General features: G+C 37.6%; 4 protein-coding genes across 7 annotated transcripts; 3 read left to right on the forward strand and 1 right to left on the reverse strand.

Moving 5' to 3' along the window:
• The first annotated feature begins 7,791 nt into the window (after positions 1–7,791).
• On the forward strand, positions 7,792–22,449 carry LOC593582 (medium-chain acyl-CoA ligase ACSF2, mitochondrial-like). Its single transcript, XM_030981098.1, has 13 exons — positions 7,792–7,927; positions 10,460–10,643; positions 12,586–12,768; positions 13,115–13,233; positions 13,961–14,126; positions 14,518–14,619; positions 15,500–15,639; positions 16,116–16,281; positions 17,824–17,931; positions 18,992–19,143; positions 19,473–19,614; positions 20,677–20,787; positions 21,775–22,449. The coding sequence occupies exons 1-13, from the start codon at positions 7,806–7,808 to the stop codon at positions 21,910–21,912; spliced, it is 1,833 nt and encodes a 610-aa protein (XP_030836958.1). The 5' UTR covers positions 7,792–7,805; the 3' UTR covers positions 21,913–22,449.
• A 3,491-nt stretch (positions 22,450–25,940) lies between these two features.
• LOC593569 (acid ceramidase) lies at positions 25,941–39,444 on the forward strand. The gene is made up of 12 exons (XM_030981099.1): positions 25,941–26,035; positions 26,992–27,123; positions 27,896–27,982; positions 28,720–28,798; positions 29,709–29,783; positions 31,183–31,228; positions 34,103–34,247; positions 34,854–34,993; positions 35,610–35,744; positions 35,963–36,086; positions 37,405–37,461; positions 38,733–39,444. The coding sequence occupies exons 1-12, from the start codon at positions 25,961–25,963 to the stop codon at positions 38,820–38,822; spliced, it is 1,185 nt and encodes a 394-aa protein (XP_030836959.1). The 5' UTR covers positions 25,941–25,960; the 3' UTR covers positions 38,823–39,444.
• Positions 39,445–44,027: 4,583 nt separating this feature from the next.
• LOC100893884 lies at positions 44,028–73,026 on the forward strand. Of its 3 annotated transcripts, none has more exons than XM_030981103.1 (15): positions 44,028–44,382; positions 56,528–56,598; positions 64,177–64,303; positions 64,760–64,834; positions 65,288–65,376; positions 65,793–65,866; positions 66,590–66,830; positions 67,196–67,273; positions 67,973–68,033; positions 68,546–68,657; positions 69,368–69,477; positions 70,007–70,297; positions 71,052–71,177; positions 71,858–71,917; positions 72,513–73,026. In XM_030981103.1, the coding sequence occupies exons 1-15, from the start codon at positions 44,293–44,295 to the stop codon at positions 72,732–72,734; spliced, it is 1,827 nt and encodes a 608-aa protein (XP_030836963.1). In that variant the 5' UTR covers positions 44,028–44,292; the 3' UTR covers positions 72,735–73,026. The 3 variants fall into 3 exon arrangements, with proteins under 3 accessions (XP_030836963.1, XP_011664207.2, XP_030836962.1); XM_011665905.2 differs by lacking the exon at positions 44,028–44,382 and adding an exon at positions 47,416–48,941; XM_030981102.1 differs by lacking the exon at positions 44,028–44,382 and adding an exon at positions 53,646–54,406.
• Positions 73,027–75,016: 1,990 nt separating this feature from the next.
• Positions 75,017–90,103, reverse strand: LOC582848. Of its 2 annotated transcripts, none has more exons than XM_030981101.1 (14): positions 88,135–90,103; positions 87,255–87,325; positions 86,240–86,351; positions 83,256–83,330; positions 82,437–82,528; positions 81,595–81,757; positions 81,059–81,142; positions 80,513–80,728; positions 80,021–80,132; positions 79,206–79,454; positions 77,957–78,009; positions 77,110–77,217; positions 76,820–76,963; positions 75,017–76,419 (listed from the first exon to the last, which is right to left on the reverse strand). In XM_030981101.1, exons 1-14 carry the CDS (start codon positions 88,933–88,935, stop codon positions 76,288–76,290), a joined length of 2,412 nt encoding a protein of 803 aa, XP_030836961.1. In that variant the 5' UTR covers positions 88,936–90,103; the 3' UTR covers positions 75,017–76,287. The 2 variants fall into 2 exon arrangements, with proteins under 2 accessions (XP_030836961.1, XP_030836960.1); XM_030981100.1 differs by having other exon boundaries at positions 86,240–86,354; positions 88,135–90,102.
• Between the last annotated feature and the right edge of the window lie 48,136 nt (positions 90,104–138,239).

A 138,239-nucleotide genomic window follows, 5' to 3' on the forward strand; every position in this document is an offset into this window, starting at 1 on the left:
AATGTTTGCGAGTTTTAAAAGGTGATGAATGAGCCATTGAAATTGCCCCTAAGTTTTTTTGTTAAGCCGGTAAGTAGTTTCCATTTTCCCCAAACATTGCTAATATCTGAAATGGTATGATCTGTAGATTCCTTGCTCATGCATGTGGCCAGGGCCCTGTCTTCTCGAGAATCATGATGGATCCACATCAGTTGCAGGCCCTCCAGTCAATTACTAAGTTACAATCGCCTAATTCTCATCTTCTACTAAGTTGCGACTGATAGTGATAAGGAGTTGGGATCATTTTGCATTGATACCAACATTAGGGCATCTGGAAATAGGTGCAAAGATTTAGAAATCATCAGGATTTTTTTTTTTTTTTTTCATTTGAAAAAGAGAAAAAAAGGTGACATAAGTGGTCAGCAGATTTCAGAGTGAGAGAGAGATCAAGAAACAGATGAAAGATGAGAAAGAGATTGAGGGGAGACTGGGAGAGAGAAAAAAAAGAAAAAAGAAGCAGAATGACAACAGAGGTCAGAGTTAAGCGAGAGAGAGAGAAAAATATTCATAGATCTAGTGGAAACTGTCCTCCGTCTCTCTCACATCATTATTTACAGTACTATCTCAACTTTCCTTGCTTGGAGATGACTGTATGCAGGCGCGGATCCAGGATTTTCCAATAGGGGGGGCCGGAAGTTTGAAAATTGCGCCGACCATTTTTTTCAAGGTCATATTAGAAGCACCATACCATTACAATTTTTGACATTTTCATCGGGGGGGGGGGGGGGGGGGGGCTATAGCCTCTTATCCGAAAAAGTAACTTTCTGGTTTCACAATTCGGCTAGTGAGCGAAGCGAGCGAGCAACAATTTGAGCAAAATATGTATTTGTGAAAGTGTGATTTATAACCAAAATAAACGAGAAAAAATGTCAAAAAATCATATGCGGGTAGCTCGCTAACCCCCCCCCCCCCCCCCCCCCATGACGCGCGAAGCGCGGAAGTTTTGACCTTTCATTATTATTAGAGAAAGAAGACGATTTGTGTACCATTCTCGATTCTTAATCCTTCTCTGAATTCAGTTTTCCCCCTCCCGCGCAAAGCGCGGAAGCTTTGACATGTTCTAGTTTAATGAAATTATTAGAGAAAAATATGATTCGTTGTTCCATTCTCGACTCTTAATCCTTCTCTGAATTCAGTTTACCCCCTCCCCGCGCAAAGCGCAGAAGCTTAACGTTTCATTAAATTATTAGAGAAAGAAGACGATTTGTTGTACCATTCTCGACTCTTATTACTTGACTGAATTCACCCCCCCCCCCCCTCCCGCGCGAAGCACGGAAGCTTTGGCCTTTCATAGTTTAATGAAATTATTAGAGAAAGGAGATGATTCGTTGTTCCATTCTCGACTCTTAATCCTTGTCTGAATTCAGTTCCCCTCCCCCCCCCCCCTCCCGCGCGAAGCGCGGAATCTTAGACGTTTCATTAGATTATTAGAGAAAGAAGACGATTCGTTGTACCATTCTCGACTCTTAATCCTTGGGTGTATTCAGTTTCCTCCTGCCCGCGCAAAGCGCGGAAGCTTTGCCCTTTCATTAATTATTATAGAAAGAAGATTTGTTGCACCATTCTCGACTCTTATTACTTGACTGAATTCACCCCCCCCCTCCCGCGCAAAGCACTGAAGCTTTGGCCTTTCATAGTTTAATGAAATTGTTAGAGAAAGGAGATGATTCGTTGTTCCATTCTCGACTCTTAATCCTTGTCTGAATTCAGTTCCCCTCCCCCCCCCCTCCTCCCGCGCGAAGCGCGGAATCTTAGAGTTTCATTAGATTATTAGAGAAAGAAGACGAATCGTTTTACCATTCTCGTCTCTTAATCCTTTTTTGAATTCAGTTTCCCCCCTCCCACGCGAAGCGCGAAAACGTTGACGTTTCATTAAATTATTAGAGAAAGAAGATGATTCGTTGTACCGTCATCGACTCTTTATCCTTGTCTGAATTGAGTTCCCCCCCCCCTCCCGCGCGAAGCGCGGAGGCTTTGACGTTTCATTCAATTATTAGAGAGAGAAGACGATTCGTTGTACCGTTCTCGACTCTTAATCCTTGTCTGAATTGAGTTCCCGCCCCCTCCCCCCCCTCCCGCGCGAAGCGCGGAAGCTTGACGTTACATTAAATTATAAGGGAAAGGAGACGATTCTTTGTACCATTCTCGACTCTTAATCATTGTCTGAATTGAGTTCCCGCCCCCCCCCTCCTCCCGCGCGAAGCGCGGAAACGTTGACGTTTCATTAAAGTATGAGAGAGAGAAGATGATTCGTTGTACCGTCATCGACTCTTTATCCTTGTATGAATTAAGTTTTCCCTTGGCCGCGCGTAGCGCGTAAGCTTTAACGGTTTATCAAATTATTAGAGGAAGAAGACGAATCATTTTATCATTCTCGACTCTTAATCCTTGTCTGAATTAATTTTTCCCTTGCCCGCGCGTAGCGCGTAAGCTTTGACGGTTTATTAAATTATTATCCTTCTTTGAATTCAGTTTTCCCCCTTCCACGCGAAGCGCGGAAACGTTGACGTTTCATTAAATAATTAGAGAAAGAAGATGATTCGTTGTACCGTCATCGACTTTTTATCCTTGTCTGAATTGAGTTCCCGCCCCCCCCCCCCCCTCCTCCCGCGTGAAGCGGGGAAACGTTGACGTTTCATTAAAGTATGAGAGAGAGAAGATGATTCGTTGTACCGTCATCGACTCTTTATCCTTGTCTGAATTAAGTTTTCCCTTGGCCGCGCGTAGCGCGTAAGCTTTAACGGTTTATCAAATTATTAGAGGAAGAAGACGAATCATTTTATCATTCTCGACTCTTAATCCTTGTCTGAATTAATTTTTCCCTTGCCCGCGCGTAGCGCGTAAGCTTTGACGGTTTATTAAATTATTATCCTTCTTTGAATTCAGTTTTCCCCCTTCCACGCGAAGCGCGGAAACGATGACGTTTCAATAAATTATTAGAGAAAGAAGATGATTCGTTGTACCGTCATCGACTTTTTATCCTTGTCTGAATTGAGTTCCCCCCGGCCCCCTCCCGCGCGAAGCGCGGAGGCTTTGACGTTTCATTAAATTATTAGAGAGAGAAGACGATTCGTTGTTCCGTTCTCGACTCTTAATCCTTGTCTGAATTGAGTTCCCGCCCCCTCCCCCCCCCCCCTCCCGCGCGAAGCGCGGAAGCTTTGACGTTACATTAAATTATAAGGGAAAGGAGACGATTCTTTGTACCATTCTCGACTCTTAATCATTGTCTGAATTGAGTTCCCGCCCCCCCCCCTCCCGCGCGAAGCGCGGAAACGTTGACGTTTCATTAAAGTATTAGAGAAAGAAGATGATTCGTTGTACCGTCATCGACTCTTTATCCTTGTCTGAATTGAGTTTCCCCCCCCCCCCATTCTCGCGCGAAGCGCGGAAGCTTTGACGTTTCATTAAATTATTAGAGAAAGAAGACGATTCGTTGTACCGTTCTCGACTCTTAATCCTTGTCTGAATTGAGTTCCCGCCCCCCCCCCCCCTCCCGAGCGAAGCGCGGAAACGTTGACGTTTCATTAAATTATTAGAGAAAGAAGATGATTCGTTTTACCATTCTCGACTCCCAATCCTTGTCTGAATTCAGTTGCCCCCCTCCCGAGCGATGCGCGGAATCTTTGACATTTCATTAAATTATTGGAGAAAGAAGACGATTCGTTGTACCGTTCTATATTACACCTACCATGGATAAATCACGGCCGGGAGCGTCATAATTTTGTGTTATCGGTCGAGGGCCGGGGCCGGGGCGTAGCGACCAAATGAGATTTTGCAATGTTGAATGCTGAAATTATGCATTCTAAAAAATCCCTAAGCCCGATATGTACGTTCTTTCCGCTATATTTATTTCTAGCTATATTTCTAAATTTCCTGGGAGACTTGTCCCCATATCGGGCCCAGGATCGCCGCCCCTGTCCATGATTACTACCAACATGAGTTCTAATACAATCACAAGCGAGTCGATACGAGCTGAATCCAAATGAAGGGCAAAATAAGAGTTGTCAAGCGGCCCTACCGTTAATTTAAAATTTGACTGTTGAGTATATAACTTCTATTTAAAAGACATCCAAAATATTGTGCCCTTTTCAAATTTCTCACTAAAGAGTGATGACCTCAGGGGCTGTTCTTAACGTTTAACTTTGAATCCGCGGCTTGAGATTTTATGATGCCGGCCCGGCCCCCCTCTATTCAATAACGTTTGCCAATGAGCCTTCTGGAATGTCCCCTAATCTCCCGATTACAGTTTTCCCATATTTGTCGTTACTGTCACTTAGCGCCATTTCCTTGCCTTTCCCCCTTTCTCACCGACTTTTCTTTTCCCCACCCCCCCTCACCCTCTCAGTGTTATCTAGGGTACGCACATGTATGTTCCCTCTCTTTGAAAGCACCCCTCTGTCTCCGGTGTGTAAAGTCAGTACGGGCCGGATTTTTGTGTATTGCGGGCCGGACTTTGTTTCGTGAAAAGTGACTCTTTATCGGAAATTTAGGGAACACAAATTCGGTCCCTCCGACCCCGGAGTTGGAGGAAGGGGGGGGGGGGGGGGCTTTTTATTTATCTTTTCTCTTCTATTTTCTTTTCTCTTCTTTTTTCCTTTCTCTTCTCCTTTCTTTTCTCTTCTCCTTTTTTTCTCCTCTTCTCCTTTCTTTTTTCTCTTCTTTTCTTCCTCTTTTTTTTCTTCCTTTTTTTTGCGCCGCCAATAGGGGGGGCCGCGGCCGTTTCGGCCCCCCCCTGGATCCGCCACTGGTATACGCTAAAAGCTTCATTCTCGGATAACACTTGTACTACTGAGACTACCGCTACGTCTGGCTCCACGACAGACCGCCTAGAACGGTCGACACATATTAGTTCATTTCAGACAGTTTTTCCTGCCTATAGCCCCCACTGATAACCTGGTTCAGGCTCGCTATCCATAACGCGCGACAAAATGAATAGCGATCCTTTTTGAATAGCGGCCCTTATAAATAGCGAGCAGACAATTTACCTCTCTGTTTATAAGGACCGCTATCCATAACGCGGACTAAATGAATAGCGGTCTTTTATAAATAGCGGTCCTTATAAATAGCGAGCAGACCCCGATAACCTCGCCCCCGTGAGCAGTGAGCTGCTCATAACAACCAAACATTTCACAATTAAGACTCAAGCCAAGGATTCCTGGAAGAGCACATCAATCAAACGGACACCAGGGGGGCGTTTCACAAAACTTGTCATCGGTGACCAATGACAGTCTTTGTTATAAGCTACGGAAATCCTTGCTCCGATTGGTTATCAGCAGATTAGTCACTGAGTTTTGTTATTTGTCATTGAAAAGAGGCTTTGTGAAATGGGTCCCAGAAGAGCACATCATCAAGAGAAAACGGTTAGAACATCCTACCAAAATCAAAGTAGCCCCTCTAGGAAAAAAAAAATCAAGATTTAGGCATAAATCTTTTTTTTTCTTTCTTCTTTCCCATTCTAAAAATACAACTTGTTTTACTGTAATTTTCTTTTCACAAATAGGTTAGCAAAAATTAAATGTTTTTCAGGTAGTCGCTTTTGTATATCTTCTAGACACAAGCAATATATCTATAACCTTGACACTCCAGTTAGTGGATCACAACTTAAAGACTTTCATATAGGCCTGTTAGGTTAGCATCAGATTCAGTTGGACTCCATGGAAGAACAGAGCCATTAGGTTAATGGCTCTGAAATGGACTATCCAACCGTTTTATCATTCTATCATTGTTATATAAGTCTTTGATTTTGTTATATTGTGTTATTGTTTTTTATGATGATTTTCGGAAATAAAACAAACAAACAAACAAGACTATTTACTGATCCATATTTAATACCCAAAAAACATCAACAAAAACAGAAAACTTTACATGCGATTGCATGAAAATACTTATAATAATACCAACAGTATAATAATTCTAACAACAATACATGTCAATATACCATCAATAAAATAACATAACAATTATATACAAATATAATATAAACAAATGCTCAGATACAGAAATCAAGCTCTACCTGATCGATAATACTCCACTTTGAAAAACGTTCCGCGGGACCTGCATGTAACGTGTAAGACTGGTGGTGATGCAGATTTTTCGTCTGCCTCCCCTTCCAAACTTTTTTTCTCATTACGTCACTGCCCCTGGAATGTGAGCCCCCTGGAATGTTCCCCCTCCCCAAATCCCAAACTGCTTCCGGCGCGCCTGATTATACATCTTATGAAAGAGTGTTTTATCCCAAATCATTTGGTATCATTTTTGTGGGGTATGTGTCCACGCTTGGATGAACAGGAGGCATTGTTTGCGTAAGTGCAAAATTCGACTTGCGCCAAAGTTGCTTATAATAATAATAATAATTACAGTGCTTATATAGCGCCTAACACTTACTTTGTCAGAAGTCTCTAAGCGCTCTACCGTGTGAGTCAAAAACAAATTTACACCTAGAAAATTGCTAATTATTTTAAAAATCATCTATGAACAGTAAATTATTATACATCTTATGAAAGAGTGTTTTATCCCAAATCATTTGGTATCATTTTTTGTGTGGTATGTGTTCACGCTTGGATAAACAGGAGCTAGGCATTGTTTGTGAGAGTGCAAAAATTGACTTGCGCCAAAGTGATGCCTACAGCATGTACAGTATTATGTTGGGATTAGCGGAGTGAGAGAATGAATTGAATGTATCAAATGAAATGCATTGCATATATGCTTTTTGCAGAAGCAAAGTCACACACGCACACACACGCGCGCAAAAATGTTCGTTGATATTCCATATTTGATATGTGTGGCATGATTAATTTTGTTAGGGATGTTATTTGGATCTGCAAAATCCGATTTAAAACCCAAATCCCGATTGTTTTATTTAAACATCACATAAGAAACTTTGGCGCAAGTTGATTTTTGCACTCTTGCAAACAATGCCTCCTGTTCATCCAAGTGTGAACACATACCACACAAAAATGATACCAAATGATTTGGGATAAAACACCCTTTCATAAGATGTGGAATATTTTACCGTTCATAGATGATTTTTAAAATAATGAGCAATTTTCTAGGTGTAAACTTTTTTTTGACTCACACTGTACAGTACAGTGTAGTTTTAATTATAAGAATGCAAGCAATAATCCAAACCGTATTGATTCATCTCTTCGCCAGTGAATAACTTTCTTTACTTTATCTCTCTCATTGAAAACTGAGGTATCTTTCCATTGTTATGACATGGAATACGTGGTAAAAGATCTATTTAATGGAATTAAAAAATTGAAATATAATTAAATTGTCGAAATGTGAAATGTAATTGAAAATTTGGCAAAATATTTAAAGAGAATTAAAGAATAATAATGTTTAACATTTTAACCAAAGGTTGTTCTTGACACCCTGGCGGCTTGCCCAAGGTCTATCCATCATAGCTACAAACAATGTATGCATACTGGTTTCCAAGTAATATAACAGGTTAATGGAATACCTAGTCGTTATAGGTCCCCGGGCTAGAAACGCCATGAATTTGAATGGTTTAATATATTGCTGTTTGGCCTCGTCCACCTATTATATACCCAATTGGTCTATTCTCATATGGTCTGTCTCCAGCCAGTATACTATCCACAATTCCACATAGGAAAATAATAATTTTGTCTATGATGACCTCGACTTCACCCGAGCTATCATGAAAAGGCGCTCAAGCATTCAAGGATTTTTTTCCTGCCGTGTTGTACTTGGTTTCCTGCTTTGCTCGCAATCTGCATCATAATTATAATGAACCGCTTGCAGTCATGTCAGGATTACTTCGATACGGGCTTTTGTTGAAGCCTCGTCTTCGAATTGGTGCACTATCTCGATTGATTCGGGGCCCCGTTAGACAACCAAGCGGTATCGAAGGATCACTGAGTTCTTGGTAAGTTTAAGCCGAATAATAATTAGGCCTAAAGATGTACACATATTAAAGATAATCGAGATTCACGATTTGACAAACCATTTGTTCGAGCCGGATACAATAGGATCCTGTATTAAAGGCACGTATACATTGATTGCTTCTCTCTATGACCTGGTGTATACACATGTCATTACAATACTGCATGGAATCTCTGGGTAAATGCAAAATTCCTTGCAGTTTCTATACAAAATCATCAGTCGAAGGTATAAACAAAATAGATTGGTGCATGGCGTCGGAGCCGCTACGGTTGGTAAACGGAATTGACCTTACCACTTTTCAGTCAGCCTTAAACAAAAAGAGAGATGGAGAGGGAGAAGAAAAGAGAAGAGAAAATGAGAGATAGAGAGGGAGAAGAAAAGAGGAGAGAAAAGAAGAGAGGAGGTGGGAGGATGATAAATGTCATATCACCAGCTTGCTGGAAGAACACGAACATCGAAGTGACATGCCTTTTTTGCATTATTATGAAACGCAGTATCACATAAACCGAAAGACAGCATTTATATGCCACAAAACCTTTTCATCCAATCGCCAATCTTGAACATAATATCCTCAAGAAAGTAATAAATTGAGCTCGCCACCTGACCGTGAAATCTCCAATTTATAGGTAAGGCCTATATAGATTTTCCCGCCCACTTTCGTCACCTCTTCATTCAAGTTTTTAAAATTTGCTTTCAATTCCAACGTAGACCTATAGGATACGATCATTTGGACACCATTCTTCCCGCCCTTCTCTGGTAAATTCATGGGACGACCAGGACCTACGGCATTTTTGCGGGTCTATTTGACCCATATATTTATTTCATGGGGTCAGGGTAAATCCATCGGCTTGGGGACGTGGGTGCTGAAATGACATGATTTTCCGTGATTTTGTGTAACTTTTTTTGTGAATTATACTTTTTTAGGCGTTTGTTTGGTAATGACAAATTCCCAAATTTACAGTCAGGCAAAAAATATGCTTATTGAGAAGCCTACATGTCAGGGCCCATGGAACGGTGGGACATAGGGGCTAGAGCCCCCCCCCTCCACTTTATTTAAAAAAAAAATTTTTAAAGAGCAATAGAAAGAAAGAAAGAAAGAATAGTGACCTGTCAGTGTCACAATTAAATGAGGAATACAAATATGCTCATCCGACTGTAATGAAATGCCTGAAACTCCTGAGCGTCAGGGGGAGGCCCCTGGATGCAGCATCTGACCGTAATTAAATGCCTAAAACCAAGAGCTTCACGGGGCTCAGCCCCCTGGACACCACGTCAATTACTGACTTGCCAGTGTCACAAAAAAAGGTTTAAAAATATGTTCATCTGACCGGTTATTTAATTCCTAAAACCCCTGAGCTTCCGGGGGCTCCGCCCCTTGACCCCCGCCGGGGCTTTGCCCCTGGACCCCACGCCAATTTACGATCGACTCAGTTCGCTCGCTACGCTTTACCTGATCGTAAATACTTAAGCCCCCCTCACTTTGAAAACGGTCTGCATTTAACATGTAGTAGTAGTGATGCGGATTTTGTTTTCCTTCTGCCCCTCCCCCAAACGTTATTGCTCCCTATCACCGAATTTCCACTCGTACCAACTTACCTTGGAAATTGTCATTTCATTCTTAAAAATGCAAGAGCATCAAGGGGGCTGAGCCCCCCCCCCCCCCCCACGAAGGGCTCTGTCCCTTCGAACCAAACCACCACTGGAACCGTACCATTTTAAAATACCTTACCATTTTAAAATACCTTCGACGATTTTATCATTTGATTCTTTAAGACAATGTTCGGCCTCTTTTATGAATTTTAAAATTCAATTTATGCTGATCTTCGTTTCCTTTACGCTGAAACTTGAAGTTTTGAGTCTGCATTCTTCAATTTTTTTATTTTTTTTTATAGTTGGCAAACCCTGAAACTTGTTTTAAGTTTGAATCCCTTTCACAATGGGTACGATTATGTAGGTGATGTACGGTATTTGCACGGTAAAAGTACAGTAGGTCCTCGTTTATGCGGTACATTTCCGTTTCGTACTCGGGATATTATACTTCAACAAACATGTCACTAGGTCCTCGATAATGTGATAACATTATGGGCAGCAGCGGAAATCATTCTACAAAAACAAAGCAGAACTGAAGGCCAGGAAAGCAATTTAAAGCAAACAAAACAAAGACAAACCGAATACTGAACTATTAGGCCTAAACAAAACAAAGTGTTGTATTGCCCTTTAGGTGCCAAAACATGGGTCGGTCGGTCGGTCGGAAATCTTTCTTTTTTTTACTCCCTCTTTGGGCTGATATTTTCTAGTTTTGAATGCTTTTCTTTTTAAAACCGACCGTAGATTTAAAGATTTTTGGGTCATACAACAACTTATTTTTCAGACCTTATAGATTATGTATGAATATTGGTTATTGATCACTGATGGAGATAATTCAATCTGGAAAGTTTTGAGAAAGGCTATTCAATCCGCTCGTTTATTTCGTACTCCTTGGTTTCACCCTATTTATTTATCACTCCTATTAAAGCATCCGGACAAAGTACACAACGAGTTATGTCCACGGCCACGATCACTTCCCTAATCCACCGGCCCTGGTCGGTAAAACCTTGGGCAAGGTGCTTGATGAGATGACGGAGAAACACCCAGATCAAGATTTCGTTGTATTTTGTGAAGATGGAGTCAGGAGGACCTTCCATCAATTCCAACAAGAGGTAAGAGCTAGGTGCACTGATGATCAGACAGTTTACAAAAGGGTTTAAATCTATATTTTGCACAGCCAAAAGAGGCCTGGGACTCGTGCCAACTCTTTCTCCTCCTCCTCCATTTTCTTCTTCTCCTTCTTACAAATGATAAATGAGTATCGGTAACAAATAAAATCGGTTACGGAAATTTTGCCATTTGGTGTTTGGTGTTGGTGTTTGGTGTTGCAAGATAATGTTATAATACATTTTATTCACTTTCCGATTACAGAAAAGTTATCTCTTTCCACCCCCTCTCTCTAATAAAAATAATCCTTCTCTCACACCTCCACCTCCCCAATTTCTCTCTTTGGCATCCTCTCTCGGTCTTTTTTTATTTCTCTCCCACCTCTCTCTCTCTCTCTCCCCACCCCTATAATTCTCTCTCTCTCTCTCTCTCTCCCCACCCCTATATCATTCTCTCTCTCTCTCTCTCTCTCTCTCTCCTCCCCCTCTATCAATCATTCTATATTCAAGTAATCAAAACATTCGGTCGTATGAACCTTCGGCCAAGAGGGGCTTTAAATAATTAGCAATCACATTGAATTTGTTTTTTCTAACATTTATTAGTATTTACGTATTTACAAGTTAGTTAAATGAAAAATATGAAGCTTTCCACATCACATGGAATGACATTTTTCTTTATGTCGATTTGATTCAATACTCGGTAACGTATGAGACATATTAATGAATTGAATTTATTTCCACATTTTCATTAAAATACAGAAACACAGTTATATACAAAAGTAAAAGTATAACAAAAGTAAACAAACATCAAATACATGCAAATTAAGAAGACAAAAGGACACATTTACACGACTTTAAAGACATACGATGTAAATGTGGCGGGATAAAAAAAGAAAAAGGTTTGTGTAAAGCTTATGTCCATGATCCCGTACTGTTTAGAAGCATTTATACAATAAAAACAACATTTTTTTTTTTTTTTTTTTTTTTTTTTTTTTTTTTGGTAGTATTGTTTTATTGTATTCATTCAGTACAAAATATATAACAAACAAACATACAGCTTCATTGATTTACATATATCAAAATATAAAGAAAATTGTACATTTCTCAAAAAATACATAACATAGTTTAATACACAGTACATAATGTTTACATTTAATTATACTGAACGAATATTATAAATCAAAGAGTTACCTACAGACAGACAGACACACCACACACGCTCACATACTCAGACACACATACAAACTGACATATCCCCCTTCCCCCCTTCATAAAGCACACCAAGCAATAACACAATATATAGATATCAATAAAAGGCAAGAATGCTATTGCATTCACTATCTATTAAAATAATTACTCATTATATACTCTTTTAGTCTATTCTTATACGCACGTAAACAATTATAATCTTTAATAAATGTTGGTAATTCATTCCAAAATATGGGACCTCTACACCGAATAATGCTACGTGAGAAGGAAGTGTTACCATAAGCAACACGGTAATCAAATTTAATACGAGTGTTATAATTATGTACGGCAAAATTTCGTTGAAATAAGAAATCAAATGATTTTGGTAATAATTTCTTGTGAAATAAGTACACGAATATTCCTACATTATAAACATACAATTTATAAATTGGTAAAACTTTTAAAATTAAAAAGAAAGGCATACTATGTGAGCGTGCATTAGAATGTGATATTACTCTGACGACTCTTTTTTTTGTAGTTTTCATAATCTATCTAGAAGATATCTACTGCACGATCCCCATATAATATCTTGGACTTGCCGAATGTTTCTTTTGTATTCCTCTTTAAAATACTTCTGTTAAAACCATAGATGTATCAAATGATATTTAAGCCCTTGTTTTCCTTATAGCATTGTTCAATGCGATTCATTTTTTTAATATGTTTATATCCTAGTTCTAATATCTATGTAACATCATTTCAGGTTGATCGCTTAGCAGCCGGTTTGGTATCGATCGGGGCGAAGCGAGGGGATCGCATCGGTATCTGGGGACCTAACTCCCTGGAATGGACGCTTACATTGTTTGCATGTGCCCGTTTAGGCGCCATCTTGGTCAACCTTAACCCTGCTTACGTGGAGAACGAACTGGAGTATGCTTTGAAGAAGGTGAGGATGAGATCAGGACAAAGACATGAAAATACACACTATTTTATCAAAACAGTCTCCATTGATTCGAAGTATCACGTGGCGTGACAAATCTCCCCCCCCCCCTCCCATTCCCTTCCAGGGAATTTTGACCATTACTCCGCATTAGAATAATGATAAGAATGAGAAGGACACAAAGAAGAAAAAAGGAGAAGGGGCAGAAAAAGAAGAAGAAGAGGAAGGACGAAGTGGAGGAGGATGTGGAGAAGATGGAGGAGGTTAAAGATATTTTCCTCCCTCACAAAAGACAAACCACCATCATATTCATTATCAATGCCTAAACATTACTACATTTCATCTTCTCTAGGCAAACATAAAGCTGATAGTAGCATCGACGCCTTTCAGGACAATGAGGTACTATGATATTCTTGCTAGCATCTGTCCTGAGCTCGAGAGGTCACCCCCAGGTCATCTCAACAGTCAACGGTATATTTCTCGAATTATTCTAACAGAGGCAGATTTTATGTATTAATGCATATTAGGGGAGGGGGGGGGCGGGTTAAACCCAATCGTGCAAACATTAAATATTTAAAAACCGACTCCCCTAAATTAATGTAAGCGTCCCTTTCAAACTCTAGCCTCAAAACTACCTGGAAATATAATTTGTTTTCTTCTTCTTCTTTTTCCTCTTCCTTTTTTTTAAAACCCCTGAGTACGTCTGGTAGTTTGATTGAAGGTACAGGGGTATTAGAAGTTCTTGGGGGAAAGTCTTCAGACGTAATTATCCAGGTCTGTGCTGAAATAGTCACACCATTTCACCAATAAGATTTGACCCCTTACAGTTACATAGGCCATCCGAGTCATCGCCCAATAGGTTGTCAGTCTGACCGTAGTCGTCGGGTTAAGCCCTCAAATCTCCCAAACAGACCCCAAACTCGGCTCAATTTGGGGCTACCCCACCCCATGCACCAAACTGTATTAGTGTAAGGAGTAATACTTTTTATTTTATTTTTTTATTTTATTTCTAATCTTTTGACAGGGTAGCCCATTCACCAACAAGTAGTGGTCTTCCATGGGGCCATGGAAGACTAGACGTTTGAAAGGCAAAACACTGCCAATAAAATCTTACGAGTAGATTGGGGTGATTCTTTTGGGACAGGCCCCTGGGATATCAACAATGATAAAATGTTCCTGTTTTCTTTATAAATACCAGCCTACCAGATTTGAAATCCGTAATCATAATGGGCAACGACCAACATCCTGGCTCCTTAGTCTTCAATGACGTCATTGATATGGGAAGGGAGGAGCATTATGACATCATCGAACAGAGAAAGAAATCTGTACAATTTGACGATATCATTAATATCCAGTTTACATCAGTAAGTAATTCATTCAGCATTTAATATATGATCTGTATATACGAAACTTTCTCCTACGAAACTCACTCCGCGTCAATAACCGAATTCTTAACTTTATCCCTGGACTAGTAATCCTAACCCTTACCCTAAATCTAACCTACAACCAAATTGCAACCCTAACCTTAACTCCACATCTTTGACAAAATAAGCCGGGATCAATTATTGTCGCAGTAGAAAATGTTGAATTATAGGTCAATTTAGCTTTAAAAAAAGAGAATTTGGACAACTGCATCGACATTATAATTGCACTTGATACAAAATACTGAATATTTAGATAAATCTTAAGTTATTTACCAAGATTTTACCAGTATTTTTCTTTAATCTGTGACTTCTTTTTTTTAACTTTCAACAGGGTACTACTGGTCATCCCAAGGCGACGTGTCTCACTCACTTTCAATTAATCAACAACATGGTGATCTTAGAAAGCGTGACCAATGTTGTCGGAATCGACAAGGTGGGACCTCATGAAAGTTAACCTGGGGAGTGTTTCATAAAGCTGTGCGTTAAGTTACGCATGACTTTACGAATGACTTGAATATGAAGAGCTAAATGGGATTCGCAAATACTTTTAATTGCAAATGCTAAAGTTAATATAGGCAGATGTAAATTAACCTTATCATAATAAGCCAGTTCACCGTTGCAGTCTGCGCATGAGCAGATAAAGGTCATTGCAGAACAAATTGTGAAATACACAGAGACGAAATACTGGAAACGTGCTCATGAAAGTTATGTAATCATTATTCAATTATGCACTCCATGATACACAGGTGGAAGTATTCATTGAAAAGGAGAAACAAAGGCTATTTATGTAGCACCTCCATCGCTGTAGGAGTGATTATTTCAAAATGTACAAAGTGGGACCTCTTCATGTTTTGAAGATCTGTGGATATTCGGGGTCATTGCAGTAATGTGCTAACCGTGAACTGGTCTATTGCGATTAATACGTAAATTATCATGACTACACTGTACATATTTTGTTTATCGTTATCTTTGTTTGATTGAATTATTAACCTTATTTACAAATCATGCCTGCATGGTATTATAATTATAAATCATAAGGTGACAGATAATCATGATGTATTAGTTAAAAGCGAGCAACAGGTTTTTTAGTACAAAATGTCAGTTATGGTGTAAACCCATTTACACCATAAAAAGGAACAGCTGTGTTCTTTTTCCTTCATATTTATTTACTCTTTCTTTTAGCGGGCCGCGTATTAAGAACGTTTTAGCCTACATTTTTGAAATCGTATCACTGATGTTTAATCTTTTTTAATTAAAAGTTTAAAGAGATTTTTTTTTCATTTCTATCATCGTGCAATTGTTCTCCCTTTCAGGCAGGCTGTGTTCCTATGCCTCTGTTTCATTGTGGCGGCATGTCATATCTTATCCTTGGGTTGGTCTTCGGGAGTAAGACCGTCTTTCCGTCCGCTGGTTTCGATGCCACCGCCTGCTTACGAGCTATACACGAGGAGAGGTAAAGATTAAGGTTGAGGCCGAGTTCATTGTTTCCACCTCAACAGAAATAGCATGCAAACTGATCAAAACACGGTCGCAAAGCCTTTCGAGAAATCAACTCAAAGGGATTTCAATACAGTATTACCCAATAGAAATCATATTCGGACTGGATAATACTTCATGGCAATGTTCGCAAATTTTAAATAGGTGGTGTAGTAAAACGCTTATTGAAAAGAAATTGCAGGGGTTATTTTTCAAAAGTATTTGCAATTGTGTTTCGATAGGCCTTTTTCGAAATGTAATCATATTTAATGCACAAACAATTTGTTAAGTACCTCGTTACAAATTATTTCATTCACCTGTTACGAATAGTTATATTTCAATAGTCAATAGGCGAATTGCATACATTACGTGTTGTTAGGTAATACAAGCCATAATGATTGACCTACCTAGCAACACTTGATGTATGCAATTTTACTATTTTTATGTTTTCAGATGCGCACATTTAATTATGGTACCAACCATGGTCATCGATTTTCTTCAACACCCTAAGCTGTCGACCTTTGACCTCAGTCCTCTACAAAGCCTGTCTTCCGGCGGAAGTGCCGTTCCATCACAAGTGCGAAGGGATGCAGAAGAGTTATTGAAAGTGAAGACAAAGGTACTTTCTTTTCTTTGATTTTGACATGTCTGAGTCCCAAGTTAAGAAGTCCTTTGAGGAAAAGTCGAGTCTGGAGTTAAGTCGAGTTCGCAGGGGTCGAGCCCCGAGTCATGTATAGTCAGCTGGGTCGAGTCCCAAGTTACTCGAATGAGTAGGTGTTATGTAGAGTCTCGAGTTCAAAAGTCGAGTGAGTAACAGACGAGTCTCAAGTTACTCGAGTGAGTAGGTGTCGAGTCCCGAGTTAAAAAGTCGAGTGAGTAATAGACGAGTCTCAAGTTACTCGAGTGAGTAGGTGTCGAGTCCCGAGTTAAAAAGTCGAGTGAGTAACAGACGAGTCTCAAGTTACTCGAATGAGTAGGTGTCGAGTCCCGAGTTAACAAGTCGAGTGAGTAACAGACGAGTCTCAAGTTAAGTCGAGTGAATTAGATTCGAGTCTCAAGTTTAGTCGAGTTAGTAGGGGTACAGTCCCGAGTTTAGTTAACGGGTGTCTATTCCCGATTTAATCCGTGTTTATAGCAGGTGTGGAGTCAGCCCCGAGTCATTTGGAGTCAGTGGAAATCGAAAAGATAAACCGATTTTCATCTTTGCTATAACCTCTGTGATACCTCTGTCTCTGTCATCCATGTTCTTACGTTCATCTCAAAGGGCGGTCCAACCTGGTAGTTTATTAGTATGAAAAAGGAAACCTAATGGTAAAATTGAAATAATAATAATACGGGAACTATGAGTGTTCGAAATATGAGATAACTAAATCTATGCGGATCTCAAATTGTTTAATAGGTCGGTGGATTGTGACCTAGTCATAAACAACTATCCCGTTTGTCACGTACAAAATCATTACCTTACATATTTATATTATATTTTGGAAAACATAATATCACAGGACCTCTAAAAAGAAAGACCCTATTGAGTGATACATTTTGAGACATTGACATTTCACTCATTTGTTTGTGTTGAAACAAAAAGAAAAACTGTCACAGTGACTTTACAGAATCAGCCGATATGAAGTGCCCATATAGTTACGTATGATGAGAACTTTCAATAATTCATAACTTTTTTGTAAGATTTCATTCAAATTTTCACCATCCTGCTTTTCTGACTTTTCTGGGTTTTTTCTCGAGTACTTGTCCATTAAAGATACGCTTGAGTTCTGGTAATGATTGAAAAAAGGTTCTCTTATAATCCAAAAAAAACTTACACTGAATGTTAAGATTACAAATAAATTACATGTGCCAAACGACTTTGGTAGAACTTATATAGGGGCTGAGTAATGAGGATGGAAAGATAAAGACATCAAGGTAAGTAGGCCCAATACCATGTGCTTCACACAGGTCACTATGCAAATGAGAGTTGTGGTTTTAAATGAAGATGATTTCCAGCAAGTTTCTGTGAGTTTGTTTTTATTTTACTGGTTCAAACAATAAATCTACTGCAGGATAAACAATTCAGAATGAAATATAGCCATGTTCTCTCGACATGCGATTCCCATACCAGAGCTCCAGACTAGCTTTAAGGTTGGAGTTTCCTTGAACTTTTCATCAGGTTCTATACGGGATGACAGAAGCTGCCCTTGGTGTATTGGTGTCGCTAGATACTGACCCGGAATCAGCCCGGATGAAACCGGCAGGCCGTGCTTTTCCTTGGATAGAGGTAACATATCCAAAGGTTAAAAATGATAACAACCATAATGATAATATTTGTAGTAGTTGCTGAAGCATTGTTATTTTTATTATTATTATCAGTAGTAGTAGTAGAAGTAGAAGTAGAAGCAGTAATAGTAGTAGTAGTAGTAGTAGTGGTAGTGGTAGTAGTAGTAGTAGTAGTAGTAGTCGTATAAGTAATAGTAGCAATAGTGATAATAATGATGGTGATGTTAAACAGATATAAATGATGATGGTTATAATAATAACAACACTAATAAACAAATATGCCATGCACTGAGAGGCTCTAGTTGAAATTATGGATCGAGGTGGCAGGAATAGCACTATTTTATGAGGGGCGTAGCCCCGAAGAAAAAAGTGCTATTTCTGTCGTCGAGGAATCCATAATTTCAATAGTGCATGATATCTTTGTTTTTATATTTTTCAAACCAACCTTGTATATTAAGTATTAATAATAATGTTTACTGTCACTGAAGTTGTGTATAGTGCAGGTGCTCTGGCTGGTGAGAGCAGCGCAGACGGACATACCGCGACCGCGACCGATAGCACATTGATCTTGATCGATCGCATATATATGACGTCATCCATGGTATAGTGCTATGGTAAAGTACACTATACCATGGATGACGTCACGGTTACCTCATAGCAATGTTATGTTGGGTCACGTGATGCTCTGTTGACCAATCACTGAACAGGATTTCATTGATCAAAAATATAATATTAATTAATTAATTAAAGATAATGTACGTCAGTCGACCAAAAACTAAGAAATGCAACGGGTAAGGAACACAGACATACATGTATAACTGTTTGGAGTTTCCTTGTGGACTTGGTTGGGTGTAGAAGTCTCGCCCAAATTGAATATCCCAGTAAGAAATACCCCCAGTCACAAATCTTTAGGATGAGGGAATTTATGATGATGAGTTTTCGTTCTAGAGGATGGTTGGTAGAGGATGCTGTGCATTACATAAGACCTGTCTGTCGTGAAAACTCCCCAGTGAAAACCAAAGCGTTTGTCTTTATGCATCTCTTATTCCTTAAAAATAAAGATAAAGATTACGAACCCGTCAACGGACGAGATCGTGGATGTAAACACTCCTGGTGAACTTTGTATTCGAGGTCCGTGTGTGATGTCGGGGTACTTTGACGATGACGAGAAAACCAAGGAGACCATCGATCAAGCCAGGTGGCTTCATTCGGGGTGAGAAATCGTTTTCGTCCTTATATTATACAACCCGTTTCTAAAATGCTTGATAAATTTTCTAAAAGAAGGAGAAATAAATGGCATCTAGGAGTATATCAAAGAAAGAGAGAGAAATATATATACTGGGAGAAAAGATTAAGAGTCAACTAATCTAACCTCAATGCATATCAAAATCTCTTTTTAATGTTTCCAAAATGTGCAGTACACCACACACGAACATCAATACATTCCTACATATTCCTCCCTTCCACACATACTATTACCTAACAGTCAATATCACTTTATGAAAACCTAGTTTATATTCCATTCCACTTTTTTTAATTTAGAGATCTCGCTTCGATGGATGAAGATGGGTACGTTGAGATCCTGAGTCGCATTAAAGACATGGTGATCAGAGGAGGAGAGAATATTTTCCCCGTACAGATTGAAATGCTTCTTCATAAACATCCCAAGATCAAAGACGTTCAGGTTACTTTCTTTTGTTATTCATTTTAAATTGCAATTATGATGTTGACGTTAAGCAAGTGGTATAGCATTGTTTAGATAGACGGCGCTGTACAAATGCCTATTATTATTATTATTATTATTATTATACAAATATTCATCAAAATGGGATGGTATTGATATCAGCTCTATGTGATTTAAATCGAATGAAAAAAAAACTATCACAAATACTTTGGAAAAATCAACGTAACGCAATTTCAATAGGATCGTGCGTCACCTATTAAAATGTGAGAACATGAAAATGATATATGACGTAAGTCGACATGCTTTCTATGGGACATACAATATTATGGTAATTGAATTGCTCTTGAGTTATTGTGATCGTGTTTAAAGGTAAAGACCAGTAATGGTCATGCGATTGCATTGTGAAAGAAACGTTGTGGAATCGATCAGAAGAGGTTGATCATCTAGCATCTAGCATCTGCAAGGTTCTGGAATCATCAAAATGATAAGAAATGTGGCCCATTCTTCGTAAAGTTACAAGCACTATACACAGAAAGATGTATATGGGACTACCCTATATCTCTCACAGACCATGAGAGAAACAAATTTACCAAATATATGAATTAGTAGGCGGTTTCCCGGCAAATTTTTTATCATCATGTATTAGTCAAAACATATTCTTTCACATGATTGGTAATGAGAGCTTCCATTTCATTTTTTGAAATTGGGGCGTTTCCAATACTGGTCTTTACCTTTCAAAGTACATAAGTACAATCAGGGTATTTATTAACACAATCGAAATGACACCTCGTCTGCACAATACGGACGCAATATCATCTTCGCCAGTGCCATTGATTAGGAGAGTTTGGCTGACCCGGTTCGAGTTGGCCACAAAATGGCGACTACTGTTTTGTTGGGCAATCACAAAACAAAAGAATATACGATATGTTGTGACCGAGTGAAACTAAGTTCGCCAAAATCTGTGTATAAATGGCTCTGATCTTCGCTACAATTTGAGCAAAATACATATTATTATGTCGTAATAACTATGAACCTTATTTATAATTGTCGTTGTGATTGTAGGTGATTGGTGTACCAGATGCTAGAATGATAGAAGAACTCTGCGCATGTGTCAAACTGAAAGAAGGAGAAACGTTAACCGAAGATGAAATAAAGAATTTCTGCAAAGGAAAGGTAAGATTAACAAACAAAAATCATACATCGTGTTAGAAGTTTAGAACTGTGCCTTGAGGGGATGATTATTGTTGCACGACCAACATTTCACTTCGTTTTTTGGCTTTAAAAAATCTTAGTTTTATTATTGGACATGAATTCATCAATGACTTATATATTTAAATTGATAATCATATCAAGCATACCTTACAATTATTAATGAGTGCACTTAAACGTCCCAATACCGGTTTCTGTTCCGGGATTTTTACGTGGTAACTAACTTTAAAGTGACTCGTTAACATTGTTGAAGGTTGATAAAAAAAACCTGCTTAATTTTTGTATGAAATTATAGTTATTATAACCCTTTAACATGCAAAAAATCCTGAAAAAATTCTCAAACCTCCAAGATATTAATGGTTCTCTATGAAGGCTTCCCTGAGCGACACCTTCTAACAGTAAATTTTCCCAACCATATTTGAATTTTTCCAAACGTTTTTCCATGACTGAAAATAATACATAAAGTCCTGCATTTTAAATGTTTTAACACTTAAATGTCTGGAATGGTATATATAGTCAATTCATTGCTTCATGATGATTTACATTCACCTAAAGTGTAATTAAATTGTATGAATATAGTTGCGAGTATTAAAGAATCGATCAGGTCAGTTTTTCCCAATTGTTATCATTAATAATGGTTTGTTTCCACTCAAACTTTCAGATAATCTTAAATTGTACATCTAGCTTTCAAGTCTCATCTGAACAATGTTACCAAGTCTCTTTAACACTCAAACGTTCAGATAATCTTAAATTGTACATCTAGCTTTCAAGTCTCATCTGAACAATGTTACCAAGTCTCTTTAACCCGCTTCCTATATTAGTAACATCTATGCTTCAGTGAAATAGGAATAAATTACATTGTCAAAAATATTGTATTTGCGACATTTTCTTGCTATCTATTTATTAGGTTAAGGAAATCTTTTTCGTTTAATTCTATCTTTATATATCCAGATTTCCCATTTCATGGTTCCGCGCTATGTGAGGTTTGTCAACTCATATCCGCTAACACAAAGTGGAAAGATCCAGAAGTTTCAACTCAGAGAGGATATCATCAAAGTGATGAGAAAAGAAGGGATACTAAACGAGTAAAGATGCCTTCAAGTTGATTTTAAAAGGACCTTGTTTTTAGAAGTGTTTGATATATTAACATTTTCCAAAGCATATTGCTTGATTTAAAAAGCACTGAGGAATTAAATCTATACGCTCACAATACCTCACAAGTTTTACGTCTTAAGAACACTGTTTTCCAATTTAACAGACTGAAATAATAATAACAGTTACATTGTACATTAGATATAAGATACTCACACGAAATCAACAATAGTCTTGCCAATTCAATAGAATGGTTCCCAGTAAATAAACTCTCTATAGATATATATTTTGTTAATTCCTAAATTTCCTTCCCAACGAGAATTAATTCAAAACAATCATATTTATATTGACTCGAATCCAATTGAACGAGTTGATTATATGAAATTTCTTGATGTTGTTATTGATAAGAATCTAAAATGGAAAAGTCACGTAGACAATCTCAATCAAGTTTTGTCTAGAACTTGTGGTATGATATGCAAGTTATCTCATACAACAATCATGTACAAATACCATAAGCAGGTTCTGCCACTGATTTTTTAAAAAATAATATGTTTGAACTGCAGATTACATTCACTCGCAGAACACCCGAAAGACTAAATATCACCGTCCACCACTATTTAAAACAAGTATGCTAACTTAAACTTCCATTAAAGTGAAAGGTTCAAAGCTGTGGAACAATATTCACCGCCCTACTTAATAATCAACCTTCTCTGATTACTTTCAATAAAAGTTACAAATATTGTTTGCAATCTCACAAGTACTGATTGAATTGTAATCTACATTACATAAGGGTATTCGTACATGTATGTGCCCCGTGTTGGGTTCGTATAGTGTTTTTTTTTTTAAGTAAAAGATTTGTAATTATCTCTTGCTTGTTATCTTGGAGAACATTATATATTTTTACTTGGGCTACCCTGCCCACAGTCCTCTAGGCCATTTATATTGTAGAACACAATTTCATTTCTATTTCATCAATTTTGTATGTATTACTTTTATTGTTTCATGCAATGTTGTACTTTATATACCATCCGATTAATTTATATGTTATCATTATAACATCTGTTTTAATCACGGTTTTTGAAATATAGACGAAATTCAGTTAAGTTAAATTAACGAACTGAATGTTTCGTTTTTGAAATAAAGTAACGTGCTAGTTCGTTACAGCTGACTGATTAATTATAGAAAGGAGGAACCGAATAAAAAGCTGGTCCTGTACAGGAAAACAATCCCACAGTAACGTTAGTTTCCGCTAGATTATGTAGGCATATACGGTACCGTAGAATATATATTCCGTATAATTATGCACAGTTTCATTCAAATAAGGCACTTATTTCATGTAAAAGTATAAGTAGCAGCAGCAGTAGTAGTAATGGTAACAATAGTAGTATTTAAAAGTAGTAGTAGACTCCATCGACTGATTAAAGTAAAGAAACAGACTAGGCATAAATAGTTTAATTTCACTGAGCGTCCAAATGCACCAACAACAACAACTAAAGACTAGTCCGCCCCCAAGTAATGGCTGAGCCCCGCTACGCCACTGATGGAGATGTCATGATGATGATGATGATGATGATGTGTTGGTGATGACGACGATGCTGATGCCCAAGATTTATAGATGGGCCACTTACTGCCTGAGTTTTTAGTAGATGATTAAAAAAGGGACGTATTTTGACGATAATAACTTAAGCTTATAACTCATACCGAACTGCAATAATTTATTGTCACATTGTCAAGTTGGAAGGTGTAAGAATTCTTGAATTAAGTTTAAGGAGAGTTCATCATATAACATTATTGAAAAATGTATACCTCATAATTTATATGTACACGTATGACCAATTCATCAAAACCGGAAACACATTTTCTTATATGGTCTTCCATGTTGCTAACTTGCTAAGCAGTGCCATTGATAAAATATGATGATAATGCTGAAGAAAGGCATTAAAGAATGGCAGATGTGATGAAAATGGAGAAATCTCTTTTTCCAGCTATTGGAAGAAGTGACAAAAAACATACACCAGGGAAAATTTAGAACTTTAGCAATATGAGTGGGATCTTTCAGATTATTATTGATCAAAGGTGTGATTTTTTTAAAGAAGCTTTGTCTTTTGTCTTTTCTTCCTCTATAATTCGAAAGCATTATGATACACATTACTCAATGCAATGCACTTTTGTTTTCTATCATTTGTTTCGGTATCCTTATGAAATGTTTCCTTATGTTATTATGCCTTTTGCAATATATTTCAGTCTGTAAAGTTATATAGGCGGTTTCATTTTCTGATTGCCTTTGATTGTTGTATTTTTTTCAAAGAATGTTAATTTTTTTAATTAAACACTCATTGTCAAATAACTAAGTAGTATATAGTTTGCCTTGTTGTTTCTAATTACTAAATTGCTTGAGCCGTGAGAATAACGCGATTTCTTGTTATGATACATCATGAAAGATGTGTTTAATAGTAATTTGTAATAACAAGATATATTGCTGATAATCAGCATTACAAAACTAGAAGCAAGATAAAATCTACATAATGTGTACCCTCTCCAAAAGAAAAGAGTGGGGGGAACCAGCAAAAAGGGCACTTTCTGGGAAAAGGGGGCTCCTACAAAGGGAAAACAAATTGTTTAGACATCGGTATATACCCCTCCATTGTGATTACATTATCACGGGCGATTTCAGTATTTGTTTCTCTCTTTACATTGTCCAATATACTGCTTATTGGGCTTTGCACTTGCTTACTCTCTTTTTTCATTCCCTTAAAAGTCGCAATTACTTAAAGGCCTACATCACATCAAAAGGGAAATGTGAGATAGGAGTATACTTTCACGCACTTAGCTCTCTCGCCTGTAGACTGACTCAGACGGACTCTAGCTTGTTCCAAACTGATCCAGTCACACTCTTTCGAACGGTGACGTTTAATGTCCGTCCCCAGAAGTAAATCTATTTGATGCACGTGTGTGAAATCCCATTTACGACTGGGGACACACACACACGCGCGCGCGCGCACTCACAATCCCTCGTAACCACGCCCACACACACACTCCCCCAAATACAACACACGCATACGCACAATATCAAAGTTTGTCTTCCCCTTTTCCTATGTACCATCACCCCCCCCCCCCCTCCCCCTATCACACAAATTAATGCATGATCACTGATAGTCAATACCATTGCAAGCTTTTGAACTTTGATTTACTAATTAAGCAAAACAAACTGAATATCAACTTCATTTGTTTAGTCACGGTAGATTTTGTATGCGATAGCTGATGCCTAGCGCTTATCTCCGTCTAATTGGCCCGAAACCAATCATGCAAGTACAGTTAAAGGTACTATGTCCCATTTGGAGCCAACATCAACTTATGTAGAACTTTGCAGGAATCATGAATATGTCATGTATGTCCTATCTGTGAAATTTAAACGTTAGCAGTGTCCTTATATTCCAATTATGCAAGGAAACCCCGTCCTTTCTAGACTTCACTGTCAGACACTAGTGAGTGACTGACTGACTTTTTTTTTTCTTTGGTAATAACATTCATAAAATGAGCTGTAAAGGGTACATAAGCATTTGTCTACATAAATAACGCACTTGTAATGGCCAAAATTAACTGATTGAATCTTTGCGCAGCACAAAACGTACGACCATTCGGTACAAGGGTCTGAACATCAGACCATTAATTTTGTGATTGCAATCACTAAAGTCGATTCGACAACTAATAGTCGTTATTTTCCCACTTAAGACATTTTCAAGCCCTTTGGTTTCAAGTTTGAGGGAAGTTCTAAATTAGTATTATCTTTTAAATGCATTTGGACTGTAACCTTTCCAATTTTTGGCCTAGAAATGGGACATAGTACATCGTGTTGATCAATACGGAACTATCTTTTCATATTCATTGTTCGTCTACACGACGTTATTGTTTAGCTGTTAGGTTCATAATATAATATTATTATTTGGCACGGCGCTGTGGGTTGTATCGTGCTCTAATTCAACACACTAAGCCATTTCGTATAGCTTTGCATTTATACTAGTACAAGGAAGACGAGTTTCCCACCATGCAGAAGTTCACGTTTATTCTGGGGCTACTAGCGGCTGGTGTACCTGCTCTCCTCGGTCAAGATCTACCACCGGTAAGCATAATGATATGTAACTCGATATGTATACCCTCGTATTTACAGTTATTGTTTCCTGGTGTATAACTCATAAAAAAACAAATATGGCGGCTTATGAGAAGCATTTTCTTACCGACTTGCACTTCTGCCGTGGTTCAAAAGTTACATATTTTCACGAATTTCTATTAAAATTACGATTAAAAAAACAAACAAAAAAGACAAATGTAGCATTTAAAAAAAAATCTTTGGAATGCAATAAAGGTAGATTGATCTGCCTCTTTGTCCTTGAAAATTGCACTTTTGTCATTCCTAGGCTCTTTGGGAAATAATTTACAATAAAAACAAACATGTGAATCAGATCAGTGTAGGCTACAAGTATGTGAATTGTGTTATTGCCCCGGCCATCGTCAAAACAATGTCCTGTATCTCTTACGAAAGATTGGCATAGAATCTTACCCCTCCTCTCATGAGTGTGTCATGCTATATTATCTTGACTGACTATCACGCAGATGAGGTTAAAGACTCTGTCCGTTTGTCTTCAGATAGGCACAGTTGTCTCTCTCGATACAGGTGTAAAATGGATGACATGATACATTCCGGCACATCCTACACTGTGCGCAGATAAAACATCGGAGAACTTTAATCAGACTTTCCAAAATACATGCACATGGAAGGGCATGGAGAAGTTATATCATAATGTGATATGCGCTATAAAGAAATGTTATACTCTCTTAAAAAAAGAGAGTGAATTTTCACTCTATTTTCACTTTCTTGGGAGTGACGTCCGTGATCACTTGTTTAGGAGTGAAAATCGATTGATTTTAGAGTGCTGTCTAAGAAGAAAAGAGTGAATGTTCACTCTATTTTCACTACATTTTCACTCTCCAGAGGAGTGACGTCCGCGATCACTCGATTTTTTTTAGAGACTACCATTATAATGCTTAACCTATTTCTGTTTCCAATCTTCTCTTTAGTTTACGGACAGGAATTGCCGAACTGATGCTTATCCTCCACAAGCAAGCGATGCCGCTCCTAAGTTCGTCTTCAATATGGACCTGGACCCAAAAGATAGATGGACCGAGCTGGTTCAACCAAAATCAGCAAATGTAAGGAGAAAATACGAATCATTCGAGATTTGAGGATGATTTTAGTTGATATTTGTGGGCGGGTTACCAATATATTCAACGAAAAGGAGTAAACATTTTACATAATTTGGTCTCTACATTGGAAAATCTTTATATTACACCTTCCGTCAGGGTAGGTGTTCACACGAAATTAAAGTTAGATATTCTTCAATGATAATCAAAGAGAGAAGTTTAATTCTGCCCTTAAAACACAATTATTCAAAATATTAAACGGATGAAAGGAACCTACTTTCTATTTTATGCTATTTTATTTTGCTTCCCAAGCGCATAGGGACACAATCATCTAATGATGTGTTATGCGTTATACAAGTCATCATTAGTATAAGTATTAGTATTGATAATATGTTTGTTATTATTGTTATCAATATTATTGTTATTATAATTGTTTGTATTATTATTATTGTAAACAAAAAATTACTATTACATTAATAGTATTAGTATAAGTATTAGTATTGATAATATATTTGTTATTATTGTTATCAATATTATTGTTATTATAATTGTTTGTATTATTATTATTGTAAACAAAAAATTACTATTATCATTATTAGTATTAGCATTAGTATTGATAATATATTTGTTATTATTGTTATCAGTATTATCGTTATTATCATTTTTACGATTATTATCATCAGATACACAGAAATTCAATTTGGATAATTATCACCGAATGAATCTGAAAAACACCACTGTTACTTTTCTGTACCGTATTCTATTCTTTAAAAAAAATCAGATCAGTTTCCTAATCGATGACATCAAAAGCCTAGTGGGACTCCTTCTAGGCAAGAAACTCACCTCCGAGGTTATAAACGATCTTTTTGTAAGTCCGCCATTTTATATATTCTCAATGTAAATCAAAACCACAAACTTTTATAATACAGACCCACCAAACTCTACTATCATTTTACCCATGGATGGCCATTTGGAAATGTTTCAGGAATGAGGAGAATTTTGGGTCGCCAGGACGCACCAATGTCCCGCCCTTTATTTTTTTATAATTCCTAATATGCATCAATGAAAGATGATGAGGATTGTATTAACATAAGCTTTAATAAATGTACCATATTATTATTATTATTATTATTGTTGTTATCATTAGTATTAATGATGATAATCATCATAGGTATCAATTTTTTGCGTTGTATAAATAACGAGTCAATGTACTTATTTAAATACCTTAGCATCAAGCCGGAATACTGTGTAAGGATAAAGTGATAATAATTTCAGTGAAATAATCCAAATATATGTGTTCTAGTATTATTTCAACCCCATTGTATTGGTGAGTTTGAGTAGAAAAGTACCAATCGTATACAATTAACAACTAAATTATTTATAACCGTTGTAAATTGACAATTTTTGCGTTTTTTGATACTCGAGAATGCAAGGTAGACTGGTTGTATTAGGGTCTTGGTTGAATACTTTTAGATGTAAGCTTTAATATGTCACGTCATTCTCAAGAAACACATATCGGGACTTTTCAATTTCACAAAATGATGAAAATATAAAACTTGGTAATGGTATGAATAGTTTAGTTGTTAACTGTACTTTGATATGCAGGGTCCGGTTGTGACGAGTCTCCCAGACCCATATGATCGTGAACTACAGGGCATCGCCGAGGCGACTGGGATCCCCATTGGTAAGAACCAGGGGCGTATCCAGGGGGCGTGGGGCGCACGCCCCTTTTAACCTTCCAAACAAGTATATACAGATAAATGTTCAGTGTACTCATTTAGAAATGTCTCAGATTGTACCATAGAGCGTATTAAGGTTCAACATTATTGCCCACGCCGTAAAGGCTTTGCGCTCTTAATTTCGTATCTTTCACGGACCCTCCTACCATTTTGGAAAATCCTGGATCTGCCCCTGAGCACCGCGAACCTAATTCCCCATTTACTTTAATGAATTTAGAAAATTCCATCGTAGGTGTGCGTGATAGGGGGGGGGGGGGGGTATATGACATCTCTCGCCCGAATTTCAAATTTTCTGTTTATTTGCTTTGCGGGGAAGCGAGGAAAAAAAGACATTTCATGGTAATGGAATTGTCATTTCGCCACCAAGACATAGTACATCGATAGGGTATATACAAATTTTATCAGAGTCAGAATATAAGCTGACGACTGCAAGGACATTGATATTTTCAAAACCATAGTGGAGGGGTAGGGGGGTAGGCTACAGCCCTCCAGCACCCCCCCCCAACCCCATATCCTTTTGCATACCCAAGACTGAGTTGTGGTAGATTTCAGAAAAGTAATTCGTACAGAAAGTCATAAATCATGCACGATAATGACATATTTTCAATGTCCCGGTTTGGTTCAAGGATATTTCCAGGTCTTCTTTATCACATAATTCAAGGCACAATAATTATTTCTCACATTGCATATTATAAAAAAAAAACATTTCTTGCAATTATGTAAACTATTTTTAAAATTTGTCTCTAATACGAATAATTATTTACTATTTGCTAAATACTGAATTATTTTATGCTGAAGAATCCTAATTTTGGTTAAGCCAATCTTCGTCATAAGCTTTTTTGTTGTTGGTTACAGGTGAGATCGTCATGATGAATATTTTCTACGAAATAGAATCCTTCTGCACTGCTGTAGTGGCACAGGATATGAAGGGTAAGAGACTTTAGAAACTTTGAAATATTCTAAGATAATTTTCTAGAAGTAATCACTTGAATGCTACATTACCATATCGGAACAGCGAGGTTAGATCAATAGTCTACTCAGGAGCGCATTATGTAGATACATACAAGCCATTCAAGGACATTATTATTATTTTATTTTCTATTTTATATATATATATATATATATATATATATAAATATATTTATATATATATATATTTAAAAAAAAAAAAAATTATATTTGAAAAGAGAAATTATTATTATAATAATTATTTTTATTACTAATATCAGTGTGATCATTATAAGAGTTGCTGGGCCATTGCAATTAATATTTCTTTTATCTATTTTGCCAAAACCACCACTCCCCAGAAAGATTTTTTGAAAGAATTTGATTGTTCAACGTTCTTTTTCATATATTTTCATATCGAATGAAGAGTCAGATAAGATTAGCCGTCACGTAATCATTGGGGATTATAGTAAAGGAGGGTTGAAAATGTTACGTCTTCCTTCTCTTCTTACCGACTTGAAAATTGCGTGGGTAAAATGATTCATAATTTGTGAACAATACAGGAAAACGAAAATAATTTTAAAAAAATACTAATTGGCGAATCTCGGGGAGATTTGTTTTGGTCTTGTAATCTAAAGTTTGATGACCCCAAAATAACTGCTGTGACTATTACCACTTTGTCATATTTGTTTGAAAAAGTTGATTTGCTTTTTTCGTGTTCGATTAAATTAAGTCTTTCATCGAACATTTAAAGTTCAGTAGCCATTTCATAATTTGAATCTGTATTGATATTTTGTATGGGTGTCATGCGCATTATTAACAAAACAAAGAGATACAATTCTAATTAAAGACATAATTGATTGTCTATCTTTGTAATGGTCGTCTCTCTTAATCCATGTTAGTTGTTAGTAGTAAATAATCTTGACCTGCTCAAGTGATAACGCTTATCTCACAAAAGTGCGAACAGATATAAGTGATACATGCACAAGTTTAAATATATATATATATATTAATAGGTGACACTTGAATGATATAATTGATAGAAATTCATACCCGTTTTCTTTAGATTTTACCGTAAAATGTTGCAATGAAAACAGTATTGAATGCAGAACTAAAGAAGCATATAGTTTATTTGTGGGATGCATGTATAAATAATAAACAAATTATTTCAAGAGGTGAGATGGAAACGGGGCAAATGAAAACAAATCAAACAGATGACACTTTTTTGTAAACGGTTTAAGATTCTTGATAACAAACAAACTTTGAGTGTCAAGCGTGTCAACACGCAAATGACAAATAGGCTCCCCATATTCTCTACACAGGACCCTGGGTATAATCTTATTGCGAACTAATTAATTCACCTTTAATTATCTTCACCAATCAGGTGACATCTATCATGCGAGGAATATGGACTTTGGACAATTCATAGGGTAAGGACATTAATCTTAATTTCACGGCCTAATTAACAGTTTATCATGGTTATAGCCAAAGAACTTAAGACTAATGAAAAGGGGCGGTTCTTTTTCTTCACGTATTAAAAAAAGAAGTATATACACCACTGTAGCGGCAAACTTTCGTACTGAAAAAGAAAGCGGGGCAGATTTCTTGCTCCCGCGTCATGCTAAAGTCTGCTTCACGCTTCATAGTTTTCATGGGTATTTTTATAGGCAAAGAACTTGGACCGATTAGTGGGGGCGTTTCCTCTTCTTCATGCATTCTAATTACGTCACTGAAAAAGAAGACGTGGCAGATTTGTTGTTCCCTCGTATGTTTACTGAAGTCAGTAAATTACTCAGTGCTGCACATGCAGGGCGCGCTTGTGTTTCGTCTTTTTCGTCACCTTCGTAATGGCTGGGACATTTTTATAAGGACAACAAAGTAATGAGAGAGAGAGAGAGAGAGAGAGAGAGAGAGAGAAAGGCACACACACATATATACACACACACACACGCACACACACACACACACACACACACACACATACGTAGTCATATATGTTTTGACCCCATGGATATCATTTACAATATGACCCATTTCTCAAGATGTTGATAATACGATTAAATCACTTGATATTAAATATTAAAATGATTGAGGAGGAAGAGAAAGTACCAGAGGCGGCCCTCCCGGGGGGCAAGGGGAGCACAGTGCCCCCCACTTTTTCAAGCACCCGAAAAGTGCCCCATTTTACATAGGAAAAATGCCCCTTTCACTTTTTAAGAAGTGCCCCTTTTTACATAGGAATAGTGCCCCTTTTTGACAAGTGCCCCTATTAATTTGTAAAAGTGCCCCTTCCCCTTTTCAACTCTGATAAGTGCCCTTTGTATTTGGACACGTTCCCCTTTTCCTTCGACAAGTTCTCATTTTCCTTTGCAATAAATGTCCATTTTCCATTCTCATACGTGCCCTTTTTAATCTCTAGTGAGTGTCCCCCAGTTAGGTACGAGAAGTGCCTCTTTTCACTTTTGATAAGTGCCCCCTTCACCTCTGATAATTGTTCTATTTAATTCTGAGAGGTGCCTCTTTTACTTTGACAAGTGCCCCTTTTCCTTTGTAATACGTGCCCCTTCCTATCTTAATAACCACCCCCATTTTAACTCGGATAAGCGCACCTTATATGTTTACATGTGCCCTTTTCCTTTTATAATAAGTGCCCCTTTTCCCCAATGATAAGTGCCCCATTAAAAAAAACAGCCCCTTCGCCTTTTCATAAGTGCCCCTTCTCTGGTAAATGACCCTTTTCAGGTACGAGAAGTTATTTCTTTTCACTTCAGATAAATGCCCCCTTCACCTCCGATAAATGCCCCTTTAAAATCTGATCGGTACCCATTTTCTTACAACTAATGCACATTTTCCTTTATTACAAGTGCCCCTTTTTCATTCACATAAATGCCCCTATTCATATCTGGTCATTGCCCCTTTTCAGATGCGATAAGTGCCTCTTTTCACCTCTGTTAAATTCCCTTTTAACAATGATACGTGCCCCTTTTCCTTTCCAATAAGGGACTTATCTCCTTTTCATAAATCCCCTATTCAAAATCTGATGGGGGCCTCTTTTCCGTCGACAAATGCCCATTTCCTATTCTAATGACTCACCTTTTTCATCCCTGTAAGAAGTGCCCCGTTTTCACCTGTGATATTTGCTCTTTGTACTTTGGAACATGCTCCTTTTCTTTCTTGATAAGGTCCTCCTTTCCTCTCATCATTAAACGCGCCCTAGCTAATTTCAAGCGACTAAGAGCAATTTCCCCCAAAGCTCGCTCGCTACGCTCGCACGCATCTATAGATGATATACTTTATTATGTTACTTATCAAAAGTCTTTTCACTCTTTCGTTATGAGAATGTGCTTATATTCACATTAGGATTGGGTTTTTCCTCTTTGTAAGATGTAATTTATCGCACTGCGACCTCACAAATCTTAACATTTTTCCTCGCTCGCGAACAATTTTTTAGAAATTCAAACCCAACTGCAAAGCAATATCTTGTATGGTGTATAAAGTAAAACAAATATTGAAATCATCCCCGATAATTGTTATTAAAATGTAGGGGTATATACCAATATCTAAAAAATTGTATATTTTCGCTGTGAGATTTCCCTTTGTAGGCGCCCTTTTTATCCAGAAAGTGCCCTTTTTTTCTTGGTGCCCCCCCCCCACTTTGGAAGTCGCTCGGCCGCCCCTGAAAGAAACCGTGCAGGAAACTGTCAACCAATAAAAGACCGTATGTGGAGGGGGTAGGGCGTGTGGAAGTGTTTTAAAGACAAAAACAGTCATTCGCTTTTTCATAAATTTCTCCAAAATTCCCCAAAATTATTTAAGTGTAGGTTGTATTGCTGTTAGATTTTTAATCAAAATTCCCAAATATCTAAGTGTGTTGTTATGATGAAGCATTGAGACGCTTAAAATGTCGGCGTTGTTTTGATATAGATGTAATTTATTAGCCGGTTACCAACCAAAATGTGACGGAACATTCATTTGTATTTTGAATTCATAGTTATTTTTTCTTTTAACCCTGTCATTTTATATGAAAAAACATAATATATTTTCTACAGAATGCAAAGAGGAACGGTTAGCTTTAAAATATTTTAAGAATACGTTGAAACGTTTTCGTACTACTGAGCGGTTTCTTTGTATTAAGAACAATCAGTTGATTATATTACTAGATTATTCGATGCATGCAAAACTGCTGTAACCATGTTTGTTTTAACCGGTATTTCATTGATTGAAATCATTGAGTTACATTTGTTCATGAATGATTAAATAAAATGTTTTCATTGAAATAAAAAAAAAATGTTTTGAATTCTTAGGTGGGATGTAAAGACAGATCAGTGGATCATCACCGAGAGACTGAGGCCATTGGTTACCAATGTGGAGTACCAGAAAGGAGGCAAGGTAGTCGCTAGAGCAGTCCACTTCGCTGGTTACGCTGGAATACTGACTGGATTAAAACCGGTAAGGCAATTAATGGATGGTTTACATGTATTCATAATAATAATAATAATAATAATAATAATAATAATAATAATAATAATAATAATAATCTTTTAAAGTCCACTCCAAATTTTATACAACCGAAAATGGAAATATTTTTTTTCCCAATTGATCGTAAGCCCGGCAGCCACTGAGCAGCGCCAGATCGACGTTGCTCTATCCCTTATTGTTGAACGCCAACCAAGGTAGCATGGGGCGTTAATCTTATTAAATGCATATTCATTTCTGACGCTTACGTCTCTACATGACGACTTGCAGCGGGCACGGAAGCCCATTGCACACGAGGCGTCATTTTGCGTACGTTATTACCTGTGCTAATCAAGCTTGTGAACTTGAAGGCAGTCGCTGACTTAGTCCTACGTCAGCAAATGACGCATCATGTAGTCCTAGCTAGCTAATCCAACATCCATTATTTATTTGTGCATGCTACAAGTTGTGCAGGACCTTATTACCTGTGCTTATCAAGCTTGTAGACTCGAAGGCAGTCGCTGACGTAGTCCTACGTCAGCAAGTGACGCATCATGTAGTCCTAGCTAGATAATCAAACATCCACTATTTCTTTGCTAGGGTGTGGTCAGTCTGAACATCAACTCCCGTCACAAGCTCAAGGATATCGGCTTCCTTGGTTTTATTGAGTGGATCTTAGGAGATCGCAAAGCTTACTGGACAGGGTTCGCTCTCAGGGATGCGATACTAATGGCGACAGAGTAAGTTTTAATCGTTGAAAGATTTAAACGTTTTGGAAGGATATTTGTAAAATCAGAAAGGAAAAGTAAAAGCGAGAATCTTCCCCTCTTGTTTTAATTACCATTTATCCACTTATCCATTTATTGGGTAAAGCTTAAAATATGAATTAGTTCGTCAAGCTGTTAGGGCCATAGGCGGTTTCTTCGCCAACATTTTAGTATCTTATCTTTAAGAAAATTTAAATAAGAGAAGCACTGTTTGTTGAAATAGAAAACGGGCAATTGAATTGTAATACTTGATAATATGGAACACTATTTTCCATCAAGATGAATAATGGAAAAATAACCACTAACACTTGTCTGTTTGTAAACTTGGGAACACTATAAGAACCAAAGAAATTGTCAGATAAACAAAATGTACCTCATATATATTTCAGTGCATTTTAATCACAGCCTGCTGAGTTCAATCTATTATCGTTGCGTTTATACCGTCATAATTATTTAAGTGTCGTGATTTTTCTTCATGAATGTAACGTGATTATGACGGTGACGTTATGCGCCTTATCATCATTTTGTTGACCTAATTATTAATTTGAAGAGAAATAACTATGTGCCTTTTTACTATTTTCTGTCCCAGCTTTAACAGTACCGTCGAGCATCTTTCTACAGTGGATACCATGGTACCTTCATACCTCACTGTAGGCGGTGTGAACCCGGGAGAAGGCGCGGTCATCACTAAAGCCAAGGGCAACACATCTGATGCGATCAGAAGGTAGGTGATTTTGGTTTTTCTCTCTCTCTCTCCATATAAACTCTCCCTTCTTTCCCTCCAATGCTCTTTCTTTTCTTTGATAATCAAATTATCATTTCTATGATTTATAGAATATATTGTCGGCCGATGGAAAATGAGATAACACTTCGATATCATCACTGTGTTTCCGTCCGTATTCAATTTAAAAATCAAATTATTATCATTTGTACGGTCTAAAGAATAAATGCTGATCAGGGGAAATGGTTCGTGGTCCAGACCAATTATGACAGTTGGAAGAATCCGCCATTTTACGATGACAGACGAGATCCTGCCATCAAATGCATGAAAAACATGACACAAGCGGTAAGCATTTAAAAATCTTGTTTAAAATTGTTTGTTAGCATGTAAAAAGTATACAATGATGATAATAAAAAAGAAATATGATAAAAGTAATACTAGTAATAATAATACTATTGCTACTACTACTACTACTACTACTACTACTACTACTACTACTATTACTACTACTACTACTACTCTACTACAACTACCACTACTACTACTACTACTACTACTACTACTACTACTTTTACTACTACTACTACTACTACTACTACTCTACTACTACTACTACTACTACTACTACTACTACTACTACTACTACTACTACTACAACTATTACTACTACTAATAATAACAACAAAAACAATGATACTACTACTAATAATAAAAATAAAAAATAATGATAATATTAACAATAATAATTATTAAAATAATCATAATAATAATGATCATAATTTGTTCATAATCATCCTCATCAGCTTCGGTGCTGTTCTTCCTGAATTATTGTTACCCTAGCAATTGCCTGGTACCCATTTACACCTAGATGGTTAGTGGGAAATGTGGATTATTGCCAGAGGATACTTATTTCCGGGCTTAGATTCAAATAGTAAACATTTGGATTGAGTCGTGTTTATGAACCACCATACCATGACGGATTTAACGAATTCCATTCTTTTTACGACTAATAATGTACAGGTATATTTCCATTTAATGGGTTTGATGATCGTTACTTCTCTCGTATAATAACAAAGTTCTTCCTTCCTCCATTCTACCAATCCCCTCCCCGTCCCAGCCCCATCTCTTACTCTTTCTCACCACTCTTCCTCTATCTTTATGATCTCTATATGTCTCTCTATGTCTTTGTGTCTATGTCTTTGTGTCTATACTTATTTTATATTTTTCAAGTCTCACCATGTTCTTGAGAAGCGTTTGGTTCTTTTCAAGTAAAGACAATCCTTATAAAGGCATTCAGATCATGTACTGTCTCTATAACTCACTTGTTAGTACTTTATTCTCAGCCAAATTGCCATATTTATGAATACAAGTACGGAGGAGAAAGCAGACGAATTTTCATTAAAGAGATGCTTGGTTTGTTACTCCAAAATTGGAGAATAGCAGTAAATACTGAAATATTGAAGCTCTCCACCCTACACTCATCAGAGTAAATCGCAAGATGAACAGAAATCAGAAATCACTCGATAAAAGGGGAAGCTAAAGGAACAAGCGTGCGAAATTAATAACTGGTTGTGATTGGCTACTGGAAATCTCAAGAGACACGTTCAATGAAAATGGGCTGCTTTTAATGAACATTTTTTGAAATTATTATTTTGCTTTCCAGAACGTGAGTTCGAAGAGCTTCTACAATGTGTTGTCAACCAAGCCAGTTCTGAATATGGTAAGCTACGTTATAGAAAATGGTGTAAATTGAACTGTTATTATTATTTTCTTGGAGTTCGAGTAACGCTACCAAACGAAAATTTGTGCTCGATATTAAACGAAATAATGGGAATAATGTGATGGACTCCAACCTAATACGAAAAGTCGATAAATATCGCTTGCAATTAGTTGGCATGTTCATGTTCTTTAAAGTCAATTTGATGAACATTTTATTGAATGGTAGATAATGATCACATAATAGGCATACGTGTCTTGAATTATGAATACGCGTACACATTTAACATTTCCGTTTAACTCGAACTACTTCAATGTACATATTTTGCTCACGGGGTAACATTAAAGGTGCTAGTCAACTTATGAAAATATGTGTTAAAAAATCAGTCCAAAATGGTATAGAAAGTAACTAATGTGGATGGCGACAATGGTACAAAGATTCAAAATATTATTTGAGATTTCAAAAATGATTAAAGAGAGAACTCGGATGCCATTGATCATTATTATGACGTTGTTGATTTTGTGTACACCTTTTACTAAACACATCGTCCGTTTGAAGCCAGAATGGTATTCATATGCTTTAATGGTACTATGCCCCTTTTGCAGCCAGCATCAAATTCTGTAGAACTTTGCAATTATGAATAATCATGTATGTCCTATCTGTGAAATTTAAACGTTAGCAGTGTCCTAATATTTAAATTATGCAAGGAAACCCGTTTACTTGCTAGACTTCACTGTCAGACACTATTGAGTGACTGACTGGCTTTTTTACTTCTTTGCTAATAACATACATGAAACGAGCTGTAAAGGGTACATGAGCATTTGTCTATATCAATAACCCACTTCTTCTAATGGCCAAAATTAAACTGATCGAATCTTTGCACAGCACAAATCATACGACCATTCGGTACAATGGTCTGAAAATCAGACTATTACTTACTGACTTGGTAGAACTTAAGTCGATTCGACAACTAATAGTCGTTATTTTCCCACTTAAAGACATTTTCAAGCCCCCCCCCTTTTTTTTAAAGGGAAGTTCTAAATTAGTATTATCTTTCAAATGCCGTTGGAATTTAACCTTTTCATTTTTCGGGGAATGGGACATAGTACCTTTAACACAGCGTTAACACCCGTCTGGCTCGATACAGACGAAAAAAAACCCATGTGTTATGACTGAGGATAACGGAGAGATGAAGTGGTGTATACATTATATTTTACCATGTTTTGTAATCTTTCGTAAATTTTCTTTATTTCTCCACTCTCTACCGTGCACAGCTCTCCTTGTTCACTGCTTTGATGCACGTAAGGGAAGGGACACTGGACACCTACATTCGCCACTGCCCCCAGCCATGTTACCCATGGTAACCAGACCACGCCCACAATGTATTCACAACGAACGATATAATTATCATGTCTGCCCTGTTTCATAAATCTTACCATCAATAACTACTGTCACATTTTGTAACACAAATTTCCTACAGCCATTAAAATACGATGATCACGAAGCTTATATAACCGTTATGTTCTATGAAACAGGACCATATACCAAATATAACTTTCTTTGGTCAAGACTAGAATCCCCAAGATTTTTGCCTTACTGAATTATCTTAACAGTGTTCAAACGGGATCCAAACAGTACTATCTATCATTTTTTTCTTCAAAAGAAAAGTATAAGTAGCAAGTAACTTCTTCTACGGTGTAGACGAACTCTGGTCGAGGGATGTCAATAACATAATTGTGAAGGCCTACATGACTGTGATATTAAGATCTAGATTGTGAATAGTTGTAGGTCTACCTATGTAATAAACGAATAATGGCGGGGTTGTGTAAATCTACGGCAAACCAAACTGGTACAGGTAACAGCGCCAACGATACACAATATGCTACATTTTTAGATTTGGTTAAAAATTAAAGCTCGTTGTTAATGCTAGTACTGAGATATTAGTATATAGAGCGAGAGGGAAAGAGAGAGAGAGAGAGAGAGAGAGAGAGAGAGAGAGAGAGAGAGGGGGGGGGGGGGGAGGGGAGAGATGAGGGATAGATGAAGAAAAAGGAAACGCGAGTAGTAGATTCATTTATGATATTTTCTTTCTTACGTCTTAATAGACAACCACTTGCGATATGAAATTAATTTCTATGATTGTGTTTGTGAAACGATGCGATGTTCCTGTGTATAACCTTGTGACTCGATTTCACAAATCATATATACAAGATAGGAAAAAATGGTTATCTGAAAGAAATGAACCCTTATAATACCCCATTGTACATCCTATATGATTTTTTATTTTTTTTATTTTTATAGATTTAACGTTTTGATTACGTAATACATCATTGGCATCACAAATAAAGAGATACACAGGTCTATTGGTCTATTGATCTTGCCTTAGGTTAAATTTTCGAAAGTAGTTGCTATCATAACTTTTGACATGTAACATGTTGTTCAATATATCTTTCATTTGTGATATTCTTAATTAACCATTTATTACAATCTAAATCGATGTTCTTCAACTCATTTTTGCACACTAAGTTCATCATAATAAGTATCGTCACCAGTTCTACTCATTAACATGTAGACTAAATTTTTTCTACGAACTATTAAGCATGTCATTTTACTTTAATAAAGACAAATTAAAAAACGATCATACAAGTGGTTAATTATGATATTTGTTCAGACTTTGATAAATTTACACTTATTAAAATATTCAGATGCGAATCCCACTGTGGTTTGTTTGGTATTGTGACTTGTGAGCGTCTGTCAAAAGCATCTGGTTGGAATGCTCCCCAGGGAGTGGGGAATGTGCATACATTGCTTACGGGCAAACCTGAATCTGATGACCAGAGTTATAGTGTATAAGCGCTTTGACATGGAAGATGTATGAGATGCTATATAGATGCAGAAACCTATTATTATTAAAACGTGAGAAACATCAGATTAGATTTTTGGTAAAACAGACATTTTCAAAAGTGATAATTATCCTACAGATCAGCAAGAAAGCGAGATAGTGAGTGGATTATATAAATTTGTTTCTTCAGAGTTCACAGAAATGTGAATAGAACAGTAATTCATTTCCGCTCCCAGTTCTCGGTGTACACTTCTTCCTCTTCCTCTCTCTTCCTCTCGACAGCTCCCTCTCTCTATTTCACTACCATCCTTCTTTTTCACATGGTGGTCTAATGTGCCAAACATCAAACTAATTCGCGTTACCTATTCTCAATTCATATTTCAAGTACCGGTCACTGAGTGCTTGAAATATCGATCGCAAGATAGAAGGAAGTACTCAGGTACCTCTTCTTTGTTCGTTCTTGTCATGGGTTGAAAATCAATTATCAGCGTGAATCTTTAGTTAGAATGAGGTTGGGGAAGTGAGCTGTGGCTCCTTATTACGTATGTTATCAGGCAATTAAAATGAACCATGACATATCAAATTTGCCCTACATCTATTCGAAGGCTGTTTGTCTATTCGAAATGATCAAGGCGGCCTTTCTCCCTTCTTTCTCCCGTTGCTTGATCACACCAACCATTCCTTTGATAAATTAAAAAGTTTTGCAAACCACTTTTGATATTATACAGTGCGTCCCAAAAAAAACTATACACTTTTGAAATGGCTGCCGAATAAAAAATATATGATCCTGGGGAAAAAGTTTTATATGTATGGAAAGCTCATAAACTCAACTTTCATATGACACCAAAAAGTCCGAAAATAATTCATGCTTGGGTGAGCACTGCTCACTTTTATAAAGGGTATGAAAATTAGGTTGCGCAGGAATTAGCGTTCCAATCTGTGAGAGGTAACTCCTTTGGTGCTTACAAAATCGAGGGTGATATGATACATTCATGATTTAATGAGTGAATTACATGGCTTAAAAAACCAAAATTTTATGCATGAGTGAACAGAAATTTCATTTTTTATTTTAGCATTGTAACCTTCCCTGGTAGACTCAGTGGTGTGTACATGGGAGTCAGGAGGGGTTGATGGTACATGTTGTAATTTCCATCTTATAAACTGTTATTTTTTATATCTGTGACTTTGAATAAAAACCTTCACCCCACATTTCAGTTATTGTAAGATTAGTTGAACATCTTATTGATTTACTTAATAACCAAATGGGGATTATGTAAATTGATTATTCAAATACGGTTTGTTGAAAAGAGGAATATCACAGATGTTGGCTACTTATTCTTCATGTTACCCATTTACCATTTACAGAAACTCAAGTGCTAAAATGACTGGTTGGTTGGTTGATAGATTAAGTGATTGACTGAGTTATTGATTGATTATGATTGAATGATAAAATTGATTGAAATACTGAATGGTGATTGAATGCTTGATTGATTAATTGATTGTCAAGATATGCACAAGCACACCAAGGCAGAGAGAGAGAGAGAGAGAAAGAGAGGTCCTCTTGACCCTTATCCCATCTACCAAACAAAGTCCTACCCTACATTTCACCTCCCCTGCACCATGTTCCATCACCCCGTCCTGACTCCCATGAACACTCCACTGAGTCTACCATGGAAAGTTACATTGCTATACGGTAATAACAAATGCAATTCCTGTTCACTCATGCATAAAATGTTAATCCCATAAACCACAAATTTCACTCAGTAAACCCAAACTCATCACAATTGATCATTAATTGGTCATATCATTCTCAATTCCTTAAGCTCCAAAGGATTTACCTCTCACAAATTGGAAGGCCAATTCCTGCGCAACCTAATTTTCATACCCTTTACAAAAGTGTGCAGTGCTCACCCAAGCATGAATTATTTTCAAACTTTTTGGTGTCATATGAAAGCTGAGCTTATGAGCTTTCCATACATATAAAATTTTTGCCCCATAATCATATATTTTTTTATTTGGCAGCCATTTCAAAAGTGTATAGTTTTTTTCGGGACGCACTGTATAACTTTAGACAACCTAAAGTATGCCAATACCTGTCTGACATAGCACCAAACTATGGTCCTTATGAGTATGACAAAGTACCACTGCCTTGAGCAATGTAGGGTGTTGAACAAGTTATCGTCATGTAAGGACATGTAAGTCTTCTTCTACTTCCTCTTCTTCTATACCAACGCATGTCAGAATAGTTCCAACGATAGAGATGCTCTCAAATATTATAGGTTCAATAAAATAAAATCATTCAGTACATCAATTAAATGGGGAGGATGTGTCTGGTCGAATTTGCCGATCGCTGTTACCATCATATCAACAATTACTTCTTCTTCATCCTCTTCTTCTATTAATTCTTCTACTACTTCTTCTTCTTCATCTTTTTCTTCTTCTTCTTCTTCTTCTTCTTCTTCTTCTTCTTCTTCTTCTTCTTTTTTCTTCTTCTTCTTCTTCTTCTTCTTCTTCTTATTCTTCTTCTTCTTCTTCTTCTTCTTCTTCTTCTTCTTCTTCTTATTCTTCTTCTTTTTCTTCTTCTCCTTCTCCTTCTTCTTCTTCTTCTTCTTCTTCTTCTTCTTCCTCTTCTTCTTCCTTACATGCTTCAAACTCAAAATGTTCCGACTGCAATTGCGAAAGTGATGTGACAACGCACCATACCCCTTTGTTCCACCTCTACTGAACATGCATGGTTGAAAACTATGAAATCAATAGATCATAACGAAAAGATGTGCACATGATTACAGTCATAACTATTACTGCATGACGTAGGTTTTCTGTGTCTACTGGTCCATCACAGTCATTCGGGCGAGAGGAGTTCAGAAATCCCTTCGTTAACACCTCAAAACCAGAACCATCAGTCACAATCACAATCGATCTGATAGAAAGCATAGATAAAATAGACAAAGGGTTTACTAAAATGTGACTTGAAAAGAGCGTCACCGCTCTTATTGATCACATATTCTATGAATTATCAACGTGTTTGTTCCTAATTTCCGAAAAATTCTCGACTTATTAAAGACATATGACGTACAATGTACTAGCTTTGTCACTCTGAGGTGATATCCCAGCCACACTGCCCAACTGGGTCTAAACGGACCAATGAATGACAGACTCTTGACCATTTGGCGTAATAGGGTTTTGTTCGGTAATGGTGTTCGTCTTGTGTAGGTGTGACTTGGGTCGGTATGATAAAAGGAACAGTTATAGGTGAATAAGCAGTGATTCTAAGAATCATTAAAGTGACTTTAAGATTTTTTGGGTAAGGTTTAATACCACGTGAGTAGTAGAGCCTGTCACTTGTAGACAATAAGAAGTGGTTTTATAATCACCGGAAATTCTTTCTTTTCGCTGAAATGATAGACAGAATTTAGAATACACATCTAAATATAGAGAAAGAAAGAGTGCAGTCGTCATTATTTCCACCACCTGTCGATGTCTACTTATGACAGGAAAGGAGAGAGAGGTTTCATTTCTATTTCCAAATCTTTAGTGGAGCACCTTTAGGTCTGAGATCTCTGCAGATTTAGGATTTAAGGGGCAGAGTTTTAAAAACGAATAGAGAATGAAACAACTCATTGGGGGAAATTGTTTTTGTCTCGAAGTCACAACAATTTACAAATCGAGTATTTGGTGGCAGAGACTCAAAAAATTAGTCATTTAGAATAATGGGTCTACCCTTCATTGTGTAGCCGACAAGACATGAGAGGTATTGTCTTTGCCGAGATTGATAATAAGGCACGTTTTAGGCGTAATAATCCAAATTTAATGAAAAGTAAACCAACAACGAGCAGCATTAATTTGATGAGGAATTGCCCAAAACTTTCAAACTGCAGTGGATTTTCTCGAATTAATCAACCACAAAAAACAATAGACTGGACTGGAGAGAGACAGAGAGAGATTTAATTCGTCTTCACTGAACATCGTCCAGGTGGTGATCGAATCGGAGAATGATGAACGTCGATCTCGCCATCAAGCGTTTCGAGTGGGAGATTTGGCGGCGACGATCAGGGCTATTGAAGATCAAGGAAAAGGATAAGGTAAGATCATCCATATTTGTTTTTAAGAGTAGGTTGAGTTCTGGACTGATAAAGGTAAGAAAAATAATTTGTGAGGTTTTTTATTCTCTTTATGTCAGTGTGGAAGAGTATCACAGGGCCTATAAAAAAGACCAAACTTTGAATACTGATATTCAAAAGAATGATAATAATAACAATTACATTTATAGGGCGCTTAATAGGGCACATGATTGTGATACTGTCTATCTCAGTTTAATTATTCAACAGGTTCAATGGCTTAAAAGCAACAAAATAAAATAAACATTACTAATACTATACAATTCATTTGAATGGAATTTGCTAATTAAATATGAAGAGAAATAGCTTAGAAGTTTGTTTAGAGAGAACTTTCATGCCATGTTAGTTCCAAGTACCCATTTTGTGTACAGTGTCGTTTACTTAGGATTTTCAGCAATAAATATTCGATTTCTTATCGTTTTGACGATTTTTAAACTTCAAAATACACAACGAGTAAAGTGTACTACATAATATACCTTTCTCAATGTTTCCTTCATATTGCAATAGTATTAAAACAAAACGGTATCTTTAACGCGTTGATAAAGCTTGATTGCTGTAGAGCGGTCGTAGATGAGTGGTTCTAAAAACTTGACTAGTGACGGCGGAGATTGTGGGTTCGAGACCCCGTGAGGTATTCGTGTCCTCAGCAATGGATTTTATTTACCCAACTACATGCATCCTTCAGCAGGGCAATCGATTGCTTCTTTCTACCCACGTAATTGATAGGTATGATGTCGCTGTACAGGATGAGTCTTGTTGCGCTTACTACTGATTATCATTTCATCCTTTTCCATCGGTCTCAAGGGCTCTCGGTCTTACCGGCTGTCAGTCTCGTGAACCCCACGGATTTTTTTTTCTTCTCGCAAAGCCCGTCAGATTTTTGGTCTCGTGGGTTTTTGGTCTTATTCATGGGATGTAGATGAAAACTAGGATGATCATTTAGGATGATCATGATGTTTTGGATGTCAAACCAAACTAAACGGCGTCGGTGCTACCTATGGAAATTCAGTCTTAGTTTCGCATTTTGATGTCTGGATCTCGGGACCTAGTTCTAGATAAAATGGACCGAGAGATGTTTCATCCTGGTCTTCGTCTTGGTCTCGGTACCCCGGGTAACGACTACGAGACAGAAGTAAGAATAAGGTCAAAGATTGATGGAGATAATGTATACTGGTGAAGGTTTTTGGCTCTCAACAAGGTCCCGGGTTTATTTATTCATTTATTTATTTTGTTTTATTTAAACAGGGTAGCCCCGTCAGTAATCACAATATTGTTTTCCAGGGGCCCCTGTACACAAATGCAACATAATTATATGAAGATACAAACTACTTGAACAATATAAACAATATAAACATCATCGAGAACATCAATACATAGTAACATATAACAGAAAATAAGTAAAGAATAAGAGTGAATAATGAACAAAGCCGTTGTAAGAATGATAAATTTCAATGAGCAATTTCAAATGGATAAAAATTTACTCTGATTATTAACAATGATCTGTTCAGATTTTAACATATTATATTGAGAAATGTATGTAAATATTCATGAAAGAAATAAAGAAAAAAAAAAGGGAAATCTATCTTTAACATCGCTGCTTAAAATAGAGAGAACAAAAAGTATTCTTGGTCTGAGCATTTCGCACTGAGTGGGATAGGCTATTCCACTGAAGAGCACCAGGGTTCAATCCTTGCGTCGCACTTACATCCCTGGGCAAGGTGTTTGCCCAAGTGTTGTCTCTCTCGACCCAGGTGTATTGATTGGGTACCTAGCAATGATGGGGAATAATAGTAATTGCAGGGCCTGTGTGAAGGGTAGCATTAATACTGATATGGCTACCATGGTTACAATACATGTAATAAGATTACATTATCTACTGTCAGTCAGAACATAAATTCTCTAATAATTTCAGGCAACGCTATGGACAGACATTGTATGGTGATGACATACTGTCCCCATGTTTCTTTGTTAAGGTAACTTCATTCATAGACCTAGAATGAATCGCGTTTTAAGCCTTGGGGAAACGGAACTATCTCTTTGCATTAACGGGTCTTCAAGATATCAACAAATCTATTATGTACCATCTTTCCTACTTCAAAATCTTAAAGTTCGATGAAATGTTTCATCCGGCTTATTCAGGTGATGTAAATAATGCTCTGCAAATTATGTTCTTTAAGTGCCCTTCAATGTGATATGCATAATGCTAAACCCCCTCGATTACAATGATCGACTGGCGCCTAAACTTAGCCCTTGCATACCATTATGTATGTATCCCCTTCTACCATTGTTACGTCACGCGCACCTCAAAATAGACCACTTGTGGTTCGTCAGATGACACTTGAATGTCGAAGTGCCGACAAGAGCGCTACCTCCTAAAAGTCCATTTTTAGTCTTGAATCGAGAGAATTTGTGCAATGCATTTCCCCTTTTCAATGCTTTGAAATAATAAATATATTATAAATATGCAATAGTTAAAAAGTTCATAAAATATATATGCGACATATTTGTTTTGATCGGGTAAAACATCATTGTTAATTGAAAACGGTAATGGGGACACCTATTGCCTACCTTGCGATGAAATACAATTTGATATAAGAGAACACTAATGTTACTGTAATCCTTGCCTGATTATTTATAATTTCGATTTCAACGAATTTGTTTATTATTAGATGTTACTAACAGCAACAAAATATATGTTCCAAATTTCAACTACATTAAATCACCATGACAACCAAATACATCAGACGATGTTGTTAATATTTAACCATCCTGTTCGCGCCTTAAGCCGATTATATTCTGCTATCTTCTCTGTCAATCGGTTTTGAGATACCGATACAAACACGCCGTCACCGATACATGTAATCAATATCGCTGAATAAAAGATTCCTATTGTAGCTAACCAGGGAACAATTAAGAAATCTATTTGGACAATATTTACACAGACCCATCTCGTTTCTAGCCTACAACGTCAGGAAAATCTATATCCGATCCAAGCTCTCAAATTTAAACGAAGTTTCACGATATCGTCTGCAAAAGCAGATGATTTTCGTGTCCGCCAAAAAACCGCATGGAATCAGCAATTGACCTTGAACTTATCTCATCAAAGATATCCATTTAAATTGAGCGTTACGTCAACATAATTCGGATTGTATCGTAATCTGTAGCATTTTTGCGAAGAATATTGCAGATTCAACAAGTTCAGATTTGTTCGGGCAGAACGACACCATCATACATCATTTGAAGGATTATTGTGCGATGTGGATATCAAAAACAGGAGCCTGAACTGTGTACAGTTGAGTTGTACGCACAGAGGATCATTCTAATTGCTGTTAATTAGTGTGGGATTTACTTTTCATCGCTTTTATGACCACAAATGAACCCTTGATGTTTGAGTTTCGAAACTTTGCACGTCTGTGTGCCAATTTATTGTGATCAATTACAAAGGTGCTCAATTCATCGATGAACGTCCAGTTCTAATATGACAGATTACGCATCCCCTTGCATCGTGGTTCGGCGAATGGCTAATCGTAAACGGTTTTTGTCTTAGTAACATCGTGAAATATTTCCTTTTGGAAAATGCCACAGTTTTGTCATCCATACCCATCTTCTTTCCTTATGGGAAGCCTTTACAACGTTCAAAGTCTTTGGCTGATGGCAAAAAGGAATAAACATATTCTTAAAAATCAAAATATGGCTTACTTTACGATTTCTTCTGATTCAAAGCAAACTCGAGAAGTCAAATTGAACTAGTTAAGTTCGATAAGTAATGTTGTTAAGGAGTGAGTGGTATGTTTTCATCTATAATTGGAATTTTAAAAATCGATAGATAGACAGACAAAATTAAGATGCCACCCGAAAAGGAAATGGTTAACAGCGATGGATACGACGAAGAAATTCATAGGAAGTTGGAAGTAAAGCGAAATGCCTTGGCTGCCCTTTTCGGCAGCTCAAGCATACCGACTTTGCCGAAGCTTGCAGAAGACTCATTATCAACTTTAACGCCTGGGGTGAAAGATGGAGTTGTCGGACGAACTACGACCGGACGTGGCCCGGTACAAAGGCGAGGAAGCACGACGAAGCTCCTGTCGAACTTCATGCCAGATATCAACGAGATTAATTCCGTCGCGAAAAGTAAAAATTTCTCGTTGCATCGACAAACTTCCCAGGAACGGATTTCGAGAACCAGATCGAACTCGGAGACGATGACAATCAGCGAGGAGGAAGAAACTCTTCGGGCGTTCACGAAGTCGCGACGTATGACACGACGAAGGACGAGTGCGAGTCGTGGTTCCCGGGGCGGAGAGGGGCAGAGAGAAGACGAGGCTCCGCATATACGAGCTTTGCTGAGGAGACGGAGTACGAGGTTCAGCTTGACCGAGCAGGACGGCGGCGACGTCGGAGGGTCATCGAGCTCGATGTTCGGTCGAAGGGGGTCCATGAATCCAAGAATGTCGGATTGGAGGAGGATTAGTCTACTGGTCAAACAACAGGAAGAGTTAAAAGAAATGCAAAGGAAAGAAGAGGTATGGACAATAATTTAGAATGTTTGATGCAACTTAGTGTGCAAATGTTTTTTTTAATATGCCTTGTAAACTAATTGTAGATGCCATTATTCTACTATTGAAATCCTATAGTACAGTTCATAAAAGAATAAGAAGTTTCTTTTTTATAATGAAAATGCTCCTGTAAAGATTTCCTTGAAATAATAATAATAATAACCGAATGCGTTTGATTGTCACGTGCCCCCCCCCCCCCCATGACACAACACGGGGTGGTAGAAATGAGAGAGATAGGGAGATATATATATATATATATATATATATAGAGAGAGAGAGAGAGAGAGAGAGAGAGAGAAAGAGAGATATAGCCTAGAAAGACAGAGAAAGAGAGAGAGAGAGAGAGAGAGAGAGAGAGAGAGAGAGAGAGAGAGAGCGAGATGTGACAGGGGAAATGAGAAGATGTTGATCACCTGCACACACCCACTTGAACACACTTTTTTTGATTAAAATCTCTCTACGTGACACTCTATTCTCCTACATACTCCTGTAACAGCGCCGTGTACCCCCTCCCCTTCCAGGCTGCTACCGACTCAAGCATTCTTTACATAAATCAATTATATTATATACTATTATTGTTATTTGAATGTTTTATATTTGATTGATCAACAAATGCAGAAACATCTTTAAAAAAAAAATAATGGAGACCAACATGTTTCAAGTGGAGCAACTTCACGAAAACAAAAAGAAAAATAAGGGAGAGGGGTAAAGGAAACATGAAAAGAAAATATTACGATCTCTTTCTCAACCCTCAGCCCAGTTCCTCAGTTGTATTCGTAAATTGCATTTCATCCACCTGTATGACCCGTGCCCCTCCCTCCCAGTCCCCCTCCCCCACCCTATAATGCTGGTGCCCCCCCAATGTTTCGGATCGAAGCTGCACCCCCTGATTCGGCCATCGTTTCATACGTCAGTGCCTTCTAGATCCATGATATCGCTACTGGTTATCACTCTGTTTCTTCAAATTAACCAAGTCATAAGATAAAGAGCAAGCAAAATTTTATTGTATATCTAAGAGTAAATTATTGAAATACGTTACGAATTCACGTTTGTTCTACAGCGTTAGTACTAGTAGTGCTCATATGATATCAGATAAAATCTATGCATTCTTAAAAACACTTAAATCTCTACAGCGACATCTACGGCCGAAAGTCGTTACGCCCGTTGTTTATAATTTTGAGGCGGTAACAGCATTCTGGAGGCTCGAGCAGTATACTTGCGATTGCGCAACTCCAATATGAAAATCTCCTGGTAGTAGGCATAATCAGAATTGAAAATGCCTTTTCCTTTTCCTGCCAACAGTAATTGTCGAGGTGTTGTCTGCTGAAACATGGAATTTTTCGCTACACACGAAATATAGAGTCATGCTCTCTTTTTTAAAAATTCGTTTCTCATTCCCTAAACACAAATAACACTTCTCTAACCCCCAAGCCCCCCCCGAAAAAGGGTACATATTTTCGCACGTTATTTCCGATACCATCATCTGGTATAAAACTTTAATACATACCATCATAATATGTTCGTTTTTACATGCTTCCTGACTGGAACGGTTCCAACTTTGCCCAATTCATCTAAGAAAAGTACGGAAAAGATGCTATTACTTTTTCAAAGCATCCAGCCAAGGGCTTATAGACATATAACGGTTGAAGGGATTCTATTGATGCTAACCCAAATATGTCTTCAGATCGAGAGGGTACTACCGTGGCACCTTTTCCCATTCATGGATAATCCGATTCCCCTTTCGTAAACACGTTCCTTTAGATCTCGATATAGAATCCTTATTGGAGACAAGACAACGATGCACAAAGTCACTGGACTGAGGTTTGACAAAACTGTGGGTTATCCAAGTCTTAGAATAGGACGGAAGTTGGAAAACGTGCAATAAAACCCGAGGAGAAAAGAAAATGTTCCTTGAAATGGGTGTAGAGAAAGAGACTGTTTAAGGTTGCAAATTTGACTTTGAAAAAGAGCAAAGCTTAAAAGTTTATTCGAGTATGAAAAAAATTGGAGCCACTTCAACTGGATAACGAAATGCTTCACGGACGAATTTTTAATAGAGACGGATAAAAATAATGGAGACGAAAACAGTTTGCTTGTTAGGTAAGAATCAATGTAGGATGTGAAGTTAAACAAACCACCGTTATTTAAACATATTTGTGGCTTACACCCAGTAAATAAGATCGATTGATCGATCTGTATTGAAAAACAAGTCAGACAAAATCTTGAAACCAGCGGGACTTGAACCTGCCATCTACTGCTTGCGGGGCAGCGACTCTACCACCAGGCCATCACTACAAACAAATACCCAAGCTCTCCTGATTCATTCTGACTTATAAATATTCATTAGTCCGCCATGGACAATAACTTTTATAAATGTAATGCTTCCTGGGAGAAATTTCAATTATTTAAACATATTTGTGGCTTACACCCAGTAAATAAGATTTGTTTCTGACTTGTTTTAATCGATCTTATTTACTGGGTGTAAGCCACAAATATGTTTAAATAATTGAAATTTCTCCCAGGAAGCATTACATTTATAAAAACCACCGTTAGTTACTAAGTAAACAATTAACATGGAAAGCGTCACAATAATAACGGTTTTTAGTGTTTAGTGTTTTTAGTGTTACATATTCATTGATAGAAACATTTTTCAGCTAGGAATCAATGATTTCTTTAATGAAGTGGATCCATTGATTTTTGAGAGATAATTATTCATAGGAAAGAATTTATGACCTTTCGTTTCTTTCATTTATCTTGTTTCCTTTAAAATATCATGTACTTGTCGGGGTGGGGATGGGGGGGGGGGTGATATAATTAGCAAACAACATACCAAGTGGAGAAAAAAGTCCTCGGAAAGAATTGAATAACCCTTTTTTCCATTTATTTATTGTTTTTGCTTCACATATATTTTGTTTTCGTCAGTTTATTCAAAACATATACCTCCGAAATAAGTGACTACTTTTCTTGTCATTTTAATTTCGGACGGGAGAATATTTTGTAAATAACACCTAAAGTCAAAAGAATATCCTCTTAGGGGCCACGTGTCCCAGGTGGAGAGACAATTTAAAAGCCAAATCCATTTTGAGTCATGGAATACAAAATCACGATTGGCATTTAACCTTTCATTGAAAAGAAATCACATCCGAGCCTTGCGTTGAGGTCAAAGGTTAGTTACCATAGCAGCAGTAAACAGAAGTCGTGCTCCAGGTGAAATGTATCTCATCACTGCTCAAAGTCGATTCGAAAACTTGGCAGCTGTGCCGGTTACAGCAAAGTTGGACGCTTTCACTCGTTTGGATTTTGTACTTTTTTTTAACAAAATGAAAGATTCATTGCCAATGACAGGTTTCTCAGAACATCCTTTAACAAAAAGACGATTAGATACAATCAGATTGAGCGTATGGATTTATAGGCATATTTCTTAATCTCATATTTCCCATGTTATATCTCCTACATTCTCCCTCCCCGCCTGCTCGCTCTCTCTGTCCATCTCTCTCTCTCTCTCTCTCTCTCTCTATCTGCTTTATTCCACTCACGCTCACTCTTTCCCTCTATGTTGAAGTGACATTTAAATTCTTAATTCCACCAAACACACGATATCCTACTAAATAACTTATTTAGATTTATCATTTATTAATATGTAACTCCTTGAGAAAAGTGCGCTTGTTTTTTTAATACTTTCACTCGTGTTTAAACCCTCATAACATATTACTGTGTCGATTATGTATAGTAGAGCAACCGAGTAGTTCAAGATTACAGAATGTTAATTCATGTGCTTGTTGATGCTACTATAAATGTATACGTCGTTCTCGATCATGACATACTTCACCAATGATTTGTAGTCGGCCATATGGCGCCATCGTCAAAAAAGACGATAATAACTCGTCCCATCGTTGCTATATACCTTACGAGAATAATGACGTACAACTCATTATCAAAAAGCAGACAATAGTTATATTTTTACTTTATTGTTTGAAATCCAACCTCCCACATAGTCCATCGCCAAAACAAATTTGCCATAAAGTAGAATCGAGTACAAAGAGTTACTCGAATCCTCAATGACTTGTGTAAAAGAATCAGGCAACGATATGTGCTCGTCTTTTCAAGCTCAGCCGTGCGCGCGAAACACAATACTGCATCACCATAAATTCGATGCCCCCATCGCGATAGCTCGTTCAGCTTAGCGACAGCACGCGTTGCCACTCCAGACTCCTCATCGAATTGTCTAAGTACTTTACGTTCACTAAACCGTCTAAGTATTCAAAATCCAGGATTTTATATGAGCAGTTGTATCCAACTTGCCATTAGTATTTGAGACGTGAGAACAGGAACTTTATTCGGGACTGGAAGTTTAATGTTGCCAAACATCCGTGGTGAAAACTGGCACATGAGTCCCGCGCTGGAGCCCGTAACATGGTAAACGCGAGAGTCACATTACATCGGATGATACTCACATATGTTTAGAAGCCAATCATCCTCGGTCATCTACTTGTTTTAAACCAGTGACTTTGGCTATTCATGACGATATAATCATGATAGTGAGAAAGTTTGTGTGAGGAGGATAATCTCTACTCAGTGGATCAATTTCGAGGAACAAAAACATTTTGATAGCTCTTCAGAGAACGGATTAATTCCAGACCCCTTTTCTATAATCAGCACTCATGCTGCACTCATGAAGATGTGCATTATGTTGAAAACATCCTGATGAACTGTCCGATTTAATGTTTGATTAAGATAGCAGACCGGATTTAATGATCATCGTTTAAACTACGGAAGTAGTTCTCAAGTACGTAGCACCCACACCTGTATGGCAAATAACAGAGTTATAAATTCTTCATCTGCATTACATAAGACAGCAGTTTGTTCAAGTGTAAGCAATTTGCTTCAATCGTATGGCTGAAAGAGCACATCAATAGCTGCGACTAGACTTGCTGGATCGATTTCTAAGACGCAATCTCGAAGGGATTTTACAGGATAAAATATGGACGGATTACCTCAAAACTTTGTTAACAGCCAGATGCATCTTTCTTACAACCAGTATGAATTTAAGTTGTGTGATTTCCAACATGGCCTCGATTTGAGGAAGATTATACAAGACTAATCTGAGTACCACTTCGGATAAAGACAGTTGGCAGTCAAAAGTAAACTCAACAGCCCCTGATCTCAGCATGGCTGTCAACCCGGAGAGCATCATGAGTGTTGCTTTGTCGGAAACCTTAAACAAGCGCATCCATCAACCAGGCACACCCTCGACTCCGGTATCAAGCACGAGATCGTCCCACAATCAATCCAACATTCAGCATCATGGTGGCCGTCATCATCAAACACGAAATCGACGACGCGTTCGTCCAAAGTATTTCCAGTTTATCGATTCTCCTCCCGAGGCTTCGCCGAGCTTGTCGAGTATTCGGTTATGTTCACCCTCGCCCGATGTAAGTTCATTCCTAAGTGCAAAACCAAATTTTATCAATTTGAGTTAATTTTACTTTAATGCTTTGTTCGTTCTCACAAACTTGCAATATTGCAATCCCAGGGAACTCAAAACCGTTTTGGGGATGTATGAAGGTTATAAACGTTTTAAGATCCACATACCGTATTATGCTACACCATGAACCTTTGACCACCAAACACAATGATCCATATCGCTGTGACTTTAGCTGGTCAACTATGGTAACTGCAAGCACAATCACATTTTATTTGATATATTTGATGTATTGATATGTTGCGATTAAATTTGTATTAATATACATTTCATCTTAAAGATATTATCTTCGTTCTGCCATTACTGTAATCAGCAACATACACTGATTGAAATTGAATTTGAATCCCAAGTCGCTTTATAATTTATGAAGTCCACATTTCTGTTTTTCATGGTGAAGTGCTCATCTGGAATTTTGTCCATATTAAGAATCATAAATTGTAGTTTGACGATGTATTTAGGTTTCTAATTAGTACTTTCAAGTGAATTAACAATTAAATGACAGAGGTTATAATTGTGCCATAATGTGTATCATAATGTTTGATGAAAAATATATATAATTTTTTCAAACGAAATAATAATTATCTACATTCGTTTTATAAAATCATGTGAGAAGCATATAAGTAATCTCTAATTTTTTATTTTTCGTTTTTTATTATTCAGCACACAAAGGGATAAAATAACTCGCTAATAAGTCGCTTTGGTTCCTAAGTGATATTTGACATTTCTGGAACTGGGGGAACATAAAGATTAATGTAAAATATATTTTGAACTCACCAGTCGTCATCGTATTTAGCGGACCTATAATGACGAATTATTTGATTCCTTTCAAGCTCTATATGAATGATCCGATTTCTTTCTGTGATAAAGAACTTTCTGTATCTGAATGTGAAAAACGTGAATGTTAGTTAGCACAAAGAATGATAAAAAAGTACTATCGCTTTACTCAATAAATATGACTTTTCTGAAACTGGTGTTACCAACGCATCAAATTTCACCTTGTAACATTCTTCGGCATGGAATATAGCGAGCCTATATATAAGCGCCAAAATATCTATCAAAGAATGTTCATTTTTCTTCAGTGACTGCACGATATTTTGTCATCTCACTTTTACACGGTGATATTGACGCAAAGAGGGATAAATTAGCACTGTCGCTTTAATCAATACATGTCGTTTGACTTTTCAAAGCTGTGTTTAACATAGAGACGAATGTAACAAATATGCCGTGTAATCTCCTCTCGTCATGGCGTATAGCGAGCCTAATTGAATAGAAGAATGAAATATTGATCTCATTCCATGTGCTTACTCCTATGTTTGTCGATATTCTGTCACAAATAATGCATCGCAAGGGGAATAAAGCAAGTTTTGTTTTTAACTATTATTGTGGAATGTGTTTTCCCCTCTCTTTTCCCCCCAACTAGATATATATATATATCGGAAATAACTTATATATATATAAGTACCTTCTCTCTCTCTCGATGAGAGCCGTAGTCTGTGTTATAGAAGTTGATTTCAGAATACATACATTTTGATAGGAAATACAATCGTTTGAATTCTTTATTTCCGTAATGATATTAAGAATACATAAGCCAGTTGTCAAATTACAGAATAGTTCGGTTGGGGGTTTATCTTTTAACCTTCCTTGAATGATCACAAAAAGAAAATGCCGTTTGGCCCTTTTTACCATCTGACATTAACCTCGGGGTAGTAGTAGTAGTATTTATTTCCGTATAAAAACATAATAACAATGCATGAGATACGGTGGATAGCCCACATTCAGCTTACCTGACATGGGAAAGCTTGTATTCCATGGGGTACGGAACAATTACATAAACAAAACAAAAGTAAATACATATCTGAACAACAGCATAATAAATTGGTCGTACTTGTCCGAGGATTATTGTCTAGGATGCACGTGACTAGCGTATTTTTCTGGGTATTCTTAGGGAAAGATGTCTGGGATAATCATGATTATAATACAAGGGTTTGTTGACCTTGTATACAATAACATTTTGATGAAGTTTTCTATTTAAAAAATCCTACTCATCATTCTCTGTTTGGTTTATATACAGGCGAGGAAGAAGTTCATCCATGCTGCCAAGCTCGTCATCGTTCTCTATCGGGTTTACAAAGTAATTTTCAAGTAAGAAGATACTTCTTTACCATTTTCATCCCCCTCACAATCATTCCTTTGATTTAAGAATACCCTTTTTACTTTAAGATTGAGAAGAATTGTACCTTATAGTTTTATTTCCTATACCCTACGTTATGTCGCTCACTACAATGCGGTGTTTTGGGGGTGTGCTTGTCTGTCTCTCTTTGACTAGAGCTTGTGTGTATGTTTGATTGTCTGTCCAAATGTCTCGATATTGTTCGATATGAGTTTTTCCTTCTATTTTGCCTGTACTCCTCGCTAATGGTGCTGTATGTTCATAAGCCCATCTCGCCTTTATCATTTGATATACCAGGGTTTAAATTATAACCTATACTTTCGTACTTGTTGTGTATGTGACCAATGACATAAGGTAGGAATCGTGCCCAAAATACCATTGAATTAACTTCGAAATGGCAAACGAGGGTGAGCTTACAACTAAAATAATTGTTTGCTTTGTATAAGAGGTATCGCATTTCGTCGAGTTCGATAAACGCATTGAACCCAGAAGATTATGTGACCTGCTTTTCGATTCGACATCCTCTCAGGATTTATCGCATCACCTTAACGAACACCGGGAGCCAAAGGTTGAGTGCAACAACGTGCAATGTATGTTTCCAAACTTTCACATATATAGTCGCACCAAATACCACACAAATGTAATGTATACGTCTTTTGGGCTCGAATAAGTACAAATCTTGCAAATTGTAATTTTATCTCCCAGTCCTCTATTTGTCTACTTGTTCCTTGGTACTTCTTATTACTTTTTAGTATGCAAATTGCTATAACTTGAAAAAAAAGGGACTTCGATATTAGTACTTTCATAAAGTTGGTAATTTTGGAGATCATAATTATAGTGAACTTCTTTTGCAACATCAGTATATACAATCATGGCGTCTATTCGATATTGTATCCATTACATGTACTATGTCCCGTGTCTCAGGCTAAAAAAAATGAAAAGGTTAAATTCCAACGGCATTTGAAATATAATAATAATTTAGAACTTCCCTAAAAAGGGCTTAAAAATGTCTTTCAGTGGGAAAATAGTGTCTGACAGTGAAATCTAGAAAGGAAACGGGTTTCATTGCATAATTTGATTGTGTAGGACACTGCTAACGCTTAAATTTCACAGATATGGCATACGTGACATATTCATGATTCCTGCAAAGTTCTACAGAATTTGCTGTTGGCTGCAAATGGGACATAGTACCTTTAAGTACTAACTTGAATTTGTTTTATAAGAATCCTACAAATTCTCGCATTTTTTTTCACTCAACAAGCTACTAAAAATAATCGAAACCAACATGTCTTAGAGCTCCTGAGACTATTCACAAATAGATTGATCTTTTGAAAACAAAAAAAAACAGACCCAAATGAAATTCAAATTCCTGTCGTTATGTTGAGGTCATGTCATGTTCAACATTATGACATCGACTTTGACCCCATGTTCTTTGAGCTCATGAGACCCCCAACGAGGCGACGGTGTAATAGGATTCGACATGGGTTTGGTCACGTATCCAAAAATTATTCCTGCAAGAGTTGTAGTGTCTTTATACCAGATAAACAGCTGACATGAATGATTATATGGACATAATCTTAACAATAAAGAGAGAGAAAGACGAGAAGGATGGGAGGGGATGGGAGGGAGAGAGAGAGAGAGAGAGAGAGAGAGAGAGAGAAAGTGGTAGAGTGAGAATTGTATACTGAAGATAGTATAGAGAGAGAGAGAGAGAGGGGTAGGGGTAAATATATATATATATATATATATATATATATATATATATATATATATGTATGAAGATAGAGAGAGAGAGAGAGAGAGAGAGAGAGAGAAAGAGAGGGGTTGGGGGTTGGGAAGAAGATGCAAGGGAGGGGGCGGGGGACTTATCAACCAGTGAATAGAAATTACGAATACGTTTCGAAAAATTGTCTCGGCTGATATTTGGTGCCTACGCTCTGATGAAATGAAGGGAGGAAGAAAACGCCACATGAAAAGAAAATGGGAGGGAGGGAGAGAGAGAGAGCAAGAGAGAAAGAGGTTGAGAGAGAGAGAGAGACAGAGACAGAGACAGAGAGACAGACAGACAGAGAGAGACAGAGAGAGAGAGAGTCAGAGACAGAGAGAAACAGAGAGGCAGACAAGGAATCAACCAGATAGATGAAAGGGAGATGTTGGAAAAATCGACAAAATAGAATAATATGAGAGAAGAGGAATGCGAAGGATGGGGGGGGGGGGGGGGGGGGGGCAATCCTCTCTCTTTTAATTATTATTTTTTCGTTGACGTACATTGTGTATGAATTTCTCTGTCTCCATGAGTAACAAAGTTATTTCGGCACACTTCGATCGCCTCTTTGTATTATACTTTATTTCGGTATAATTATATTGATGGATGAGCAAATACATACAATAGCTATGACCTTAAATCTGATGACATTTTACTCATTATCCCAAGTTATTCACCCTAACTAAAGAATGATATTCCAATTTTATCTCGGTCAAGCCGCGGGCATTTAAAATCGATACTTATTGATTACAATCCCGGAGTCCATGGTATGATATTATCTCACTTTCACATCTGGAACCGACACTTGAAAAAGTTAAACGAAGTATACATAACAAACAAAAAGGTTCGATCGCCATTATACGCAAGGTTTCAGGAGTGTAATTGGATCTTTCGGTCATCCCAAACTCACTCTAAGAACCAATGTTTTTCATGTATAATTATCTAGTATCACTATGGCTCAGGTTTTGAGTTCATATCTCTTCGACAACAAACAAACTTCGAAACTAAATTGCATGCATTATCAAAAAGGCAATACTATAAAAAGGGGACCTTCGAAAGGAAACATTGGGCCATTATTTTCCAATTAAGTACAATAAATGGACGTGAACGCTATCCATTTACAAGGTGACGGTAATTTATCTAGCACATAATGGGCGGGAAATCATACTCACACGGAGGGTATATTTCTTGAAACTCGTTATCATTCAGATAGACTGTATTGGAATGATGTTAGAAAATCTTCAATCGCTTATACAAAAGAAAACAAAATCTACATGCACGTGACATAAGTTCGCATAGTGTGGTAGCGTGCGCTGTTGCTATGGGTAACCATGGAATAGTCTTGGAATGCTCCTAGTGTATTTACGTCTCGCCGATAAAGTCATACTCAATGAGAAGATTGGGAATTTGAAGAGTTATCCGTCCTTCATTTAATCATGGGTCATCTATTTGTCTATCTGATTATACCATGGGTGTTACTTCAATCAACAAACCTCGCAGAGGTTCTGCATCAAAACGGTCTACTAATATTACTTACAACTTTAATTTGATTTTGATTTAATCAAGTATTTTTGGAATGTATGTTGGCTTTTTGGGGAACTTCTAATAAATCAAAATTGTCAAAAACTTATGTAGGCTGAAGAAATGGAAGATTAAAAAAAGAACATATAGATAATGATAAAAACGATGGTGTTGCACCGTTATCCATCTTTGCTGACTTCTCCTTTCTTCACTCATACCTCAAAAACTGACTCCAAAATCGACCAAATCATTGCTGGCCTATATAGCCCACGAGACCAATATTTTCTGTCTTCACTTTCTTTGTTTTGTCAGTTTCGTGAGCTGTCGGTCTCAAGAATCTTTCAGACTTTTCTTTCTTCTTTTTTATATGTTAAAATATATATCTTTGTTTTGTCGGTCTCGTGGTCCGTCGGTCACTAGGATGACCCTATTTGGGCCATTTGATGTAATATAACTTGTGTAATGTAAACTGTCGGTCCGGTGTCGGTCTCGTTGGTGTGACTGGCTTATCGGACAGGGCAGATCGATAACCCATTTCAGTTTATTTTACAGACCAATAATTGATCTATTTGATCGAAGGGATCTGATCAGTTGACTGGAAAACTATATTTGCCAGCAAGATCAACAAATATTGAAGTCTAAAAACTTAATAAAAGGAGGTTATAGTGATATCCAAAACCTCGTGGATGGCTGTTTCTTTGCAATCCTATAATCTGTGCAATTCTCTCGCGACACCCTTCCACTATAGATCCGAATGAGGATATATTTGACCCGTCGCGACCCCTCGTTGTCACCAAATTGTAGTCCTATCTACCTTATGGAGAATGTCTTCTTTTTAAACTCATAAAATCTGTGTAATTCTCTCTCAAAACCTTTTTCAGAAGTTCCAAACGAGTTTCTACTTTTGACCCCGTTGTTGTCACCACATAATTGACTTAGTTGTATGATCTAGTACCTTTATGACGAGTGTTTTCTTTTGAAATTTATATAATCTATAGAATTCGCTCTCTAAACCTTTTCAAATGGTCCAAACGAGGTTCTATTTCGAGCCCATCATTTTCACCTAAAAGCTGGTCTATCTTCATGATCTAGTATCCAAAGTGGTGTATTTCTTTTGTGAATTGATATAATCGGTGTAATTCTCTCTCGAACCTTTTCAGTAAATCCTAACAAGGGTCTATATTTCACCCGTTGTTGTTACCAGGTATCACGCTCTTCGAATACAATTAACAAAGGGAATTGATGGATTCAGTGTGGAGGCCACCGATGTGTAGGCCTCTATAGAAAAGTTACTATCCCTGAAATAGTGCACTATTTCATACAAGAAAGGCGGGAAACAAAGTCAGGTCACGTTATCACATGGACCATCCTTTGCATACACCATTACCATGACAACGACTACATGAATGGTTTACTGTTTCTCTCAGTACAGTCATAAAATGACGAATCTGTTAGCAAAAACCGAAACAAAAATCAATAAAGCTTCTCTGCATTCAGTTTGTTACAGACAGAATAGAGAGATGTACATCTAGTTTATAAAAAGAGATAGCACGAGGTATACATTTTTTTTGAAATCTCGTTCGAATGACGCCGCATTGATCGTGTTGATAATGTTTTCTTCAGAAATACGATACCGAATCATTTTATCACTCTCGTTTCGTAGAACCAAGCAAACTCAGGATAACACAGACATAATTGATAATGATTATTATAGAACCAAAAAACGTTTGTATATTAGCAGATCGCTGATATTTCGGCTGTGTTCTCCAGTTAATATTTAATGAGATCATCGACAAATTATTTAGGCGTTCATTGGTTGAGAGTGGGCTTGAGCGTGCTGTTGCTGCAACTTTCAGCTGTTCTATGATTAGTTATTCAGTTACGGGTTTTACGAGGAAAGTAAATTGATAAAATATCGGTTTGTATAGGGTATACAATGCCGAAAACAGGGATCACTTCAGTAGTTTGATGCGGGCATTCGAAAACATGACATCCGTAAATTGATTTAGGGCCGTTTATACTAAACATGTGACTATTACTAATTTGATTTTGAGAATCCTTAAAAATCATGGAAAGTAACCCTGCTAAAGAAAAAAAAAAGTTTAGAAACATGTAGTATTTCTAAACTTACTACAATATTTACCAGTTGTATTGTAGATAAATTAAATGAGGGGTAGGGAGAGAGAGATAGAGAGAGAGAGAGAGAGAGAGAGAGAGAGAGAGGCAGAGAGAGAGAGAGAGAGAGAGAGAGGTACAGAGAGAAATAGAGAGAGAGAGAGAGAGAGCTATTTTTAGGACGGGATAATAATTAAGTTCATCAAATGCAATCTGAGCTTACGGCTTTCTAATTAGAGAAAAAGGGTCTGTGTAAATATTTCTGTCTGATGGACAAAGGCGAGTGGGAATCTTAATTAATCTTAATGAACCGAAATATTTCATCGAATAGAATACAATCTATAAATCAAACAAGTGTCGAATAACAATCCCTGTTTCACTAGTAGAACTTGACTAAACCAACATTATTAAGTCTCTTTGAACACACATTGCCCCCCCCCTCTCTCTCTCTATTTATATATAATTTCGTCTTTTGTTCTCTGTCTGTCTGTTCTGTCTGTCTCTGTCTGTCTCTCTCTGTCTCTGTCTCTCTCTCTACATCTTTTTATGTCTTTAATTTCCTTTTTGTTTTGCTTTCTCTCTCTCTCTCTCTCTCTCTCTCTCTCTCTCTTTTTTACATTTCATTCTCTGACCCTTTATGGATCTGACACGAACAGTTAAAACAACAAAACACTTCATTAACAAAATGGTTTGCTCGGGCATATTAAGATTCTTCTGTTGACCGCACATACTATCAAAATAAAGCATTCTACAGCAAAATGTACCCATATACAATTTATGAATGTGTGATGTACTAGGCAGTTATCCAGCGTACAAAATGTCTTTAAGCCTTTGCCAGATATTTATAGTTGAAACCATGTTGTATGCCGTTTCAAAAGGAAGGGACAGTCAACCTAGTTTACCACTTTGATTAGTAAATATACATTCTGTAAACTACTTTTCTCCTTCATGTTGTTGTAGTCGTGTGGTTTGAACAATGGACTCGAGATACAAATGTCATGGGTTCGAGCAAGGAGCCCTCGGTTCGGTTCGGCCGTTCCGTACCCAGGAGGATATGGGGATGTGATAGGACGCCCAGTGCCATTGTGAATGAAATGACAGTATTTTCTCTCTCGTAGTTCTATAATTTATAGTTACCAGGGAGTGGAGATGATGCACGCATTGTGTTTGAGTGATTATGTAGCGCGCTGAGAGACATTCATATTAGGTGCAATATAAAGCCAATATCGCTTATTGATTATTCATATCCTGATGCCCTTTCTTTCCTTCTCTTTTCCTTGTTTTTTTTTAAACCGAGAATAATTAAGGATTTCCAGCCCGAATATAACCATAAGGCGTCTTTGAACACTTTACTTTATTTACACATCAAACATGTCAAATGATAATACGGATCGAAATATGGAGGTGTACGAATTCTGTTTTGACTCCCAATAATACAATAAGGAAAGGTGTTTTGAAACCAGAATTTATGAATGGAGATCAATAGGATAGACACCTTTCCACTTCGTGCCTTAGGCTAGGCTTAGCGTGTACACCTTGATGATCCAGATGATGAAAGGGGAACAACGTACTTAGAGACGTCCTAACATTTCACTTATTTTGACCTCGATTCGGCCCATTAGTGTTGGAAAACTAAGAATGACTTCCTTTTGTCATTTCGTAATTGTGAATGATTGCTTAATGTACTGTCTGATGGCGCTTTTGTCTAAGCCGTTAATGTCCTCAGTATGTTTAAAGTTAAGCGTAAACGTCATGAATGCCCTGGGAGCTAATGAAAAAATGTTGTCTTCTCCTTCTCCTCTACTACTCTTCTTCTTCCTTCTTCTCCTCCTTCTCCCTCTCCTCCTCCTCCTTCTTTTTCTCCTCCTCCTTTTCAATCATCGTCGTCTTCTTCTCCTCCTCCTCCTCCTTCTTCTTCTTCTCCTCCTCCTTCTCCTCCTCCTTTTCAATCATCGTCGTCTTCTTCTCCTCCTCCTCCTCCTTCTCCTCCTCCTCCTCCTTCTCCTCCTCCTCCTTCTTCTTCTTCTCCCCTTGTTCTTGTTCTTCTTGTTCTTCATTTTTGTTAGGTTTGATATGTGTTTCAAAAAGAAATTTCATAGAATTTTGATTGTGTCAAGTAAATCATTTGTCATTCTACATCACCTCACAGAACCAAAAAGGAGAGTGAACGTATTGAGCCACACACATTCACCAGCCTCGCGGAGGAATACCAATCTGATAACATGAAGATGTCTGGCCTCTCTTTTGACCGGAACTACTTCAAGGTCAAGAAAGAGGTATGCTCCTTCTGCCCGTGTTAATTTAAATTCTTATTACTTAGACATGCGAATGTGAACAATTATTATTGATTCAGGATTGATTACCACTTTAATTAATAACAAATTAGATTTTAATTGCATGCGGGGTTAAATGATGGTGTTTTCACATCTTCACAAGACGATATGAAGAAAAAAGAAGTCTGATATAAATTTGGGTCCAAGCAAGCTTACAAACAAGTATTATCTTATCCCATCCCAATGTATGTGGTATATATTGCAATATATCATAAACATTAATGTTCTGTCACCTTCTCCTCCCATCTCTCTCTCTCTCTCTCTCTCTCTCTCTCTCTCTCTCTCTCTCTCACACACTCACTTTTCCTCTCGTTTTATCTCTCTCTCTCTCTCTCTCTCTCTCTTCCCCCTCCTATCCCCTTCGTACTTCCCCCAACCCCTTCCCCTTTCTCCGTATAGGTTGGAATCACACAAGAAGTGAAGAACGTGTTGAGCTCTCCAAGCTATGTGAGAACAAAGGAACAATTAGGAGTGGTAAGTTTTTAGAGTTGTAACGATTTACCCGTATCATTTATCAAATACAATAACACAAATTATCCTATTATAACTATAATATTCATATAAAGGGGTGTTGTCTCGACAGAGCACCAGATGTTTTCAATCACCATAAAGGTTCATGAACATTTTAATCACTTCTATACTTTATTCTTATGATAGCATCTTTTGTAGTTTGAAATTTGTTGCATTTTTATGTATATCTATTAACATTTATTTTTCTCTTTATGGAATTTAAAATAATTCTGAACTTGAAATTCAACTTGGTAAGGTTTAAATGTAATAAGTTTGTCGGAGCATACAATGTTTTTATTTTGTCAGTAAGATATTACTTCGAAGTCTTGATAGGTTTCGTCGAAACTGATGGAAAGATTATGACCTCGAACAAGACAATCATATTCTGTAAGTATAAGTTTCTGGTTAATTTTACAGGCTCTAATTGGATTGCAGACGATGAAATCATTCGCCGAGTACCCGCTTCATATGCAAGAAAAACTTGTCAAAGTTGCGTGGTATGAATTGTGAGTATCATTGAATAGTTTTGCACAATTAAAACAAATGAGATTGCACAAATCAAAGAAAAAAGTAACCGTTTGATTAATTCAGGGAAAGGGATTGGCTTTCAGATGGTAGAAAAAGTATTGTTAGTTGTATGAAGCCCTATACATTTTCTTGTAAGAAAATAAATTATTATCATTATGCATATTAAATCATGTAAGAAGTGGATTAAATAAAGGAAGAGATGGTTGTCGACATGAAGAATGAAGAAAATAAGCATTCAGGAGTTAAAGGAAACTACAAAAGACACGAATAATTCAACATTACCATGATTTGGCATTTTACAAAACCTCTTTTCTTTCATGCAAAACCTCGTTGCTTGATTGACATTTGGAAGTTTAATTAGATTCGTCTTCTAATGTTTGTCTTTACTTTCCAGTATTCCTCCAAAACGGGTCATTATTAGACAGGGTCATTATGCAGAAAATTTCTATTTCGTCATTTCCGGGTCAGGTAAGCATCCCTTCCATTGTAAACAGTTTTGTTATTCTTTGTATATCCAGAATAATTGATGCAGGAAGTTTAGGCACCTGTTTGAGCACTACCCCCCCCCCCCCCTCCCAAGAAAAGAAAAGAAAAATACTAATCGCGATATATCTACAGTATGTTTACATCGCATGGGTTGCCAATGTATATTCTGCCTCCCATGTGAAGGTTCGCCCCCCCCCCCCCCCCATTTCCTTATCTACTTCTGGATACACCACTGAAATATGTCTAAATCTTATTTTTAAAAACCTGGGATCAGTAATTCAAATAAATTCGATGAGGGAAAATTACGAAACATGTTACGATATCATTTAACCGTTTTTAATCCAAACTGCCTCCAAGATAAAATTCTAGCAAAAGGATTGCGATCTGAGTAATAAATAATAATAGCTACATTTATATTGCGCACCTATCCATCCCAGGGGATGCTCAAGGTACCTACAAAATACAATGATTAACCTGGCTGTAGCCAAGCTGCACTAAGGCGCCAAAAGCATTCAATGAATAAATTCCTACCAGTTACCCATTTACTACACCAGGGTGGAGAGTAGCAAATTCAAATGAATGTCTTGCCAACGGATATGAATGCTGCGGCGGAACTCTAACCGCGAGTCATGTTATCCACAGTCTGATGACACCTCTTCATCTTTTCATTTATCATTTATCTGTTCTATCTGTTGTTACCTGCAGTTGTCGTCAGCATCTTATCGAACAACCCTGATACGGGTGAATCAAGCATGAGAACGGTTGCTGTGCTGCGACGAGGGAGCAGCTTCGGTGAGATCGCCATCCTCCACCACGGCAGACGGACGGCGACGGTGTCGAGCCAGGGCCCCGTTCATCTCCTCGCCATCACCCGTGAAGACTTCTTCGATATCTTCATGAGAGGGCAGGCGCCAGGCCAGGAACCCGAGCATGTCAAGTTTCTAAGGTAAGAAGGTGGTGAAGGAGGGAGGGAAAGAGAGAGAGAATGGGATATAAGTATATGCTTGACAGCAAGAGAGAGAGAGACAGACAGAGAGACAGAGAGTGAGATTGCCTCATTGGGTGAGATGGGGTAAGAGCACATAAAATTCTACCGAAAATTTGAAAATTTGGCCGCCCGATATTTCGTTCAGTTCGGGGGGGGGGGGGGGGGTAAGGTTACCCTTTAACACACATACAAACAAATTGAGGGGGTTCGACCCCCAAACCCCCTCCCCCCTGCGTACGCGCCTGCCTGAGTGATTTGATCTTCACTGGTTATCAAAACCAACCTGAATTATTATTCTTGTTCTCATCTGTTTCTTTCCGTAGACAAATCAACTTCATCAAGTACTGGCCGATGGAGATTCTCAAACAGCATCCTGAAATGTGTCTCTTCCACTTCTATAAGTAAGTAGACTTTTATAATACATTATGGAGAGAGTACTGATAAAACTACCTTTATGATTCTAGAGTTAATGATGATTAAATCAATAAAATCCTTATTAGTAAATTATTGCTTTTATTGTCATGATTATATAGACAATTCTATTTCACATTTATTGGGTTTGTTTCTGTTTTTGAATTTTGGATTATTATTTCATTTTATTTCAAAATCATCAAGTTGACTTAGAGAATTTGATTGTTTAATTCCCAGTAAAACAAGGTATTCCAGAACCTGGAATTGAGAATGGATGATTCCGATAGTTCATAATTGTGTTCTTGAAAAATAGATATAATGTAAGCCGCACTGACAATAGTGGTTCTACAAGCCCCCCCCCCCCCCAATAATGATAAGGAAATAAAGAAAGAAAGAAAACGTCAAGCCACCGCCCCCGCCTCCCCATAAAAGAAAATCAGAAGCGCATATAGTAAATGAATACAAGAACACCCAATCCCCAAACCCCTTCCCAAGAAATATGTTACTCGAGAACTTTTCCTGCCTACTAATATAATTGGTTTCTTTCTGATGTCTTTCTTTATAAAAAAAGTTATGATTATTGATTTGTGATTAGGCATTTCAAGAGTGAGGAATATATTTTCGGAATTTGTTTAACTGGGTGATTAAAATAAACAAAAGTGTCTCGTTGTTTTCTTTCCCTTGTACAGACGTGGACAAGTGATAGTGAAAGACAGTGCCAAGTCAGAATGGATTTACGTCATAAAATCGGTGAGATATTTAGAAGAAATTTGCTCTTTCATTTTGAAATAAATTATAGGGTTTAGACCAAAAAAACTTGGAAAATTATATATTGAAATGACGTACAATCATATAATGTCATCTTTTTTAAAATCAAAGGTATATAAATCCACAGTAATACTACTACTACTACTACTACTACTACTACTACTACTACTACTACTACTACTACTACTACTACTACTACTAATACTACTACTACTAATAATGATAATACTAAACATAATAATATCATCATTATCATCACTGTCATCGTCATCATCATTATTTTAAAATCGTATAATATTTTGTTTAAATACTATGCTGGAACTTCTTAATTTGAATATTGTTTATCATAGATCACGGTTCCTTTATCATCAGATCATCAGAGAGAAAAATTCGGGATCAATCACATTATTTCAAACCAATTTACCCACTCAAACATTTTATCCGGAAATTCCGATGTTAACATTTTTTCTTTCTTTTTGGTGTACAATACTTAGGGTACGTGCCAAGTTTTGATGCCGCTGAAGGCTGTCAAGCCAAGCCTTCATCCAGGGAAAGAGGCGTTAGCTGATGATAGGGCCTCACGTCTAGAATCAACAACGATGACAGGTAAACACAAACGTTTTCATCTCAAGTTAATTACCCTCACACCCTCATTCTTTCTCTTGATCTTAGTTTTTAGTTCTATTTAATAAATAGAACTAAAAACTAAGATACTGAAACGGACATAATATGTCCGTTTCAGTATATAAAGCATGTACATGATACATGTTGACTCAATATTTGACATAAAACAGGTTTAAATTCGTATATCAGACAAAACGACCAAAAAATACTGGGAAAAGGGGAAATAAGGCGGATAATGGTTTATAGACCTAAATGCATACATCGAAACGATGGGGCATGCGTAACAGAAGCGATGCTTGTGTGATGCATGCCCCCTAATACTTTCACTTTTCTCCTTATATATTATCTACTTGTGTTCTTATCTCTTCGGAGTTTCATATGCCACTTTCCACATTTAAACCCCAAAGTACAGGGAGCACCAAAAAAAAGTAAAATGATGGCGTAGAATATCCAGCAGAAAGTAAAGGAAGCACGAGTATTGCCCCTTCTACTGTCTGAAGCCCCCTCCCCCATGCACATGACCTATAATGGGCAGCCCATGTACTTTTCATTTCCTCTCAGGTGGGATTTCGCCCCTGTTTATTGATGTCTGGATACGCCGCTGGATTGTTCACGTCTCGTATTCTATCCCCTATCAGACGGACTATGTAGCCATGTACTATTCATGTCATTCTCAATTCAAATTTCCTCAGATAATGGAGTGGATTCTCGTCTACGGAGCAAGACCTTGTCCCTCCCCGATATCAAGCCGCTTAAGGTCTCCTCGCCGAAGAGGGCGATGTTGGGCCAACACAGCCGATCGGTAAGCTGTCATGAAAACATTGCGTAGTATCCAGGGCGATAATTGACACCAATAATTGTTGCCATATTTCTACAGATACGATCAGGGTATCAGAATTGGGTTTTGAATTATCTATTTCATTAGGCTAGCTCTCATACAATAATTAAGCGATATTCTATTTACATTGTTGCTCATACAGTTGGAACAATTTTTTGTTACCATTTTTCATTACATAATTTTGATGATATTACTTGTTCTTGATAGATAAAGTGTTTATCTTTCCAGAACTTTATTGATCAATCTCTACGACTCTTCAGATCTAATACAAATTTGGAACTCTAGGAAGAACAAAGCCATTTGATTAATGGCTCTTAATAGAGCAATCCATCTTATTTAATTTTAAATTACTATCAATTTTTATGTTCGTATGTATGTATGTAGGCCTATATGATACACACAAAGAATTAAACCGAGCCCAAACCAAACCATACCATATGATTGAATTTTGACAGTGCTATATCTTGAATACATGTATATTCCATTTGTTCAGATCACGCTTCAACACATGGATATCCGAAGCCTCTCGGACACACCCACCTTCCTCACTCGAACCAAAACCCTCTCAGAGAGCGATGAGGATGATATGGACAATCTACCAAGTCACATGGTCTCTCACATGACCAACCATGTGACCAATCACATGACTGCTACCTTGCCAATCATCGACATGAGAAAAGGTGCCACGCCCTCCCGCCAGTCGTTTTCTCGAAGTACGTTCCGGGATTTCTCGTCGGGGAAAGCAAAACGCTCGAACAGCAATAGGGAAAAGAAAAGGAGATCGGTATGTATTATTTTAACATATGCCCAACTCGACATTTCTTTTCGTACAGATTAAATGAACTGTAGGAAGAGATGCCATTGATTGTTTTCTTAATATCACCATTCTAATAAAACATATCAGTTGATCAACCGATAAGGATCAGTCATTAAAAACAATAAATTGACTAACCAATGAAACACCCAATCAAACAATATATTGGAGTAGCGTAATGTAAAATCAATCAATTCATTAAATTAATCAGTCGTTCAATCAATCAGTCATTCAATCAGTCATTCATTCAATCAATCATTAAATCAATCAGTCGTTCAATCAATCAGTCATTCAATCAATCACTCTACCGATCAGTCAGCCATTCTTTCATTCAATCAATCATTCAATCAATCAGTCTTTCAATCAATCATTCAATCAATCAGTCATTCAATCAATCATTTAATCAATCAATCAGCTATTTAATCAATCATTTAATCAATCAATCAGCTATTCAATCAATCATTTAATCAATCAATCAGCTATTCAATCAATCATTTAATCAATCAATGAGCTATTCAATCAATCATTCAATCAATCATTAAATCAATCAATCAGCTATTCAATCAATCATTTAATCAATCAATCAGCTATTCAATCAATCATTTAATCTATCAATCAGCTATTTAATCAATCATTCGATCAATCATTCAATCAATCAATCAGCTATTCAATCAATCATTCAATCAATCCGTCATTCAATAAATTGTCTTGTTACATTCATCAGGTATCTCCTCCAAACATCAATGTCTCAGCTGATTCTCTGCGGCGGCGTCGAGCCTCCATTCCTACAGATAGAAAGGGAATCTCCGTCTTCATCCAAGTCGAGCTACTCCAACCTAAAGATTGCTTTGTAAGTATCTTGTGTTTTCTCTCTCATCTAGTGTATGGATGCAATTCATTGCTGAACTGTAATTTAAGGATTATCGTTCTTTTATGAATTTTCAGTGTCTGTACATTTGAACATTTGAAAGAATTCAATTTCCTAAATAAAGAATGTTTTTTCTTTTCTGAGACACATGTTTTGGAATTGTTTGATGGTGGTAAATTGCTCATAATTTTCTTTAAAACTTACTTGCAATAACGACAGATGAGGAAGTTCCTCTAAATAACTATATGTTGATATTCCTCTCTAAGACTTGTGAAATATATTCATGATTAATCATTAAAAAACAAACTTACTTTTGCATTCACGTGACGATTTCCTATTCTCGAAATATATATCTGGTTTATTTTGAGGATTGAATGTTTATGTCGTTTGAGAGAGAACAAAACAAAAAACAAAAACAAATGTAAATAGAAAACATTTCCTGTCTTGTTTTTAACATGGACTCCTTTGAAGACCAGTTTTTAGCTGGAAAGGGTGATCCTTCCCGTATGTGGAAAAAAATAGAAATAAAAATAAAATGTAAAACTGACATAGACAAACTAATATGTGTATTCATACCAGAATATGCATCGAGTTGATAGCAAGGGCTTTTCACAGAAATGACAAATAACGTTTTGTTTTTTGCTTCTTCTTTTGTCTGACAGGGTCTATCTTCACTCGACTTTGATTACGGCTTCGACGATGAACAATCATCTGTTAGTCTGGTGAGTTTTTAGCTAGTTGGAATTTTCTCCTCCTCAATCATATTCCGACTCCGCCTCAATCATATTCCGACTCCGCCCAAGGCTTCCGATCTGCATTTCCTTCTCTCTATTACATGTTCCCGTCTCTCACACCTGTCTATCTTTGTCTCTCTTATCTACCTTTCACTTATTCCTTTACTCCAACAATCTCTCCAACAATATTCATTCTTGGTCGCCCGACTTTATTACAATTCTCCTTTTCTTGATCATGTTACCGTATGGCATTATTATTGTGATATGGCATTTCTCTTGCCACATTTTGACCATCTTCAATGAGAAGAAAAGTGCTGACTTTGTGCGCTATGTTTTCGGGATTGCTTATGACTTACGGTAATGTTACTTTTTTGCAAAAAAAGAAGAGAAAAATGAGATGTCAGTTCCTAAAAGAGAAACATATGAAATTGATGAACCATGATATTCAGCATGTGTCAGAAACGAAAGGTCTTTGCAATATTCAAATTTTGTCTTATTGTGAAGGAAATAAAAAGAAATTGCTTGTGATGAATTGTCCCCTAACTTGAGAAATAAAATGTTAATTCTTACATCTCCGTTCCAGGTGAGTCGAGGCGCTGAATGCATCATGATCAAGAAAGATTTCTTTGCGAAGCACGCCACCAATGCAGTCAAGCGGAACGTCCGATCCTTGGTTTACCCGTACCCTACAGCAGAGAAGCTGCAACAGAACCTCCAGAGTCACAGCAACTGGTCAATGTACAAAGCAGAAACAATGACTGGGATACTGAGTGACCATTCGAAAGTGAAAGATTTGAAGACATGACGAATAGCCAAGAAAATTGCTGGAAACGAAGTCTGGAAGTAACGTCCTGAATGATGGATAAGGGAAGGACGCAACGCTTGCGAATGGGTCCGATTCTATTATTGAAACCTCCAAAGTTACACCAACTGGTCGAGGTAGACAGCAGAAACAATGACAGGGATACTGAACGATCAGTCGAAAGTAAAAAATTTGAAGACGAACGGCCAAGAAAAGAACTTTTTTGTGAATCGAACAGTGATTCCGAAGTTAAAGATAAACTCCAGTTCTGGTAAAAAAAATTAATTCTCACAGAATCCAACGAAACTTACACTTAATGTTCAAGATTACAAATAAATGACATGTGCCAAACAATTTTGGAAGAAAATGTATACTGGCTGAGTAATGAGCATAGAAAGACAAGGAAATCAAGGTAGTACTACCACTCATCATGTGTGTTGTCCCATATATAGCTTTCTGTGTACAGTGCTTGTTACTTTACCAAGACTCGGTCAAATTTATTATGATTTTTGATGACTCCAGAACCTTGCAGTACACACCAATACTTACATGCTACATGATCAACTGTTTCGGATCCTTTCCACACCTTTTTTTTCACAATGCAATCGCATTACCAGTACTTAAAGAGAAGGTTGAGTTCTGGGAAGAGGTTGAAAATAATTTGTGAGCATTACTCATTCTTATTATGCAAGTGTGGAAGAACATCAGTTAAGACATGTTCCCTGAAAAGCATGGCTCTTCAAATGCCTTCATATTCTAAATATGCATGTAACATCGTAAAAATCGGGGGGGGGGGGGCCGGCTTTTTACGCCACGTGTTCGTGTAGTCCCATATACATCTTTCTGTGCAAGTGTTTGTAACTTTACCAATACTTGGCCAAACTTCTTATCATTTTGATGATTCCAGAACCTTGCAATACACACAAATTCTTATATGCTAGATGATCAACCCTTTCTGGTCGGTTCCACACCGTTTCTTTCACAATGCAATCGCATGACCAGAACTCAACTTCATCTTTAAAGGTACATTTTGCAGCCAACCTCAAATTCTGTAAAACTTTGCAGGAATTATGAATGTGTCATGTATGTCCTATCTATGAAATTTAAACGTTAGCAGTGTCCTCATACTCAAATTATGCAAGGAAACCCGTTTACTTGCTAGACTTCACTGTCAGACAATATTGAGTGACTGACTGGCTTTTTTCTTCTTTGGTAATAACATACATGAAAAGAGTTGTAAAGGGTACATGAGCATTTGTCTACATCAATAACCCACTTCTTGTGATCTTTGCGCAGCATAAAACGTATGACCATTCAGTACAATTATCTGAAAATCAAGACTATTACTTATGGGCTCTATAGCCCTAAAGTCGATTTGACAACGTATAGTCATTATTTTCCCACTTGAAGACATTTTCAAGCCCCACCTTTTTGGGAAGTTCTAAATTAGTATTATCTTTCAAATGCAGTTGGAATTTAACTTTTTCATTTTTTTGGCCTGCAAATGGGACATAGTACATTTAAGTTTATATTTAAACGTCCGAACTTTGTGTTTCCGGTATCTCTAAGCTACATACGCTACAACACACCATTGCAGTCAAATGGACTGTTTCTTATCACTTTATGCTTGCTGCATTGACGAAAGACCAGTCTAAAGTCAAAGATGATGAGTCCATATAGGGTCTTTGTAGCTTTTATGTATTTTCACTTATATTCATGGCATAATACTGTTCGGAAAGAAGACGATTCTTAGTCGAGAAAATAACGGGTGCGCCTCTTTAATATGGAGGAGGGGTGACGGAATGGCATGTAATGCTACCGTAGTATTATTTCACGGTTTTCAAACATTTCACCCTCCTCTCTCCCATTTTGCCAACGCTGGACGCTCTTCTCCTTATTAGCGATCCTACAGTTACTCTCAGTGTGTTTAAGTTTACTCGTGTGTCAATTCACCATAAATCTTCACGGAAGTTTGAACAAATATCAGGCTGAAATTCGTTGTGCCAAATTGACAGATTATTAATCTATATGACTTTAGTTAAGTCAATCTGCATTAATTGCACATAATAACCAATCACTTATACTTTATGTCACCGACAAAGATATATTTATAGCTGTTATACTCATGAATATACGAGACTCTTGATTGGCTGATGCTAGCATCGTTCACATTGCAAAGGATGATGGGAAGGATAAGTTCTAGACTATATATAATTGGTCATCCTTATACTATAAATACAAAACAAGATCATCAAAATTACACAAAATAATGAAACGCCTCTGCAATTTATTGTAAACGTCATTTTAATCATTATGGTCACATGACATAATTTACAAAGTTCTTTAATGTAATCGAACTTCTTTTTTTCCCGTACAGAATATATTTATGAATAGCACCATTCAACAAGGTTAAACATAAAGACGAGATAACATATATCTCAATTGATTGACGATAGCGTAATATTTGAGGTATATTTGGGTCAATTTAAGAATACTAAAAAGTTTGACAAACTATGATATTGCCCTACATATCTTTATTTCGAATGGAATATTGTTAATTGTAATAAGAATTTAGTCAAATACGTATAAACTTCTTGTTTTATGAAAATCAAATCGAGTCATTGAAATGTGTAATAAATTATCAAGTAGAAAAATTGTCATACTGTAATGATATTTTGGAAACTACGATAACACAGAACAATTTGAACATTAGTTATTAATTTTCTGTGAAATAATTACCTTAGTGAAACACAACTCTATACAAGGTATGTTTTAAACATGCTTTTAGACTAGAAAGTCGATGCAATGTACCGACTAGCTCATTTTGAAATTAGAGAGTTTTATTTGTATATTTCGAAACTATATAAGAAAATGGTTTGAATATTTGTACATATTCCGTCCGTATCTCAGAAACTTTTTTATTTTATTTTTCTTAGCCATTTGGGTTGATGTAGGTATAAGACGTACCTTGCAATTTGTGCAATAAAAATGTTTTTGTGGTATCTTGTCTATATAGCTGATAATAATTTCTAGACAATGAATAAACAATGATGAAAATTCAGATTCTGGTTGATATTTGAGACAAATAATAAAATTGGCATTGAATTCATTGAATGTACTCCGTCATTAATTTTGTAATGCTTTGAACGCAGTTAGATTGAGAGATAGACAAAGGAAGGGGAATAGAGAGAGAGAGAGAACTCGAATATAAAAAATATATAATTAAATAAAATGAACAGTGAAAGACAGGATCAGCGATTATCAAATGAAGACAAAGTCATATTGGAAGTGAAGAAATGATGAATATGATCCCTGAAGTGAAGAAAGATGAATATTAATCAATACCTCCCTATCGCTAACAAAAGTGTATCTAATATTACTCCTAGGAGATAACGATGAGTACTCCCATTCGGATGCATAATGGAATAATTAAAGAACAAAATATATTTTAGGAAAAAAAATTCTCAAAATGAAACGATTATCAAACTCGATGTCATCAAAGTGGTCGTTATCACCAACGAAGTCGCTTCCATCGACGTCAATATCGTAGTCATCATCAGATTGTACCTGCGGCTACATTCTGCTTGAAGGTGACGATATCCCCCATCATGGCTGACTTGTATCGGTCCCAGTCTGCATGTTCTTGAACTAACTCCTGTAAGCGTGCTTCGGCTGGCCATGGAGGAACCTACATGGAGGAAAGTACAAAATGAAGTTCATTAGGATCAGTATATGGTGGATTTGATAAAGAGTCCTTAGAACGCTTCAGATGGACAAACCGACAGGAAGAATGATCGGGGCGGTGCCCCCTCGAGACCATTACCCGTTTTGCCAGAAGAAAAACAAGTCTAGAAACACTTTATTACGACCATGATTCAGTATATTCTCTGCAGTCCAAAACTTACATTTGCTTAATTTTGCTCATTCTTTGAGTGGGCCCGGGAGTGGGGTCTTGCTTTAGAAGAAAAAAAAAATGGGTAAATTTTCCCAACAAGGTTGCCAACAAGGGTAATAAATATGTCAGTGTTTACTTTTAATCTTGAAAGAAAACGTGAATGCAAAATTCTTATGACTGGCGTGTGACTTACCGTACGTAGCAGACGATCTTTGGCCGTCTCAGTGAGATGCTGCAGGAAGAAATTTTTGGAGATGAGGATGCATTCTGCTCCCTCTGACGTCAAAGTTAGACTTGGGGAACCCCCGACAGACTTAAAGAGGACTGAATTGAGGCCCTGCGTAACAAAATGAAATAATAAAGATAGAATTAAGATCAAGCTGGTCAAACAAAGGGCAATTTATTTATTGCTTATGTCTGAGGGATTAAATGAAACGTTAATATCAAGTTATCTCAAATAAAAGTTTTTTAAATTTTACTTACGAAAACTTCGCCCGTGACACATCTACGCAGTTTGAGAAAGATAGAATTCCGTTCGTCACCGCTCCGTACACTGCCAGCGTCTGAGCACACAGATGCCATTAACGTTGTCTGTAAACAAAAATTAAAAAATTGACAGAGCAATAAATAGAGGGGTCGATAGCGTAAATGTATTTCAACTGAAGGGACCTCAAAATAATGTTAATTTGTGAAAGACAACTACAGTCAGAAAACATATATCTCTGTCGTGGGGAATGAAATTGTTAAGTTTCACAACGTCACACCAATCTACGGGCCAGTATATTTTTGTGGCATCATCACATATTTCTTTAAAACGATCAAACTTTCTGTCTGAACAAACACAATGTTACAATAACAGTGGGAAGGCTAAGAACATGAGTATATTTTAGTCTTTTATCGTAATCGTCCAACCGAAATTAAACTTTCACTCAAAATCTCATTTTGTGAACTCGCATTATATTACTGAGACAAAAGTGAAAGGTCACTTTTTGTACTATGGAAACCTTTAATAATAATAATAATAATAATAATAATAATAATAATATAATATAATAATAATATTATGATAATTGTTCTTGTTTAGTAAGTTTAGCCATACCAGTATTAATACTGCTCTTCCTACGGGCCCTGCAAGTGTTATTACCCAAGCAATTGCAAAGTACCCATTTACACCTGGGTTGAGAGTGACCAATGTGGATTAACGTCTAGCCAAAGGGCATTAGTGCCGGGCTGGGATTCGAACCCTCAACCCTCAGAATGAGAGTCAATTGAATGAAGCACTATAGACTTTACAATAGACTGGAATGTAAATGACATAAGAACTACTTACCGTTAAGTCGGCGAGGCGAGGGCTTCTACTCCGAGCTGTAAGGTTATCTAAGACTAAAAGAGGAGAAACAGACATTGAGAATGAGCGAGATTTAGACAGTGGGAGGCTGATCAATTATGGTGCTAATGCTGTAGTCTAAATGTAATACAGTCAAACCTGCTTTAGTTACCACCTGTCTACAAAGACCACCTGTCTACAACAAGCACATTTTTTTTTAATTTCCCTTGAAAATGGTTTCGAATTGAAACATGTACTAAAGGAACCTGTCTATAAATACCACCTGTCTACAATGACCACTTTTTGTGTTTCCCTTGGGCGGTTGCTGTAGACAGGTTTGACTGTTCTATAATACTGCTATAGTTTATCCGTATTTGCTCCGCTGCTGCCTGCTAATTTTAAGTATGCGGTATGACAATGTCCTCTGAGAAATTTAGAGCTGTCATTAGGACCAAATTAAAAGACTATAATAATAACAATACTACAGCTACTAACTATTAATATGACTGATTATACTTCTACTACTAATACTACTACTACTACTGCTACTTCTACTTCTACCACCACCACCACTAATGATAAGAATAACTAAACATTTGCAGAAGGTCAATACAAGTGCATAATTTATATGGAGATTATAAATCGTTTGATCAGAACTTTAAGAAACGAAAGAATTCTGCAACTGGGCCTTGCGTGTCAACATTAGAGTATTACCCCCAACACGTATCACCCATGTGCAACTACCAAAACAGCTACTTTTGGAAAACTACCATTGTCGGAGTACTATAAGTCTATACTATAAATCACCCTCGGAAAATCACCATCCTCAGAATTACCGCCCTTGGAATTATTACCGTAAGGCAATTATACCACCCTATAAGACAACTACTGTCCGGATAACTACAAAACGTACAGTCAACATCGTCGGAAAGCTGCAATACACTCGGAAAAACACTATTCCGACGATTAGTTCCGGGACCCTCTTGGACATTTAAAAGGCTTTGTCAGATATGCCGCGGTTAATCTCGACAACAACAAAATCGCAGGGGTTATTTTGCGGCGGTTGACCGCGGCATATCAAGCCTTTAGAATCGGATTGAGGGTATTTTCCTCAATGAATAGCTGTACTGAGAATAGTTATATAGATTATAATTAACGAAAGAGGTTGGGAGCATGGGGGGGGGGGGTGTTTAGGGTGATATCCAGGAACTAGTTCTTTTCGGCCTTATCCTGGAAAGTTGGAGAGACCTACGTGAGATATGCTCCTCAGCGTCTCCAATACAGTCCAGCTTCTGCTTGAGTCGCACTTCGGTAGAGAAGACCGTCTTGGCCGCGTTGTAGAATCTCCCTCCTTTGGGTTTCTTCGTCTCATCGTCACTCATCATGCTCCCTATGCTGACGTCATCCCGTATGCTAGGGGTGGGGCTGGAAAGCCAGGAGGACGATGAAGGGGCGTGGTCTTCGGTTACCTTGATGATGGGAGGTAACATGAGTTTCTTCCCTAGGTGGGGTGGAGAAATTAAAGAGAAGCGTTCATCAGTAATCAAGATGGAGAGAGAGAGAGAGAGAAATTGCATGAGAGCGAGGGACAGAGATTCACATAAATATAAATTGAGAGATTTAAAGTGAGACTGAGAGAGAGAAAGACAGAGATAGTGTGAGAGAGACAGAGAGACAGTGAGAGAGAGAGAGAGACAGTGAGACAGAGAGACAGAGACAGAGAGAGCAAGGAATATCCAGAGAGAACGAGAGAAAAGGAAATAAAGGCAAATATAGGCAGAGACAGTATTGGCTTTATGGGAAGTAATAATGCGCAAAACTTAACGACTCCTTATCTAAGAAATGTGATAATCAACTTTAAGTCCTTAATAATAGAAAAACCTTCCAATGTAAAGCTTGAATGTCGTCACATGAATTTGAAGAAAAAAAGTATTCCCAGATCCAAATCATAATTTATTTATTCATAGTTTTTGAATGGCATCTTTCTTACACAGATTCAGTTAAGCATACTGCCTCAGCAAAATGCTGTTCCTTGTGGAAAATTTGTCAATATTTTCATGGACTTACTTTGATTTGTCTTACGAGATGTGTATTTCTTCTTGGGAGATTCTTTCCCCTTCTTCTTGCGTGGAGTTGAGGTTGTCGGTTCTTTGAGTTCTTTCAATACTTGGCATGCTCCCTGGTGAAAGAAAAAGAAAAATATGAGATAAAACATTGCGAGGTATTGTATAGTAGTGGTGTGGTCGAGTGGTTAAGTCACTTGAAAAGTGATGTAGATGTCGTGAATTCAAGCCCCGGCGGGGCACTTACGTACTTAGGTAAGATCTTTAAATCAATTTCCATTTCTTCTCTTCACCAAGGTGCTAAATAGATAGTTGCGAACTTAATACACTTCCCATATATTAATACAGTGTATCTTATCAAGATTTATTGCACTTTTGCGCAAGTGCGATTCCCAAAAGGGTTTCGATTAAACATTGCAATGTTTGAATATTTCAAAAGTACGCGTCAATAGAAGAGACGTTCCAGGGACATAAGTTCTACTGGGAGAAAACTCACGGTTTTGATGACAAAAATCCACTCCGTCTTGTTGCTGTCAAGGCAAACCACTGCGCCCTTTCTAAAGTATGTGAGAAGACAGATGGCGGGGTTGTTCTTCGGAAGCTTGTCGACCGGCCAGTCTTGAAAGACCTTGATGGTTCGAAGAAAGCTAGCTATGCCGACGTCCTGGACGATCTCGTGTTCGTGTTTCGGGATGAAGATGGTGACGTACTCCTAGTTGAGAATTAGACAGAAAACAGACTTCAAAAGAACTTCTGCCAAATTTGGTCAAATTCAGACAAAGTGCAATAAAAAAAAAATCAATCAAACGAATCGGCATATGATAAACATTGGGCCATTAAAAACACGTTTAGCATGGCCTCTACCATCTTCTTTTAATCTTTATCTGAGCGTAAACCTAAATAGTTGCAGCGGCCAAAAAATATCACCGGAGTACACGTCACTACTGATTTAAAGAGGGTTATTGTGCCGAGGGGTGTCTCAGTGCATTTGTATAGGAGACACATGCAATTACTGGTAGAACAATTCTCAAACGTTTCTCACCTCCTTGTCAAGACTCAGTAGTTCTACCTCCTCGTGACAGACGATGGTATGAGGTCTTACTACGCCCGTCATCAGTTCTCGTTCCTTCAAATAATAATCAAAAAGTGCATTCTCCTTTGTTTATACTTTTTTAACGAGCGTACATTGTATTGTCATCGTAATACACAGATATAAAACCCTAAAGGTGGTGCTATATGAACATTGTTAGAGTTAAAAGTTTAAAAATAAATTATAGCTACTTTATGTTTCGCATTTCGAGATATTTTAGAATATAACAGGATAATCATAACAATCTTATATGCACTTAAACATTGTCTAATAAATGACTGCAGAGTAGCCAACAAAATGTTTGATATCACAAATGGTTTCAATATCGTTTTTCATGCCCCTTTTCTATTGAGATATTATTGACGATTGCTCATTAATCACAACCTTTAATTGATATTTTTTCATTTCTGTAATATGATTTATTTGATGAGCTATCGAAATGTTGAAACATTGCCATTTGAAAAGTTATAGATGCATCATCCACTCACTCCGAAAGTGTTTCCCCTCCTGATGAAGTTGACGAGTCTAACTCTCGCTTCCTGAGTCTCCCCATCGCGTGTGGTTGTCGTGACAACCGCTGTACCGGATAGCATCAGGTGAAAGTTCTCCGCTCGGTATCCTTCTCGGATGATGATACGACGTTTCTCAAGCCTTCATTGAAAGATAGACGATGGCATCTTTATTTGAATTCATGGCAGTGTCAAAGAGATCGATTTGATTTGATTTATATGTTCCTCTTTATCATGTTTTTTTTCTTCAGATTTACTTTGCCAACATTTGACAGTATAATAAACAAATAATAACATTACCGTTATAGTATAATGTAAATGAATCATATAGAGTTGTCGCAAGGGGGAGCTTGATTGTTACGCAATCCTTTGCAATACATAATTACTTTTTTTCTTCAAAATATTGAGAAAATACATTCCGTTTCACTCACCGAAACATAACTCACTAAAATTGCTGTTATTATTATTGTAAGACTACTTTAAATGGCGGGTATCGAGAAAAAAACGCTGACACCTTTGCCAAACTTTGTGCAGCATTCAACAAGATTACAAATGGGAATATCCATGGACCCATTTTGTTTGTTTGTATGTGTGTCTGATATTTTTTTTCGACTTTGATATTCTAGGCTAACATTTTGGTAAATTAACTTAATCCATTCAAAATGGATCAACTTGTTTCAAAGTTAGTTTCGACCCAATATCCGAAGCGAAACCAATTGCAACTGCCTACCTCATCGGGAATAAGCAAGACAGACTCTACCGGCAACATACGGGGAAAAGGAAGTCGCGTATAATACCAGGAGGAAAATAAGATAACTTACTTGTTGTAGAATCCAAACTTTGCGATGGATTGTTGCATTTGAACAGGGAACTCACAGAAAGCATCCAATGTGTTTCGAAGTGACACCAATGCCTGTTTGAAATAAGCGGGGAAAATATCATTACAGTCTCATATTGATTAATCGAGAAATAATCGACATCCAACTAGTTCCAAAGGTAAGGCTAACTCAAGACTATCTCTTCTCCTCCTCCTCCATTATTTTACAAGACAATACAGGCTAATTGATAATAAACTCTATTATTTGAAAAAACAATATGAAGATGATTTTTTTTTTATTGGCAGGTACAAATGTTTGTACATTTCAGAATTGAAATAAATAAACGAACTGAAATAAAATTAACTTGATTTATTTTTTACATGAATGTTTATTACACAGAGTTATCTCAAGCCAAACTAGGTTCGAATTGAACCTGAGCATTGAAACCGCTTCATATTCTGGGCCCCGCGTTGCACAAAACTTACCATTGATGGTAACTTTGCCATCAATGGTACCTACCATGGAAATCTTGATTTTGATTGGCTGATGAGCCCTGTTACCATGGCAGTTGCCATTGATGGCAAAGTTACCATCAATGGTAAGTTTTATGCAACGGGTCCTTTTCTGTGGAATATGTAGACATCAGAAAAACGAATGGAAAACCTAGAACATTGCACTTTTAGCAATCTGAGTTTAAGCATGGCTGGAGTTTATAGAAAAATAGAAACCTATGAATCCTCAAAATATACGTCCTTGACGCTCAAAAAGATATATGGAAAGACAGACAAGATGCATTACCACAAATTAATCTCATCAACCTACCTTCTGTACTTCCTCAGGGGTTCTTTCGCTTGATTCCTTGCTCAAAATTCGTTTGGTTTCACAACTTAGCTGACCCTTTATAGTAATAAAATAAAATATATATCATGAATAGACAGTCTAAACAGATATCGAAAAGCATGCGACGATTGTGAGATGACGTCGATTTTCCTGCTTTCCAAATACATGCAGAACCGCCCGTCACAAAAGCCATTAATCATATAATTTTCTTAAGATTTACAAACAGGCTTTGAATTAAAACCGTCTTTGAACTACATGTACGAAGTACCAATTCAATAAACGATTCAGTAGTTTTCAGGAGTTTTTGAATAGTTTTTTTTTTGTGTCTGTAAAGTAGCATATTAGGAATTCTGCTTTAATCACTACACAGTTGATTATATTCATGTAGTAGCTGCGCTATATAAATTAATCCAATTATTACTACAGAAACAAACTGATATTGGTAGTTCATTCATAAACTGTCCTAAATAAAGACTATATCCTCACCCTCGAAATACGCCAGCCTGGTGAATTTAATGTTAATAACATGATCAGAGATAGAAACTTATAACCACGAAATGGAAATACCGACATGAATAGCATATTGGATATTATAAATGATACAAAATAGGTCTTAATGGAAGCATTCATAATCATTACATGCCCCAAAACAGAAGGATGATACCTCAAACGTAAAATATATGAGTTAACGAACTTCTGCATTAACAAATTTAAAAAAAAAATCAGGATTTCATTGGTGGGTCTTGGCCTGCAGACGTCAACATACACACACGCAATCAATAAATCGCCATCATTCCATTTTCACCAATCGCCAGTGATGTGCTAATCAGTGACTCCATTTATCACTTGCACCAAGCGAGGTCATTAAGTCATTCTTCTCCAACTCGTGTCTTGCTTTGGTCTGTTATTGGCATCGATTTTGAATGACATGCCCATTTCAGCAGACAGATTGATTTAGGTAATAAGGAAGGAGTGACTTTACAGGAGAACGTGCCCGTTACAAAAATGTTTATGTCTACAATCGAGGCCACAATTTACGTAGGATATTTGTACAATTTTCGAAGAAGATGAGACAAAAAACACCTCATTGATGCCATCGTCTGATTTAATTGCACATTAATAGCTACCTATGAAATAGCTATACTGGTTCATTTTTACGTAAATATTCAGCACAAGTCATGTTATAAATGTTCTAAATTCATGAGTAAGAATTTCAAGAAATGTGCAGATTTTTTTTTTTACTAATACTTATTTTGGCGTAGGAAATTAAAGAACAAATGTGGATAGTAAATAACTGAATATGCGTTTGATCAAAAGTTACCTTATTTTCATTTCCCATTCATTTCTAAACAATGAAGTTTGTAACAGTTGTGTGCCCAAAGAGTTAAGTGGTAAACCAATATTTAATTGGGATGAGGAGTGAAAACACTTAAAAACATTGTACCTTATAGTACCTAGTGCTGACTCGAGCACTGTAAATGTTTGTTTCAGCAGTTAATAAGTGTAAAATCTACCAATTAGATAGGAAGCGACTTTTATGCTCTCAGTTAGAGGGGAAAAAATCTTTTTCACAGTATATGCCATATCTAAAGTATGTCTGAAAAGTATCAGCGTCGCTCACTAAAAATCAAATAACGGCGTGACGTAATCGTTGATGGAGAAGTTATTGATTCGAAAGAATACTCTAGGTTAAAAATGTACCAATTATTAGATGAATTTTGGGTATTTCAGCAGTTAAAAAGAGTAAAATCTGCTATTTTGAAAACGATGTCACTCCTCCACCCTTAAACATGTTTGTTTTTTCTCCTATCAAAATTGTTCAGCTTTTAGGTTCGGTTAACATTAATCCATGTTATTGAACGTACACAAAAAGCGGCTTTAAATATTATCATTTAAAAAAACTAAGCATCTGAACCAAATCAATAGTACATGTAGAATGGTATGTGTGAGTAGATCGGGTCTAATGACTGTCATATCCGAGCGGGCATAACGTTGTATACATGCCCAGACCCATATTTTGTTAGTTACATCTACGTCGTAGACACTACCTTTTAATTACGCTATATTGATAATTGAAATGACAAAGATAGCTAATGAGTAGACATCTACATTGTAATTGAATCGCAAACAAACGCTGCCGGTTTCTACTCAAAATAGAAAGAGGAGGAAATATGAGACAAAATACCCTCCGTATTTTAATCATAATTATATGCACATGGATATGACCGCTTTATCCTGAGAATATAATGCTCTAGTCTTAGATGTTATAAAGGTAAGATAATTAAATATTGATTTTTTTAATATTGTGAGAACTACGACGAATTTCATCCGAACTATTTGGATACAATCTCAATAAAATAATTATCTAATTTTCTCGAAGAATATATTTTTGTTTGTTATTTGTGATTTCTTTTTCTCCCCATGCATGATAAGCGTGTTTACGAAAGATAAAGGAACAAATAATGAATTATAACGCCAACATTTTAGATTATGAATAATTCAATTGAGAAAGAAATTTGCGATAATTTTTTTTAAAGAATTCAACTACTTTCATTTTTAGGGTGAAAGTATTTAATCTACTTCGATTTACAAATCGATGACGCAGCAGAGATCTTAGAATTAGGACAAATCATCCAAATACCACTTTTCTCATCATCTACAAACATTCAGATTCACGTACAGCAAAAAGAACATTTAAAGCCTATCTGTACTACTTTGGCCAGGAGGGATTAGACCTCTCTGCTTGGTCACTGGCAGGTGGTTATCTCATTAAATCAGCTCTCAATTAACATAAGAAAAAGTGGACCGTGAGGGATCAACGACTACCGCTTAGGCATTGTTGGCTGTATAGAGGTGCATGTAGGTACACGTAGTGCAATCCCGCTTTAATATACCTTTAACTTCAAATCACAAATGAGAAATAATTAGACAAATATAAGCATACTGTAAAGAGTAGTAGAACGTACCTCTTTTCTAGCTTTGAAGTGACTGAGATCGAAGAAGATTCTTGCTCCTTTTCTGGGCGACGGTGGGCCACCTAGTCCTAAACATTCACTGTCTTGTTCCTTCACGTAACGGCTACTGAAAACACAAGTACAGGATATGCATCCATGATTTACAACCATTTATTTATACATATCTTATTTGTCAATTTATGAATATAATCAGTGGCGTAGGCGCCTCGGAATAGGGGGACAGGTGCCCTCTAACTCGAGTGATGAGAACATAAAAATGAAAGAAAATGCTAGAATAGAGGGAAGGGAAAGGGGAAAGGGTGAAAAGGACGCACCCTCCCCAATAAGTAGCCCCTATTCGCATTCCATTCTCCGAGTAAGATAGGTGCCCCCCCCCCCCCCGCATCGTGCCTGTGCCCCCCCCCATCGTGCCTGTGCCCCCCCCCCATCGTTCCAGTGCGTCTTGATGGACCTCTTTACACTACGCCATTGTGAATACTAATTTCAACTTTGGTTTTAAACTGAAACACAATACTCACATAAAGATAAGTGGTAGTGTCGTGGAATATAACTTAGATGATTATACGTGTTTACTTTGAAGATGATCTTCATCCGGATAATGAATTATATGATTATGAAAATATGGATGGGGAAAGCATAACTTTATATTCTTATAACGATGGTTATAATCTGGATTGATATAACTGATGTCTCTAAGTGATGTACAGATATTATAAGCCTATCTTATAACATATCTGCTCGCACCATCTTCCCTCACTGAGGACTATTCCTATCATTATAAAGTCACCGTAAACATGGGAAGCGTATACTGATAATGCAACTACAGTAATGTTGCCTGTTGGCATCACACCCGGTCATTTTCTTGGTGGCAAATGCAGATTAATATCTCACCAAAGGACATAAGTGTCATACCGAGGTTCGAACCCACGACCTCTGCATCTGTGTTCATACATCTCGACCTTGACACATATTTGAACACGATTTCGTAATTCACAATAATACACACCTTTTGTTGATTTGAAACGAGCGATTTATCAGCTGAAGTAGCCGAACAGCCTTCATGAAACGGTGTTTTAACTGTTATGAGAACATGAAATAAAGAAATTATTGAGAGGACAAAAATGGACACAATATACTTACAAAGAAGTTTACTACATGCATTTCTTTTTCCCTATTCTTTTTTCTTCATGACCTTTCCCAGAATTGCCTTTATCTAAAGACAAAGCTTTATTCGCCGTATCGCAATGTCATATATAGAACATCATAAGTGTATTTGACAATATTTTGTATTTTGTATGACTTAACCGGAAATGAATCAACGGCGTTACAAAATCACTGATACTGTAGCTAGAGGTAACATCGAGTCGAAAAAAACTGTAATTGAAAAGAAATATACAAAAAAGCACATATTAGATGAATATAATATAATTCATTGTAATTTTTAGTGACTGATATTAATACTTTTATAAAATTCATGAATGAAGGTAATATAAATAACCAATATCACATCTGCAATCATATTCATTCATGCGCTTTCTATGATCTTCACATGAATGTAGGCGTCGTTCATAATACTAACATTAAGTCTAATCATGATTGCCTTTCTACGAATAGAAGCATTACCATCAGAGTGACTCTATTGAAATCTACAATATCTAGTATTTTGAGTATTAAAAACACGATCGCTAAGATTTTTCGAAAATTTTTCAACACCCTAATGTTTATTCAGAGAAATCATGATTGAATTACATAAAACGTCAGTGTAAAGTTTTAACATTTCAAGAGGTGATGAACAAGGCTGTTAACATTGCCTTAGGTTGATTTTTCGAAAGTCTTTGTGATTAAGCTAGTGTTTGTTGACCATCTCTATGTGGCTACTAACTTACCACACTTGGAGGTGGAGCGATGGCTTTGAGTTGGGATCGCCTGCTTAATCTCCCGCCAATTCTTGAAGGTGATTCTCCCTGGCGACCTCCCTTTCTCGTCCGTAAACTTGGCGCGAAACTACCTCTGCTCTTCCTCCTCTCCGCCCTCCCCGTCACCTCCCCCGTGTCTAAACTCATCAACGACATCGTCGACCCCTTCGAACGGAGACTGAGAAGACTTATCTGTCTGGTGAGGGATGACCCTCGCGTCCGCGGCACGGCGCGCGTTTTGACCACATCCACTGCCCCATCACTGAAGTTACTGACCCGCCGTAAGTACGCACTGTCGTCGTAAATATCACTCAGGGAGCTATTTTGCTTTACGAGTTCCTTAATGGCTCCTAAACGAAAACTCTCCGATCGCGTAAGCTGACGCCGTCCCCTCCCATCCTTTTCGCTAATTTTACCATTACCAAGGTTACTTGGAATATCAGAAGTCCTGCTTTTAGCGCCGCTTTGCGCTCCCATTAAGTTACGACTGCTTAACCGCTTGTAAAATTTCTGACGTTTCTCGGTTGTTTTGTTTTTCACCGGGGGCTGAAGAGAGAAGCGACGCCGAGTGGAGGATCCTTCGTTCACCACTTCATCCCCTTGACCTAGCGTTGACGAGATCGTGGCTGGTAGTCGTTTCATCAAGCTAGAACTTAAGTTGATGTCGACGAGTTTTGTTGAATCCCCTAGGCCGGCGTTGATCGAGTTTGCTCTTATCAGCGGCCGACCTAGTGGTCGAATTTGAGGTAACTCAACCCCTCCCGTCGCCATCTTAGTTTGAACTCACTATACAGTCTTGTAATTAAACAAAAAGCCCGTTATATACTTTGGAGGGTTGCCCCCTATTCGCTTTGGTATTTTGTTCATGTATTCCTCAATATGATTATGATTATACCCGTTTACTGTGTATTGCAAACTCAAAGACGAGTAATTGTTAACATTCATTAAAAGTAGTTTATGAATATTAAAACTTTTAAAACATTTGGACGATACACGATATCTTTGATACACAGTATTTATCTCTCAGTTTAGGTTGCCAAATCGTTTAAGTTAAAATGGTACAAACGAAGGGTATTAACTCCATGAGAATCAGAGATTAAGTCTATTTAATTCTTTTTCTTGATTGCGAGATTCAAAGGGTTATCCTTCGGTGCTATGCTGGTCCATCATAATTCATTTAATGAGATGTAACTTTCCTGCTACTCCTATGCACAGCGATTTCGATCAAGTTCCACTCTATTAGGACACGCTGTAGTTGCTATGGAAACATCATATTGAACAGTCAATTAGTAAATCTATTACTTTTCCCTCAAAAAAGTTACAGCGGCTGGAATCCAGGTGTCGAGCGAAATATGCCTCAGTTGATATCAAACGTAAACTCCTAAACGAGTCGAGGTGTTTTAACACGAGATGATGTCCGATTTTGTACTCCAAAATATCCAGTCCACTGTTAAACATTTCGTCGAATCAATACAAACAAGAACTTGAAAACAACGCGATCTGGCTAATAAGACTTATAAATAAGTTCGAAACTATTCTTCCACACTTAGTAAAGAGCAGAAGCGAAGGTTTGCAAATGAAATCACGAAACCTGGAGTGAAGACCGTGCCATTTAGGTCTATGACTATGTCAATATATGTCTTCCAATGGTCCAGGATTCCATCAAGTCAACACGAGCAAAAATTTGAATTAAGAAGAAGGTGATTCCTCAAACAAAACCGATGAGTACGATTGATGTTCTCCTACACTTGCTGGAACACCCAAAGCCAAGATGGAGCCGCCATGATGTGCAGATCGGTCTCTTAACCTGTAATGAACCTTGTAGGAACAGGCACAGGTGGTCCGTAATCATATATGTGCGTTATACCTACAATAGACCCCTCCTTACCAGCTTGACCGTAACATTTACAGTCCCGTATCCCAGAGACATCATACGTCTTACAAAACGTAAGGCATGCCAATCAATAACTCGTATAGATTTTGCACAATGAAGGAGGAGAATGTTGAATTGACCAGCGATTGAGGGTGTCTTTAGGGGTCTTAGAGGGTCGACAAAGGGCTTGGCCAGGCGACTCGAAGACAATGAATCAATACTTGACTTCGATCGAAGGTCCGCTCAGGATTAATCCGCAATATTCCCCGAAGAGCCTCATCTATTTTCCCCCTTTTAATCCGAATTGTATCAGGGAACAATGCCGTTGACATCTTTGGTCATGGCCTCTCTCGTTAGCGTGTCTATTGAAATTCTAGGCCCTTTATAAATCTGAATGAACTTGACCAAAATGTCGATGATTAGAATTTAGGTTTTATCATTGAACCATTGCGGACATAAATCGTGACCGGATTAGCTGATCATAAGAGTTGAAAGGTTCCAACGATAATATTAAAAGAAGCCAACTTAGGAAGGTGAGATAATAATAATTAGAAATGTAAGAAGAGAGAAAGGGGGAAAGAGGATGAAGTGAAAGATAGATCAAGTTAAGAAAGGAGAGAGGGAGAGAGAGAGAAAAAAAGTGGGAGAGAGAGAGAGAGAGAGAGGGGGAGAGAGGGAGAGAGGGAGAGAAAAGAGAGAGAGAGAGAGAGAGAGAGAGAGAGAGAGAGGAGGAAGAGGATGCATGCAAAAAGGGTTACATTTACATCATATTATTATGAGACTGAGGCAACGAAACGTGATTCTACATCATACATGCATGCATGCTTACTTAAATGATTCCGCCATGTTTTCAGATGTTGATTTCACGAAACCGTGATATCAAGATTTTAGCAAGATGAGGGGAAGTCGATTTTTAGAAAAATTATTAGAGATAACAATGAAGATGTTTTTATGTCTGTCATGTTCATCACTACTACTACTACTCGCCGTTCCACATTTTATAAGTGCCCTCTGATAAGCGCCCACTTCACCTCTGATAATTGCCCGAATTCAAATCTGAGAGATGCCTGTGCCCCTTTTATTCTAACACGGTTCCCATTTTCCTCTCAAATAAGTGTCCCTTTTCCTTCTGATAAGTGCCCCTTTTCGCCTTTTCGTGAGAACCCCTTTCCCTTCTCATAAACGCCAATTTTCACCTCTGCTAAAAGCCCATTTTCTTCTACAAATGCCCCTTTCCTTTAATAAAAAGTGACCCTCTTCCATATTCATAAATGTCCATTTTCACCTCTGATAAGTAGCTCGTTTTATTTTGACACGTGCTACCTTTCTTTTCTGGCCCCTTTTCTCTACTCATAAGTGCCTCTTATCTTTTTCTATAACACGTGCCCCTAATTTAAAGCTACCAAGAGCAAGCTTTTGATATAATTATACTACTTATCAAAGGTCTGTTCAGTCTTTCATAATTAGATTGTGCCTTAACTCCATCAAGATTATGATTTTTCCTCTGCATAATGTTATGCACTACGACCTCACGAATTTTGACAATTTTTGCTCGCTTGCTTTCCTAACTGCAAAGTATGATCTAAGCAGTATCTCGGACCATGTAAAGAGAAAAAAAATACTGAAATAATCCCTGATAATGTTATCACAATGTAGGGGTTATATACCATCGTCTAAAATTGGTATATTATCGCTTTGAGGTTTCCCTTTGTTGGAACCCGAAAGTGCCCTTTTTTAATGGCACCCCTTACTTTGGGAGAGGCTTCGCGGCAACTGCGGGTGTATACATATGTGGACCTTATCTTGTTTCTATCTTGCTTCTAGTTTTGAATTGCTGATTTTCAAAAAATATATCTTGTTATTACAAAAAAAATATTAAAAAACAAAACTATTTTCACGATGTATCATAAAAAGAAATCACGTTATTCTCAGGGCCCAAGACATTTAGTATGTAGAAACAATAAAGGAAGTTATATACCGCTTTGAAAATTAATGTTTATTGCATTTTATTTGAACATTCTTTAAAAAAATACAACAATCAAAGGCAATCAGAAAATGAAGACCGACACCAACAGATATATTGCCTATACAATTTTTACAGACTGGAAGACATAGCAAAAGGCATAAGAAAATAAGGATTCATAAGGATACCCCAAAATATCATTAAAAAAAGTGCATTGCATAAAACAGTGTGTAAGCATAATGCTTTCGAATTAAAGAGGAAGAAAAGACTCATTTTCTTACAGTGCTTGTTAAAAAAGAAATCACACGTTAACTTTGATCAATAATAACCTGAAAGATCCCACTCATAACGCTAAAGTTCTAACATTTTTCCTGGCGTATGGTTCTTACTAACTGGAATAAGAGATTTCTTCATTTTCAACCAATTTATCACCGATTGATTCAAAATAAAAAAAGATACCAATTGTGTACCGCACCTGTCGTTCTATAATGCCTTCCTCCAGCATCATCATCTTGTTCTATGAATGGGCCTGCTTAGCAACATGGAAGACCTTATAAGAAAACGTATTTCTGGTTTTGATGAATTGCTGATACATGTACATACAAATTAGGAGGTATATATATTTCAATTTTATCAAACGAAGAGCTCTCCTTTAATCGAATTTAAGAAGATCTTACATCTCCAAAATTGACAATGTGCAAATTTAAGTTCGGTATGAGATTTAAGTTAAGGCAAAGGTCATTGTGATCTTGGACATCATCATGATCATCGTCATCAGTAACACATTGTCATCATCATCACCATCAGTGGCGTAGCGTGGGCTCGGTCATGGGGGGGGGGGGGGTCTTTAGTTGTTTTTGTTGTTCAGTCAAGTAAAGTCTGACTATTTACGCCTAGTCTGGTTCTATAGTTTAATCAGCCGAGGTAGTCGAGTCGTATTAGTTCCTAGCTTGGAAAAATAGTCCTTTTTTCAACCATTATTTTAAAGTCAGAAATAAAAATCTTTGCGTCACCCAAATCCCAATTTTGAAAACAAAACATCCACTTTGCATCACTCTGGCACTCGTCATTTGCCATCTACACACGTAAGGGCATATTCGATTGTAAATTTTTCGAGCTAGCGAAATAATTAAGCGAGACCCAAAATGATTTTTTTAAAATAAAGGTGACAAACAACAAATATTTGGTAAAGAACACAATAGATAAGACAGACAATGATGTATGTGGGAATCTTCCCGATGAATATGCATCAATACAAAAACTCATAATATTCGTTCACCTCGAATTTTCCTATTTTCTCCAGGGGGCATGCACCCCCACCCCGTAGCTACGCCACTGGTCATCATCAGCATATAATATAAAGAAAGTGTATAAGCTTCACCCAAAGTCTTGTTTCAATTTGAAGTAAGATGAACAAATTAATACTACTAAATGCATGATTGTCGTAAATAATATACTTTAAAAGTCACTTGACTGTAATAAGGAAAAATTATTTAAAAATCAAATGTTTAAAAACATGCAGAATAAAGATCAATTTGTGGACGGTTGATATTTTGATTAATAACATAATGACCTTCCATATGACTTTAATTTTTAAAATTTGTAATCACATTTTAAATAGCGAACCACATTCTGGTATATTGCTTTGCCGTGACTCCCTGTCTTCTGGTGGAAGAATTGTAATGAGAACCTGAAACTAAATCAAGTTTAGGCCTTCTATGTACAAGCATACAACGGCTATTAAATGATTTGAATGGGCGCTTTTTGGAAGCTCAGAAAATACCGGGTGGGACACTATGTCCCCTGTCTTAATTTGTCTTTGGTAACATTTCATCTCTCATTGGAAAACTTATTTGTAGAAAATATCACTCTCAGCCTCCTCATACTTTGCATGAAGAGGTAGCCTGCCCCCAACTCATCAAACTCCAATGGAGATGAATCAACGGAATACAGTAATCAACTCCGAGATTCTTCTGCGACACACGGGACAAAGGCCGTCCCCCGTTGTGCGTACTGCTCGTGCGCATCTCTCGCACGTAAACAAGTGGCGACAGGGAAGAAAGACGCAGTTCTGCCTCTGATCTAAACAAACGGTGCATAGATTTTCGTCAGGATTAAGTGTACGACTCATGCTAGTAAGTTTTTCTTTTAAGGTATTCAACTTAAGATTGATGGTGGTTAAAAAGTAGCTGAATACAAAAGCGATAATGAATCCAATGATAAGAAAAATGACAATGATTTTCCATTGAGAGCTCAGTGAACTTTCCATCTCCTTGATTCGCTCATACAAGTCACCCAAGTCAGATTCTGTGTAAATGGCAGGGCAAGTTTCCTCGGTGTCCCACCACGAAAACAAACAGTAGAAAGGATAAAGGAACCATGACAGCGGAGTCAGAACGAGAATCACAACGCACTGGCCTAAGAAATAAAGTATCAACGAGATTGGATAGAGAGTATATGTCAGCAATCCAAATAGAATCTGCGAGACCATCTGCAGGACACTGTAGGTCAACCCAGCAAAGATCACCAACTTGACTTCAAAAGCCCTGCTCACTGGAGGTACATCCCGATCTAGGAATCCAAGAATTCTTTCCAGTGTTGCAGTCAACCGATTCACAGTTGTCTCCATTTTGAGGTCTTGATCTCAATAATTCAGTTGCTCCGTTGCGATGTGAAACGGTGGTAGCTCACCGATGGATTTCTCTGTAAGCAGAAATATCGAAATTGAAAACTAATATTTCGGCTCAGAATACACTACGAACAGGCGCGCCAGAAGCAGTTTGGGATTGGGGGAGGGGGGGGGGGGGCAAAAATTCCAGGGGGCTCACATTCCAGGGGCTCTCATTCCAGGAGCAGTGACGTAATGAGAAAAAAAAGTTCAAAGTGGAGTATTATCGATCAGGTAGAGCGTAAATGGGCGTGGGGTCCAGGGCATGAGCCTCGGCAGGGGTCAAGGGGCTGAGCCCCCAGAAGCTCTGAGGTTTTAATATTTAACTACGGTCAGATGAGCATCCAGTGGCTGTCTTAGGGCCCTTGGTGGGGTCCAGGGGGCAGAGCCCCCGGAAGCTCAGAGGTTTTAGGTATTTAATTACGGTCAGATGAGCATCCATGGGGCCGCCTTAGAGCCCTTGTTGAGGTTCCAGGGAGCAGAGCTTCTGAAAGCTCAGGGGTTTTAGGTATTTAATTACAGTCAGATGAGCATCCAGGGGCCCGCCTTTGGGCCCTTGGTGGGGTCCAGGGGCAGAGCCCCCGGAAGCTCAGGGGTTTTAGGTATTTAATTACGGTCAGATGAGCATCCAGGGGCCCGCCTTAGAGCCCTTGTTGGGGTCCAGGGGGCAGAGCCCCTCGAAGCTCGGGGGTTTTAGGTATTTAATTACGGTCAGATGAGCATCCAGGGGCCCGCCTTAGGTCCCTTGGTGGGGTCCGGGGGCGGAGCCCCCGTAAGCTCTGGGGTTTTAAGCATTTAATTACGGTCAGATGAGCATTTTTTATACCTTATTTGTGACATTGGCAGGTCACTTATTTTTTTCTCCGTCTTTCTTTATTTTTCTCTTTAACATACTTTTTCAAAAAGGAGGGGGGGGGGGGGGGGCTCGAGCCCAGCCACTTTGCAGACCATGACATAAAGGCTTCTAAATAAGCGTATTTCGCCTCACTGGTATTTGGGAATTTCTTATTTTCCAACAAACGCATAAAAAGGTATGACTTACAAAACTATGGAGAAAAAATGCCGGAAAATCATGTCACAACATCAACATTTGTAAATCGCTTGTTTCGAATAAAAAATACATCATCCCCCCCCCCCCCCATATCAGTACGCCAGCGTTCAGGGTCTCATGTCTTCTCACCCCTATAACAAAACAACGGACACGCTTTCCCATTCTCGCACAATATGTCCACGATATGCGCGTATCGCTATTATAGAGACCTCCATTGATAAATACCGTATAGGTGGCATGCGCAATGTTTATGAAATTTAATTCCTGTGACTTTCCTTTTTCTTTGAATGGAATTGTATATGTGATTTAATTCAGGTTTTTATTAATGTTACGTTCTTTTGGATTAAAAATACAAACCATGTTTACTCCTTTACTGTTTTTTTTTTTGGAGGAGGGGGGGGGGGGAGGGCGTTTAGGGGGGCAAAAATGCGTTTTGCCCCCCCCCCCACTTTTTTGACTGGGGGGGGGGGGCAACTGCCCCCTGCTCCCCCCCCCCCACTTCCGGCGCCTATGACTACGAAGAAGGAGAAGTATCACTTTTTACACTAAGTGCTCTTTTGAATATCTGATGCATGATAATCGGTACTCATGAAGGTCTAGTCTAGTCCTCTCGTAGATCCATTATTATTTTACACCTATTTAATACTTAATAGACTTGACTACCAGGATGTTCATTTAAAGGTGGATAAAATACTAATTTAACTACACACATACTACTTAAGTGATCGTAATCAATAATTGTTTTCTGCATGCTCATGAATATACATTCGTGTTTGAACCATCTATTTATATTATTCCCAACTGCTGTTATTGCTGATTATTATGACAATCATATCGAATAACCTAGTTAAAATATGCAAACCATGTACCTCTGAAGTGCTAAGCGCGATAAAAGATATGAGGAGCTTTGGTAAACATGTACTTCGTTATTCAGACTCTAGTCCATCATTAGGATTGAATTTTCATTAAAAGTTTAACTAGGTTTGTACAATTATAGAGGGCCTCTTTGGGGACTTTAAAGGGACATGTACCGTACACTAGAGAATCTTGTGGAATACCCAATTAATTTTTGGTAATGAGACCAGCCATATTCACCCCCACTAAACCTAGTTGTCAAAATACTATAGAATATGTAATTAGTTGACAAATAACTTAGTATGGTTGCATGGGTATGGGCCCTGATCTTTAACTAAAGAACTCTGTGGTGATATCATGTACTTCCATTTTTATTTCTTTTGATTCATTAGCCTTTGACTATATTGGATGAGATACAACTACGGGTCCACAAGCTCCATGTTTGACCTTGCTCTTTCGTATATGTTTAGACCAGGGATCATGCAAATTACCCTTGTGCATGACGTGTACACACAGCAGATGTTCTTTGAAAAATAGGTTTAAAGTCCGGAATGTTCATTTAAACCCAACAAGCAGGTCAAAGTGTGAACGTGTTTCTCATAAATGTGGTGGGGAATAGCAATAATATAATTTACAGAATATCTGCGTCGTTTCGCCCGAACCGCGATATGGAAAATGAAGGGTCTTGGGGTAAAAAAAAATTAAACGGAGTTATAATTTATGGGGTAATTGAACTACGATAGACGTCTTAAAGAGTGCTCAGTTTGAAAAATGAGAATTACTTTGCCCCCCCCCCCTTACCAGCCTCCTCCTTGAGAGTGTTCTAGCTACATGTATACACTAAAGTGCTTTTTCCGTTTTACAATATAATCTTCCTGGTTTTGTGATAATTAGCTTGCGAATTATCGATATTTGCAAAGCCATGTACGTATATAGTTGACACGCCCACTAGGAAAACCCAGTTGTCGGATAAAGGCCGACAGTAGACGAACACACCCAAACTAGACATGTAATGCTTGTTTGGAACAAGTATAGGTGGGCTGGTCAACTAAAATTTGAGACAAAATAGAGCAAAAATAAGCGAGATACTGCTTAAAAATTCTTTAAAAACAATATCATGTAGATTAATGACGTGAACGAAATTCAACTTCTATAGGCATCACACGCAAATTATGAAATTTCTTACATGAGGCCTTCAATCGAAGTATTTACTATGATGACGTCATCAAAATGAAAAATGAGGGTGACTAAGCTTGTACAGAATTGTCTTAGCTACAACATATCGAAATTTTGAAGAAAATCGATCAATGTTTACAGAGATACAATCAATTTTCCATAAATATGCTGACTTCATAATATGCGAATTCGTATTTTTAGTTCGAAGGCCATTATGATAATGTCAGAATATTTTTAATAGCCAAATGAAACATTAAATCATATTTCAGACTCATTCTCTATCAAAATATGAAGAAAAAAAAAGGGGTCCAGTTCCATCCCAAAGAGCTATAATGGAATTTGTATAGGCATGTTTTTACCCATATATGCTATGTATTACAAGAGCTCGCGCGCACGGACATTTATCTTGAAGGATGCTCATCTTGTTCTCAATGGTCATAGAGAGATAAACATGGTTTCATATTGCTCGAAAAGATATGGGAAATATTATGAGAGAAAAAAAATTGGCGATTCTATGTTGTGTAATGGTGTTACGCGCGAAAACGCGCACGCATGCGCGTGTGAGCGATTTTTTTATAAAATGTTTAAAATGGCCTAAAACGTATGCAAAATAAATTTGAGACTATTTTGAGCATTTTAAAATTTTGCGCGCGCACTGACGGGCGGACGTACGCGCACGCGCGCGTTGTTTGACCTGAAATTGACCGGACGGATATTGACCTTGATCATGATGAATATGAATGAGAAATGAATTTTGGTTATGAAGATATGATCATGAGTTAAATTTCACAAAATGGCGCCTAGATGACGTCATCAGTCAAGGGCAAGGTTGAAAACCTTAGCGTGTTTTGTCCTTATGCTTATACATATGTGTGCCAAATGTCAAGGCTTTTGATTGAGTCATTTTTAAGTTATATGTTAACAAAAAAAGTGGGTCGAAATAAGAAAAATAAAAAAATAAAGGCAATTTTAACAAAATTATAAGGTGGTCTGTATTAGATACAGCCCACCTAATAAAGGAGATATTGATTTTTTTTAAAATTATCAATAATTAAAAGAACAAGATCAAATTTCATTAAGATTTGCCTCATTTGTATGGTATATTTGAAGTACACAATTTTCAAAAGGAAAATGACGAGCTGAAATGTTATTCGTAAAACCTAATTTCGCAGCTTAGTGATAGTGATAGGATCTGTGTCAGTAAGGAAGATGTTCAAAAAGTATTAGGAAGGTTAAAATTAAATGAGGAACCTGGTGCGGATGCAATTAGTAATAGCCTAGGGTCCTTATAGTTTTTAACCAACAGTAATTATCCCCATTGTTGATCAATATTTTTCAAATCCGTTTTGACACTAGAGATATCCCTATACTGTGGCAAACATCTACAATAATTATACCCATTCCTAAAGGAAACAAAGCTCAGGAACCCAATGATTTCTGTCCCGTAGCATTAACATCTACCATCATGAAATGCTCTTCAAGGTCATTTCTCACTGAATTCTTAAAAGAGACGGGTGATTTGTTGGATCCATATCAGTTTGCGTACCGTTTGTAGAGAAGTGTCGACGATGCTACCCTTGTTTATCTCCATGGGATACATTAACACCTTGATCACTCTTAGTCTTACATCAAACAACCTTTTGGAAATTTTTCGAGTGCATTCAACACAATCACTCCTCATTGTTTAGTACACATGCTGATATAGATGAATGTAGACCCTAGACCTATCCTCTGTATCCAAAATGTCATTAGTTCCAGGATCTAATCAGTCAATGCTGGAAATCACCAGTCTCAAACAAAATAATGATAACCAATATATAGGCGCTCCACAGGGTTGTGTGTTATCACCCGTACTGTTTTCGTTATATACTAGTGAATGTACGAGCACGAAACCCTCTTGCAGTTTATTAAAATGCGCTGATGATACTGTGATAACAGGCTGCTTGTTTGATGCTACTGATGATTATGTTTCTCAAGTTAATATTCTCATTAATATCCGGAGGGGCAATACACATCACGAACCTCTGCCTTTATAGTGATTTAATTTTTTCCCTTCTTTACCACTTCAGAGGGACATTATTATTCCATTTCAAAATACATATAGAATACTTACAAAACAATTAAAACGAAACATATGAATTATATACAAGATCTACATAATTTCTTAAAAGTATCATTATATGATAATTATAGTGATGTAATTGAGCAAGTACACGAGTACAGATATTTGGGAACCGGTATAGATGACAAATTGTGCTGGAAAGTCATTCAAAAGAAAACGAACCAGACAATGTTCTTCCTCAGGAAACTCAAGAAGTTCCATGTTGATAACACAACCCCGACCCTTTTCTACCAATCAATAATTCAGAGCGTATTAGCATTTAATCTCATTTGCACATTTGGTCTGTCAAAATGAACTGATGGGTAGATTTGATCGTACCCGGAAAATTGCACAGAAGGTATATATGGCGCTGCTCAGTGGCTGCCGGGCTCACGATCAATTGGGCAAAAAGAATTTCCGTTTCGGTTTAATAAAATTTGGAGTGGACTATTAGATTATTATTATTATTATTATTACATGCTCGGAATTAGCCACGGTTCAAGACTCAATAATTGTTTTAAGTGCAATCGTTCTGGAATAAGTTTATGCCCCACCCCCTCCACCCGTCGTGCACGTTCCCCAAACTGATACATACGTATGATCCCACAGTGTTATTCATTGCGTATATTTAAGTAAATATTCAAATGCATGTAGGCAAATATATACAAACTTTAAAAAATTAGTGTTCGTTTTATGTTCTATGTGCATTGTACTTGTACAATTATTGTACCTTGTAACAAAGCAGATTGAAACGTAATTTCAACGTATTACCATAGATCAATAAAGATGAAATGAAATAATGTATTACTCACCACTACTAGAAGAATAAATCGGTCTTTGAGCAAACTTTAGAGGTGTGCAATGACTCTGTTGGCTCGACTATTTTCTTCAGGCCTGTATTAGCGGTTAGTTCATGTAAACAGAAATGTGATTGCACTTGCAATTACGGAAGTGTATAAATGTGGACCTTGGCCCCTCACATACGTTCGCGAAACAATTACACCATTTTAGCGATATGCGAAGGGCCAAAGTCAGAAAAGAGGAGTTTGCCTGCCACTACGACATTAGAAAGATCTTATCATTATACAAGATATTTCAGAGGGTTTTTTTGGTTTTTTGTAGCGATCACCCTTAAATCGGCGGGGGTGTCCAAAAAAGCGGGGAAAAGCGGACCTTTTTTTCTCAAAAAAACTTGTAAATAATATTTCGAGAAAACCTTGAATCCCCATGAGTTTCGTGTCATATGAAAGCGAATTATATTATCTACATTTCAATATCAATTTCAACAGAATTGATATTAAGTAGCATCTGACGTATTGTATAAAAAATCTTTCGAATAAACAAGGTGTGCTTAGTTTGTGTGGTAGTGGCAAGCAACTTAAAAACTAAGCACGATTTTGACTTTGCCCTCCGGTTAGATTAAACATATCGGTTTCTAAACCCAACAAATCGAGTATCGAGGGCGATTTCTCGGAAGTCCGAAGCAGTTATATTTTTGTTTGACTCAAATTGAAAAGATGCACAAGATTTCGAATTCCCTTAATTGTGGTGGATATACGTATTTATTAATTATTGAACTACATGCATGGCACAAATCTAATATTATCTTAGCATTCTAATATTAATGATAAATCAATTACTATGTAATTATTGCAGGGTCCGTTTTTGAATGTTCATCTCTGTGTTTCTTAGTGTGTTAGGCCCTAATGAAATTTGTATTTCACACAATCTTAACGTGGCTTGTGTATTATATAATTATTAAGGAATCACAACAATAATAGTGCAGTGCTTTACAGGTCCGTGTGAGCGAGGCGACCGAGCTGATAGATTGTGAACTATGAAATACTGAAACTATGCATTCTCATTAATTAATTAATTGTGTTTGTGTGTGTGAGGGGGGGGGGGGGGGTCCAGCCCATAGCCCCCATCCTATCTTTCTGGCCCATGTCTTGAGTGGTTAAATGACATGAATGAATAGAAATACCCAAGTCACATCGATGGGACTGACTCCAAACCAACAAGACATACATGTAGAACAAGAATTTACATTACAACAAAATACAACTGAAAAAACAAAACAAAACAAAAAAATTGATTCAATATTATGTTCATTTATTTTGATACAATGATTATTTTTTATCAAATATTCTACTATTAATGGAAAATGAATATCTTTGGATATCATATTAATACAAGCCTATAAATATCAAATTTAATTGTCAACTTCATTGAACATTTGCATGTTATTTCATATGCTTTTTATTTAGATTGAAGGTATTTTTAAGTTCCCCAATAAAGGTACCTTTAGGTCGGAGTCTAAGGAAAATACGTTATACCAAATACACCATCCCATAGACTTTCAAGGAATCAACTCAATGTAATGTCCCATTTCATTGCTTATAGAAACGAAATATAAACAAAACAGATAAAGTTATGTGATCCCGTTCTAAAGTTGTGAAACAAAACATCACTATCATTCAAAATCTGTCCTAATCATAAAGCAAGTTACCGGTAGAAAATATACTCCATTTGAAAATAAAATATTCATAATATTTTCTAAGTACTTTTTTAGGAGTTGTCTTAAAGTTTATGACATACATCATGAAATTTAAAAAATGAAAAAAAATCAGGTTTACACACTGTCCGGTCCCATTGTCGTGTCAAACATAATGTGCACCATATTCACTGTTCTTCGAAGCACGTGACAAAACAAAAATGGTGAAAAGATTCACATAGGCCTTTTCCCACTTACAGGTTCCTTCTTTACGAACTTGTAAATAATGAACCTTCAACCTAAATACAAAGCAAGAAATAACTCATGCTAGAGCGTAAGAAAAAGGCTTTACACCAAAAAAAAAACAGCATAAAATATGACTTTTCGAATATATCTGTACGGTTATAGATGTTAATGAATAAAATGGAAACAAGAAGAAGAAGATGATAAAGAAGAAGAATATTTTAAAGAAGAAGAAAATGATTAGAAGAATAATATAGTGTCTTTTTCCAATCACCATTTTTTTTTCAAATGAGACTCAATCATAATTAAAATGACCTTTCGTATGACTTTTTCTTAATTCTATTTTAAGTAGCGAAACAAATTCTGGTATATTGCTCTGTCGTACCTCCCTGTCTTTCGGGTAAAATAATTTTAATCGGAACCTAAAACTAAATCAAGTTTAGGCCTTCTATGTACAAGCCAAAACGGCCAAATAGGCAATTAGATTAAATGATTTGAATAGGCGCATTATGGAAGCCCAGGAAGTACCGAATGCCCAGCGACGTTAGCCCCATTCTGTTGGTTCCCCCTTTTCTCTCAATTTGTTTTCAATAACATTTCATCTCTTTATTGGAAGTGTAATTTGTAGAAAATATCACTTTCGGCCTCCTCATACTTTGCATGAAGAGGTAGCCTGCCCCCAACTCATCAAACTCCAATGGAGATGAATCAACGGAATACAGTAATCAACTCCGAGATTCTTCCGCGACACACGGGACAAAGGCCGTTCCCCGTTGTGCGAATTGCTCTTGCGCATCTCTCGCACGTAAAAAGGTGGCCACAGGGAAGAAAGACGCAGTTCTGTCTCTGGTCTAAACAAACGGTGCATAGATTTTCGTCAGGATTAAGTGTACGACTCACGCTAGTAATTTTTTCTTTTAAGGTATTCAACTTTAGATTGATGGTGGTTAAAAAGTAGCTGAATACAAAAGCGATAATGAATCCCATGATCAGAAAAACGACGATGATTTTCCATTGAGAGCTCAGTGAACTTTCCATATTCTTGATTCGCTCATACAAGTCACCCAAGTCAGACTCTGTGTAAATAGCAGGGCAAGTTTCATCGGCGTCCAACCACGAAAAGACCCAGTAGAAAGGATAAAGGAACCATGACAACGGAGTCAGAACAAGAATGACAACGCACTGGCCTAAGAAATAAAGTATCAACGAGATTGGATAGAGAGTATATGTCAGCAATCCAAATAGAATCTGCGAGACCATCTGCAGGACACTGTAGGTCACCCCAGCAAAGATCACCAACTTGACTTCAAAAGCCCTGCTCACTGGAGGCACATTCCCATCTAAAAATCCAAGAATTCTTTCCAGTTTTGCAGTCAAACGATTCACAGTTGTCTCCATTTTGGGGTCTTGATCTCAATAATTCCACAATTCCACAGTTCCTCCGTTGCGATGTGAAATGGTGGTAGCTCACCGATGGATTTATCTGTAAGCAGAATACATTGATATTGAAAACCAATATTTCGGTTCAGAATACACTACGAAGAAGGAGAAGTATCACTTTTTACACCCAGTGCTCTTTTAAATTAACTGGTGGAAATCTGATGCATGATAATCGTTACTTAGGGATGTCTAGTCTACTCCTCTCGTAGATCCATTATTATTTTACACCTATTTAATACTTAATATACTTGACTACCAGGCTGTTCGTCTTAAATGGTAATGTGAATAAAAAATACTACTTTAACTGGAAGTATACGGATACTCGTATTCTACTTAAGTGATCGTGATCAATAATTGTTTTCTGCATGCTCATTAATATACATTCATGTTTGAACCATCTATGTATATTATGCCCAACTGCTGTTATTGCTGATGATTTTGACAATCATATCAAATAACCTAGTATATATATAAACTATGTACCTGCTGAAACGTAACAGCAGATATGAGGAGCTTTGGTGAACATGTACGTCGTTATTTAGACTATAGTCCATCATCAGGATTAAATTTTCATCGAAAGTTTAACTAGGTTTGTGTGTAATTATAGAGGGCCTCTTTTGGGACTTTAAAAGGACATGTACCGTACACTCGTACACTAGAGAATCTTGTGGAATGCCCATTTAATTTGTTGTTAATGAGACCTGCTATAATCACCTAACGAGGGGCTCTTCTCCATATGAATAAAACCTTACTAAACCTCCTTGTGAAATAATAGTAGCCTATGTAATTAGTTGACAACAAGCTTAGTAATGTTGTATGAATATGAGCCATAATATGTACATTCATGTTGATTAGGCGCTATATGAGCAAGGATAATTATTATTATTACTATCATTTCTCAAATTATAATGAGTTGAATGTATATCTTAAAGTGTGAATGACATTTCACACCATTCAAAAGGGGATATGAAACCAATTCTGATAACTAAAATCTTTTGTTTCTAAATACACATGTAGGGGTTAATCAACAATCGAAGAAACCAGACTTTCAAATTGAAGTGATAGCATGTATATTTGTTCCCTCTTGAAACGCCGAACATACTGCGGTGTTTGCAGATGGAAATACAATGGGCGTCTTATTTTGTTTACAAGCGACAGATTCCCTTTTTTATCGCTGCATTTTTTATCAAAATAATACCATGCGCGGGGTTTAAAGCGAGGCAATAGATTAAACATTCAGCCTGGCGGTAGTGAAGTAAGAGAAAGAACCGACGAGAAGATGACAAAACAGGCACTGAAAATGTACATGCAAATCATGTCCAGCCCGTGATGTGCACATCTCATCAGCAGCGTTCGGAGAGCTCTTCAGGTGCTATGCCGGGGCTGTATTTAAGCGTTTTGTAATTGATAATGATCATTACTTCGAATGTTTCCAAGCATTGAATTTTGATAACCTTGTCCGATCAAAGTTTTATCTTTGCAATAATACAAATAAGGTTAATTTTTAAAATCAATGAATATCTACTTCAAAATTTCGCGGACGCAAAACCGAGACTGTAGGGACCGACTTGGTTCTGGAATAAGTTTTTCACGGTTGTGTTGAAGGGGAAGGGGGGGGGGGGGCTACACGGGGTTCCGATCATATGGAAACGTTGTATCATCCGATCAATCTAACTTGCGTGCATAGAACAAATAAGCATTTTTCCATGTAAAAGTGAAGTTTTCTAAAATGTGCGTTTCTTTCCAGCATTGGGGCGCCCGGAAGTCACTCGGGTAACATTTCATAAAGTATAATATAAAAAGACCATATGCAAAACCGAGACTGTAGGGACCGACTTTTTGGCGGTCGATTTTGTTTTCATGGATCACGAGTTTAAATTAGACAATTTGCTAAGCTATAGCTATATGCGTAACGATTCAGAGACACGACGGAGGAAAATCAGCGGCGGTTTATTCAGTTTTTCTACAAATGTGAATCAGATGGAAATTTAGGTCATTTACGGTAAAACTATGATTTTGGAGCATCGCTTTAAAAAAAAATACGTGTTTGAAAAGTCGCTACTATACTTATCACGTCTGCTGGTATGAGGTCCATTACGTTTAGACTGCATGCATTGTGGAGTGGGGAAAACCCAGTTCTCTGATCATGGATCCTATCACGTAGATTTTCAGATGAAAGCCGGCAGTAGCCGACCAATTGATGAACAATTATCAATAATTATAAAAGTACGACATCCATTTTTAGTAAGATTTGCATATTTCTGTAAAACTCACATCTACTAGTTGGAAGAATCAACCGGTCTTTGTGCAAACTTTAGAGGTACGCAATGACGTTGGGTCGACTATTATCATCGGCGCTTAGTTCATGTAAAAAGAAAGTGATAGCACTTGCAATACCGGAAGTGTATATAAGGACTTTGACCCTTCACATAAGTTCGTAACCCCAATTACAAAATACAACGTCGCTATATACGCTTTACTGCCACAAGCCAAGAATAAATATCAGAAATGTCAGTTTCTGAACCCAACAAACCGAGTATAAAAGGCAATTTTGAGGAAGTTAAAAGTAGTACTTATTAGATCAAACTTAAAAGGTGCATATGATTTCGAATTCCCTTAACTATGGTGAATATACGTATTAATTAATTATTGGAATACCTTTGTGACACTATTTCTAATAGTATCTTGGCATTCTTATATCATGATAAATCAATTACTATGGCATTATTACAGGGGCCGTGAAGCGTTTTTAAAAATGCAGGGGCTAAACGGGCTTGGTTCTGGAATAAGTTTTTCGCGGTTGTGTTGAAGGGGGGGGGGGCTACACGGGGTTCCGATGTGCTTCGGTGGCATCCATGTATGCAAGGCCGTCGATTTTCTTCCAATTTTTTTTATTTATTTTTTTTTGGGGGGGGGGGGACAAGGGGAACGCAAGATTAAAGCCACCATAAACGTTTTGATAGCGACTAAATGGGGAAGAACAACTTTGCTTTCTTACTACGCCCTGTTACAAACATTTCTTTGGTGAGGATTGAGCACAGCGCCGAGCAAGAAACTTTACATTCTGAACTGTTAGAACACTTTTGGCCAAACTTACAAATTGAAATCCCTTTTTTCTTTCTCTTAGTGAGATTAGGGAACTTTAAATAACACATTTCAATACATGTAAGCGATTTCTAAAGTGGCTACATGGATTCCGGAGATAGCACGCTCGTATAGATGACCCCTGCTCCAATATCCACATAATTTTCAGGATGACGTTCCAACTTTAGAGTCCCTTGGGGAAATATTGCTCAACTATCAGCAGTCCTGTACTTCTTAAAGTGTGGTAGGCCGTAAAGAAGTGTGTAATTTAAACAATCAAAACGTGGTCTGCGTATTGACCATACATATCAAGGCATCGCAAGACTAATAATGCAGTGCTCCACAGGTTCGTGTGAGCGAAGCAACCGAGCTAGAAGATTTTAAACTGAGGAATAATGAAAATATGCATTCTTCAGCATCCTATACAGCCAAATGTCTGCATATACAAAACAAAATGTGGTGGGTTTGGGAAATAATTGTGTGTGTGTGTGGGGGGGGGGGGGGAGGGGGGTCCAGCCCAGCCATGTTGCCTAGGTTCTGAGTGTTTAATAGACGTGATTGAAAAGTGAGACCATCATAAATACCCCAGTCACACAAATGAGACCGACTCCAAACCAACTACACATTGAACAGGATCCAACAAACTGTAACCAAAATAAAATTGATATACTGTATGTTTATTTTCCTGAAATGTTCTACGGTTAATAAAAAATAAAAAAAATCTTTGGATATTTTATTAACACAAGCCTATCAATAAATCTAAATGTCAACTTCATTGAACATTTGCAAGTTATGTCATGCTTTGTTTTTATGTTCAAGTTTCCCCCAAAAGGTACCTGTAGGTACTCGGAATCAAAGGAAAATGCGTCATTCGAAATCCACCATCGCATAAACTTTCAAGGAATCAACTCAATTTAATGTCCTATTTCATTGCTCATGGAAACGAAATATAAACAAAACAGATGAAGTCATGTCGTCGCTGTTTTCATGAAGTGACGGTAGTGAAAAAAAATTGCATTCACTTTGCGTTACGATTTTCCTCACTATCGTCACTTCGTGAAAACAAGGACGATGTGGTCCCGTTCTATAGCAGTGAAACAAAACATCAAGATACCAGTAGAAAATATACTCCATTCGAAAAAATAAAATATTCATAATATTGTCAAAGTACTTCTTAGGAGTTGCCTTAAATGTTATGACATGCATCATGAAATAAGCAAATGGAAAAAAACAAAAACGAAAAAACACCAAGATACTAGTAAAGAAAAAGAAATACCAAAACAGAAGTTGACACAATGTCGGGTCCTAGACACATTGTCTTGTCAAACGAAATGTGCACCATATTCACTGCTTTTTTGAAGCACGAGACAAATAAAAAATGGGGAACATTTTGACACAGGCCTTCTCCGACATGTGCCCTCTTTGCGGAAATTAAATATACCATTAAGCTGAATACAAAGCATGAAATAACTCATTCTAGGGTTTAAGGAATAGGAGTTATACCAAATACACCAGCATAAAAATATCACTTTTCGAACGTTGCTTTACGGTTATGGATGTTCATGAATACAATAGAAACAAGAAGAAGAATATGATAAACGAGAAGAAGAAGATTATTAAGATGACGAAGAGGAGAAGATGCAGAAGTACATGAAGATGAAGATTCAAGTGACCATCAACGTATTGATAACTCCCCCCTCCCCCCGTAGCTACGCCACCGATCATCTTAATAGTTCAATAAACAAGCGTAAACTTCACCGAACATTTTTGTTTCAAAAGGAAGAAAGATAAACAAATATATACGACTAAATGCATGCATGCTTGCTGTACAAAATGTACTTTTAAAAGTCAGTTTAAAAACTCACTTAACTGTATTGAGGAAAAATGATTCAAAAAATCAAAAGTTTGATAACATGGCAGAATAGGATTAGATTTGTGGGCATTTCGACATTTTGATTGTTAAAATTCGACCATTATGCTTTTCATTTTATGGAGAATTATCCCAAACCCTTCCATTCGCCCTTTTAACAACATGTTGGAATACACGAATCAGAATCTTTCAGATGATTTGAGGCTCATTCACATAGTGAACTTTCTAAAGCTTTTCGTTTTCGTTTTCAAAATAGCGAAGTACATTCTGGTATATTGCTCTGCCGTGCCTACCTGGCTTTAGTTCTGGTAGAAGAATTTTGATCAAAAATTGAAACAAATTTCATTTTGGGCCTTCTATTGGATATTGGGGCCATTAGATTAAATGATTTGAATGGGCGCATTATGGAAGCTCAGAAAGTACCGGATGAGACATTATGCCCTATGACGATACCCCCTTTCCCTACGTTTCTGTTCTCACAATTTAAAAAAACAAAAACATTTCATCTCTCTATTCGGAAGTGTAATTTGTAGAAAATATCACTATTCGCATCCTCATAAAAAGGTAACCAGCCCCAACTCATCAAAATCCAATGGAGATGAATCAACGGACTACAGTAATCAACTCCGAGATTCTTCTGCGACACACGGGACAAAGGCCGTCCCCCGTCGTGCGTACTGCTCGTGCGCATCTCTCACACGTACAAAAGTGGCGACAGGGAAGAAAGACGCAGTTCTTTCTCTGATCTAAACAAATGGTGCATAGATTTTCGTCAGGATTAGATGTAGGACTACTGCTAGTAAGTTTTTCTTTTATGGTATTCAACTTCACATTAATTAGAAGGCAGCAGAATACAAAAGCGATAATGAATCCAATGATCAGAGAAATGACAACGATTCTCCATTGAGAGTTCGATAATTTCCATATTATTGATCGCTCATAAAAGTCATCCAGGTCAGAGTCTATGTAAATGGCAGGGCAAGTTTCCTCGGCGTCCTGCCACGAAAATACCCAGTAGAAAGGATAAAGGAACCATGACAGCGGAGTCAGAACGAGAATCACAACGCACTGGCTTAAGAAATTAGGTATCAACGAGATTTGATAGAGAGTATATGTCAGCATTCCAAATAAAATATGCGAGACCAACTGCAGGACGCTGAAGGTCAGCACAGCAAAGATCACCAACTTGACTCTAAAAGCCTTGCGCACTGGAGGCACCCATCGATCTATAAGTTGAAGAATTATTTCCAGTATCATACCACCCCAATTTATCTGCATTTTTAGGGCTTGATCTAAATAATTCAGTTGCTCCGTTGCGATGTGAAACGGTAGTAGCTCATCGATGGAATTATCTGTAAGCAGAATAAATTGATATTGAAAACATATTGTTAGGTTCAGAATACATGACGAAGGAGGAAGGAGTGTCTACTCCTACACTTTTTACACCCAGTGCCCCCTTTAATTAACTCGTGAAAATCTGATGCATGATGGTCTTTATTCAGGGATGTTTAGTGGGTCCATTATTATGTTCCACCTATTTAATACTTATATTTTACTTCCAGACTACTTATCTCATGGTAATGTGGATAACAATATTACTTTAACCGTAAGTATACTGACATTTTTATACAACTTAAGTTATCAATAATCGTGAATATACATTCATGTTTGAAACATCTATATTATTCCCAACTGCTGTTATTGCTGATGAGTATGACAATCATATCAAATAACCTAGTATATATAAACTATGTACCTGCTGAAACGTGACAACTGATATGAGGAGCTTTGGTAAACATGTACTTCGTTATTTAGACTCTAGTCCATCATCAGGATTGAATTTTCATTAAAAGTTGTGTAATTGTAGAGGGCATCTTTAGGACTTATAATGTACCGTACACTAGAGAATCTTGTGGAATGCCCAATTAATTTTTGGTAATGAGACCAGCCATATTCGCCCCACAAGGGGCTCTTCTCCATATTAATACAACTTTATTAAACCCAGCTGTCAATGTACTATAACATTCGTAATTACTTGACAACTAGCTTAAATTAGTTTGGGCCCTGATCCTTAAAAAAGAACTCTGTGGTGATATACATGTACTTCTATGTGTATTTATTTTTATTCATTAGCTTCTGGCTATAGTTGATGAGATAAGACTACGGGTCCAATAGCTCCATGTTTTAACTTGCTCTAGAATATATATTAATACAGCTCTAGCTGTACACGGCAGTGTATTTTGTTTTACATTATACATCTTCCTGGTTTCGTGATAATTTGCTTGCGAATTATGGGCATTTTAAAAGCCATGTACGTAAAGAGTTAACACGCCCACTGGGAAAACCCAGTTGTCTGATAAAGGCCGACAGTAGATATAGATAAAATTATTATCAATAATTAAAAGAACAAGATCAATGTTCATTACGATTTGCCTCATTTGTATGGTATATTTGAAGTACACGATTTTCAAAAGGAAAATGACGAGCTGAAATGATATTCGTAAAACCTAATTTCAAGGCTTAGTGATAGTGATAGGATCTGTGTCAGTAAGGAAGATGTTCGAAAAGTACTAGGAAGGGTAAAATCAAATAAGGAACCTTGTCCAGATGCAATTAATAATAGCCTAGGGTCCTTTTTAGTTTTGAACCAACAGTAATTATCCCCATTGTTGAGCAATATTTTTTCAAATCAATTTGGACACTGGAGATATCCCTATATACTGTGGAGAACATCTACAATAATTATACCCATTCCTAAAGGAAACAAAGCTCAGGAACCCAATGATGTCTGTCCCATACGTAGCATTAACATCTACCATCGTGAAATGCTTGAAAGGTTATTTCTCACTGAATTGTTAAAAGAGACGGGTGATTTGTTGGATCCATGTCAGTTTGCGTACCGTTCAAAGAATAGTGTCGAAGATGCTACCCTTGTTTATCTCCATAGGGTACATTAACACCTTGATTACTCTAAGTCTTACGTCAAACAACTTTTTGTAGATGTTTCGAGTACATTCAACACAATCGCACCTCATTGTTTAGTACACATGCTGATAGTGCTGAATGTAGACCCTCGACTTATCCTCGGTATCCGACATGTCCTTAGTTCCAGGATTCAATCAGTCAATGCTGGAAATTACCAAAGGCGTTCCACAGGGTTGTGTATTATCACCCGTACTTTTTTCGTTATATACTAGTGAATGTACGAGCACGAAACCATGTTGCAGTATATTATAGTACGCTGATGATATTGTGATAACAGGCGACCTTTTTCATGGTACTGATGATTATGTTTCTCAAGTTAATATATTCTCATTAATATCTGGAGGGGCAATACACATTACGAACCTCTGGGTATATAATGATGTAATTTGTTTTCTTCTCTTTACCACTTCAGAGGGACTTTATTATTCCATTTCAAAATACATATAGACTATTTACAAAACAAGTTAAAACGAAACATACGAATTATATAATAAGATCAACATAATTTCTTGGAAGGATCATTTATAGGATCATATAGTGATGTAATTGAGCAAGTACACGAGTACATATATTTGGGAACCGTTATAGATGACAAATTGTGCTGGAAAGTCATTCAAAAGAAAACGAACCAAACAATGTTCTTCCTCAGGAAGTTCCATTTTGATAACACAATCCTGACACTTTTCTACCAATCAATAATCCAAAGCGTGTTAGCATTCAATCTCATTTGCACATTTTAGTAGTTAAATGAACTGATGGGAGATTTGATCGCAACCGGAAAATTGCACAGAAAGGGCTTGGAATTAGTCACGGTTCAAGACTTCTACGACAAACTTCTGCTAGTGAAAGTTCAGAACATAATGGCAGACAGTACCTACCCACTCAATGATTGTTTTAAGTGCAATCGTTCTGGAATACGTTTATGCCCTCCCCTGTGCACGTTTCAGACAATCTTTAATCCCCAATTCGATACAAAGTCAGTGTAATGCATTGCGTATATTTAAGTAAATAATCATACAAATATATACAAATTGTAAAACGTAAGTGTAATTTAATTTATGTTCTATGTGCATTGTAATTGTAGAATTATTGTACTTGTAACAAAGCAAATTGAAACGTAATTTCAATGTATTACCATGCATGGATCAATAAAAATGAAATGACATAACAACATTATGGAATATATGAATCCCATTATGAGGCCCATTCACATGCATATAGTTACATTCCCTAAGCTTTTTGTTTTCCTTTTTTTAAATGGCGAACCCTATTCTGGTACATTGCTCTGCCTTACCTCCTTGTCTTATGGTAGAAGAACATTGATTGCACATGAACTAAATCAAGTATAAGACTTCCATTGGGTATATTGGGGCGATCGGATTTAATAATAATAATGATAATACATATGATTTATAAGGCGCCAAATCCACTTGATAGTCAAATGCTCAAGGCGCAGCTTGTGCACAAGATGAAATACATACATGATACATTTATACAAAGTGCAATAGGAAAGGTACAGACATGATATAAATGGGCGATTTTAGAAGCTCAGAAAGTAAGACGATAGCCTTATTCCGAAGGTTCACTCTTTCTTTTATTTGTTTTTGATCGTCTCTCATTAGAAATGTAATTTGTAAAAAATATCACTTTCAGCCTCCTCAAACTTTGCATGAACTTTGTTGCGTAAAGTACCCCTTTACCGGAGATTTTGGGAACAAGAGCGGCGGGTCCTCCGTTCCCGGAGTGGGGGGGGGGGGGGGGGGGTGCCCCCAACTCACTTGCCCCCACCCTCATCAAAATTCAATGGAGATGAATCAATGGAATACATTCATCAACTCCGAGATTCTACTGCGACACAGAGGACAAAGGCCGTCCCCCGTTGTGACAACTTCTTTTGCGCATTCTTCACACGTATACAAGTGGCGACAGGGAAGCAAGACGCAGTTCTTCCTCTGGTCTAGACAAATGGTGCATAGATTTTCGTCAGGATTAGATGTACGACTACTGCTAGTAGGTCTTTCTTTTAAGGTATTCAACTTTATATAAATGTCGATTAAAAAGCAGCTGAATAAGAAAGCGAGAATGAATCCAATTATAAGAGAAATGACAACGATTCTCCATTGAGAGTTCAATGAACTTTCAATATTTTCAAATTGCTCATAATAGGCGGCATCCCAGTTCCAATATGGGTCCATGGCAGGGTGGGGTTCCGCTGCTACCCACCACCAAAAAGCCCAGTAGAAAAGATAATGAAACCACGTATCTGTCCGCAATCCAAACAAAATCTGCCAGACCATCCACAGGACGATATAGGTCAGCCCAGCAAAGATCACCAACTTTACTTCAAAAGCCCTGCTCTCTGGAGGAACATCCCGATCTAAAAATTCAATAATTCTTTCCAGTGTTGCAGTCAAACGATTCACAGTTGTCTCCATTTTGGGGTCTTGATCTCAATAATTCAGTTGCTTCGTTGCGATGTGAAACGGTAATAGCTCCCCGATGGATTTGTCTGTAAGAAGAATAAATTGATATTGAAAACAATTATTTCGGTTCAGAATATACTATATACGAAGAAGGAGGAGTGTCTACTCCTACAATTTTGTACACATAGTACTTCATTTAATTAACTGGTGAAAATATGATGCATGATGGTCGTTACTTGTAGGGATGTCTATTGGAGCCATTGTTATTTTCTACCTACCTAATACTTATACTTTACTACCAGACTGTTTATCTCATGGTAATGTTGATGAAACTACTATACTTTAATTGGAAATATACTGATTTTTATAAACTACTTAAGTTATCAATAATAGTTTTCTGCATGCTTATGAATATACATTTATGTTTGAACCATATTATGCCCAACTGCTGTTATCGCTGATGATTATGATAATCAAATTGAATAACCTATATTAATGAATATACAGGACATGTACGTCTGAAGTGGTCGTGGACCCACTCGTCCTACTCAACTATTAACATGATTTTTAATTTGAATCCTCGGGAAGGGTGTAAGATAAGATAAGAGGGGCTTTGGTATACATGTACTTCGTTATCTATATTCTAGCCCATCATCATGATTGAATTTTCATCGAAAGTTTAACTAGGTTTGTGTATTTACAGAGAGCCTCTTTTTGGACTGCCAAAGGACATGCACGGTACACTAGAGAATCTTGTGGAATGCCTATTTTATTTTGGTAATGAGACCAGCCATAATCACCTCACGAGGGGCTCTTCTCCATATTAATAAAACCTTACTATAAAACATGGAGCTTCTGGACCCGCAGTCGTATCTCATCCAATATAGACAAAGGCTTCCTGAATCCGTAGAAATAAACATACTTGCCAAAGTACTATAGCCTATGTAATTAGTTGACAACTAGTTTTAATTAGTAAAGTTGTATAAATATAAGCCCTGATCTTAAAAAATGAACTTTTTGGTGATATACATGTACTTCCATGTTTATTTCTACGGATTCAGGAAGACTTTGACTATATCGAATGAGATACGACTGCGGGTCCAGAAGTACTATAGCCTATGTAATTAGTTGACAACTAGTTTTAATTAGTAAAGTTGCCTAAGCCCTGATCTTAAAAAATGAACTTTTTGGTGATATACATGTACTTCCATGTTTATTTCTACGGATTCAGGAAGCCTTTGACTATATCGAATGAGATACGACTGCGGGTCCAGAAGCTCCATGTTTTATCTTGACCTTGCGTATATAGTGTGACCAGTGGCGTAATGAGCAAAAACGTTTGGGGGGGGGGGGGGCTGACAAAAAAAAAATCCGCAGCACCCCACTCTAACATGCATGGGCATCAATGGCGGACCCAGGAATTTCTTACCGGGGGGGGGGCACAAAATGGCATGGGGTTAAATATATGTAAAACGATGAAGCGACAGAACGAGGGGGTGGGTCTGGGAGGGGGTTCTGGCCCCCTCCCAAGGTAAAAAGCATTTGCAATTTTAGAACCAAATTAGACGCATTTTCTGGCACTTCTCCTACCCCTTCCAAGAGTAGGGATCTTTTGCAATTTGAGAACCACATTTGGCGCATTAATGTCCACCGGCACTTCCTGGAAAAAAACGAGGCCTTCTGATTGGTAAGAAGCTAGAGAAAAGTGATCTGTCACGGCTTGAGACGTTGTATATGCTTTGATGCCGCACAATGCACAAAGACGGTGGTCCGGTACTTCATCAGTAGTACTTGCAAAAAATTTCCCGAGTGTATAAACTGTGTCGTTGTCAGGGGCGTCGCCAGATCTTTGTCAGTGGGGGGGGGGGGGGGGGTGGGGAAGGTGTAGAAGCCACCGATTACCGACAAAACGAGCAACCAATTACCAACAAATATATTAATGCCAATGCTCAAATGTCTACAAATTTAACCCTATAAACCCGAGGCCAGGAACTAAGTTATTTTTCAGTCTCCCCCCTCCAGCGCGAAGCGCGGAAACTTTGACACTTCATTAAATTATTAGAGAAAGAAGACGATCCGTAGTATCGTTCTCGATTCTTAATTCTTGTTTGGAACCAGTTCCCTCCCTCTCCCGCGCGAAGCGCGGCAGCTTTGATGTTACAATAAATTATTACTCTTAATCCTTCTCTGAATTAGCATCACGTTTCACGTTTCATTAAACTATTACTCTTAATCCTTGTCTGAATTCATTTTAGCACGCAGAAGCTTTGACGTTTCAATAAATTATTACTCTCAATCCTTGTCTGAATTTGCATCTCGTGCGAAGCGCGGAAGCTTTCACGTTTCATTTAATTATTAGAGAAAGAAGACGATTCGTTGTATCGTGTTCCTGACTGAATTCAGTTTTCCTCTCCCGCGCGAAGCTTTCACGTTTCATTAAATTATTAGAGAAAGAAGACGATTCGTTGTATCGTGTTCTTGTCTGAATTCAGTTTCCCCTCTCCCGCGCAAAGCGCGGAAGCTTTGACACTTCATTAAATTATTAAAGAAAGAAGACGAATCATTGTACCGGTTCCGACTCTTAATCCTTGCTGGATTCATTTTCGTCCATCTTGCGCGAAGCGCGGAAACTCTGACGTTTCATTAAACTATTACTCTTAATCCTTGTCTGAATTCATAGTCGCCCATCCCGCGCAAAGCGCGGAAGCTTTCACGTTTCATTAAATTATTAGAGAAAGAAGACGATTCGTTGTATCGTGATCTTGTCTGAATTCAGTTTCCCCCTCCCGCGCGAAGCTTTCACGTTCATTAAATTATTAGAGAAAGAAGACGATTCATTGTACCGGTTCCGACTCTTAATCCTTGCTGGATTCATTTTCGTCCATCTCGCGCGAAGCGCGGAAACTCTGACGTTTCATTAAACTATTACTCTTAATCCTTGTCTGAATTCATATTCGCCCAACCCGCGCAAAGCGCGGAAGCTTTCACGTTTCATTAAATTATTAGAGAAAGAAGACGATTCGTTGTATCGTGTCCTTGTCTGAATTCAGTTTCCCCTCTCCAGCGCAAAGCGCGGAAGCTTGACACATCATTAAATTATTAAAGAAAGACGACGATTCATTGTACCGGTTCCGACTCCTAATCCTTGCTGGATTCATTTTCGTCCATCTCGCGCGAAGCGCGGAAACTCTGAAGTTTCATTAAACTATTTCTCTTAATCCTTGTCTGAATTCATATTCGCCTATCCCGCGCGAAGCGCAGAAGCTTTCACGTTTCATTAAATTATTAGAGAAAGAAGACGATTTGTTGTATCGTGTTCTTGTCTGAATTCAGTTTCACCCTCCCGCGCAAAGCGCGGAAGTCTGACATTTCATTAAATTATTAAAGAAGGAAGACGATCCGTTCTTGACTATTAATCCTAGTCTGAAATCAGTCCCCCCCCCCCCCCCCCGAAGCGCGGAAGCTTTGCCGTTTCGTTAAATTATTAGAGAAAGAAGACGATTCGTTGTACCGTTCATTAATCTTAATCTTGTCTGAATTCATTTTCCCCACTGGGCCCCTTAACGGTGCATGTGCAGTGTTACATGATGTAAGTATGGAACGCCCGGCAGTGCTGGTCACAGTTGCTTCTGGATAGGATTTTGTTTACTAGTGTTACTGTTAGTGGCCACGGCCCCTTATTGACTATAAAAATACATGTGCTCTTCCTGTCCATTTGGGAATGTGTCAGTTTTGCAACAGAAATGGAGAAACACGCATTTTGTTGAAAATCATGTGATATCACGAACATTTATACATCACTTGTATATTAAATTGAAAATAAGTCATGGTTCAATTTTATTTGGGGGGCTGGCGCCCCCCCCCAAGCCCCCCCCCCACCAGTACGCCAGTGAGTGTGACCAATTATTATGCAAATAAACCTTGTGTATGACGTGTACACAAAGCGGAAGTCCTAAAAAACTTAGATGTAAAGTCCGGAATGGTCATTAAACATGAACATAGCTTGTACCATTTACAGAATATCTGCGTCATTTTGCAAGAACCGCGAATACAACGGAGATATAATTTAGGGTAATTGGATTACAATAACACTGCGATAGAGATATTTCAGAGTGCCAATTTTGAAAAATGAGAACTACTTTGAGCACCCCTCCTACCAGCCTTCTTATTGAGAGTGTTCTAGCTTATTTCGTGTTACAATGTAAATCTTCCTAGTTTTGAGATAAGTTGTTCGCGATTGATGGACATTTTGGAAGCCATGTAAGTATACAGTAAACACATCCGCTGGGAAAACCCGGTAGACGGCCAGTCCCAAATGAAGGAGATATTGATAAATAATTATCAATGATTAAAAACACGAGATAAATATTTATTAAAATTCGCACAATTTATTACTCACCTCGACTGAAAGAATAAATCTGTCTTTGGGCAAACTTGTGAAGTACGCAATTGCTCGGTAGGGTCGACAATGTTCCTGATACATGTAGGCAGGTTAGTGGTTAGCTAGTGGTTAAAATAAAGTGATTGTACTTACGATTACGAAAGTGTATATATGAGGACTACCTGTATTGCACAATATCTAATACTATCTTATGGAAAAAATCAATTACTATGGCATTATTGCAGGGGCCGTGAAGCGTTATTGAACATGCAGAAGCTAAACAGGCTCGATTCTGGAATGAATTTGTCGAAGTTGTGGTGGGGCGGGGTGGGGGGGGGGGGGGGGGGGGAGAGGGCTCCGATGAGCTTCTGTTGCATCCAAGGCCGTCGATTTTCTTCCCGATTTTTTATTTTTTTGGGGGGGGGGGGGAGGGGGGGGGGACCAGGGGAACGCAACATTCAACCGACCATAACGTATTGAAAGCGATTAAATGGGGAAGAACAACTTTGCATTCTAGCGACGCATTTTGACAAACATTTCTTATGCGAACACTTTTCACCACACATGCGAATTCAAATCCATTTCTTCTTTCTCTCAGTGAGGTTTAATAGGCAAACTCTAATAAATTTCAATACTCTTTAGAGATTTCTAAAGAGACTATTACAGAGAGATCAAACTGGGATAGATACCCCCCAATTCCACAGAATTTCCAGGATGACGTTCCAGCTGGGAAAAGTTTCCACTGGGAAAATATTGCTGAACTATCCGCATCTCTGTGTTTCTTAGTGTGGTAGGCCCCGATGAAATTTGTATTTACACGATCAAAACGTGGCCTGTGTATTGATCATACATATGAAGGAATCACAACACTAATAAGGCAGTGCTTAACAGGTTCGAGTGAGCGAAGCGACCGAGCTAGATGATTTTCAACTGTGGAATACTGAAACTATATGCATGATCTACAGCATCCTACAGCCAAACGACTGCATAAACTGAACAAAATATGGTATGTTCGAGGACAACTTGTGTGTGTGTCTTGTGTGTGTGTGTGTGTGGGGGGGGGGGGAGTCCAGTCCACCCCCCCCCCATCTTTGCGGCCCATGTCTTAAGTGGTTAATTAACGTGTCTAATGAGAATATCAGAAATACCCAAGTCACATTAATGAGACGCGCCTACACCAAACCAACAACACATAAAACAAGATCCAAAAATCTGAAACCGAAATAAAAAATGAAATATACTGTATATTTTCCAAAAATGTTCTACGATTAATAGAAATAAAACATCTTTGGATATTTTATTCATACAAATTTAAATGTCAACTAATTTGTATTCTATGTCATGCTTTGTACTTAGGTTTAAGTTCCCCAAAGACGGAATCTGTAGGTCGGAGTCTAAGGAAAATACGTTATACCAAATACACCATCGCAGAGACTTTCAAGGAATCAACTCAATGTAATGTCCTATTTCATTGCTTTAAGAAACGACATATAAACAAAACAGATAAAGTCATGTGATCCCGTTCTATAGTTCTGAAACAAAATATCACCATCATTTAAAATCTGTCCAATACTTAAGGCAAGATACCAGTAGAAAACATATTTCAGTTGAAAGGAAAATATTCATACTATTGGCGTAGTACTTTTATAGGACCTGTCTTCACGTTTATGACATACGATGTGAAATAAACAAATAATCAATTAAATAAATACACATACTAGTAAAGAAAAAGATATACCCAAACAGAAGTTTACACAATGTCCAGTCTTAGACACAGTGTCTTATCAAACATAATGTGCACCATATTCACTGCCTTTTGAAGCAAGTGACAACAAAATAATATAAAGATTCAAACAGGCCTTCCCCGACCTACAGGTTCCTTCTTGGCGAAACTTGAAATTACTGACCTTCAACCTGTATGCGTAGCATGAAATAACTCGTATTAGAGCGTAAGGAAAAGGCCTTATACCAAATAAACCAGCATATAAATATCAATTTCGAATGTATCTTTACGGATATAGATGCTCATGAATAAAATGAAAACAAGAAGGAGAATATGATAAAGAAGAAGAATAAGATGATAAAGAAGAATAAGAATTTAACAACTTGTTCCCAACAATTATATCGATACTGAATTTTTTAACTTGTGACAGGAATAAGAACAATTTATTGTAGTAAAGATAACGAGATTATATAGCCACTATAATAGGCCCTAGGTATATTTACGCAAACTAAACAGTAAGAGTCAGTTTCTGATTACTCAATATCAAAACAAAACGTGATTCTTTTTTCTTTGTAAGAGGTGTATTGAAATGTCACATAATACATAGTATAATATTTGAACAGCATTTTCGAGCAAACCATCTCCTTATATTATATCACGTTCTTTTTTTATTTACCTTCATCTTTCCCCTAGCTCTCACATCCCCCCCCCCCAATTCGATTGGGGGTGTGGGCACATCGGTGGGGCGCGTGCGTTAGCTCTCCCCGTCGTCTTTGTTTCAAAATGAAGAAAGATAAAGAAATTACGACTGAATTCACGTTTGCTCTACAGAACATACTTTGAAAAAATAACTTGGACTGTAATAGAATTTTTTTTCCTCCAAACTCAAAAGTTTGACATGGAAAAATGAAAAGAGATTTGTGGGCGTTTTGTCATTTTGATAGCTAAAATTCTACCATTGTGCTTTTCATTTCATGGAGAATTATTCCCCCCCCCCCCCCCGTCCAGTCGCCCTTATAACAACATTTTGCAATATATGAAGCAGAATTTTCAGATGATGTAAGGCCCATTCACATTTAGTGACATTCCCTTTTTCCTATCAAAAATAGCGAATCCTATTCTGGGACATTGCTATGCCGTGCCTCCTTGTCTTCTGGTAGAACAATTTTGATAAAAACTTGAACTAAATCAAGTTTAGACCTTCCATTGGGTATTGGGGCAGTCAGATTAAATGATTTGAATGGGCACATTTTGGAAGCTCATAAAGTATTGGATGGGACACCATAATGTCCAACGACGATAGCCCTATTCCGAAGGTTCACTCTCTCTTTTCATTTGTTCTTGATCATCTCTCATTAGAAGTGCAATTTGTAGAAAATATCACTTGCAGCATCCTCAAACTTTGCATGAACTTTGTTGCGTCACCAGGTACCCCTTTACCGGAGATTTTGGGAACATGAGCGGCGGTCCCTCCGTTCCCGAAGAGGGGGGGGGGGGTGCCCCCAACTCATTTGCCCCCACTCTCATCAAAATCCAATGGAGATGAATCAATGGAATACAGTAATCAACTCCGAGATTCTACTGCGACACAGAGGACAAAGGCCGTTCCCCCTTGTGAGTACTTCTCTTGCGCATCTCTCACACGTACAAAAGTGGCGACAGGGAAGAAAGACGCAGTTCTGCCTCTGGTCTAAACAAATGGTGCATATATTTTCGTCAGGATTATGTGTACGACTCATGCTAGTAAGTTTTTCTTTTACGGTATTCAACTTCACATTAATTTTGATTAGAAAGCAGCAGAATACAAAAGCGATAATGAATCCAATGATAATTATTATAAAAGAAATGATAAGAAAAATGACAACGATTCTCCATTGAGAGTTCAATGAACTTTCCATATTCTCGATTCGCCCAAAATACCCACACAAGTCCCACAAGTTACAATCTGTGTAAATGGTAGTGGAGGGTTCCTCGGCTACCCACCCGTAGACAAGAGAACGGAACCACGTACATGTATCTGTCAGCAATCCAAGTAAAATCTGGAAGTCCATCCACAGGACGATGTAGGTCAGCCCAGCAAAGATTACCAACTTGACTTCAAAAGCCCTGCTCGCTGGAGGTACATCCCGATCACGAAATCCAAGAATTCTTTTCAGTGTTGCAGTCAAACGATTCACAGTTGTCTCCATTTTGGGGTCTTGACCTCAATATTTCAGTTGCTCCGTTGCGATGTGAAATGGTTGTAGCTCACCGATGGATTTATCTATAAGAAGAATAAATTGATATTGAAAACAATGATTTCGGTTCAGAATACACTATATACGAAGAAGGAGGAGCGTCTACTCCTACATTTTTTTTACACACAGTACTTCATTCAATTAACTGGTGAAAATATGATGCATGATGGTCGTTACTTGCACGGATGTCTATTGGATTCATTGTTATTTTCTACCTACTTAATACTTATAATTTACTACCAGACTGTTTATCTCATGGTAATGTTGATGAAAATACTACTTTAATTGGAAATATACTGATTTTTATAAACTACTTAAGTTATCAATAATAGTTTTCTGCATGCTTATGAATATACATTCATGTTTAAACCATCTATATTATGCCCAACTGCTGTTATTGCTGATGATTATGATAATCTAATTGGATAACCTATATTAATGAATATACAGGACATGAACGTCTGAAGTGCTCGGGGACCCACTCGTGAATCCTCGGGAAGGGTGTAAGATAAGATAAGAGGGGCTTTGGTATACATGTACTTCGTTATTTAGACTCTAGTCCATCATCAGGATTGAATTTTCATTAAAAGTTTAACTAGATTTATGCGATTATAGAAGGCCTCTTTTGGGACTTTAAAAGGACATGTACCGTACACTAGAGAATCTTGTGGAATGCCCAATTAATTTTTGGTAATGAGACCAGCCATATTCGCCCCACGAGGGGCTCTTCTCCATATTGAATAAACCTTACTAAACCTAGTTATCAAATTACTATAGCATTTGTTATATACCTCACTTAAGTAATCCAGCAATCTGATTGGTCGAAATTGCATTCATAAACTTTAACTGTTCCTGTAAAAACAGACCTATTTTCCCAATAACCATGGTTATTGGGAAAATAGGTCAGTCTCCATGGTTACCCCATAGGTTTACATGTTAAAAAATGGTTTGAGCGATCGAGGATACCGTACGTGTGCGAAGAATTGGTCGGTAATTTCAATACAATTGAATCTCGATCGATCTTACCGACAATTTTATCTTGCATTGTTGACATGAAGACGAAAATAAACTTCCAAAAACAAAAAACAACATCTGCCGATAGATCTTGATCTAAGTTCGTGCCAATATGCATTGCAAAAGTAAAAGAAGGGCCCGATTAATGGAGCAGCCGCGAATCATCAATCACGCGAAGCCGTTTTCAATCCATTTTAATGTATATATTAGAGAAAACTGTTAATAAGGTAACAGAGCGCGATAGGCGAGCGGTTTAAGGCGCTGATTTTAGTTACATCACCTTTTGTACGCAAGAGATCGAATCCCATCTTCGACAAAAGTTTTTTTATTTTTTATTTTTTATTTTTTAATCTATTTTTTTTCGGCATATAAAAGTATTAATGACTGCTTTAATATTCGAGAAATAGTTGTTTTTATACGCTCTCGGGAAGGTTACAATTGGGCTATTGTCCTCGGCACGCCTCGGGGCAATAGCACAATTCTAACCTTCCCGAGAGCGTATAAAACAACTATTTCTCTCAAAGCAGTCATTAATACTATATTATTAGTTGACAAATAGCTTAGTAAAGAACTTTGTGGTGATAAACATTTACTTCCATTTTTATTTCTTTTGATTCATTAGCCTTTGACTATAATTGATGAGATACGACTGCGGGTTCAGAAGCTCCATGTTTTACCTTGCCCTTGCGTATATGGTGTGACCAATTATTATCATGCAAATTTATCTTGTGCATGACGTGTACACAAAGCGGAAGTTCTAAAAAACTTAGATGTAAAGTACGGAATTTTCATTAAACATCAACATGTACCATTTACAGAATATCTGCGTCATTTTGCACGAACCGCGAATACAACGGAGATATAATTTAGGGTGATTGGATTACAATAACACCGCGATAGACATATTTCAGAGTGCCAATTTTGAAATACCTTTGAGCTAGCTGCCCTCCTACCAGCCTCCTCCATGAGAATGTTTTAGCTATACACGGAAGTGCTAATTTCGTGTTACAATGTAAATCTTCCTGGTTTTGAGATAAGTTGCTCGCGATTGATGGACATTTTGAAAGCCATGTACGTATAGAGTAAACACATCCGATGGGAAAACCCAGTAGACGGCCAGTCCCAAATGGAGGAGATATTGATAAATAATTATCAATGATTGAAAACACGAGATCAATATTTATTAAAAATTGCATAATTAATTACTCACCTCGACTGAAAGAATAAATCTGTCTTTGTGCAAACTTGTGAAGTATGCAATGACTCTGTAGGGTCGACAATATTGCTGATACATGTAGGCCTGTATTAGTGGTTAGTTCATGTTAAAAAAAAGTGATTGTACTCAGGGGCGGCGATCCCGGGGGGGGGGGGATTGTAGGGGGGATCGTCCCCCCCGGAAAATTTGAAAAAGTGTAAAATAATAATGTACAGCAAATACTGACTAAAGCCTGCAACACACTATTAGGTTTTGGAGGGCCCATGAGTGCAGCGTTTAGACAAATAACTTAAATGCAAAAATCTTCTGGCTCGGGAGCTATGCTCCCTCGCATAATATCCTTCAAAATGTACAAATAAATATTGTAGAAAAGTGAGTGTGAAAAAGTATATTGTTTGTTTTAATACTATAGTTTTGCTAAGGAATATAATTTTGTAAAACAACAAAACTTCAAAACCTGTGAGGGGGTAGTCACTTTCGTCACCTTCACCCCTCTCATTCACTATGCTCACTCTATCGGGCTTGGGGCAGTTCCCCCCCCCCCCCCTCCCGAAAAAATTCAAACGTGGTTTATTTCTAATTCGATACCAGTGACTAATTTAGAAATGTGGCTGAAATGGCATGCTCTGCCCCCTGTACCCCACCAAGGGCCCTAAGGCGGGCCCCTGGTTGCTCAGTTAACCATAATTAAATGCCTAAAACACCTGAGCTTCCGGGGGCTCCGCCCCCTTAACCCCACCAGGATGCTCATCTGACCATATTCAAAAGCCTAAAACCCTGAGCTTCCGGAGGCTCCGCCCCTAGACCCCACCAAGGGCTCTAAGGCGGCCCCTGGATGCTCATCTGATCGTAATTTAATGTCTAAAACCGCTGAGCTGACCCCACTCCGATTAGTGACCTGCATGAGAGTGTCACAAATAAGGTATCAAAATAAGCTCATCTGACCCTTATTAAATGCCTAAAAACTCTGAGCTTCATGGGGCTCCGCCCCTTGACCCCCCCCCCCCCGCCGGGGCTTTGCCTCTGGACCCCACGCCAATTTACGCCCCACTTGCTTTGCTCTATCTGATCGCAAATTAGCCCCCAGCTCCCACTTTGATAAACGTTCCGCGGGGCCTGCATGTAACATGTAAGAGCTGTGATGATTCGGATTTTTTTCTCCCCCCCAAAAAAAAAAAAACGTTTTTGCTCATTACGTCACTCCTCCCTCGTTCCTCGCATTTCGTCCCCCCCCCCCGGTCATGAAAAGAAATCGCCGCCCCTGATTGTACTTACAATAACGGAAGTGTATATATGAGGACTTTGGCCCCTCACATACCTTCTCGAACCAATTTCACCATTTTGGGGAATAGAAATGTTAGTTTCTGAACCAAACAAACCGAGTATAAAGGGCAATTTCTGGGAAGTCCGACGCAGTTTTAGTTTTATTAGATCAAATTTAAAAAGTGCACATGATTTCCAATTACCTTAATTATGGTGGATTATGTATCAGTTAATTGAACTACCTGTATGGCACAATATCTAATACTATCTTATGATAAATCAATTACTATGGCATTATTGCTGTGAAGCATTATTGAACGTGCAGAAGCTAAGCAGGCTCGATTCTGGAATGAATATTTCGAGGTTGTTGTGGGGGGAGGGGGCTCCGATGAGCTTGTTGAATCCAAGGCCGTCGATTTTCTTCCCGTTTTTTTTGGGGGGGGGGGCGGGGAGGGGGGGGGGTGGACCAGACCAGGGGAACGCAACATTCAAGCGGCCATAAACGTAATGATAGCGACTAAAATATGGGAAAGAACATTTTGCATTCTAGCGACGCACTGTGACAAACATTTCTTATGCATGCGAGGATTGAGCGCAGCGCCGAGCAAGAACCTTTGCATTCTGAATTGTTAGAACACTTTTCACCGCACATGCGAATTCAAATCCTTTTCTTCTTTCTCTCAGTGAGGTTAGGCAACTTTAAATAATACATTTCAATACTCTTTGGCGATTTCTAAAGAGACTATTTCGGAGATAGCACAGTGGTGTAGATGACCCCCGACCCACAATATACACAGAATTTCCAGGATGACGTTCCAACTTAAGATTCCACTGAGAAATATTACTCAACTATCAGCATCTATGTGTTTTTTAATGTGGAAGGCCCCAATGAAATTTGTATTTTACACGATCAAAACGTGGCCTGTGTATTGATCATACATATGAAGGAATCACAACACTAATAATGCAGTGCTTAACACGTTCGAGTGAGCGAAGCGACCGAGCTAGAAGATTTCCAACTGTGGAATACTGAAACTATGCATGATCTACAGCATCCTACAGCCAAACGACTGCATATACTGAACAAAATGTGGTATGTTTGGGAAACAATTGTGTGTGTGTGTGTGTGTGTGTGTGTGTTTGGGCGGGTGGGGGTGGGGGGTCCAGCCACACCCCCCCCCCCCCCACATCGCTGTGACCCATGTCTTGAGTGGTTAATTGACGTGATTGAATATTGAGAATATCAGAAATACCCAAGTCACATTAATGAGACCCACACCAAACCAACAACACATTAACAAGATCCAAATAACTGAAACCGAGATAAAAAAATGATATACTGTATGTTTATTTTCCTAAAATGTTCTACTATTAATGAAAAACAAACATCTTTGGATATTGAATTTATATAAGTCTGTTAGTATCAAATTTAAATGTCAACTTCCTTGAACATTTGCATGTTATGTCATGCTTAGTATTTAGGTTCAAGTTCCCCAAAGAAGGAACCTGTAGGTCGGAGTCTAAGGAAAATGCGTTATACTAAATCCTCAATCACATAGACTTTCAAGGAATCAACTCAATTTAATGTCCTATTTCATTGCTCATAGAAACGAAATATAAACAAAACAGATAAAGTCATGTGATCCCGTTCTATAGTTATGAAACAAGACATCGCCATCATTCAAAATCTGTCTAAATCTTAAGGCAAGATACCAGTAGAAAACATAATTCAGTTGAAAGGAAAATATTCATACTTTTGGCGTAATACTTTTACAGGAGTTGTCTAAACGTTTATGACATACGATTTGATGTAAACAAATAAACATACTATATATAGTAAAGAAAACACTATGAACATGACGGACAAAGAAAGAGGACAAAATATACAGTTCCTCAGGTAGACAAAGGAACATCCCTTTACTGCTATTATGTAAAAATGCGTAGAACAGGTGTCACATGCATATTCACATGTTCTACACATTTTGAATAATAGCAGTGAAGGGATGTTCATTTGTCTACCTGAGGAACTGTATATTTTGTCCTCTTTCTTTGTCCGTCATTTTCATAGTGAAAAGAAATACCCAAACAAAAGTTTACACAATGTCCAGTCCTAGACACATTGTCTTGTAAATCATAATGTGCACCATATTCACTGTCTTTTGAAGCAGGTGACAAAAAAAAAATGGTGGAAAGATTCAAACAGGCCTTCCCCGACCTATAGGTTCCTTCTTGACGAAACTTGAAAATACTGACCTTCAACCTATACGAAGCATGAAATAACTCGTACTAGAGCGTAAGGAAAAGGCCTTGTACCTAATAAACCAGCATAAAAATATCACTTTTCGAATAAATCTTTACGGTTATAGATGCTCATGAATAAAATGGAAACAAGAAGAAGAATATGATAAAGAAGAAGATAATAAAGAAAAAAGAGAAGAAGCAGAAGAAGATGAAGAAGATGAAGAAGAAAATGATGAAGAAGAAGAAGATGAGGAAGAAAATGATGAAGAAGAAGAAAATGAAGAAGAATAATAAAAAGAAGATGATAAAGCATAAGAAGATGATAAAGAAGAAGAATGTAACGAATTTCTCCCAACAATAAAAAAATTATTATCGATACTGATTGTTTAACTTGTTACAAAATTATGAACAATTGTAGTAAATATAACGAGATTATAGCCACTGCAAAAGGTATATTTACGAAATCTAAACAGTAAGCGTCACTTTCTGATTACGAGTTTAATACTCAATATCAAAACAAATCGTGATTTTTCTTTGTAAGAGGTGCATTCAATTATCACATAGTAGCATAATTTTTGAAGAGCTTTTTCGAGCAAACCATCTCCTTATATCATATCAGGTTCTTTTTAATTTACCTTCACTTTTCCCCTAGCTCTCACCTCCCCCCATTCGATTTGGGGTGGGGTCACGTCGGTGGGAGCACGTGCGCCCCCCCCCCCCCGTATCTACGCCACCGATCATCATCATTATTCTGTTCATTAAACAAGCGTTAGCTACACCCATCGTCTTTGTTTTAGAATGAAGAAAGATAACAAATTAATTCGACTAAATTCATGCTTGCCGTACAGAATATTCTTTCAAAAGTCACTTTACTGTATTACGACAAAATTATTCCAATCAAAATCAAAAGTTTGACAACACGGAAAAATAAGAAAAGATTAGTGGGCGTTTTGATATGATAATAACTAAAATTCTACCATTGATTATACGTTTCATTTCATGGAGAATTACACCCCCCCCCTCCATTCGCCCTCATAACAACATTTTGGAATATATGAATCCCATTATGAGGCCCATTCACATGCACATAGTGACATTCCCTAAGCTTTTTGTTTTCCTTTTAAAAATGGCGAACCCTATTCTGGTACATTGCTCTGCCCTACCTCCTTGTCTTATGGTAGAAGAACTTTGATTGTACTTGAACTAAATCAAATTTAGGACTTCCATTGGGTATTGGGGCGATCAGATGTAATGGTACAAATGGGCGCATTTTTGAAGCTCAGAAAGTATTGGATGGGACACAATAATGCCCAACAACGATAGCCCTATTCTGAAGGTTCACTCTGTCTTTTATTTGTTTTTGATCGTCTCTCATTAGAAGTGTAATTTGTAGAAAATATCACTTTCAGCATCCTCAAACTTTGCATAAAATTTGTTGCGCGAAAAGTACCCCTTAACCGGAGATTTTGGGAAAACGAATTAATGCGGTCCCTCCGTTCCCGAAGAGGGGGGGGGGGGGGGCGGGGGTGCCCCCAACTCATCAAAATCCAATGGCGATGAATCAATGGAATACAGTCATCAACTCCGAGATTCTACTGCGACACAGAGGACAAAGGCCGTCCCCCGTTGTGACAACTTCTTTTGCGCATTGTTCGCACGTATACAAGTGGCGACATGGAAGCAAGACGCAGTTCTTTCTCTGATCTAAACAAATGGTGCATAGATTTTCGTCAGGATTAGATGTACGACTACTGCTAGTAGGTCTTTCTTTTAAGGTATTCAACTTGATATAAATGTCGATTAAACAGCAGCTGAATAAGAAAGCGATTATGAATCCAATTATAAGAGAAATGACAACGATTCTCCATTGAGAGTTCAATGAACTTTCAATATTTTCAAATTGCTCATAATAGGCGGCATCCGAGTTCCAGTCTGGGTCCATGGCAGGGTGGGGTTCCCCGGCTATCCAATACCAAAAAACCCAGTAGAAAAGATAACGACACCACGTATCTGTCAGCAATCCCAATAAAATCTGCCAGACCATCTGCAGGACGATGTAGGCCAACCCAGCACAGATCACCACCTTGACTTCGAAAGCCCCGTTCGCTGGAGGCACATCCCGATCTAGAAATCGAAGAGTTCTTTCCAGAGTTCCAGTCAATCGATTCACAGTTGTCTCCATTTTAAGGTTTTAATCTCAATAATTCAGTTGCTCCGTAAAACGGTGGTAGCTCACCGATGGAATTATCTGTTAGCAGAATAAATTGAAATTGAAACATCATAATTATTTAGGTTCAGAATACATTACAAAGATTGAAACACAATGTCCACTATTACACTTTTCACACTCATTCTGATCTAGCGTGATCGTTACTCAGGGATGTATATTGGGTCCAGGCGCGTACGCAGGATTTTTTTCAAGGGGGGGGGGGGGGTTTAACATTTATTAATCGGTCCGAAAATTTCGCAACGACTCATTCGACCGCTGAATAAGGGGGGGGGGGGGGGGGTGGTAAGAGAGGACACTTTTTTTTTTTTTTTTGGTCTCCAAATTTGGAAATTTGACATTTTGCTTCGTTGGGGGGGGGGGGGGGGGTTTAGGTTTTTTAGGGGGGTTTTCATACATAAAAATACCAAAGGGGGGGGGGTTTAACCCCCTAAACACCCCCCCTGCGTACGCGCCTGATTGGGTCCATTATTATTGTCCACCTATTCAATATTGATACTTTACCACCAGACTGTTTATCTCATGGTAAAGTGGATAACAATACTACTTTGACCGTAAGTATACTGACATTTTTTAAAATAAATAATCGTTTGCTGCATTCTCATGAATATAATTTATATTCATATTTGAACCCTCCATATTATTCCCACCTGCTTTACTGTTCATGTTTAAGACAATCATATCAAATAACACATATAAATATATATGCATTATATATATATATATATATATATATATATATATATATGCAGAATATATGAAGTGCTCGGGAACCCACTCTTTTACCTCAACCATGATTTTCAATTTTGGCATTGGCTGCAATTTGAATAGTCCTCAGGAAGGGTGTAAACGTGACAACAGATGATGGGAGCTTTTGTATACATGTTCGTTATTTCCACTCTATAGCGCTATCATCAGGATTGAATTTGCATTGAAAGTTTTACTATATATATGTTTATGTAATTGCAGAGGGGCCTCTTTTGAGACTGTAACGGGACATGTACCGTAGACTAGTGAATATTGTAGAAATCCCCATTTAATTTTTGGGAATGAGAACAACCGTAATCTCCCCACGAGGGGCTCTTCTTCGTATTAAAGGTACTATGTCCGATTTGCAGACCAAACAAATGAGAAGGTTAAAGGGCAAGTCCACTCCAAAAATAACTTACTTTCAATAGGAGCAAAACAATTAGACAAACCAATCGAAATCGGATAACTAAATAGGAGGGTTATGAATTTTTAATGACATGAACAACTTTGAAAACCCAAAGACAAATTGGCAACTCACCCATGAGTCTGTGACGTCATTGCCTCGGCTACTCACTAATTGTTTTCTTTATATTGATAATATAAATTTCCAATTTCCCCCTAAAAATCTGATTTCCTCACACCAGAATCCGAATTGTATTGAAAGTAATATGTTTAAGTGTGGATGCACTAATAAAAAGCTTTTTAATTTTTTTTCCCCCAGTCAAATCATGACAAATGTGAATCTTGATAAACTATATAAAAATCAATGATTATGAATATATACAATATTTAGGAAATAGTATCAATTCTTCAAAGTTTATACAAGATTTTGTGAAATGTCATGCACGGAATATGAAACAAATGGTATAACCAGGGCAAAGGATCAAGTTTTGGGGGATACAAAGGGAAATTAACAGGATAAAAATTGGCAATTGATAAAAAGTGAGGCATTAACCCATACCAGACGGTTATTTCTGTCTACCTTCATATACCTGCTTCCTCCATTGGAGTGTTCTAGCTGTACACGCCGTATACACGTCGTATACACGCCGTATACCCGGAAGTGCTAAATTCGTTTTACTATATAAATCTTCCTGGTTTTATGATAATTTGCTCGCGATTCACGGACATTTTGAAATCAATGTAAAGCCATGTACGTTTAGAGTAAATACACCGGCGGGGAAAACCCAGTTGTCCGATAAGGAGCGACGAACGGCCAGTCCCGAAATGAAGAAAATATTGATAAACAATTATCATTAATTAAAAGCAAGAGATCAATTTTCAGTAAGATTTGCAAAATGTATTACGCACCTCTACTGGAAGAATCAACAGATCTTTGTGCAGACTTTGGAGGTATGCAATGACTCTGTTGGGTCGACTATCCCTCGGGATATCCGTCAGACATGTTTTGGTGGTTATTTCATGTAAAAAAAAAGAAGTATGATTGCACTCAGGCGCGGATCCACGGGGGGTGGGGGGGGGGCTACGGGCCTGCCTCCTGGTTTAAAAAAAATTGTGCTCTCAGGGATGTTAGGCAACTTTAAATTATACATTTCAATACTCTTTAGCGATTTCTAAAAAGACTATTTCGGGGATACCACACTGGTATAGATTACCCAGTGGCGGATCCAGGGGGGGCCGAAACGGCCGCGGCCCCCCCTATTGGCGGCGCAAAAAAAAAGAGAAAAGAAAAGAAAGGAGAAGAGAAGAAAAAAGGAGAAGAGAAAAGAAAGGAGAAGAGAAAAGAAAGAAGAGAGAGAGAGAATAAAAAAGAAGAAGATACCCCCCCCCCCCACCTCACTCCCACTCCGGGGTCGGAGGGACAGATTTTGTGTTCCCAAAATTTCCGATAAAGGGTTACTTTTCACGCAACAAAGTCCGGAAAAAATTAAAAAGGGCACAATATTTTGGATGTCTTTCAAATAGAAGCTATATACTAAACAGTAAAATTTTAAATTAACGGTAGGGCCGCTTCACAACTCTTATTTTGCCCTTCATTTGGATTCAGCTCATAACAACTCGCTTGTGCTTATATTTGAACTCATGAACTCATGTTCGTAGTGATAATACAATGTATAATACCTGTATAGATTAATGGTTGATACTATAAGGCTAATTGCCCTTTTTGTTAACCCCGCATTCCCATAAAATTTTGTTTGCTCCTTCCCTTTGTATTTTTCTTGTAATCGATCTTTTATCTGTATACCATGTTTGTATGTTTTAATGTTTTTATGGAGAATGAAATAAATGAAATGAAATGAAATAATGGAGAGCGGCGGCGATCCTGGGCCCGATAGAGGGACACGTCCCCCGGAAATTTAGATATATAGCTAGAAAGAAATATATGTAGCAGAAAGAACGTACATATTGGACTAAAGGATTTTCTAGAATGCATAATTTCGGCATTCTACATTGCAAAATCTCGCTTCGTCGCTACGCCCCGGCCCTCGCCCGATAACACAAAACTAAGATATGACGCTCCCGGTCGCGATTATTTCATGGTTGGTGTATAAATAGATCTATTTTTCCCCTTTCATTTCTACTGACAATTGTATGCTATCACAATCATGATTGTTTCAATTTCCCTTTAAAGCATGCGTAGCTAGGGGCGGTAGGGGCAGTAAGAGGACGAAAAAAGGAGCAAACAAAGAAACATTTTTGACAAGTCTAAAACGGTACAACAAATTATCTTCTTTCTCTAATAATTTAATGAAACGTTAAGCTTCTGCGCTTTGCGCTGGAGGGGGAAACTGAATTCAGAGAAGGATTAAGAGTCGGGAATGGAACAACGAATTATCTTCTTTCTCTAATAATTTCATTAAACTATGAAAGGTAAAAGCTTCCGCGCCTCGCGCGGAAGGGGGAAAATAAATTCAAACAAGGATTAAGAATCGAGAATGGGACAACGAATCATCTTCTTTCTCTCATAATTTAATGGAGCGTCAGAAGCTTACGCGCTACGCGCGGGAGGAGGAAAACTGAATTCAGACAAGGGTTTAGAGTCGAGAACGGTACAACGAATCGTCTTTTTTCTCTAATAATTTAATGAAAAGTCAAAGCTTCCGCGCTTCGCGCGGGAGAGTAGGGGGGGGGGGAACTCAATTCAGACAAGGATTAAGAGTCGAGAACGGTACTCTTTCTCTAATGATTTAATGAAACGTCAAAGCTTCCGCGCTTCGCGCGGGAGGGGTATGGAAACCGAATTCAGACAATGATTAAGAATCGAGAACGGTACAACGAATCGTCTTCTTTCTCTAATAATTTAATGAAACGCTTCTGCGCTTTGCGCTGGAAGAGGGAATCTGAATTCAAAGAAGGATTGAGGGTCGAGAATGGAACAACGAATTATCTTCTTTCTCTAATAATTTCATTAAACTATGAAAGGTCAATGCTTCAGCGCTTCGCGCGGGAGGGGGAAAACTGAATTCAGACAAGGAAAAAGAGTCGAGAATGGTACAACAAATCGTCTTCTTTCTCTTATATCAATAAATAATGAAAGGTCAAAACTTCCGCGCTTCGCGCGGAAGGGGGGGGGGGGGAGGAGAGCAGGGGGAGGAACTAAATTCAGACGAGGATTAGGAGTCGAGAATGGTACAACGAATCCTCTTCTTTCTCTAATAATATCATGAAACATTAAAGCTTCTGCGCTTCGCGCGTAATGGGGGGGGGGGGGGGGGGGAACAGCGAGCTGCCCGAATATGAATTTTTTATCGTAATTTGTTATTTTTTCTCGTATATTTTGGTGATTAATAACACTGTATAACAAAAGTCCTCAAATTTTTGCTCGCTCGCTTCGCTCACTAACCGAATTGGGAAACCAGAAAATTACTTTTTCGGGCAAGAGGCTTCAGCCCCCCCCCCCGATGAAAATGTCAAAACAAATTACCGGTATGGTGCTTCTAATATGACCTTGTCAGTCTTGGTATGTCGAGTTGAAAAATGGTCTGCGCAATTTTCAAATTTCCGGCCCCCCCCCCCCCTATTGGAAAATCCTGGGTCCGCGCCTGGATTACCCCCCCCCCCCCCCCCAGATTTCCACAGAATTTCCAGGATGACGTTCCAGCTTAAGATTCCACTGGGGAAATATTGCTCCACTATCAGCAGCCTGTACTTCTTAGTGTTAGGCCCTAATGACGTTTGTATTTTACACAATCAAAACGTGGCCCGTGTTTTGACCATACAAATTAAGGAATCGCAGGGCTTATAATGCAGTGCTTTACAGGTTTGTGTGAAGAAAGCAACCGAGCTAGAAGATTTTCAACTGTGAAATACTATAAAATATGCATTCTACAGCAGCCTACAGCCAAATGACTGCATATACAAAACAAAATGTGGTATGTTTGAACAAAAATTGTGTGTTTGTGGGAGGGGGGGGGGGTGGCGGCGGTGGACCAGCCTTTTTTCCCCTCCCCCATCTCTTTTCGGCTTGAGTGGTTAATTGACTTGATTGAATAGTGAGAATATCAGAAATACCCCAGTCAAACCGACGGGATCGACTCCAAACCAATAACACATTGAACAAGAATATACATTACAACAAATGGCCAGAAAGTCAGTCAGTTCGCGGAGGACATGACTGTGTACATGCTAACACAAATTGACAACAAAAACTGGAGAAAAAAAACAACAAACAGAAAACTGATATATATATGTTTATTTTCTAAAAAATATTCTACAATTAATTGAAAATAAAATACCTTTGGATATTTTATTAATGCAAGCCTATGAATATCAAATTTATATGTCAACTTCATTGTCAACTTCATTGACAATTTGCATTCTAAGTCTAAGGAATATGCGTTATACCAAATCCACCACCACATAGACTTTCAAAGAACCAACTCGATTTAATAAACAAGATATTAGTAAAGAAAATAAAAGTATCAATAAGCAGTTTACACAATGTCCTCTCCTAGTAACATTGTCTTGTCAAACTTAATGTGCACCATATTCACTGCCTTTTGAAGCAAGTGACAAAATAAAAATGGTAAAATGACACACACAACCCTCTCCGACCTACAGGTTTCATCTCATTTAGGGAATTTGAAAATACCTTCAACCTGAATACAAAGCATGAAACGAGTCAGCATAAAAATATCACTTTTCGAAAATATCGTTACGGTTTTTGATGTTCCTGAATGAATTGGAAAGAAGAAGAAGAAGAAGAAGAAGAAGAAGAAGAAGAAGAAGAAGAAGAAGAAGAAGAAGAAGAAGAAGAAGAAGAAGAAGAAGAAGAAGAAGAAGAAGAAGAAGAAGAAGAAGAAGAAGAAGAAGAAGAAGAAGAAGAAGAAGAAGAAGAAGAAGAAGAAGAAGAAGAAGAAGAAGAAGAAGAAGAAGAAGAAGAAGAAGAAGAAGAAGAAGAAGAAGAAGAAGAAGAAGAAGAAGAAGAAGAAGAAGAAGAAGAAGAAGAAGAAGAAGAAGAAGAAGAAGGAGAAGAAAATTAGGAAGAAAAATAAGGAAGAAGAATAAGAAGATAATAAAGAAGAAGATACTGAACAATAAGAAGATAGTAAAGAAGAAGATAATAAAGAAAAAGATGATGATGAAGAAGAAGATGAAGAAGAAGAAGAAGAAGAAGAAGAAGAAGAATTAAGAAGAAGAAGAAGAAGGAGAAGATAGTAAGGAAAAGGATAAGAAGATAATAAAGAAGATAATGAACAATAAGAAGATAGTAAAGAAGAAGAAGATGTAAAAAAAAAAGAAGAGAATATGCAGATGGAGAAGAAGAAGAAGATAATAAAGAAGAAGAAGAAGATGATGAAGAAAAAAGAGAATATGCAGAAGATGAAGAAGAAGAAGAAGAAGAAGAAGAAGAAAAAGAAGATGATAAAGAAGAACATGTTAAAGAAGAAGGAGAAGAAGAAGGAGAAGATAATGATGAAGAAAGAAGAGGAGAAGATGCAGAAGGAGAACATAAGCTATAATCTCACATATACATGAATATCTAAACAAAAATCAATTGAATATAGGAGATTAGTTTTTTAATGCTGTTAAATCACAAATCGCACATTATGTCATTATTATTACAATAGAAATAATATCATTTACCAAAAGAATTCTCAAGAGTATATAGATGCATGTAAGTGCCCCAAGTGATGCAAAATCAGAATGGGGACATCAGATATATATGTACTCCTCATCTTTATATAGGCACAGAGAAAATCAGATACAGCCGACTGTCACTATGGTTGACTCTATGCTGCAAAATATCGGTTCTTGATAACATGATCACTAGAACTGGGCGTATGTACGGGCAAATGGAATGGATGGACAGACAACCCCAAAACATAATGCCTCTGGCTACTTCTTTGCGGAGGCATAACAAGAGAATCTACAATAGGAAAGGATTAAATAGTGCAATTTAAAATCGTTCTTATTTGCCTAAAAACACTCTGCTCTGGAAAGTCTTTAAAAAATGAAATGCTTTGTTAAAATCTGTTAAAATATTTCAATATATATATATATATATATATATATATAAATAAATATATAAATGATAATAAACAATCCTAAAAACATATAGAAGTATATTAAAAACACTGCTGTTATATTCACGGAATGTCAATAAGTATCAAAATATACAGGCCACCATGTACATGGAGTGGCAAATAAGATAATTGTCCCCTAAACCATAGAAAGAGAAGAAGACAAAGATTCTGTCATTCTTGAAGAATTCTTCCATTTACGTCAAATCGTGTAAAAAATGCCAAAAATGTGAGGTATTACATATTCAGTTATATCATTTGAATTAGCTTATCATCAATTTACTACACCAGCAATCTGTTGATCTGTTTTGA

The sequence above is a fragment of the Strongylocentrotus purpuratus genome, unplaced genomic scaffold, assembly GCF_000002235.5.
Source record: "Strongylocentrotus purpuratus isolate Spur 01 unplaced genomic scaffold, Spur_5.0 spur5_scaffold_11, whole genome shotgun sequence".
Classification (NCBI taxonomy): domain Eukaryota; kingdom Metazoa; phylum Echinodermata; class Echinoidea; order Camarodonta; family Strongylocentrotidae; genus Strongylocentrotus; species Strongylocentrotus purpuratus.

Bases quoted from the DNA above. Each gene is read 5' to 3' on its own strand.
- LOC593582 (XM_030981098.1), top strand. From the start codon at position 7,806: ATGTCAGGATTACTTCGATACGGGCTTTTGTTGAAGCCTCGTCTTCGA. The intron at 10,644-12,585 runs GTAAGAGCTAGG...ACATCATTTCAG, and splicing joins TCCATCAATTCCAACAAGAG to GTTGATCGCTTAGCAGCCGG. The intron at 14,620-15,499 runs GTGGGACCTCAT...TCTCCCTTTCAG, and splicing joins ATGTTGTCGGAATCGACAAG to GCAGGCTGTGTTCCTATGCC.
- LOC593569 (XM_030981099.1), top strand. From the start codon at position 25,961: ATGCAGAAGTTCACGTTTATTCTGGGGCTACTAGCGGCTGGTGTACCT. The intron at 31,229-34,102 runs GTAAGGACATTA...TTGAATTCTTAG, and splicing joins GACTTTGGACAATTCATAGG to GTGGGATGTAAAGACAGATC. The intron at 34,994-35,609 runs GTAAGTTTTAAT...TTTCTGTCCCAG, and splicing joins GCGATACTAATGGCGACAGA to CTTTAACAGTACCGTCGAGC.
- LOC100893884 (XM_011665905.2), top strand. From the start codon at position 48,264: ATGCCACCCGAAAAGGAAATGGTTAACAGCGATGGATACGACGAAGAA. The intron at 65,867-66,589 runs GTAAGCATCCCT...TGTTACCTGCAG, and splicing joins TTTCGTCATTTCCGGGTCAG to TTGTCGTCAGCATCTTATCG. The intron at 66,831-67,195 runs GTAAGAAGGTGG...TTCTTTCCGTAG, and splicing joins GAGCATGTCAAGTTTCTAAG to ACAAATCAACTTCATCAAGT.
- LOC582848 (XM_030981100.1), bottom strand. From the start codon at position 88,935: ATGGCGACGGGAGGGGTTGAGTTACCTCAAATTCGACCACTAGGTCGG. The intron at 86,355-87,254 runs GTGTGTATTATT...TTGTGTTTTCAG, and splicing joins TCGTTTCAAATCAACAAAAG to TAGCCGTTACGTGAAGGAAC. The intron at 82,529-83,255 runs GTAGGTTGATGA...TATTTCAAACAG, and splicing joins CCCCTGAGGAAGTACAGAAG to GCATTGGTGTCACTTCGAAA.